Source organism: Dendrobates tinctorius, unplaced genomic scaffold, assembly GCF_039654945.1.
Source record: "Dendrobates tinctorius isolate UK_male_01 unplaced genomic scaffold, ASM3965494v1 ptg000022l, whole genome shotgun sequence".
Classification (NCBI taxonomy): domain Eukaryota; kingdom Metazoa; phylum Chordata; class Amphibia; order Anura; family Dendrobatidae; genus Dendrobates; species Dendrobates tinctorius.
The window spans coordinates 23,326,933-23,463,739 of NW_027361690.1; the positions used below are offsets into that span (position 1 = coordinate 23,326,933).

Here is a 136,807-nt window from a genome sequence, read left to right on the forward strand (position 1 = left end):
GCAGCTCAGCAGTAGGGCCGGCTGTCAGTGAATGAGCCCGTGACGACGCCACCAGGGACTGGAAGCAGAATGCTGCCGGAAGGAATAAAATTAATCTCCTCTCGAAGGCGGGGATCTAAGTGCAGCGACCGCACGGTGTCAGAACGCTATAGCCTGCAGATCGACCACATATCTGACAGGTTCCCTGTATCTGAACAGCCCTAAGGGATAAAGCCCCCTTCACACATAGCGATATCGCTAAAGTGTCACCGATTTTGTGACGCAATAACTGTAAGAAAAAGTTCTATTGAGAGCTGGAAGAGTCGGGAAGAAGTTCCACAGACGATCTCTTATCAAGCTGAGGTTGGAGTTTATTCGGAGATACACAGCAAAACAGATACAGAATAACAGAGGAGTTGGAATATGCGGGCAAAAACAGGAATTCAGACGGGCAGAGATTTGCTAGGAGGTCTAGCGGTGATAAGGCTCTGTGCCCTGGCCATGGTGAGGCACAGTGGCATGATGGCGATGGAATGGCCCCGATCGACAGTAACAGGGGCTTCTTATACATTATCAGAACAAAGAAAGCTGCATTTTGCCGCAGAGGGCGTTAACATTATAATTCTAAGGCGTTTTCATGGTAATCTACAGAAACGTGGTTTAGAACAGAGAATATAATGACATAATACGAAGATATTAATTAACATTTCTCCAAGCAACACTAAAACCCATAAGTCATTGGTATCTATGGCTACTGTCCTAAAATCTTATCATTGTCTCCAGTCTAGGTCCCTAAATTCTTACATCCTGACATTTTAACTACTCTACTCTTCGCTACCACACTATCACGTATAAGCATACTGACCATATATTTGGTAACCTGTGACCCTATTGATTGATCCAAACTTCCTCTTCGCACATCGGCTGAGGTTGCTAGGAGACATGATCTCATTTTCCATCCTCCATTTAATACATTTTATCAGCTCTTTTGTAAAAGTTGAATCTTCTCTAACTTTCAACAAAATGGCTGCTAGAGAAAACATGGCCGCTCAGTATATTATGACTGACCATTCTCTTACAAGTCCCCCTCTTGTACTCTATCCAGAGTACAATATACAGTACTGTAATATTCATGGGTGAATTACTGAAAATAAGAATATTGAGGTAATTCAGCACTTTATGCACGTGTGTGTGTGTAAGGCAAATGTCCCTAAAAATAGAACAAACACATAATAAAAAAATAATTCAAATAGTCCCGAAAAAATAAGTTGCACAAATAGTCCCGAAAAAATAAGTTGCACAATAGTCAATTCTTTTGGTCTTGTCAATTCTTTTGGTCTTTTTCTTCTCATTCTTTGTCTTCTGGATTTTCCTTATCTTCTCCCCCTCTCACACTATCAGAGTCCCACTGTATAGTGTGAAACATCTTCTCCTGATCATCCAATAGGTTCATGGTCCCAGGAGTCGAATATGAAAATCTTCAGCGGATCTGGAGAAAATAGAAAAAAAGAGTGGAGTATCAGTCCTTACCAGAAATCTCAGTAAAATAATTGAGAAGTCTACACTGATTGATATGAACCATTTTAATCACCTTTTTAGCTTGAAAATTTGAGCAAAGACTTAATCATTGTTGTTGGGATATAAAGCACTAGTCTATCATTAACCCGTTTGTAGTACAAGCACTCCCCCTCAATGGGCAGGGACTCAAGGGAATTGAACAGGGATGAGTCTCCATCCTTCTCCTGTGCTTTTACGAGATCTTGAAGAGAAGAATAAACAAGGGGGGGGGCTCTCGGGGTTTTTTTTTTTTAGTAACTGCAGCGATGACTTCTTGGGGATATTTGTCCTCGCCTGTGAGTGCAGCTTCCCTGGCTGCGTGATCTACATATGCATTGCCAAGGATGTGGGGGTCAGGAATTAGCCTTTGGTGTCCTTTAATTTTGCAGAAGGACCATAATTTTGGGAATTCTTTACCCTGTTGCTCAATTTGTTTTAGAATGTCTGCACAAGGGCTTGTTCTGAGAATCAACCATCCCCCTAAGGGCCCATACATTAAGATATAGAGTGAGTGACGACACGACATATGCGCTATCACTGAAGATATTCATTGGCTCTGGACACACGAGAATGACCTGTAGAGCTGCTTCCAACTCAGCTCTTTGAGCGGAGAAATGACCAGGGAGTTTATACTGCAGCAGCAATGGCTTAGCTGGAAACCACACAGCGAAGCCTGTGACGTAATGCCCCTCATGCCAATAGCGAGCTCCGTCAATATAGGCACAGGGGATTCCCTCTTGAAAATCTGCTCGGAAGGGAGAGGGAGTAACATTAGCCTGTTCAATTTGACAATCGTGGCTTTTTCCTGCATACTGCATCATCTGGGCTAAGTGATATTTCTCACCTACTTCGACTTGTAAGTCTCTAGTCTCAAAATCAATGATCCATTGGGCCATTCTCTGTGAATTAATACCTGAAGCTTTTCCCTTCAGCAAAGTTTTTAAAGTGACATGCAGGAGAATTAAAGGAGCAAATCCCACTATATGCTTCACTTGATTCATAGTCCAGTGCACGCCCAATAGGTGCTTCATGCACTGAGTGAATCCTTTTTCCACGGGGGTCAGCAACCTGGAGTAATAACCTAGGGCATACAACTGACTAGACACTTCTGGGCTTTCTTTGGGCCATTTTTGTAGGAGCACAGAAGAAATAGAGATATCACCGGTGTGAGTCTGAATGTAGAAAGGCTGGGAAGGGTCAGGGTTAATCAATGCAGTAGCTGCCGTAAGGGCGCGCTTTAATCCCTCAAAAGCCTGTAAGGCTGCTCCCTCTACATTAACAGGGTCAAAGTCATTATCAACATTTTTCAATAAATCATACAGTGGTTTAGCCAAATAAGCAAAATCTTCAATGAATTCTCTGGAAAAATTAATAAGACCCAAAAATTTTCTGAGTTCAGTAATATTAGTTGGTATGGGGACAGCCTGAATTGCTTTAACCCTATCATGCATGGGCTTCTTTCCTTCTGCTGAGACAGACACACCCAGAAATTTAACCTCTGATTTCATCAATTGTACTTTATCTAGACTCATTTTGAGTCCTGCCTCTTGTAAAGCCTGACAAACAATTTCAAGGGTTTCTCTGTGTTCACATTCATCGACAGTTTGAATCAATAAATCATCCCCATACTGTAAGACTTTGTCTCCATACCCGAGGGGTTCTAACATCTGAGCCAATGCCTGATGGAAATACACAGGAGAACTGTGAAATCCCATGGGCAACCGCGTGCGAAGCGGAGTGCAGATTCAGGTGTTAGGGGTACTGAGAAAAAGCCATTTGCAATATCCAAACAAGAAAACACTTTACAATCACTCCTCAGCTGCGACATAACTTCAGGGACAGATGCAACAAGGTGAGCAGCTGAGGGAGTGTACTTATTTACAAGTCTCAGGTCTACTACCATTCGAAAACTGCCATCTTCCTTTTTTACAGGTAGAATAGGACTGTTACATGGAGAATTACCTTTCACAACAACACCTTGCTTTTCCAATTCACTGACTGCAACCCTTATGTAAGGGATTGCGTCCTCAGGAATACGGTACTGACGCTGGAAAGGTGGCAGTTTTTCACCATCAATTTTAACCTGAGTTTGCATTAACCCACAATCAGTTTTCTTTAAGATCCACAATTCAGGGAACTTTTGCTTCAATTCATTTTTTAAAGCATCATTGTCAGCATTTTCAACATTTTCACCAGTACATACTCTGAAACTAGCAATGGGTAATTTATGACTCTCCTCCTCCTCCTCCACAGGGACAATTACAGAACAGATAGTGGCTTCTTTGTTCCGCCACAAGACTTTGTTACATAAATCAACAACAATTCCCATTGCTCCCAAAACATCAGTTCCCAAAATAGTGTACCGTAACTGTGGGTTTACCCAAAAAGCGCATCGAAGACCCCTTTGCTTCGATCCCCCTGTGTCCTGAAATCTCAGGTTCACTGGACAACTTTTTTACTGCTTGAATACAGGAGCCCCCAAATTCTAGCCAAAATGGTAGTCTCAGGCAGTCCAGGGGGTGACTGCAATTTGTGTCTTTTTTACTGAAACTGAGGCTCCTGTATCGATGAGGATGTCCTCCCAAGGCAGCCCCTCTATTCTCCCTCTGACATAAGGTCTACCGTCCCTGCCCAGTAAAAGGGGGGCAAGGAGGGTAAGGGGAACAGGGGGAGCACTCCATCAATCAGTGTTACCTGCCGTGGGAAGCCCGAAAAATCCATCATCCCCATCTGGACTCGGCTTCCGTCCAACAGCTGCCACCTCCGCCCCAAAGAGATCCTTAGTCAGGGTCCGGTCCTCATGTTCCCGCAGCTCCTTAATCAGCGGAGCATAGGGACGAGGAGGAGTGACCCCTCCCTGAATAGCTTGGATCTCCGGGTGCGGATGAGTGAAAGCTATTGGGGAGGGAGCAGGAGCAGAAGGCTCCTGTGAGACTGGGTTAACCATTTGAAGACCGTTGTACTGCTGATACTGCCTAGGGTCATTCACTGCTGGATACGGAGGTCTAACTCCGAAAGGTAGTCTAGAAAACTCCCTGGGATGTTGGGAGTTAAATGGCTCCCGGGGTCCTCGGGGAACAATCCCTGGCACAAGGTTGGGACAAAAACGTCTAACATGTCCCAGATGTCCACAAAAATAACACAAGGGGGGGCCTCTCATGGGATCCCTTGGGGGCTCTGCCGAACGGGACCTGCCCATTCTCGGTACCTGGCCATACCCCCCCGGAACCCCTGGCCTCCCCGAATCAGCAGATACACCCCGAGGTGAATGGTATGCAAAAACATTAGACTCATCACCCCTCACCTCGGATTGCATCGTCCTAACAAAACACTCACTTACTTTCCTCCCAATTAGGCAACATTTTTTTAATAAATTTAAGATGGACCAGGAACATTTGGCCTGGGATTTTTTCTCTCGGGGTTGAAGCAGCATCACACCTAACCTAGGGTCTGCATGTGCTGGAGCTGTCGGGACAATATATCTTACCTCAACTGTATCTGCATCAGCTGGAGCTGTTGGGACACTATATCTTATGTACTACTTCACCCATTCTCCTAACTGTCTACCCCTGTCTACAACTGTATTTACATCAGCACTGTGTCTCGAAGCTGCAGTGTCCATCTGTGACATAACTGCTCTCAGCTGCTGCTGCTGCTCGCACCCCCTCTGTGCTTCCGTGCTAGCTCCAGCATCTCACTCAGCTTTTCTGATCTCTCCCTATACGCTGCCCCTCCCCGGGTGATCATGTTAACATATTGTTGTGTAGACTATTTATCAAGAGCCTGATCAAAGGTTATGACTGTCTTACACAAAGCCACTACTTGGCTATTAGCTTAACCTAGCAAATTTTTTCTATCTAGTTCCCTGTTCTCTGTGGTAAACCACGCATACAATTTAACCACGTGGTTTCCACATTAACCCCCTCCAGCTGGGGTGTGCCAGCATATTTCTCTGTCTGCTTCCGTAACCACTCCATATTTACAGTGGTCTACAAGGACGAGTTTTACTCTGTCCTAGTATCAACAAATGCAATTTAAGCAAAGTTAGATACTCACACCTCTCAGATGGAAGACCTCGCTGCAGCTGTTTGGGGTCGACCAGATATCAAAAGAGGTGCAGCCGTGATTCCAGCCTCACTCGTTACGCTTGTCAAGCGTCTCCCCACGCCCTTTTAAAGCTTCTTGCTTCCCGGCACAACAAATTCTCACGTCCTTGTAGATCGCTTCTTCTTAGTTACTCATCTTTTTATAGTCTTTTTCTTTGTCCGTGGTTTTATTATAAAAAAATCGGGCAGGCGGTTTCAGAGCGATCACGAGAGGTTCTCCTTCAGGCTGGCTTCCTTTGACCGGTTTAACGTATGGCCATACGCGTTTCTTTTATTTTTTCTCTTCCTCTTCCCACCTCCAAGCCCTCATCTGCGGCTTCTTCCGGTGGTTCTTCTGGAGGCAGCTCTCCGGAGCCGCTCCTCCTGGCTGGCTCGCCACTTGTAAGAAAAAGTTCTATTGAGAGCTGGAAGAGTCGGGAAGAAGTTCCACAGACGATCTCTTATCTAGCTGAGGTTGAAGGTTTATTCGGAGATACACAGCAAAACAGATACAGAATAACAGAGGAGTTGGAATATGCGGGCAAAAACAGGAATTCAGACGGGCAGAGATTTGCTAGGAGGTCTAGCGGTGATAAGGCTCTGTGCCCTGGCCATGGTGAGGCACAGTGGCATGATGGCGATGGAATGGCCCCGATCGACAGTAACAGGGGCTTCTTATACATTATCAGAAAGCTGCATTTTGCCGCAGAGGGCGTTAACATTATAATTCTAAGGCGTTTTCATGGTAATCTACAGAAACGTGGTTTAGAACAGAGAATATAATGACATAATACGAAGATATTAATTAACATTTCTCCAAGCAACACTAAAACCCATAAGTCATTGGTATCTATGGCTACTGTCCTAAAATCTTATCATTGTCTCCAGTCTAGGTCCCTAAATTCTTACATCCTGACATTTTAACTACTCTACTCTTCGCTACCACACTATCACGTATAAGCATACTGACCATATATTTGGTAACCTGTGACCCTATTGATTGATCCAATCTTCCTCTACGCACATCGGCTGAGGTTGCTAGGAGACATGATCTCATTTTCCATCCTCCATTTAATACATTTTATCAGCTCTTTTGTAAAAGTTGAATCTTCTCTAACTTTCAACAAAATGGCTGCTAGAGACAACATGGCCGCTCAGTATATTATGACTGACCATTCTCTTACAATAACGATATTGTGAGCGATCTCGCTACATGTGACACTCACCTCCAACCCGGCTCCCCGCTGAATATCGCTGATCGTCCTGGTCCATTTCTCGTTGTCGGCTTCCTGCTGGCGCCGACGAGCGACTCCATGGACGCGGGAGGAAGTCGTTACCAGAGCTGCCGTCTGACAGGTAACGACCGCCGACCGCTGCTACGCTGCCGGTGAGATCTCCCTGTGTGGCAGCTCACTAGCGACCATTTAGCGATGCACCAGCGATCCTGACCGGGTCGTATCGTTGTCGGGATCGCTGGTGCATCGCTAAATGTAACATTGTCCCATTACTGTTTGTCAACACTCAGACTGAAAATGTGGTGGTGTGAACATAGTCAAACACTGTAGATAAGGCTATGTGCTAAAACTGTGGTCTGTCATGTCCGCAAATGTGACCGACTCTGTGTGTGTCTGCATAGCGGCAAGTGCAGGAGCTCCAGAGGTTACAAGCACCAGTCTGCGCTGTAATGGGGCCAGAATGTGGCCTGCTGGGAGCGTTGGGCTCCATTCACACTTCAGTGACAAGTTTTGTATGTGTAAAATTGCCCTTTTCTTCAGGTGTCACGATCGCTGATTCTGCATTAGGACGTGTCCCCTGGATGTGTGACGGCAGCCGGGCATCACTTTACCTCATGTACAAAAACTCTTATGCTTCTTATAGAAAAGTCAGTGACAAATGGACATCACACGGAGGCATCAATGCATTATTTTTCACATTGCCGATGTTTAATTAGTTACCAAAGATCAAAAACAGACTCCTATTTTTTGTAATAGATGCTTGATCGGAAAAACTTGGTATGTGTATTTTACCTCAGTATCTGTAAGCCAAAACCAGGAGTGGGTGATAGAAACAGAAGTGGTGACGAGTTTCTATTATACTTTTCCTCTGATTGTTCCGCTCCTGGTTTCGGCTTACAGATACTGAGGTAAAATCCTGACCAAATACTGAACGTGTGACCTAATGGAGACAAGATCCACCCGTGACTAATTGCTGTGCGTGATAGTGGGGCTCTTCCATGTGGCAGAAATCCGAGCCTCAGTCGGAGATCTCTGGCCTTGGTGGATATTTCCAGCTCAGCCTTTTATGGCTGCAGCCACTGAACACGGAGCTATGAAAACAGCTGAAGCCAGTGAGCTACTTTTTCCGCAACTCACATAGAAATTAATAGAAGTTCCTGAACCAGCAGATCTCACCTACATTTGTGCCAAACCGCATGTTAATACCTGTGTGTGTGTATGTGTACTGGTCAGAGCTTGCACGCGATCACCGCGGTAATACCGCACTACACGCAGCATCTGCGCCTTGTACAGACTCGTCTATCACCGGACCTAGAACCGCACCTGCCTGCCAGTAATCAGCAGCGTCGGCCCCGCCCCTGGGGCGTGGCTATGGAGAATGCCGCAGACGCTCCGGCAGTGCTGCAGTGACTCGGGCTGGGGAGCTGCCAGTCCCGTGTGAGTAGTACCGGAGGTGGACGGGAGCCCTGGTGACAGGGCGGGGGGGGATTATGTGGTGGTCTGTGCATTAGGCACCTACTAGAGGTCTGTGCTGTTCCCTCCTTTCAGGAGCTTCATAAAACTTTCATGTTGGCGTGCAGTATACTGGTCAGAGTCATTAACTCCTAACTGTCTGAAGTCATTTTATGACTGCTGGTTGTTGTAGTGCACCCAGCTGTCTGTATCTGAGGCATGCATGTGGTGCGTGACCCTGGCTTTCCAGGTAAGGCTCTGGTCACATTGGGGCATCAGGCTGCAGCTTCTGTTTGAGCAAAAATTGTCTCCTCTCCCCCAAATGTGCAGATGTGGAGCACAGTGGTGGTCTTCATCAGATGCTGCTGCCCTGCCGTCACAGGGGGGCGCCATCAGGCCAGAGGTCATCATGCACCCCGAGCGTGGCTATGGTGGCGTCACAGCCCATTGGATTTTGTGGCCTTTTGTGGTTTTTATATTAAATTGTTCTGATTTCTAGACATAAAATGAATGACAGCTGATTATTCTTCAAGTGGCCATCATGTAGAAGTGTATAGGGCAGATCCCCCGAATGAACTGTTGGAGCGCACGGCTCATAGATTGTCCCAGGTGTGTGAGACCCTAACTAGGGGGGGGACCAGCGATGCAGTGATTGACCAATTGAGTTCCGCATTAAAACACAAAACTGTCCAAATTGACTAACCTTTAAAAAAAAAAAAAAAAAAACAACCCTTTTAGCCACCGCTCCGGTGTGTTGATATTTTTTAAAGTGCTGGTGTGGTGCAACTAATTTAAAACCCCTGACCATGGTCTTCTATGGTCTTTTATCTTTACGTGGATTTTGGAGCTCCAGTGTTTAGACTACACGTGTGCTTAGTCGCCGGTGCTGCATTACGCTGTTAATCCGTATATATGTGTATATTAACCCTTTGTGTCTCATCAGTATTGCAGCAACTGTGAAAGACTGTGGTTAGACAGTAAGGAAATGTATGTTGCCTGTGAATTTTGCCCCCTCCTGCCGTGGGACTAATTCACATGACTTTTCTATGTCCATCTGGTATTTCCGTGTACAACAAGCCTAATACTATTCTTGCACTGGCGCTGTAAAAAGCAATAGATCAATTAATGTGGACACACGTATGGTCAGATGTTGGGATATTGGCACTAAACAGACACAGTGGGCATTACCAGAGAGATTTCACTGGGGCCATTTACTTCTCCCTCTCTTTAAGGCCACGTTCAGTATTTGGTCAGTATTTTACCTCAGTATCTGTAAGCCAAAACCAGGAGTGGGTGATAAATCCAGAAGTGGTGACGGGTCTCTATTATACTTTTCCCGATTGTTCCCCCCTGATTTTGGCTTACACATACTGAGGTAAAATTCTGACTGGGTAACGTGGCTTTATGCTGACCAGTCCTAAGCAGGCTGATGACAGGTGCTGGAGCACAGCAGACCCGAGTGTGATTAACTACAAGCTCTCATCCCTTGCAAGTCTTATTACAAACACTTCTAGTAGCCCTCCTCTCATGCTGCACAGGTAGCATGAAGACAGTGCACTAACCAATGCAAGTCAGTGTGATAGTTCACATGAAGTTTTTTTTTTACATATGGACCAATGGTCTGCAGACACACAGATGTATACATCAGACATACAGATTTTATACGCATGAAATATAGATGGGAAAATCTTTTTTTTTTTTTCTGGATTAGGAATGCAGGATTTTGCATACGCTCGTCTAAATGTGGTCTATTTGTATTTGCTCCCGTTTTTTGTGCAGATATACAAAAGATGCAATATGCTGTGTGATTAAAGCTTAAAGGGAATCTGTCACCTCATTTTTGGCCTATGAGATGCAGCCACAGCCATCAGGGGCTTGTCTACAGCAGGGTTCCTCAACTCCAGTCCCCAAGGCCCACCAACAGATCATGTTTTCAGGATTTCCTTTGTATTGCACAGCAGTACTAAGGAAATCCTGAAAACATGACCTGTTAGTGGGCCTTGAGGACTGGAGTTGAGGAACCCTGATCTACAGCATTCTGCAGTGCTGTAGATAAGCCCCTGATGTAACCTGAAAGATAAGAAAAACGAGTTGGATTATACTCACCGTGGGGCGTGGTCAGGTCCAATGGGTGTCGCGGTCTGATCAGCGCCTCCCATCTTCATGCAATAACGTTCTCCTTACTTCTGCTGCAGCTCCTGCGCAGGTGTACTGTATCTGCCCTGTTGAGGGTAGAGCAGAGTACTTCAGTGCGCAGGTGCCGGACATCTCTGACCTTTCCCGGCGCCTGCACACTGCAGTACTTTACTCTGCCCTCAACAGAAGTAAGGAGGACGTCATCGCTAGAAGATGGGAGGCACCGGACCGTGACACCCATCGGACCGGACCCCCGGGTGAGTATAATCTAACGCGTTTTTCTTATCTTTCAGGTTACATCGGGGGCTTATCTACAGCATTATGCTGTAGAGATAAGCCTCTGATGGCTGTGGCCGCACCTCATAGGCCAAAAATGAGGTGACAGATTAATTATGTGCTTTTGAATAAGACGGGTCCCTTTTCTTTTTTTTTTTCTCTGAAAGATTGGTTAGGACTTCTTTTCAGGGAAGGTTATAAAATATTTAATTTATATATATATTACAGACCAAAAGTTTGGACACACCTTCTCATTCAAAGTTTTCTTTATTTTCATGATTCACGCTGAAGGCATCAAATCTATGAATTAACACATGTGGAATTATATAATTAACAAAGTGTGAAACAACTGAAAATATGTCTTATATTCTAGGTTCTTCAAAGTAGCCACCTTTTGCTTTGATTACTGCTTTGCACACTCTTGGTATTCTCTTGATGAGCTTCAAAAAAAATTACTTCAGGTCCAATTTTTTTTTATTTTACCAAGGGTAACAGGAGAAATTGGACTGCAAAAGTTATTGTGCAATTTGTCCTGAGTACGCTGATACCTGATATGTGTGTGTGTGTGTGGGGGGGACCACTGTTTCGGCGTATGGCAGAGCTCAGAAGGGAAGGAGCGCCGTTTGACTTTTTCAATGCAAAATTGGCTGGAATTGAGATCGGGCGCCATGTTACGTTTGGATAGCCACTGATGTACCTAAACAGTGGAACCCCCCCCCCCCCACAAGTGACCCCATTTTGTAAACTAGACCCTCCAAGGAACTTATCTAGATGTGTGTTGAGAACTTTTAACCCCCAGGGGCTTCACAGAAGTTTATAGCGTACAGCCGTACAATTAAAAAAAATCATATTTTTTCCAAAAAAAATGATCTTTTCGCACTCAATGTTTATTTTTCCAAGGGAAACAGGACCCCAAACGTTCTTGTGCAATTTGTCCTGAGTACGCTGATACCCCATATGTGGGGGTAAACCACTAATTGGGCGCATGGCAGAGCTTGGAAGGGAAGCAGCGCCATTTGACTTTTTTGGCTGGAATTGAGATCAAACGCCATGTTGCGTTTGGAGAGCACCTGATGTGCCTAACCCTAATCTCAGCCCTAGACCTAACCCTAGCCCTATCCTTAACCCTAATCCCAACCCTAATGGGAAAATGGAAATAAAAACATTTTTTTTTTATTTTATTATTTTTCCCTAACTAAGGGAGTGATAGCGGGGGGTTTGACTTACTATTTATGGCGGGTTTTTATGTTTGGCAGCTGTCATGCTAAAAGACGCTTTTTATTGTAAAAATAGTTTTTGCATCACCACATTTTGAGAGCTATAATTTTTCCGTATTTTGAACCACAGAGTCATGTGAGGTCTTAATTTTTGCAGGACGAGTTGACGTTTTTATTGGTACCATTTTCGGGCACGTGACATTTTTTATCACTTTTTATTCCGATTTTTGGGACTCGGAATGAACAAAAACCAGCATTTCATGAATTTCTGTTGGGGGGGGGGGTTGCGTTTACACCGTTCCACGTGTGGTAAAATTGATAAAGGGGTTTTGTTCTTTGGGTCAGTACGATTACAGCGATACCTCATTTATGTCGTTTTTTACGTTTTGTCGCTTTTATGCAGTAAAAACAATTTTATATAAAACATAATTATTATTGCATCGCTTTATTCTGCGAGCTATAACTCTTTTATTTTTTCGCTGATTCTGTGTGGTGGCTCATTTTTTGCGGTACAAGATGACGTTTTCAGCGGTACCATGTTTATTCATATTAGTCCTTTTGATCGTGCGTTATTGCACTTTTTGTTCAGCGGTATGATAATAAAGCATTGTTTTTTGTTTTTTTTTAGGGGTTCACTAAAGGGGTTAACTAGCGGGATAGTTTTATAGGGTGGGTCGTTACGGACGCGGCGATACTAAATATGTGTACTTTATTTTTTTTTATTTAGAAAAAAAAATTTATTAGGGAATTTTTTTTTTTTAACTTATATTGATTTTTTTACACTTTTACACGTGTTTTTTTTTTTTCTTTTACTTTATTATATTGTCCCGGGGGGGTCATCAATATCTTTTGTCAGATCGCCGATCTGACAGAACAGCGCTGTGTGAGATCGGCGATCAGGCGCTGCTGCAGGCTTCCTCCTGCCTGCTCTCAGCAGGCAGTGAGGAAGACGCCTCCCTGCAGGACCCCGAAGGCCCCCGCGGCCATATTGGATCCGGGGGCCTGCAGGGAGGAGGACTTTCGGAGCGACGCAGCACATCGCGTCGCTCCGGGGGTGGCATTGAAGCACGGAGGGAGCCCCCTCCCTGCATGCTTCTCTCCTATGCCCCTGGTACACTGCGATCATGTTTGATCGCAGTGTGCCAGGGGTTAATGTGCCGGGGCGGTCCGTGACCGCCCCCGGACATATAGTGCCGGGTGTCAGCTGTGATAATCAGCTGACACCCAGCCGCGATGCGCTCCCCCCGGTGAGCGCTGCTGATCGCCTGTGACGTAATATTCTGTCCTTGGGACTTAGATCCCAGGTCACATGGACGGAATATTACGTCCAATGTAGGAAAGGGGTTAAAATCCATTTTCTTTGATCTGTATTTAAATTATTTGCCATTATGGGTTATCTGAATTATCTGAAAAGAAAACAGATTTGGGGGAGATTTATCTGTGAAAACTGGATCTCTGAAACTGCCTCAGTTGCCCTTAGCAACCAATCAGATTCCACCTTTCGTTTTCCAAAGTCTGATTGGCTGCTATGGGCAATTGATTCAGTTTCACTTTAATAATAATAAATGTTATTTCTATAGCGCCGACATATTCCGCAGCACTTTACATTTCAGAGGGGACTTGTACAGACAATAGACATTTTACACCATGTTTGATAAATCACCCCCTTCATAACCCTATTACACATACTGGCCACCTACTTTTGGAGCACTGTGTATGTACTGTATGTATATCTCTTTTCATTAACAAAAATCCACATTTATTTTTGAACAAAAAAATCAACATAGATTCAAATATAATTGTCATCACACACGTAGAATATACACAGTGCACATACGGTACATACCTGTCTGTCTCCTCTTCAGTTCCTCTAGCCTCCCGCAGTTAAAGGACATTTGTTGACATTGTGATGTCACCAATGGTCTTTAAACATTTTAAACCTCAGAATAGAAACGCTGGGGGTTATTGAGTTGGGCACTGAACAATTGCCCATTGCATCCCCTAGCAGCAGTCTGGGGGATGCAATTAGAGCTTATTTTTGGAGTAGGGCTTATATTTCAAGCATATGCCAAAAATCCTGTAAAATCATGCTGGGGCTTATTTTCGGGATTGGTCTTATTTTCAGGAAAGTGCTGTAGTAGATGTCTATCATGTTAAGGATTTGACACACTAAGATGCCCATTGTACCCTTCTAGTACAAGAGATCATGGCAATCTGGTTTTAAGGAGAGATGCAACATGTAGGTTCCCAACTCATGTAATCTTACCAATCAGACATCAGTACAACCAAATTATCAATTTATTTTCCCCTTCACCCATGACAGCACACCTAAGAGAGGGATCCACCCACCAAGGACAGGAAACCTACTGAAATAAGTGTGGCACCTCTCCCCCGCATCAGTTGGTTTCTTGTCCTTGATGGGATCCTTTTGCTGAGATACGACTCTGAAGATGGAAGGTAAAGCTTACCCAACCCTCTCCTGGCATACCAAAAAGGCGGCATGCTTGTGGCGCCGGCCTTCAGGGTCATGGAAGTGTCGTCCACAAGGGTCTCTGCTGTAAGTGCAGGCTGCAAACAGATGCATGTCTTGGACCACCACACCACCCTCCCCGCTCTGCTATGAGATGCGGGTGGCGGCCGTGTAGGAAGTTCCGGCGCGTTCAGCTGACGTCATGGGCACAAGTCATGCTGTGATTGGGCATGACCAAGTAATGTCACAGGGGGTGTGTCAGGCAAGTATGGCACGTCCTGGTTGGATCTCGCAGGGGCAGGGCAGATTCTGGAGGGACAGTAGGAAGCGGACCAGGAACGAGGCACTGCGGGTCCCATATAAATTGGGGACAGATCAGAAGGAGTGCTCATGCTCCAGCTTTCCTTCCTGAAGTACCATGGAAGAGCAGCAACATCCGTACCATCTACAGCGTGGACACAACAAAGGGGACAGCCGTTCAAGTGGCAGTAGCCACAGCTGTCCCAGTCAGAGGAGCAGATTGTCTCAGGATTCCTCGGTGTCCAGAGAGGATGCTTAGAGTATCCAACAACAGCCTCCCAATCCGGTACCCTTAATGTGACAGCGGGTGTTGAGTGATCTTTGGGAATGTCACTTTTAATAGGCCCCCTTGTTTGTGTTTAATCACTAGGGAAGCCTTAAAAAAGCTATGTAAAACCTGCTAGCAGTGGACTGGCAGAAAAGTCTGCATCCAGAAGACAATTGTGAGGAGAGTCCTGACTTTGCCGCAAGCCTTAGATCGATCATCAGGGCTGAGGTTGAGAGCTCCCTAAAATCCTTATTAAAGAAAGTGTACCTTTCCAGGTAATAGTAAGATCCAGCCACTCATTAATAAGCCGTGGAATAGACCTGAGAAAACCGGTGCCTTGCCCTTGTCTTCTAAAAGGAGATATCCTTTCGAGGAGAAGGATTCTGAGGTATGGGACAAGGAAACTAGAATTGATGGTGGTGTATCAAAATCCCCAGAGTTCGGCCCTACCCTTTGAAGATTGAGAGGAACTAAGGCTAAGTTCACATTAGCGTTCGGTTGAGGTACGGAGGGCTGCGCACTTCGTCCGTTAAGCTCCGCCTACTTCCGCACTACATCCGTTTAGTTCCGCCTACTTCTGCATGCGTCCTGCGTACCTATCTTTAACATTGGGTATGCAGGATATGTATTCTCCTTTTAGAAGACAAGGGCAAGGCACCGGTTTTCTCAGGTCTATTCCACGGCTTATTAATGAGTGGCTGGATCTTACTATTACCTGGAAAGGTACGCTTTCTTAGCAAGTACACAGCCTTCCGCAGCTCAGCTGAATGCTAATGTGAAACCAGCCTTAGAGATCTGTTGGATAACAAGCGGGTTGATATCTGAAACGCAAGTGAGAAGCAGGGGGGCTGAATCCAGTGATTGCTGAAACCTATACCACCTGTTCCCTAAGGGCTCATACTCACTTGCGAGAGACTCGCACATTTCTTGTGCCAGAAATGGCTCTAAAGGGCTTTCTTCCTTCCCTCCTTGGTCGTCACGTCCGTGTCATGTCAGACAACTGGGCTAAGATTGCGTAGCGAAACCACCAAGAGGGTACAAGTTTCCACTTCCTAATGAAAGCAGCAGGCAGTCTCTTCCGGACCTTCTCGCTCAGGGTTCTAGTAAGCCACTCTCAAGTGAAGGGCTTCAATCTAGCAGCATGGAATTTGAGAGGGCAATACTGGGTGGGGGGATTCTCCAGGGTTAGTCTCCACCTTGTTAAAAAGTAGAAAACCTATAATGGCAAAAATTTACATCAGGATGTGGGAAAAATTCCTGGACTTCTAAGGGAAGGTTCCATCCTAAAGTTTCTCTAGATGAGGTTTAAGGTAGAGTTGGTCACTAGTTCCCTCAAGGTTCAGGTTTCAGCCTTGGGTGCACTATATAACTATAACCTTGTGACTATGATCTTTGGTAAGTGGTCAGCTTCTCACAGCAAGAATGAGGATAGGATTATATTAAGACCTGATCCGGCCTACCTTCCCAAAGTAACCTTAAATTACATAGGAGTCAAGAGATTATCCTGCCCTCCTTTTGTAATACCCTAGGAATTCAGGGGAGGAGAAATTTCAGTCTAGATGTTAGAAGAACACTGTTAGAGTACATGTCTATAACTAGTCAGAGGAAAACCTAGTCCTTAAACATAGAAAAGCACAATAAAACGTGTAAAAATACTCTGTTGTAAAAAAGTAGCAGTAAACAGCAAGTGCTAGTAAAAAGATGATAAAAAACAGGGTATTTGATTGTAGCCTTTCAAGGTAGCAGGTAGGGGTATCAAAAAGTACTATTGCAAGGTGAATCAAGGAAGCTATTATTGTAGCCCACTCTGCTAGCGATGCTCTGGTTCCTGCATCAGGGCTCAGTCCACCAGAGCCATGGAGACTTCCTGGGCAGAGAAACTGGAGGTATCAATTGATCAGATTTGTAAGGCCACTACCTAGTCCTCACCCTCTACTCTCTTTAAGTACTACACACTGGATCTATCCTCTGCTGACTTCACCTCTTGGTAGAGGTGTGCTGCAAGCAGTGGTTCCTCCCTAAGGTGTTTGGTTTCTCCATAAATCTCTCAGGTGTGCTGTTATGGGTTCTGGAAAAACTGGAGACCGGTACGTAACTTCAGTGTTTTTGCAAGATTTGTTTGGTTTGTTTTTTTTAAAGGCAAATTCAGATATATTAATGTTTTTGGTCACTGACCTTTGTCAGAACATCTGTTTACCAGAGTAGAAATTGATGACTTTGAGTCATTACTACTATGCTGGGGTTCTCTGCTAAGCAGATAGTCTGGTGACTAAACATGGATCACCCCCAGGGCTGTGGGATTTACTCAGTACCGGAATGGTGTCTTAAAGGGGCAGTGACCCGGTCCGTGGCCCTGGGCGCTCATGTAAAATAGGTGGAATGAAGCTGAATAAAGTTTATAGGTAGTTCGTGAGGCCACCTGTGGTATCTGGTTAGAAAGGGGACCAGCGCTGCGGCGCAGATCCTCTGGGACCGATGGTGTGGTGCAGCAAAGATGTAATAGCTCTCCACAGGCAGAGCTTTAGTCCCAGGGCAGCGGTAGTAGATGTTGAGGTAGATTATGTGCTGTTAGGCACAGAGATGTAGCAGTGCTGAGTAGGTTGGCGCAGGAAGGAGGCAATGACACAGGTGAGTGCAGTTCCAATTCTTTTACTCACGTTTCTGGCACAGACAGGTGCCCGCTTCAGTGCCGCAGCCTCCAGGTCAGGGGCTTAGCCAACTCCCAGGCAGATGGAATACACCCTTACAACACTCCCTTTCATGTGCCTTTTCTGAACGTCTCCTTTCTAGCGCTAATCTGAAGTACTTGTAGTTCTGATTCTGAATTACACTCAAGTTCCTCCTTCTTGATGTTACTTATAACTCCACTTGTATGACAGGCAGCTGTAGCCTGCTTTGGGGACTCCATACAATCCTGTCCCGGCTCACAAACGTTTCGAGTCTTAGGTGGGAATAAAGTGATCACAACTTCTATTCCTCTGGTTTCTGCTGCAGGATCATTAGTATCACACACAGCCTCGGATACCGCCTCCCGTCCTTGGCACGTTGAACTTAGGAAAGGGCTCTGCACTAGCCCTAGTCCCCAGTCTCTCTCCTCCTCACGTTCCGTTCTTTTCTATCTTCCTTCTGAGCAACTGATCCTTCTTTCTTTCTCTTTCCTTGCCAGCAGCTCCAGCTCACAGGAGACTGCTGCAACTACGTCCTTTCCCTCCTTCCCCAGTGGGGAACTGTCTTTCTCCCCTTCTGTGGGGATTCCGACTGCAGAGAGGTCCTCTCTCTGCTTCCCCCTGCAGGGAACAGACCAGACTTCCTGTCAGCTTTCCCCTCTAGTGTTTCTATGCTCCACCCAGCACCCTTCATGAACCAAAGCAGCTGCCATAAAGGGTGCTCTGCTGTTCTAAGGTATCTGTGCTGGAGTCTGGTCAGGTGTTACCATCTTACCTGGGGAGTGGGATACTACACCTCAGGAGGAGGTGCAGTACCTCCGTGGCGATTGAGCCCTCAGGGGTGCCACAAATACATTAATGCAACTGATGTGTCTGAAAAATGTAACCAATTTAAATACTGATTTGAGAGCACAAATGTCTTGTCTACAACACTATGGGACATTGACGTGTTGTTGGGTTCTGATGAGCGTTCTGTTCTTCATTCTAACAGACTAATGGAGTGTGTACAGCACTATTAAAACTGGTCAAGAAATTCTGCATTTGTGATGGACACTTGAATACAATGTGAACAGAGGCAGGTGATATATCAATATTAAAGGGATGTCGTTATGTACATGCTGATCAATAGTCTGGTATCAAGTCCTATTCTAAGGCCCTGTGCGGATTCTGCCGCGGATCCGCAGCGGTTTCGCCGCTGCGGATCTGCAGGTGATGTACAGTACCATTAAACACTATGAAAAAAAAAAAAAAACCCTGTGCACATGCTGTGGATTTTTCCGTGTGGTTTTCGTGCGGAAAAAAAAGCAGCATGTGACTTCTTTTTTGTGGTTTTCCTGCAGTTTTCCTCCTACTCCACTATAGGAGTCCGCAGGTGGAAAACCGCAAAAAAAACAGGAAGAAATCCGCAGGAAAAATGTGGTCATTTGACCTGTGGAGTTCGTGAATTCTGCCCAGAATATGCATGCACAGAATACGCACCGTGTGCACATAGCCTTACACGCTGCAGGTAGATCAAATTGCTTGGTCAACATGACTGGTTGCCTTTAAACAGCTAATTGATTCACTGCTAAGCTTCAATTGATCCAGTTCTTAAGTTCAAGTCATAATGTAAGACAGCCAAAGTGACATGTGCAATGATTGTATCGTGGTGTGAACATTCAGTTTCTATGCCTTTTTGTAGAGAGCCGATGTTGCAAATGAGATGGCAAAATGCAGTGCACTTCCTGCCTTATATTTGTAGATGTGATGACTGTCATTCTGGCTTTGCTGCATATTCAGGGGACTGAAAACTCTATTAAAATTAGGTGTCAAGCTGTCACTTCATTTTCCTAAATTAAGCTGAATTCACACACCACAGATACAAAGCAGTTGTGGTTGCTGTTCATTTTGGGTTTTCAGTAGTTATCAAACTCGACATACTCCGAAAACAGTTACAAATACAGTAGGCTATAATAACCATCATAAGTGGAAGCTGGAAAACACAAACCTGCAGATGAATAGGTAATCTTGCCTTAGGCCATGTCTGCAGTCTTGTGAATCCTCACAGTGTGCGCACTGCATGCTGTGAGGATTATCTCGTGCTGGCACTAGGTTTGGGAGGTCATGTGATCGCATGCTTGCGATTTACATACTTGAGGCCACATTCCGACAAGGCGTGCTAAATGCACTTATAACATGATCACTTGTATGCAGATATGTAAATCGCATAATTGCGGTCACATGCCTGCAACTTCTGGCACCGAAGAATCCTCCCAGCGTGCAGTGCACATGCTGTGAGGATTCACAATATGCCGTCAGTTACTACAGACTTGTAACCTAAGGCCGGATAACCCCTATAAGTAGGGAGGAAAAAGCAAGGAACCTCTGGTCACTGCTGGAAAAGATGACTGCTTATATGTAGGTGTACGATCACAATATGTGCTTCAGCACTGTGCAAATAACTTAATCAGACCATGTAATTAAAGAGCATGGTAGAGCGACTCACATGGCTGCTTTAAGCGGTAGTCACAGGAACACTTTCCGTTTTTAACTAGTTTATTAAAAAACGTACTGCATAAACTTGGCAAAAATTAGGAAAACGAACACTGCCCTTCTGGCATAATGGGGGAAAAAGCAAAACGTACAGGACACTCTGTGTGGCTGCAGGGATCTGGGTGGCTCAGGGGAGCAAAAACAAGGTTCAGTTCTCTAACACAGGGTTCCCCAACTCCAGTCCTCAAGACCCACCAACAGGTCATGTTATCAGGATTTCCTTAGTATTGCACATGTGATAATTGCATCACCTGTACAATACAAGGGAAATCCTGAAAATATGACCTGTTGGTGGGCCTTGAGGACTGGAGTTGGGGAACCCTGCTCTAACACGAGCACAGCTCTGGAGATCCCCTCTCCAGACACATGGAAGACCGAGTCCAAAGGCTCCACATTTAGCTTCTTGAGCACACCCTGGGGTAGAGATATGGTGAACCGCTTCCCACCCATGGCCGATTAACCCCTCTCAGCACTTCGTATGCTGGAGCATTTTTTTCAGGTTCATATCAAAGAGGCTATAACATCCTGAGTGACACATCTCCCCTCCATTATTTTACCAGTGACCTTCTCACAAGAGGTACAGACATAATATATGTAGCTGCACTGCATTAATTACAGTATATGGCCTAATGAAGCCACTATGTATTATATGGATGACTGACCCACACATGACAAGCACTTTATGGTTTGTCACCCCTATTTCCTCATAGTTGCTAAGCTTGTGAGCAGGGTCCTCACTCCTCTTGGTGTTTCTTGAATTGTGTCACTCTGTCTTATATTGTCTGTACAAGTCCTCTCTGAATTGTGAAGTGCTGTGGAATATGTTGGTGCTATAGGAATACAAAATAATAATATAATAGGCCCCTGTTTAGTACAGAAATGCATAGCCTCAAAATTGTAAGTGTACATCCACTTATGAGCCATATTCTTCAGCCGTTCCAGGTGGGTCCTTGTTGGTTTTTTTTTCTACACTTTACTATATTTACTGTGGTTGCTATCGTGCATAACTGGCACAAGAAGCATTTTTCAACCAGCGTTGTGCCTGTTGTAAGCACCTCTCGCCAATGTGAGCAATTGCACTTACTTTCATATTGGGTCTGTACAGTTAGCCTACCAAATACATCCGGAGCTTTCCCTGACGTATGCTGTAACAATCCCATAGACCCCCAATTATAAGAGAGAACACACTTTAGGCTTCCTTTGGCCTCCTTCCTGCAGGTACGAGCTCACCTACCATTTTGTTTAACTCTATAGGAAAGTGTGGCAGACTTTACTTTTCTTAGGGATACTGCAAAGAATCGCGTAATGTGCAGTATATTTTTCTTTGCATTGAGTCCTTATGGTGGGCGAATGCTTCAGCTTCCATCCTGACAATGGCCAGTGTCCTGTGCATTCCTATTAAGCGTATACGCCCGACAGTGGCCACAAGCGTAGTGTCTCTACCTTATGGAGCGCTGCCCCCCATCTCTTTAAACATAGAAGAATATACAGAAATGAACCAGTCAGTATATATGATAGAATCTGGTAAATGTGGCTGAGTAGCAATTCTAAGAATACTTGTAATCAATTTATATTTCTTTCTAAACAACCCTAAAATAAAACTGCAATTTCCTTTAGAATGCCTTTTTGAGGCCGTGTTCAAACGGGCATATTTCACAGCCCATATACGGACTACAATCCCATGACTAATCTTGGGTGTCCTGAGCTAGTTGAGGCCTCGTATGTACCTCTGATTGTAAATTCGGGTCTGAAGAGCTGCTGCAGTCAGTGAAAGAATTGCAGTCTGTGTATTGACTGTGAAATATGCTTGTCTGAACTTAGGGTGTCTATTAGCCGTACTAATACAGGGGCGGGCATATCATTGGTGTATCTTGCACGGCTGTGTGCCTGCACAGAGACCCAAGAGGTAAGGGGGCCTATTATAACATTTGAAACAAGTGGAAATTGTGCATTATGATGAGCTATTGGACGGCAAAAGGACTATATACTCTTCTTGCAGAGGGGATCTTTTTTCTTTGTCTGCCAGCGGTCCAACACATGACCCAATTGTCATGCTTTTTCTTAAGTGAAAAATTAAACTCTTAGGTTTGGCAACATGGCACGGTGGCAGCCCGGCTCACACTCTGCCCATCCACAGAGAAACAAAGGCTGCGTGATTGTGAAACAAAATTGTAGGACAACTGGCCACTGCTGTGATCAGTGGTTCACCCGCATGCGACCAGTTACACCGTTAGTATGAATTTGCACACTGCAAATTTTGTTACAGAAATTTTCACAATTGAATATTGGCTTCATTCATGTGAATGGGTTTGTTACAGATTAGTGATGAGCGAGTATACTCGTTGCTCGGGTGTCCTCCGGGTATTTTGGCGTGCTCTGAGATTTCGTTTGTCGACGCAGCTGCATGATTTGTGGTTGCTGGACAGGCTGAATACATGTGAGGAATGCCTGTTTGTTAGGGAATTCCCGCACATATTCAGGCTGTCTAGCAGCCACAAATCATGCAGCTGCTTCGACACAAACTAAATCTCCGAGCACGCTAAAATACTCAGAGGTCACCCGAGCATGTTCAGGAAAACCCGAGCAACAAGTATACTCGCTCTTCACTATTACAGATGAATGCAACAAGTCGTAGAAGTTTCTGCCACAAAATCTGCATCATGGAAATTCACTCTTCAGCTGTGTTCCCACTTACCATAATTGCCGTGGATTTTGGATGGAAAATTTGCAGCATATTACAGTAGTGGGGAAAATGTGAAAATTCAGGTTTAAAGCCTGTTTTTTGACGAATTTTGAAGTCTATTTTACCGCTGCTAGCTGTCTCCATGCCGAGCACAATGCCTACTTTGATGTTCCATCCCATTTGATCCCATTTTTTTTGTTTTTTTTTATACCCCTCGGCTGTGTGCCCACGCTGTTTTTTTTTTTTTTTTTTTTTTTAAAGCATTTCCGCAGCGCTTTTAGACGCGGAAACGCTTATGAAAAGCATACCATGTAATCATAATTGAATCCGCACATGTTGTGCTAATGGTGCGTTTCTTTCCGCTGCGGAAACGCTTAGCAGAAAAAAAGTAGCATGTTCATTAATTTTGTGGAAACGCGTGCGTTTCCACATACATACAATTGCATTGCAAAAACGCATAGGAAAGCGCATGCTAAAACTTTTAACAAAAGCGTCAAAAACGCTTACAAAAGCACCTCATAAAACGCATGCATTTTCCCGGGAAGAGGGTGTGCGTTTCCGCTCAGGAATATTCTGCTTCAAAAAAGCAATGTGGGCACATAGCCTTAAACACACTGGCGCAAAATTTTCAAAATGTTTACGCCAGAAAACTGTCTTAACACCCTTTTATTGTTTTCAAGCCACTTTCATACAGCTCATCTCAATTTGCTGCTTATTTCTGCACGCCACTCATTAAACACCTGTCTTAATGACTCTGGACCAGTTTTTATTGGACACCGCCATTTCAGGCTCTAGGAGGCTGAGTTATGTGATCTGCAGTTAAAAAGTCCAGAAAATTGTCTCCTAATAGGATGCTACTTTTATCTTCAAACCCTCCCGTCCGGAGATCTTTCAGAGGCATTTTCACGCACATTTGTGAGTTTTATTAGCTGTTCTTATTTTATACACCTTATTTTGCTAAGTTGCAGAGTGGGGAGAATTGAACATCCAAGCTTTTTCTTTTACTACCATATTGTACAGATGACATTTAGCCTATGTGTTGGTAATGTAGTGACGAGCATCATTGATTTACTTTCCGGAGTGTCTCTTCCGGATAGGTTTGTGGTTGTAGCATCAGACACTGGCAGGAAGAAAAACTTCTCTTGAGAGCAAGCGGCTTCCATTAACCCCTGCGAACAATGACTGAATTTCTGTTCTGCTTCAGTTGCTGCATCGGAGAGCAGCCGCAGCCGGTAGGTTTAAAATGTCACTTTTCTTCAGGTGAATTCTAGGATCAGATTTTGCAAAATTTGTTTTTAGCTAAAGAAGAATGCTCGCTCAAATTATTACAAAATTTAAACCATGTCACCAAGAACCGATGTCACACCATGCTGTCACTTTTTTTAGTTTATTTTTGAAGAGTGTCTACGGTACTCTGTTGGGAAGAGTTGATCTTTATACCTATGTGCTTTGCTTTTGCGAGTAATATACAGGGCTCCTTTAATGGCTCTGGTATTATAAAACAGTAGTAAAGGGAATGGGTGGCAGAAAGTATTACTCTACAGTGAGTGAATAAATGATAAAATCTGTGTCCCAATGTCAGATGCCTGTTTTCTATAATTTTTCCAGAGGCGCAGGAGGATTGATAGAAGCATGATTGGTGAACCCATGAATTTTGTGCATACTGCTCATGTAGGATCAGGAAATGCCAATGCAGGGTTTGCAATGGTAAGTAAAATACAAGTAGTCAATAAGTGCTCTGCACAAGAGAGTGGTTTTTGTTGGTTTTTTTTTTTTTTTGCGTAAATTATTGCTAAACTTTTGGTACAATGAATAAAAGAAATTAGTTATTGCATATGTGATCGGGGCTGACGTTAGGGGTAGCATCCTGGGCAATTGCCCAGGGCTCCTGCACCCCTGGTGAGGGGGCCCCAGCGTCTGCAGCGGGAGCTAAACTGATATCTTGAGATTTGAAAGTAGCTTCCAATGTGGAGTCTGCGTCAGGACCGTTGACATCACTGATATGTTACGTGAAGTCACAACAGATTGTGAACTGAACAGGAGATGGACTGTTCATAAGTCATTTATTGTGTGTGTGTGTGTGTGTGTGTGTGTGTGTGTGTGTGTGTGTGTGTGTGTGTGTGTGTGTGTGTGTGTGTGTGTGGTTGTACCTAGAATATATGGGCTCCTGGTAGGTGTATGTGTGTCTCTTTGTATGCATGTGTCTTTTATAAAGGTGTTCTGTGTATACACATGTATGTATTTATTTGCTTGGTGTCTACGCCTGTCTGTATGTACAGTATGTGCTCAGTGTCTGCGTTGCTTGGTGTCCATGCATGTCTATGTATGTGCTCAGTGTCTATGTATGTGTGTCTCGCATCCATTTATAAATCCCAGCTGCACAGCCAAAAGTTCAGTGGTCTAAACATGTTGGCAATCACCCAATGAACAAGCAAACTGCTACTCATTCATCGGGTGATTCATAGCAGAACATATTTTCTTTTGAAAATATATAAGAAATATATATTTTCATTTTTTATTGTTCTTGAGTATGTATTCTTATATGCTGTTTTAATATATTCTATTAAAATACAATTATTTTAATGTGTTTTATACCATTGCCTTGCTGATGTGGCAGTTACTTGTTCTGCCCCCCTCCCCCCCCCCCCCCCACTTTGGATTGTATATAAACTCCTGCATTGCATGCCTGTATCTTGCCCTGATGAAGTGAGCTGGGACAGCTCAGGAAACGCGTAGGCACCAATAAAGTTCCTTGAATTATACCTACAGCAGCGCAGTGTATCATTGCACCTTAAAGCCATCTTCATCTTGCGTGAGTGGAAGAGACCAGAGAGGAAAGGCTCCATACCTCCGGCCTTCAAAAGAAGGTACCCGTTTGAAGAATCGGCCTCATGCTCGTGGGATAAAGCCCCAAAGTTGGATGTAGCGGTTGCTAAAGCATCCAGGAAAGCCTCTCTACCATTTGAGGATATGGGAAATTTAAAGGACCCATTAGATAGAAAAGCGGATGCTTTTTCTAAATGGCGTCAAGAAGTTGTCGGCGGGGTCCCTTAGACCGGCGATGGCTGCCACCGGTACAGCCAGGACTTTAATGGTCTGGTTGGACCAGTTGGAAACTCAACTAAAGGACAGCGCTTCCAGGGAAAGTATCCTGACTTCTCTTCACATAATCCAGGGAGATGCAGCTCTTTTATCTGATGCGTCGGCGGACTTTGTCAGACTAGCCGCAAGATCCTGCAGCCCTTTCTAATACAGCTCGAAGGGCCTTGTGGCTAAAATGTTGGCTAGGTGACATCCAGGCCAGATCAAAGGTGTGCAGCATCCCTTGTGAAGGAGAACACTTGTTCAGGCCAGTGTTGAACGAGCTCTTGGAGAAGGCAGGAGACACTAAAGAGTTCCCTAGCCTGTCGGGTTCTTCCTATGGACATTCCCTCAACAGGAAGAGGTTCAACCGTAGAAAGTCGTTTAGAGATGAGAGTAGATAGGACAACAGGAAAAAGAAAGGTAGAGGATACATGTTTGGTTCCTCCCGGGACCGCAGGAACCCGCCCCAATGACTGCTGACCCAGGTGGAGGGGAGGCTTTTGGTCTTCTACCCGGGCTGGTCAAGGATTTCGGATAGTGTATGGATACATAATGTCATCAGTGCAGGACTTAAATTAGAGTTCCGAGAAATACCTCAGGACAGGCTTATGGTAACTCCCACTCATTCCTCACCAGCAGAACAACAGGCTCTAGAGTCACAAGTCCAGGAACTATGGCACAAGGCAGTCTTGGTAGAGGTTCCTGTGTCAGAAAGAGGTATGGGGGGGTTCTGCTCCCCCTCTCTTCCTGATTAAAAACCGGACGGTTCCATTCGGACCATTATTAATCTGAAAGGTCTGAATAAATTCTTGGTGGTGCGTTCCTTTAAGATGGAGTCTGTGAGGTCGGCAATAAAGTTGCTCTTCAAAGGTTGCTTCATGGTAGTGTTGGATCTTAAAGACGCATACTTACCACATACTTATACATGCAGATCACCAGCGGTTTCATAGGGTGGCAGTGTCACTGGGGGGTGTCGTAAAACATTTCCAGTTTAGAGCCCTCCCGTTTGCTCTCGCCATTGCTCCACAGGTCTTTACCAAAGTGATCGCAGAGGTTATGGCACATCTCAATGAGCATGATGTGTTGGCAGTCCCCTATCTAGATGACCTTTTTAATTGTAGGCAGTTCAGTCTGGCACCGCACTACTCAATTGGAAGGGGTAATGTCCTAGAAGAGTTGGGGTGGCTTGTGAATATTAAAAAGTCACGTTTACAGCCCCTAACGCTGGAGGAATTCCTTGGATTTGTGCTAGACTCTGAGGTTCAGGAAGGTCGATTACTGGGGGTCTAAGGTAGACGGTATTGGGTGTCAGGTTCTGAAGACAGTGAGCAATCCATCTATGTCCCTTGGGGGGGGCGATGTCTCTTCTAGGCTCACTCACGTTGTGTATGCCGATGGTGCGCTGGGCCCAATTCCACACTAGGGTTTTACAGTGGGAGGTATTACATAATGACTGTCAGCTATTAGTGTGCCTAGAAATTAAATTCTCTCTGTTCCCCTCTACCATACAGTCCCTGCGTTGGTGGTTCCATTTATCGAACTTGTCCAAAGGGGTTCCCTGGGTAAACCATATCTCCCGGATTATTACTACAGATTCTAGCCCCTCAGGTTGGGGGGCTCATGTGGGGTGGGGAGGTGTGGGTCCAAGGGGTTTGGACATGTAGTAAGCAGGCTGGTTCATCTAACCTAAAAGAGCTGTTAGCAGTGGAGCTAGCAATAAGTTGGCTCCTTATGTCCTGACAGGGTCAGCATGTCAGAGTGCTTTCCGACAATCGGGTAACTGTGGCCTACATCAACCACCGGGGGAGAACCCAATCCAGGTCTTTGATGGAGGTGGCAAATCGTATTTTTCAGATGGCCGAAACTCATCTGCTGTCTTTAAGCTCCCTGCACATAAGAGGAAAGGAGAACATCAAGGCCGATTTCCTAAGCCGCAGTGAGCTCAGGCAGGGAGAATGGGTGTTGAATCAGACTGTCTTCAACCAGATTGTGCAGATGTGGGGGTGCCCAGACATAGATCTCTTTGCCAACAGAGAGAACAGGAGAGTCTGTCGGTTTTGTTCTCTGAACCATACAAAAAGTCCACATGCGGTGGATGCTCTCTTGATCCCATGGGACTTCAATCTAGCATATGCCTTTCCTTCGATAGCCCTGATTCCATTAGTATTGAAGATACGGGAAGACAGGGCATGTGTTATTCTAATAGCACCATTTTGGCCCAAGAGGCTGTGGTTTTCCTGGCTGAGGAATGCATCATAACACACTGCGGGGCGGGATCTGGGGCCTCCGCAACACGCAGGCGCAATAGCCTGACGTTGGTTCTCGGGCAGCGTGCACTGCGCATACCCGAGAACTCTTGTCACAGCGCAGGCGCCCGCATACAAACCAGGAGGAGGTGGCGGCGCACAGGGGCATGATAGACGGATGGTGGGCAGAGCCTAGACACAAGACAAGTGGCATGATGGACGGATGGTAGGTGGCTGATACAGGGGGACACACCATACCTATGGGACGCATTACAGGTATGAGGACCTAGTTATAAAAGTCGATTTTTAAGCATTACGGGTCAGAAACAGAAGAGCCACCTTCACAGAATGCAGCTTTAGTGCTGCTGAAGGTGGTTCTTTAACTTAAAAACGCCCTGGGGGGGGGTGACAGGTTCCCTTTAAGTGCACCTTCCCACCTACTTGCTTTCCATTCTTCCCCTTTCTCTAGCTACAGTATACAAAGCCAGAGCTGTCAATCAAAGAAAGGGGCCGGTGGAGATAAGAAAGAAAACAAGTACAGTATGTGGCAAGGTGCACTTGAAGATTTGGCCACACCAAGGGTTCATTTAACACCTGTTCTTGGTTTGAACAGTCATTCTGAGCTGACAGACTCCATTTAAAACTTCCAGAGGTTCTTGCGCAATTAACACTTTTGTTTACAGCTCGTTGCTGACAATACCAACCAACACTGCTGTCTAGCCTAACAGTTATTCAGAGGTAACTGCGTGCTCCAGTGATCCTCACCAGCTAATAACACTGCTTACAACTTGTCAAAGCTCAACAGAAAAGTACTTTAATCCCTGCACATGTTCTTTTGTCTAGTGGCAGTGGTCGGTCTCTAAGGCAACAGGGTGTAAACAAAAGAAAAATGTTACTATCTGAAAAACAGCTGAACACTTTTTTTTACACTAAGCAGTAAATTGCTTGAATTTACAAGCACTATCCGACATTTCCCTTTTCTATAGATGGCAATAGCCCTTTAAACATTGCTATTTTGTGACTATACATCCCAGTTGAATGAAAGGGGCTATGATGCAGTGTGGTACACAAAGCATGGTCAAGTCTGCTGCTGTGATATATTCTATCAATATGACCTTACATTCTGATCAGTGGGGGGTTTAAGTCCTCAGAATGAAAGGGTTTTTAAAGTGTATTTTTAATTTTAATTTTTTTTAAGTGAACCACAGTGCCCCCCTCCATGTGCTGCACAGGGGACTCCACTACAACCCCAACCCCATTCATTTATATGGGCCTTTATTGCAGTTCTAGGCATAGTGTAGGAGTGGGAACTATGCAGCAGTCATAAGATTGTAGTCTGTCCAAGCAATTTGCCATATTTCTCCACAGAAGGTGCTAAAAAATATCTGGGGTTTCCGCCTATTGTAAGATTGGAGGACCCTAATGTCGCATCCAGGCAGAGCGGAGTGTGGCCGCACAGTTGAGTGGCTTTCTCCATTCAAGTCTTTGTAGAGGTTATGAAAACATCCAAGCAATTTGTCAGCATTAAATTATTCGAGGCAAACGCGTGAGGCACCAAACACGTACAGTGCAGAATAGATATAGTTTAATTCCTTTTTTTATTTACAATTTTATTTTTATTTGAATGTTGTCACTGCTGTATTTTAATCAGAATGTCCTCATCAAAATATTGCCAGTGATCCAGGGTCCATGTGATCCAGATCCATAATATATCCACATACAGAAGACCTAATAAACGAAGTTAGGCTGTCTTATGTTATTTAATGTTCGTTTATTTTTTCCTTTAGGCTGGATCATTTCAGGATCAGATGAAATCAAAAGGTGGCTATTCTCAAGGGATTTCAGATGTGGCCCTTTAGCATTTGTTGTAAGTACGTATTCCTCTATTGTATATACAGATTTCTTTATGTATTGTGAAGTTCAATCATGGCAAATGTAAAAATGAATGAGGATAGCATACAATCCAACAAGTTTCTATCGCTTGGTAATAATAGTTTCTATTTTTTAAGATGCAAAATTTTGAAGTTTGGCCATAAAATACACGTGCATGCAAAGCTGTCATTGTCTGTAAACTTGTATCAAGAAGTTACAGAATAAAATGGTTAATTGCGTGTAACCTCCAATGTACGCATTCAGTGCAACATTCCTTCTGAGAACCTGAAATGTTTTCTCTGCACTGGCCAGACTGCTCAAATTTGTAAAGATAAATAAATGCTGTTGTCATATGGGCCGTCCCTGTGGGGGCGCCATCTATAGCGCACAGAGCGCCCTCTGTCAGTGGCTTCAGCACTGCTCACTCAGCAAAATCACACACCTCTGCTCCTCTGTCACAGCGTCACTAATAACCCAGAGTAGAGGAATGCAAAATGTGAAGCTGCCGGCAGTGCTGTAGGGACTATCAATCAGTCGGGGTGGGTTGCATGTGACTGCAGCTACTGATCGTGGATTAGTCTGTGATTAGCTACTTCTCCAGACCAATCCTGGCTCAATTGCTTGCAGCGAGTTGTATAGAAGTTGCTTTCACTGAAATATGTGCAGTTCCCAAACACAATAAAATAATCCCTGGACCAACTAAACAAAACTGCTCAAATCAAGTGCCCTCCATGGGATTCACCTGTTCCTCTACTGACTAGTTCTTGTACAGAGGAGAATATTTTAAACCAAAAGTGTAACTTTTTTGTGTGTGTGGTTTTTTTTTTTTTTTTTTCTCTTCTTCCCCCTACCCCATTTCAATCTATGGTGCACACTGCGTGTGTGTGATATACTGACGTAGGCCGGAGTCACACTTGCGAGAGATATAGACGAAAAAAATAGCATAGCACTCATCCCAATGTTAATCTACGAGGCAGCTCCCATCATCCGATTTATTTTATTTTCCCCTCCCCCCTTTTTCTCATCCATATTATACACACGGAGGAAATCGCAGCATGCTGCGATTTGCACCGTATTACGCCCGAGACTCGCCAATGCAAGTCTATGGGTGTGAGAAAAATGATTACACACGGAGCATACGTGTGAATTGCGAGAAATACGCACCGATGTCCTTTACAAAACCCGGCAATTCAGTGCGCGATACAGTAAAATCACACTGACATGTTTAATAAAGAACAGATAGATAGATATATCTCCATATATCTCTATTTTGTTCTACATGGCATAATGGCCACTAAATCAAGTGCCGGCTTCTGTAAAATCATTACAGAACCAGGCATGATATGACACATGGTTTACATATAGTAAACCATGTCATATCCAAACGATTTATATATGTCAGTGTTTACTAAATTTATTAATTTGGAACGCTAGGGGTTAAATTTAAGGCTATAATCGCAGAAAAAAACTGTGGGCTCCCGTGTAATTTTCTCCACCAGAGAGGGAAAGCCAGTGACTGAGGACAGATATAGTCTAGGAAGGGCCCATGGTTATTGCCCCCCCTGGCTAAAATAAACTGCCCCCAGCCACCCCAGAAAAGGCGCATCTATAAGATGCGCCTTTTCTGGCACTTAGGGTACCGTTACACCTAGCGATGCACCAGCGATCCCGACCAGCGATATGACGCGGTCAGGATCGCTGGTGCATCGCTAGGTGGTCGCTAGTGAGCTGCCACACAGGCAGATCTCACCAGCGACATCGCAGGGGTCGGGGGTCGCTACTTACCTGTCAGACGCGGCGATCCTGCATCCTCCCGCTCGGCTCCACGCGTCGCTCGTCGGGATCACAGGAAGCGGCCGACGAGGAATGGTCCAGGAGCTTCTCGCGCGATCAGCGATAACCAGCGGGGGGGCCGGTCGGAGCTAAGTATCACATGCAGCGATATCGCTAGCAATATCGCTGCAACGTCACAAAATTGGTGACTTTACAGCGATATCGCAGTGTGTAACGGGGGCTTTAGCCTCTCTATTCCCATTGCCTTTAGCGGTGGCTCATGGGTTAATGTCAACTTGCTATTGAAAGGTGACATTAAACCTGGTTAATATTGGAGAGGTGTCAATAAGACACCTATCCATTATTAATCCTATAGTAGTAAAGGGTTAAAAAAATACACAGACATTAATTACAAATTATTTTAATGAAATAATGACACAAGGTTTTTGACCAAATTTATTATGCTGCCAATCCAACAGAATCCCTTGTTCTCCTGTAACAAAAAAATAAATAAAAAACCAACAATATCCATACCTCTCCGCAGTTCAGTCAGGTCCTCCACTGCAATCCATCACAAGGGGTTAACTAGTTTACAACAGTCAGTGACGTCAGTGGTAGTCAGTGGGGCTTCGCTGAGTCCCTGGCTGACGTGAGGTGAACTGACAGCGTTGGATAAAGTTCATCCCCGGTCAGCCGGGGAACCTGCGCAGACATGATTTCATTCATTCTCCAGTGGTTTACAGCTTGGCCGATAGCATTAGCACCGTTCCTTGTTGTAAATTAATTAACCCCTTGTGATTGCATCAGGGGACCTGACTGAACTGCATAGAGGTATGGATATTGTTTTGTTTTGGTTACAGGAGAACCATGCACATATAAAGCCGTCTTACACAGCATGTCCACATCAGACATTTCCTTTCTGAATCCTGCTCATATAGGTACTGTTCACATGGTCAGGTTTTAAATACATTGGTTAGGGACTGCTCTGATATGGGTATACCTTGGCGTTTGGTAGAGCGCTTTAGTATACATTTTTTGCAAAAAAAAAAAACGTATCCACTAAATACCCTGTCTTGTTATCTTTTTAGTAGCACTTGATGTTTATTGTTAGATTTTTTTTTTTTTTTTTTTTTTTACAGCAGAGTGTTTTTTCACGTTTGTTGCACTGTTTCTCTGTGTTTCAGTCTTCTGGTGGTGTGAACACTGTCCTACCAACTTGTTCACTGTATGTGCATGGCCCATGCGTTTGTAGAGAAGTAAACCGCTCTCAAGATTGTCACTATGAGCATTGTCTGTCTGTAAATGTATGACCAACAATGCTGCTCTGTCATGTTCTGAATGCATTCTGTATATTTCAATATGGACTCAAAATATCCATTTTTATATTCACTCTACACTTGCATGCATTGCTATTTTGTGGTCTAGCCACAGATATTCAGTGATGTGCACATCAGGGGACTGTGAGGGCCACTGCAAAATCTTTAGCTCGTGCCTTTTGAGGTAGTCTATTGTAGATTTTTTTTCTTGTTTTTAGTATTACTGTCCATTTGTAGAAGCCATGTTCTTTTCAGCTTCAGCTTTTTTACAGATGGGTTTATGTTTGCATCAAGAAATTGTTGACATTTCATTGAATCCATGTGCCCTTTACCCGTGAAATGTTCCCTGTGCCATTGGCTGCAATACAACCCCAAAAGCAGAGATTGAATACCTAGTGAATGAAGCTAATAATAAAAATAATTATATGGTCCAGTGGGACAAAGTTTTTTTAGGATCCAAATAGGACTGTATTTAAAGCTGTTCTACGCTACAACAGAGAGAGCATATAAGGAGAGGCGTAAGATGAACAATAACAGTACAATACTTTATTAGAAATAATTTAAAAGACAAACAATGTTAAAGTGCCAGTATAGTGCAAGGTGATGAGCCAAAGAAAGTAAGTGGCACCACAAGATGGCACGCAAGATGTAATGCTAATAGACAATGTAGTCAAAAATTGAAAATTTACAAATAAGTACCAACATAAATAAAACTTGCATTCAGAGACTAGAAAAAAAAATCAGTGTATTGACTATATTCCCATAACCTTCAAAGTTACAGCTAAAGTGCCTGCAATACACATTGGATAGAACGCTGGAGCATAGATGTGAAGACCATAGTATGCTACATTGATGTAATGAATGTAATAAACATATCTTACCTCATCATGCGTTGGTGCCACTTCCCCAACGTGCGTTTTGGCAGTGTGCCTTCATCAGGGCACGCGATCAAAAAGACTGATATAAATAAACATGGTACCGCTGAAAACGTCATCTTGCCGGCAAAAAAAAAAAAAAAAGCCCCCATAAAGCTCAATCACTTGAAAAATAAGAACGTTATAGCTCTCAGAATAACGCGATGCAAAAATAATTTTTTTAATATAAAAGTTTTTATTGTATAACAGTACTAAACATGAAAAAAAATTATATAAATGAGGTATTGCTGTAATTGTACTAACCCGAAGAATAAAACTGCTTTATCAATTTTACCACACACGGAATGGTATAAATGCCTCAGCCAAAAGAAATTCGTGAATTGCTGGTTTTTGTTCATTCTGCCTCCCAAAAATCGTAGTAAAAACCGATCAAAAAATGTCATGTTCCTGAAAATGGTACCAATAACAACGTCAACTAGTTCCGCAAAAAAGAAGACCTCACATGACTCTGTGGGCTAAAATATTGAAAAACTATAGCTCTCAAAATATGGTGATGGAAAAACTATTTTTTGCAATAAAAAGCGTCTTTTGGCGTGTGACAGCAGCCAAACACAAACCCGGTATAACGATTCTTTCACACATCCTGATATTTCCGGTACCGGAGATGTCAGTGTCCGTGTGTGTAATACTTGCAGCACACGTGTGGCATGTGTGTGCCGCATCAGTACCACATGGACGGGCGCCAGGGAAGAAGCGTTACAGTAAACTCCGGGTGCTGAACACGGCTCTCATCATTTTCCCCTGCTCTGCCGGCGATCGGCACAAGCAGGGGAGAATGATGAGAGCCATGTTCAGCACCCGGTGCCAGGGAACAGTGCTTACTGTAACGCTTCACTGTCACGGATGCGTGTCACATGGATCATATCCATGTGTGTTGTGTATGAACGTGTGTTGGATGTTTTGTAGCCTGTGCTGACACTGAAAAATGGACATGTCAGCGTGTTTTGCCCATGGACACACGGTCCATAGAAACACACTGACATGTGCCCAGACCCATTCACTTGAATAGGCAAACGGCGCTCCATTCCTCCCGAGTCTCTCCGCATAGCTAAGTAGCACTGTATAGCCACATATGGGGTATTGCCACGTTCAGAAGAAATTGTGGGACAAATTTTGTTGCCATTTTTACCCATTTCTTGTGTGAAAATGTAAAATCTTTGACTAAAACAAAATTTTGGTGGTAAAAATGTAGTTATTTTGTTCTCACTATCCAATGGTATAAAATTCTGTGACACACCCATGGTGTAAATATGATCACTGCACCCCTAGATGAATTCATTGAGAGGTGTAGTTTGTAAATGGGGTCACATATTGGGGGTTATGCTGTTTTGGCACCTCATGGGCTCTCCCAATGGGTCATGGCACCTGCAAACCATAACAGTAAAATCTGGCACTCTTTCCCTTCTGAGCTCTGCCATGTGCAAGAACAGTGGTTTACCCCGACATTGGGTATCAGTGAACTCAGGACAAATTGCACAATAACACTTGGGGTCCAATATCTTCTGTTAGCCTTGGGAAAATAATAAATTGGGGGCGAAATAATTTTGATAGAAATGATTTTTTTAATTTTTACAGCCCTTTGTTATAAACTTCTGTGAAGCACTTGGGGGTTCAAAGTGCTCGCCACACATCTAGATAAGTTCCTTAGGTGGTGTATTTTCCAAAATGGTGTCACTTGTGGGGGGTTTCCCTATTTAGGCACATCAGGGGCTCTCCAAATGCGATATGACTTCCAATCTCAATTCCAGTTAATTTTGCATTGAAAAGTCAAACGGCGCTCCTTCCCTTCCGAGCTCTGCCATGCACCCAAACAGTGATTTACCCCCCCATATGGGATATCGGCATACTCGGGACAAATTGCACAACAACTTTTGGGGTCCAATTAATTCTGTTATCCTTGGTAAAATAAAACAAATTGGATCTGAAGTAAATTTTTTGTGAAAAAAAAGTTAAATGTTAATTTTTTTTAAACATTCCAAAAATTCCTGTGAAGCACCTGAAGGGTTGTTAAACTTTTTGAATGTGGTTTTGAGCACCTTGAGGGCTGCAGTTTTTACAGTAATGTCACTTTTGGGTATTTTCTATCATATAGACTCCTCAAAGTGACTTCAAATTGGATGTGCTCCCAAAAAAAAATGGTGTTGTAAAAATGAGAAAGCGCTGGTCAACTTTTAACCCTTATAACTAACGAAAAAATGTTGGTTCCAAAATTGTGCTGATGGTAAAGTAAACGTGGGAAATGTTACTAAGTATTTTGTGACATATCTCTGTGATTTAACAGAACACAATGGGGTAAACGGGCACCATCTCAAATAAGATATGTGGGATCTCCCAATGCATATAAGACTATATAGAAACAGACCAAGAAAAAGTATATGCAACAACTATAGGGATCACCACCAATATTTATAATACAAAAATATATTTTATTTATTTCAGCAAACACTACATACAAACACATGGTTAAAAACAATTAAAGTCTGTATAAAAGCAGACATTAGAAAATGAACAAAGAATATTGGGTCATAATCACATACAATTCAATATTTAAGGTTCTAAAACCCCAGACAAAATACAAAAGTGCAAATGCTCATTAATTAATCAAGTCCCACTACATAGAGATATATATTACTATATTTCAAAATTTCAAGTACTGATACCTGTATGCATGCTGTTTACAAATAAGTACTGTCATAGACATACAAAATGTGCTAGACGCATGCTTACACAGGGAACTATCAGCAAATATTATTAATGGTACTCCAAGCTCTATTAACATACACCCTGGGACATTCAGATTGCTGCAACCAATATTAACTCACAGCAGATAGTCAGAGCATATTACCAGCACAGGAACCCTGGAGGCATAGACAAAAATCTCCCCTGCCTCCAACCATGATACCAGGCGTACCCCAAGTGTAAACACACAGCCGGGTTTTGTGGAACCTAGGACCCACGCGTATCGACACAAAGATGTCTTTCTCAAGGTCAGTGTGTTTCCACTTGGGGTCCGCCTGGTATCATGGTTGGAGGCAGGGGAGATTTTATCCTATCCTATCGGTAAACGGCGTAGCAAGAAAAAAAATTCAAAATGCAAGAACTATGTTTTTTGGTTGCTGCAACATTGCAATAAAAATGCAATAACTGGTGATCAAAAGATCGTACAAACACCCAAAATAGTATCAATAAAAACATCAGATGGGCAAGCAAAAAATAAGCCCTCACCCATCCCCAGATCTTGAAAAGTGGAGACGCTATGAGTCTCGAAAAATGGCATTTTTTTTTTTAATTTACAAACTGGAATTTTTTTTTTTTTTTGCACCACTTAAAAATGAACCTAGACATGTTTGCTGTCTGTGAACTCGTAATGACCTGGAGAATCATAATGGAAGGTCAGTTTTAGCATTTAGTGAACATGGTAAAAAAAAAAATCCAAAAAACAATTGTGAAATTGCACTTTTGTTTGCAATTTCACTGCACTTAGAATTTTATTTTCCTGTTTTCCAGTACATGATATGGTAAAATCAATGGTGCTATTCAAAAGTACAACTTGTCCCACAAAAAACAAACCCTCACATGGCCATATTGATGGAAAAATTATGACCGTGGGAAGAAGGGGAGCAAAAAATGGAAACGCAAAAAACGGAAATACCCCTGGTCCTTAAAGGGTTAATATTTCTGAAGGTCTTTTGCGGTCGCAGGGGTTCCAATTTTCCTCTCTAAAAATCATACTAGCAGCTTCCATTGAAATTTTGCTTGATCTTGCAGACCTTGTCTTGATCTCCACTGTTCCTAATAACTGCCATTTCTTAATTACATTGCGAACTGAGGAAATGGCAACTTGAAAACTCTTTGCTATCTTCTTATAGCCTTCCACCTTTTTCAGACTTCTAGGCAACTGCTTAGAAGAACCCATGGCTGTATTTTGGAACAAGTTTTGAGGAGGCTGGGTTTTTATAAAGCTGGGAAATTTGCATCACCTGACCTTTCCTAAGTATGATAGTGGACAAGCACTAGCAGGCTAATTAAGGTGCAAAACCTTGGTCTGTTATCTGCGCACACAAATTTCCATGAGTGCCTAATGCTCCACTATAGAACAAGCTACATCCATAATAATGAAAATATGGAACACACTGGCGCTCGCCAATATACAGTACCCACAGCAGCTGGTATCTAAACAGACACTAAGCAAAAGACCAAAGTATTAAATAAAAAATGCCGCGCTTGAGGGTATATGATCAGAATCAGATTGTGAATTCCCACTGAGTAGGTATGCCCCCATTCAGAATGTGCATAGAGGCCAAACCAGAATCCTTATCGGAACACCTTTCTTTGTGCCTGTATGCCGATATAGGCAGTGTGTCAGTGCATGCACTGGTTAGCAAAAGGACATGTGGTTCATGCGGTCGCTTTAGATATAACCTTGCCACTCGTTAAGCCAACTTGAGTGTGCCAGTTTAAGGTAAGTTAAATGTAATCTGCGTAAGATCTGATGCCCAAGGATATGAGTGCAACAAGAGATCTGTTTAAGCCCGTGCGGCTTATCGTTTATCCCACTTCCAGCTGACCACCGTTGGGAGCTGTAGGATCCCATCCACGTGTGTGGATGGAGGTGAGTTGGCAGAGTGTGTCACTGCAGTCAGCAGTGATGAAACAGGACGGAAGAGCCACGCAGAGCCAGGGGCACCACGGCCGGTGGCGTCCCTGGTTACCTGCAGAAGGGAAGGAAAAAATGGCCAACAGACACTGTGGCTACGGAACGGTGCTGGGGCCAAAAAGCAGACCAGCGTGTTTAAAAGGACTCCACAGTTCTTCAGGGATCCCGCCTCCAACTCGACCCCATCTATATATTCACTGCCTGCACGCAAATTCCAACCCCCTTGTCTCCATGCTACGCCTTACCCTTGTACCTATTGTTCATGTATGTACATAAATGTAGTTGGTGACCTGGTAAGGTTAAGATGCATTGTCATACATATAATAATCCCATCTATTGGGTGTGTGGGACTAAGTCATAACCATCATTTTTGTGTCCCCAATACTCCAGTTAGATATAATAATCAATTATGTCCACAATCGGTAATTGAGGGCGAATGGATCTATACTTAGTCATGTGCAACCCAGACCTAAGTCAGGAGTACTCAATAGGACAAAACATGTGAAAGAAAAGATTAAAAGTGAGGGATTATTTAAAAGAACCAAAAATTTATTTTAAGTGAGGATGAATATAAATATTTAAAACTACCTGTAAATATATGCATCCATATAAGTAGCTAAGGTAAATTTAAGCTAGTTTGGATATAAAAACCCAATCACGGTGGTAAAAATTCTTTATTATAAAAATATTGCTTTGAAGTTAGAGTCTTTATATTGGCAGTACCATTACTCTGGGATATCCAATATAAAAACAACCTTGGACGGAGGTAATAGTGTACAGTGTACCAACCCTGACCACATTAAAAAGCATACAGTTCCAGCTCATGGTTTATGCCCTTGGGGGCCAAACAATCCAAGGAGAATATCAATTAGAACTCGATTCTTAACATTTGTTTTAGAAAGTCTCCCCCTCTTGTGTTTTGGCAAACCGTTTGAATGCCGCAAAAGTGGACCCCTTTAGAGGATTTATTGTCCTAATCCCTAAAATGGCGCAAGAGGGGGTGAAACATTTTTGGATATTAATTAGATGTTTTTATCCATTCCATAAGTTGCCGTTTAGTGCAGCCTACATATAATTTGCTGCATGGGCATTGGATTAAGTAAATGAATTCCTGTAGAGAAAGAAGAAATGTTCTCTTTAATATTGAAGGGAATCTGTCATCCCTTTTTTCGAATGAGCTGCCGGCACCGCCATCGGGGGCTTATCTACAGCATTCTGTAATGCTGTAGATAAGCACCCGATGTAACCTGAAAGATAAGAAAAAAAGAGTTATTATACTCACCGGGGGGGGGCTGTCCGGACCGATGGGTGTCGCAGTCCTGTCCGGTGCCTCCCATCTTCATACGATGCCGTCCTCTTCTTTCTTTCCTGGCAGAGCAGTGCGCCGGAGCCACGACAGGAAGGAAAGAAGAGGATGGCATCGTATGAGGATGGGAAGCCCCGGACCGCAACACCCATCAAACTGGACCGCCCCCTCCGGTGAGTATAATATAACTTTGTTCTTATCTTTCAGGTTACATCGGGGGCTTATCTACTGCATTATAGAATGCTGTAGATAAGCCCCTGATGGCGTTGCCGGCAGCTCATATTTGAAAAAAGGGTTGACAGATTCCCTTTAAATTCCTTGGTGGCACTGGAGTAATTAAATATCAGTTGGCGGGTTTTTTTTTTTTATATAAAAAGATGTATTCAAGCAGCAGTAACAACCACTACATGGTGTGAAACCCATAATTGATCGGGTAAGGGATTTTGAAGAGCGTATTTGCTTATTAATGGCCAATTTAGTTGTGGGGGCTGTGAGGTTACCTAACGTTTGGGCCTTCCTATATACAAATTTGGGGTAGGCAGACAGATGTTCCCCTATCAGTTTATCCCTTTGCAGAACAGCCCAATGTCTACGAATAATGTTCACGAATTGTTTATGCCACGCATGGAATTGTGTGGTGATTGGCAATTGGTGAATTTGTTCATGGGCACTCGGGGTCTTCAAAATATTGTTTTACCTTGTGTACCAAGATGCTTCTAGGTATGGCTTCCACATCATGTTACGATTGCTCCAACAACCGCATTTGATACCCCTTCTCAAGGAACTGTTGTCAGATAATCCGCATCCCTGTTATAGTCATCCATATTTGAACAGTTGCATCTAATTCTTGTAAACTGACCTTTTGGGATGTTGGTAAGCCATACTGGTAAACTCCAACTAGTTATGTAAATTAAACTGTTAGAATCCACCTCCTTACGGTGACATTTAGTGCACAGGCGTTTTTTTTGTTTGTTTTGTTTTTTTCCCCCACGCAGATGTTAAGATCCAAAAAATTAATGTTTGTGTAGCACTGGTGGTAGGTGTAAATTCTAGGCCAAAAGCATTACTGTTTAACGGGGTTGTCCACTACTTTCAATTAACCCCCCCCCCCCAATGTATCCCCCCGGGGCCCCTAATGAATTTTGTAAATACCTTATGTTGCCGATACTGCCTGTGAGCAGCGCTATGCCAGCGGTGGCTGAGTCCGGGTCACGTGACCCCCAGGCTGCAGTCGCCGCTAATATCCGCCGACGTCACAAGTTCCTGACTCTGGAAATTGACGCGATGTCAGCCAGGCGTGACCCAGCCTCCACACACTGCGGTCACTCATCAAGAGTGACTGGGCTGTGGGCGGTGCTGCACCGCACGTCACAGCCCAGTATTTAGTGTGCGCACTGCGGCATGTCACCACTCCCATCAAGAGTGACGCGCTGTGGGGGTTGCTGGGTCTGTGGGGGTTGCCGGGGGGTCTGTGTAACAGGCATCATCTTATGGGCATACAAGTTGAATGTGTAAAAAAAAAAAAAAAAAAACCCCATACAGAACTTACAACATATAACATACAACACATAACAGAGTACATACTGACCAATCACCTAATTCCCCAAAGCCCTTGTCTCCTTTTAATAAAAATAAAATAATAAACCAACCTATACTTAACTTTCCGCTGTAGTTAAGTTAATAACGAGGGTCCCACGACGATCTCCCATGTAGAACACTCTACAGGGGCTCCAGCGATGAAATGACAGGAGGAGGTAATCCTCCTCGGTGTTTATCCCTCTGCCGCCGGGAAAGGGGTCCCGTAACCCTCACCCTAATTCTCACACAGCATTGGTTTAAAGTGAGAGCCTGATCTTATAGATGCCTCTCTATTATTAACTGGGCTTAATGTCACCTTACAATAACAAGGTGACAGTAACACCTTATTACCCCATATTCCACCGCTACACGTTAGTGGGAAGAGAGGCTAAGTGCCAGAATTGGTGCATCTTATAGCTGCACCATTTCTGGGGCGGCTGCAAGCTGATATTTGTAGCCGGGGGGGAAATATCCATGGCCCCTTCCTAGGCTATGAATATCAGCCCACAGCTGTCTATACTCATGGTATATACAGGAAGTGGTCATATGATGCATTTCCGGGATATCCAGCGGTGCTTGAACCTCTAGGTTCAAGCAACATATTGTAATCCGATTTCTTATATTTTATTATTATAGTGCTTTGAAGAAAGCGCTATCATGTAATCCGAACGCTGCTAACTTATTCTTATTATTATTATTCAGTTGATTTCCGCAATTAATGCGGCCCGAACCACTACACGCACAGACTCCGTTGAGGCGTCGTTTCGAAGCCAGCGTCCACGAGTGTTGCTAAGTATTTTTCGTGTCAATCAGATTTGTAGTTTTTGCGAAATTTGCTTTTGAAATTTTTTTTTCCCCGTCATTGGAATGCATTGTTTCAATGCATTTCAATGGGAAAATTTTGCCATAGGAATACATGGGGCAGTTGTGAGGCGATTCAAATTTGAAGACCAGTTGCGGCAGTTAAGTTAATTGATATGCGCAGACAGACGCAGTTACTATGCTAACGCCTACGAACCTTACATGACCCCCCCAGGACACAGTTTCTGCCAGATAATATCAGCTCTTAAAGCAAAACCCAAAGCACAAATGCAAATCTAGCTTCATCACATGACGCATGCCCCTGAGAGAGAATGTGCGCCAAAGTGGATTTTGAAGCCAGTGCACCAAACTGGCTCTTAAAGGGCCGACGTGCCAAAATGATTCTTAAAGGGCCAGCAAAGGGCCGGTGAGCCAAATCGGAGGCTGATTGACCCCGGCCTCCAAATCGGAGGCTGAGCCGCCCCACAGGCCAAAGTGGCCCCTGAGTTGAAAGTCTTGCAGGGGCAGCAGGCAAGTCTCTCTTAAAGGGGCAGCCCAGGCACCATTTCAAAGCACTATCTGTACTTCCTTCAGGAAATACACATCTAGTTACTCTTCTCCGCGTTTTCTGCAATTAATGCGGCCCGAACCGCTCGGCGCAGAGACCCCGTTCAGGCGGCGTTTCGAAGCCCTCGGTGGGAACAGGTGTGCTATGTATTTTTGGAGTCGATCCGATTTGTAGTTTGTAAAAAAAGAAAAAAAAAAAAAAATCGCATTTTAAGCAAAATTTTTCCCATAGGAATTAATGGCGACCTTTCCATGCCCCCCAACTGACATGGATTGAAGCCACAGCGCAGGTTCAGTGACCTTACAAAGATGGCAGCTATCCTGTTTCCCCGAAAATAAGACACCGTCTTATATTAATTGGTCTGAAAGTTGCACCATGTCTTATTTTCTCAAGAAAAGGAATTGACAAATTTTTTTTGTACAAAAAAATTAACATTTATTAACATACCAGCGTATGCTGAACAGTAGTCATCACAAAACTGTAGAATCAAATAAACTGTGAATCGTATCAAGAATTTCTTGTTACTACCGTATAATTACAGTATTTCCATGAACAACATGTAAAACAACGAACAATGGTTCATTTACTGATCTCAATATTTAATAACACAAAACAAGATTTATTCAATGACAACCATGTCATCTTCTGGAACATCATCATAACAATCCAAACTCTGAAGTTCCTGTCTAATTTCTTGGGACTCCATTTCTTTCAGAATCATTGGCCCATATCTCTCATGTCTAGCAATAGCACTGTCGTTAAATGAGCACTAATTGTCAAGGCAGCCTGCTCGTAGTGCATTTGCAATGCAAGTGTCAGTGATTTTCTCCCACGAATTCTTCACCCAAGTCACAATCTCTGGCAGTTTAGGTTTCACAAAGTTTCCACGTTGATTTCTCTCCATTCTATTTTCAATGTAGTCATTCATTTCCACACGCAAATTGTCCTTGAATGGCTTGTTAATGGTGATATCAAGAGACTGGAGATAAGCTGTCATTCCTGCAGGAATCATTATTTGATCTATTTTTCTCTCATGAAGGAAGTTCTTCATGTCTTTGGCGCGGTGTGTGCTGGCTGCATCCAAGATCAGCATTCCTCTTTGGCTCCCTTGCATAACAAGCGTCAGCATTAAATCGACCCACTTCCTTATAACTGCTTGTGTGGCCCAGGCGTTTTCTGTTTCAAGAATATAAATGCCTGAAACACGTTCAATCTTGCCCTTTGAAATGAGTAAAGGTGGGACTTTAGTGCCATCAAGATGCATCACCAAAATACAGGTAACACGTGCACTTTCATAAGCAGTGGAGGGAACGTACACTGAGGAGGCACCTCGTTGTTCAATTGTTGTTTGAGATGCTTGGCCCATAAACACTGCAGTTGCATCCATGGCAATCATGTTGGAAAGATTGTATTTAGAGAAGTCAGCGTCATCAACAAAGGTCTTGAATGCAAATGCGCGTTTAATAATTTCAGCATCTTCCAGCCTAAAGAGTGCTGTGGATCTTCTCAAAGACAGTTCACTTCATTGAAGGAAGTTATCCAGCCAGTGTTGTGATGCCTTGAATTCTTCAGGGGAAATTTCAAACTGTGGTGCCATTGCAAGGGCCAATTCTTGAATCTGAGCCCTAGTCACAACCAATGTCTTTGCTCTCCTGTCAGCAACCCAGTCACAGATGAGGTCTTCCAGCTCGGAATATAATGGTTGCCTAACAGATCCAGCCTTGCGCTTTTTAGCATTTCCGCTGTCCGCTTGTTGACTGAGGTTACCGTAATCTGCTCGCCATTTTGGAACAATCGGACACTCAACATTTTCTCTTTGCAGAATTCAGTAAGATTTTTTCCCCAAGATTCTTCCACGATTCCTTTTTTGTATTCGACGGAATAGCTCTTTCTTTTAGCGCTCATGTCTAGGGGTAAAAATATACCGTATCTCCATTGTTTACGGTATTTCTTTTACAGTACGGAACTTTACGGTAGACCGTTCAGCAGAAAAGCAGACTACAAATCAAAGTAACACACTACGTTACGGTACTGTAATTGCCTGACTCCCACACAGGGCCACAAAACATAAGGGCTCTAAAATGGCTCCCACACACTTTCTGGACACTGTACCGCTACTGTAACAATCACCCACAGCAGTTCCTTTACCGTAGCAGCCCCATCATCATTTTGCAGCCCCAAATATTCCCATCATCCCTTTACAGTCCCCAATACAGCACACCCATCATTCCATTACAGCCCCCATCATTCTACAATACAATATTGCAGCCTCCCATCATCCCAGTATTCCACTGCAGCCTCCCATGTGTGTACCGTACACACACCCACTCTTTCACTTTCTTAGGCCTGTTTCACACATCAGTTTTTCACCATCAGTCAAAATCCGCCAAAAAGTGAAAATGGCGGATCCGCTAAAAATGTGTAAAAACGGATGCCACGGATCCGTCAAATACCGGATCTGTTCCATCCGCTGGCATCCGTTTTTTCCATCCATTGGTTCCGTTTTCTGACGGATCCGTTTTTCCATACCTCCAAAATGGGATGCTCCTAAATATGATTGGCTCTTGGAAAATGCTCCCAAATGAGATTGGCTCCTGGAAACTAGGGGAAACTATATCTATGGTGTTGTAAAACAATATCTTTGAAAGGTTTTTGAGCTAGTGGCAGAGATGGAAGGAGTCATTGCGAATATTAACAGTTTCTGTGTGGAATTTGATTTGCACTGCAATCGGTTGGCAATTATTGCTCTCCAGAGGGAGAAAAGAAGACTGCGAAACCTGCGTCTCCAACGCATGAAGAGACGACGGCAGTGGATTCATCCGATAAATGCACAGAGATTTACCCTTGGCGTGTTTTGTACACTGTATCTGAAATTGAGGGATAATCCGGACAAGTTCTTCAATTATGTGCGGATGAGACAGGACCTGTTTGAGATATTGGTGGAGCATGTTGGAGCGCAAATCCAGAGAAGGGACACCTACATGCGCTTTTCTATTTCACCGGCGGAGCGTTTGATGGTGACCCTTCGGTAAGTTATCTATTTTTTTAAAAGTTTTCAGATTCTGCAGACTTTTATTGTTATGTTATGGCTTGTAGCTTGTATTAATTTTACTTTTTTCCCTTTTTTTTACCAGATTCCTGGCAACTGGAGAATCCTTCACCTCCCTCCATTACCAGTTCCGGCTTGGGATTTCAACAATATCTGGAATTGTCCAACAGACCTGCCGGGCATTGTGGGATTGTCTACATGAGGAGTACATCCCACAGCCAACACAGGAGAGGTGGCTGGAGATTGCGGACAGCTTTCAAGAAATATGCCAGTTTCCAAATTGTGTTGGTGCAGTTGATGGGAATCATATACGGATTGTGAAACCCATTGGATCTGGATCAGAATTTTTCAACTACAAGAAATTCTTCTCCATTGTACTGATGGCCACTGCAGACTCCAAATGCAAATTTATTGCCGTGGACATTGGTGCGTATGGTCGATCAAATGATTCTCAGGTGTTCAATATGTCCGCAATGGGCCGTCGTTTGTATGGAGACAATTTTGATTTCCCACCTCCAAGACCACTCCCTGGAACAACAGGCCCACCAATGCCATTTGAGTGTGTTGGTGATGACGCATTTCAACTCTCCAAACATCTTCTCAAGCCATATGGTAGTCATGGATTGACACACAGCAAAAAAATATTTAACTATCGATTGACAAGAGCGCGAAGAGTGGTGGAGTGCGCTTTTGGGATTTTAACTGCAAAATGGAGAGTGCTCTTAACGGCCATAAAAATGAAAACTGAGACTGTGGATGAGGTGGTGAAGGCATGTGTCATCCTGCACAATTTTGTACTTTCAAAGGAACCTGTTTCCATGGAAGAAAATGTTTGTGAAACCACCTTGTGGGATTATCAGCAGACAAGTGTTCGGAGTACTGTGTCAGTGTCAAGAATGAGGGACACATTTGCGGATTATTTTCTGTCACCAGAAGGAAGAGTAGACTGGCAAGATGACAAGGTATATATATTATTATTTTTTTTTTTTTTTTTTTTTACCAAGGTTCCTTTGAAAAACTGTAGTAATTTTTTCCTTTTTTAGTTTTGATACCTTTACACCAATTGTGGGTAATAAGTGTTGTGTTTTTTACCTTTACACCACCAGTGTACTTTACCAAGAGTTGTGTTTTTTGTACCTTTACACCACCGGTGTACTTTGAAATGTTTCCACGTGTTGTGTATTTGTATCTGTACACCACCGGTGTACAGTCATGGCCAAAAGTTTTGAGAATGACACATATATTAATTTTTACAAAGTCTACTGCTTCATTTTTTCTAATGGCAATTTGCATATACTCCAGAATGTTATAAAGAGTGATCAGCTTAACAGCAATTACTTGCAAAGTCAATATTTACCTAGAAAATGAACTTTATCCCCCAAAACACATTTCAACATCATTGCAGCCCTGCCTTAAAAGGACCAGCTAACATCGTTTCAGTGATTGCTCCATTAACACAGGTGTGGGTGTTGATGAGGACAGGGCTGGAGATAAATCTGTCATGATTAAGTAAGAATGACACCACTGGACACTTTAAAAGGAGGCTGGTGCTTGGCATCATTGTTTCTCTTCTGTTAACCATGGTTATCTCTAAAGAAACACGTGCAGTCATCATTGCACTGCACAAAAATGGCCTAACAGGGAAGAGTATCGCAGCTAGAAAGATTGCACCTCAGTCAACAATCTATCGCATCATCAAGAACTTCAAGGAGAGAGGTTCCCTTGTTGCCAAAAAGGCTCCAGGGCGCCCAAGAAAGACCAGCAAGCGCCAGGACAGTCTCTTAAAAGTGTTTCAGCTGCGGGATCGGGCTACCAGCAGTGCAGAGCTTGCTCAGGAATGGCAGCAGGCAGGTGTGAGTGCATGTGCACGCACTGTGAGGCGGAGACTCTTGGAGCAAGGCCTGGTCTCAAGGAGGGCAGCAAAGAAGCCACTTCTCTCCAGGAAAAACATCATGGACAGACTGATATTCTGCAAGAGGTACAGGGAGTGGACTCCTGAGGACTGGGGTAAAGTCATTTTCCAGGACGTCCACCTGACAGCACTATGGAGGACGTCCTCCTCCTCCTTACAGGGACAGGAAAGCACACGAGAGGTTAAAAGGCCATGTCCCACCCCCTTTCCCTCAGTGTTTTTCCTGTCCCTGCACGGAGGGACACGCGAGAGCTTACCGGAGGGACCCAGGGGATCGTGCGGCCGGTCCAATCCTTCCCCTGTCAAGAGGTCCCGGGGCCGAAACTTCCCGGTGGGGAGTCCCTCGGCTCCAAAGGCCAGGAGCAGGACGGCGCTCCTGGAGGGAGCCGTTCCTCCCGGTGGGGGGGCTCTCGGCTCCAGGACGGGTCGGCTCCCCGCAGGCGGCTGGCCATGCGGGCACCGACAGAAGTGGGGCGGCGGGCCGAGTACCCGCAGGACGACGCTGACGCTGGGCAGTGGAGGCCGGAGGGCTCGCGCCGAGCGCGGTCGCGCGCAGATGCCCGGCAGGAAGTGGAGGCGCGGCTTACCAGCGTCACATCCGGTGACGTCAGACGCCGGTTTCAAATCCAGGGCGCGCGCGCTCCTGGACCAAAGCGTTCTCCAGAGTCGTCACAGGTGGTTCCAGGCTGTGTGACTGCATCGGACGCCAGGGGATGGAAGGCAACACTGCATCTGGTGGAGGGGTAAGTGCGCATAGCGCAGACCACCTCCCCACCCGTCCCCACAGCCCAGATCTGATGAGGTGCCCCTTATATTATCAGGAAAAGGGAACCCCGGCTGAGTCCCCCTCGGGGAAGGACCCGGCGAAAGCCACCGCCAAATCAGTCAGATGTCCGGTGTGCAGAGTAAAGCTGCCAGACACCTATAGCAAGACCCTATGCGGTCCCTGTACCTCCAGGGTCATAGGCGAGGAACAGCCATCTCTGCTTTCCGAAATGAGGTCGCTGATAAGGGAAGAGATTCAGGCCTCTACGTCCCGGCGTCGATCCCCCAGCCCTGGGCCAAGTCGCAAGCGTCCGAGGTGGGAACCAGTCCCAGAATCAGAGGCGAGCCCTAGCGAGGAATCCGATTTCCGGAACTCAGATCAGGAGGAAGAAGGCGAGATCCTGGGGGATAGTCAGGAACAGAACAGAAAGTACCTGTTCAGACTGGAGGATACGGACGAGCTGGTACACGCGGTCAGAAATACCATGCAGATGGAAGAAGTCCCTAAGCCACAGTCCAGACAGGACTTAATGTTTGGAGGACTGGTGTCCCGCAAACAGGTGGTGTTCCCTGTGAGCGAGCACATCAAAGCAATGATCCAGGAGGAGTGGAAAGAAGCAGAGCGTCGGTTGACACTCTCCCGAAACTTTAAAAATAGACTGCCCTTTGATCCCGAGGAAACTCGGGCGTGGGAAGAGGTCCCTAAGATCGACGTCCCGGTTGCCAAGGTTACGAAGAAATCGGCTATCCCAGCCGAGGACTCATCCGGTCTTCGAGACCCAATGGATAGAAAGGCGGACGTCTTGTTAAAAAGAACATGGGAGACGTCGGCGGCCCTGATTAGAGCCAACATAGCAGCCACCTCGGTGGCCAGGTCTATGTTCCTGTGGTTGGGGCAGTTGGAGGAAAACCTAACCAACAAGACCCCGAGGTCAGAGATACTAGCATCTCTTCCTCTTTTGAAATCAGCCACGGCGTTCCTGTCGGATACGTCGGCGGAATCAGTTAGGTTTGCGGCCAGAAACAGCTCCCTCTCTAATGCGGCCCGGAGAGCAGTCTGGCTTAGATCCTGGTCGGGGGATAACCCTTCTAAGGCCAAGTTATGTGCCATCCCTTTCTCGGGTCTGAGGGTGTTTGGTCCAGCCCTGGATAATATCCTTGAGCTGGTGTCTGATAAGAATAAGGGATTCCCGGAAGAAAAGCCCAGGCGGTCCCAGTCCTTTCGGAGAGGCTCCTTCTTCAGAGGACAGTCAGAGTTTAGGGGCCGGGCGAGGTCTAATAGAAGCTCCTACAGAGGCTCCTTCAGCCAAAGTGGGAAGAACAGAGATCCCCCATTTGCATCGACATCTAGGTCGAGGAGACAATGACGCCATAGGCATTGGGGGGAGACTTCGCCACTTTGCAGCAAACTGGTCGCGAGTCACCAACAATCAGTGGGTCCTCAGAACCATCAGAGAAGGTTACAGGATAGAGCTCTATTTTCCTCCCCCCGACAGATATATTGCCCCCACTGTCGTCCAGGAGGACTCCGCAATGTGGTCGGATCTTCAGGACATGTTAGACTCAGGGGTCATAATACCAGTTTCACCATCAGAAAGAGGGAAAGGTCACTACTCTTCCCTGTTTGCAATTACAAAGAAATCCGGCGAGGCCCGCACCATCATAAACCTGAAGCCACTAAATGCTTGGGTCAGATACAGGAGGTTCCGGATGGAGTCAATCCGATCCGCAATTCCTCTGATAGACAGGGACGCAGTTATGTGCACCCTAGACCTAAAAAAGGCATATTATCAGGTTCCTATTCATCCCTCATCCCAAAGCCTACTAAGGTTCGCGATCAGTTCACCAGCCCGGACCTGCCATTTCCAGTTCCAGGGTCTTCCATTCGGGCTGGCCTCAGCTCCCAGGATCTTTACAAAGCTGGTGGTAGAGGTGGTGGCCTACCTGAGAGATCAGGGTATTGTGATTGTGCTGTACCTGGACGACTTCTTACTGGTGGCAAGATCCAAAGAAGCGCTCATCCGAGACAGGATCCGAACAACTACCGTGTTGGAGTTCCTGGGCTGGGTGATCAACTGGGAGAAGTCGGACCTCACTCCAAACACCAGAAAGGTATTCCTGGGAGTCCTCCTAGACTCAGCCGACAGAATATCCTGGATTCCCGAGCAGAAGCAGAAGTCCATTCAGGCCAGAACCAGAGGTCTGTTGAAGCGTCAATGCTCCATAAGGGAAGCAATGGAGGTCCTGGGCCTCATGACGGCCTGCATCCAGTGTGTCCGTTGGGCCCAATTCCACTCGCGGTTGTTACAAAGAGAAATTCTCGCGAGGTGGGACAGGAGTCAGGCGTCGCTAGACAAACCCCTAAGACTCTCAGGACGAGTAAAGGAGTCCCTTCGCTGGTGGTTCCAGGCCAGGAACCTTCAGGTGGGCGTGCATTGGACAACCTCTCCATACGTGGTAGTCACCACAGACGCAAGTGCGTGGGGATGGGGAGCCCACATAGAAGGGAAGATCTTCCAGGGGAAGTGGCCAGCAAGCATCAAGGCCAGATCCTCCAATTTCAAGGAACTCTTCGCGGTCTGGGAAGCGTTGCGGAGAAACCGGTCGGTACTAAAGAGTCGTCATGTTCGCATTTTATCCCACAATACAACGACAGTGGCATTCCTGAAACACCAAGGAGGAACCAGGCATCAACCACTACAGGCACTGGCGGAAAAGATATTCACGTGGGCAGAACGGACAGTTCGATCCGTGACCGCGGTACATCTAGAGGGTTCCCAAAACGAAGTGGCGGACTACCTGAGCAGACAACAGATCCACCCGACAGAGTGGGAATTGAACATAGAGATCTTCAACCAGCTTTGTCAGCGCTGGGGGAACCCCAGTATAGATCTCTTCGCAAGCCGCAAGAACTCGAAGGTTCCCAGATTCTACTCCCTAAATCCGATGGACCATCCAGAGGGCGTAGACGCCCTGAGTCAGACTTGGGGAGAATCCCTCTCTTATGCGTTCCCACCACTGGCCCTCATACCGGCAGTGCTCAGAAAGATACGCGAGGACCACGCAAGAGTGATATTGATAGTGCCATACTGGCCGAGGAGAAGCTGGTTTTCCCTTCTGGGAGCCATGGCAGTAGAAGATCCAGTCGAGCTGCCCTTGTGGGAGAACATCATCCACCAGGGCCCGATCCACCACCCGGACCCAGCAAGACTCCATCTATCGGCTTGGATCCTGAGAGGGACATCCTGAAGGCAAAAGGATTGTCGGAGCAGGTCATATCCACCCTACAGGCCAGCAGGAAGCCGGTGACGTCGGCAATTTATCGGAAGATATGGAGGAGATTCTGTCTGGAGGGTGGCAGGTCCGAGCTCGTGGCAGGTACCCCGGATCTCCCTAACATACTAGGGTTCCTGCAGGCAGGTTTTAATAAAGGCCTCAAGCCCAGCACTCTAAAAGTCCAGGTTTCGGCTTTGAGCGCCTTCTTTGATTATCAGTTAGCTGCACATCCCTGGGTGATAAGGTTTATAAAAGCCACACAGCGCCTGCGTCCCACGATTAGGCAGCTCACCCCGCCATGGGGCCTGGTACTTCGGTTCCTCTGCTCGGACACTTTCGCCCTTAGTGAGAAGATACCCATCCCTGCTCTCACTCGTAAAACGGCCTTTCTAGTAGCCATTACCACGGCCAAAAGAATAGGGGAGATCCAGGCCCTATCCACTAAGGATCCATACCTCCAGATAAGAGAGGATAGTATAATCCTAAGGTTAGACCCGGCATTTACCCCGAAGGTAGCCTCTACAAGAAATCTGAACCAGGAGGTAGTGTTACCCTCTTTCTGTGATAATCCCCGAAATGAGAAGGAGCGGCGGCTCCACTCGCTAGACGTGAGGCGCGCAGTTATAGAATACCTAGAGGCCACCAATAGTTGGCGTATCGACCCGAACCTGTTCGTTCTCTTTGGTGGTAGGAATAAAGGGAAGAAGGCCTCTAAGGCGTCCATAGCGCGTTGGATTACCTCAGTAATCTCGGACGCCTACCAGGCTGAAGGCGCCAGCCCGCCTGATTCCTTAAAAGCCCACTCTACAAGGGCGGTATCGGCCTCATGGGCCGAGCGGGCGGGGGCGTCAGTTGATCAAATTTGTCGAGCGGCAACCTGGGCTAGTCTTAATACATTCTGCAAACACTACAAACTAGATGTGTTAGCTGGCCAACAAACCGCATTCGGGAGAAAAGTTCTCCAAGCAGTAATCCCACCCTGAGGAGGTGCTTTGGTACTCTCCATAGTGCTGTCAGGTGGACGTCCTGGAAAATAGGTATTAGACCTACCGGTAATGATGTTTCCAGGAGTCCATCCTGACAGCACGGGTAGTTCCCTCCCTGTTATGTTATACTATGTTGTATTATGTTATGTCATATGCTGTAATATGACTGTTTCATTAAACTGTTACTAGCATCATCCACCTTGTGGTACTTGTCAAATCACTGAGGGAAAGGGGGTGGGACATGGCCTTTTAACCTCTCGTGTGCTTTCCTGTCCCTGTAAGGAGGAGGAGGACGTCCTCCATAGTGCTGTCAGGATGGACTCCTGGAAACATCATTACCGGTAGGTCTAATACCTATTTTCTCTGATGAATCCCCTTTTCGATTGTTTGGGACATCTGGAAAACCGCTTATTCGGAGAAGACCAGGTGAGCGCTACCACCAGTCTTGTCTCATGCCAACTGTCAAGCATCCTGAAGCCATTCATGTGTGGGGTTGCTTCTCAGCCAAGGGAATGGGCTCTCTCTGTCTTGCCTAAAAACACAGCCATGAATAAAGAATGGTACCAGAATGTCCTCCAAGAGCAACTTCTCCCAACCGTCCAAGAGCAGTTTGGCGAACAACAATGCCTTTTTCAACATGATGGAGCACCTTGCCATAAAGCAAAGGTGATAACTAAATGGCTCAGGGAGCAAAACATAGAGATTTTGGGACCATGGCCTAGAAACTCCCCAGATCTTAATCCCATTGAGAACTTGTGGTCAATCATCAAGAGACGGGTGGACAAACAAAAACCTTCAAATTCAGACAAAATAAAAGCATTGATTTTGCAAGAATGGACTGCTATCAGTCAGGATTTGATCCAGAAGTTGATTGAGAGCATGCCAGGGAGAATTGCTGAGGTCCTGAAGAAGGGTCAACACTGCAAATATTGACTTGCTGCATTAACTCATTCTAACTGTCAATATAACCTTTTGCTACTCATAATATGATTGCAATTATATTTCTGTATGTGATAAAAACATCTGACAAACACACATAAAAACCAGAGGCCAGCAGATCATGTGAAAATATAATATTTGTGTCATTCTCTCAACTTTTGGCCATGACTGTACTTTCAACCTTTTACCAAGAACTAAAGAAAAAAAGGAAACTACACAATAAAATTGTTTTGAAACAAAAATATGTTTATTTTTGCATTTTTTAAAATACTGTTTTAATTTTTGATAAAAAAAAAAACTTATTTAAATTTTTTAGAAAAATGTTTAATTTTGAAAACATGAGGTGGGGATGGGAGTTGATGGAAAGAGGAGGTTTGTGGGAACATTGAAGGTGTGTGTGGGGGTGGGTATGGTGAGGGCATTGGGGTATAATGGAATGGGGAACTAGAGAAAGGATGGATGGGGGAAGGGGTGCATGGGATGCTTCGGACACTGCTGCCACTAGTGCATTGTGACAGGTTTGCATCACATGCATCTGCTGGTGAGTATTTAAACCTTCCATTTGCCGGACAACTGAATGAAAAAAAATGTGTCTCGGCGTCTGGTTTGACTCTGCATTCATCCGTTCCATGATAGCGTCTGAGTTCCATGATACTTTGATTTATCATGTTCAACCCAGAAGCTAACTGCTGACCACAAACGTGGAAAGCATTCTGGACGGATGAGTTCAGACTCAGTCAGACAAGGTCATCCTTTCCAGACCTCTCAGACGCTGCCGTCCAGAACCAAAAGTTGGTCGAGATGTTGCGGCAGTGTCAGAGGGGTGGGGCAAAGGGTACTGTAAATCGTCACCAGCAGCTTCATGTGATGAAGTCTGCCCTGCTGCTCCAGTGCTGGTGGAGGGGAAAGAGGGATGAGACAAGAGGGAAGGTAGAGAGGGGTCGAATACCTCGATGTGGTCACCGGTGGCGGTCTCCGAAGGGATCACTCCAGAGGGAGGCAACTGAGAAGCAGGCTCCAGAGTGCTGCAGATGGTGCTGAAAAAAAGAGAAAAAGAAATATATTAATATATTGATAATTCATTTACATTGCTGAAAAAAAAAAATAGGTTAAACATGTAAACATTTGTACTACAGAAATGGTGTGTGGAATATTTACCTTCTGCTCACCATCGTCGACCGGAGGAACGACCGGGCTCGGTAATGTTTATACTGGGTGCTCCTGCATCCTCTCGATCCACTCGGGGCCTGCATCTCCTTGTTGAAGTCCCTCTTGAAGCGATCCCTGAGCGACCGCCACTGTATGATAGCCCTGTCACCTGTGAAGGAAAAAAAAAAAGTTGTTAGTATTCAACACTTCACATGCTGTAATATAAGTTACTGAAATTGGAATACTTGCGCACAAAATCCCTGGCCCTCGCATCGAGCTCCTCCCAGTTCTCCACAACCTCCGAACACACCTCATCCCATAGCCGTCGGGTGGTTGGTTGGTCGGCATGTAAGAGGTTTGCCATGTTCCACAGCGGCTCCCGTGGTTGGACAACCTCAATGAGTGTGTCCACATCTATGATGATACCCTCTTCCACATGTCTGTGGGGAGCACGCTGTGAAACCTGTGAAGGTAAAAAAAATAACCAAAAAAAAAAAATTTTTACATTCAAACAAGAGGTTCACATTAAACAATCACCCAAATAAAGGGTTACTTACCGTTCGCCGACCACCAGATGCATCACCTCGACAACGCTGGGATGTCCTGGGAGTCGCTCTAGTGCGGGCACCGGATTCTGAAGACTGTAAAAAACCAAAACAAAAAAACAAATTTTGGGTTGGATGGATGCGTAGTTATTGTGTGTGCTGTCATGAATGTTTGTGTTGGGTGTAGCATTATGTATGTATGTATGTATGTGAGTTTTTGTATATGCTAAACTTACACTCTGCGCGCCCTTTCCTTGCATTTCTCCACCCTGCATGTCTCCTCCTGGAAGCTCCTCAGATTCAGCTTCCTGTGAAAACATAATACATGCATATAGGATTAAAAAAAACAAAGTAAAATAAGAGTAAAAAAAAAAAAAATATTTACCTCAGTTCGCTGATAATGTGAGGGGGAGCTCTCAGAAGAAGACATTGCTGCGGCCTGGCTTGCGGGTCTGCTGCGGTGTGGCTGGCGGGTCGTTCCTGAACGGATCTGCATGTATAAAGAGACTTGTTAAGCTACTATACAAAGGATAACAAAAGCTTTCAGGCCTTTATACTTACTGGGAAAACTGAAGGTTTTCCTATGTGGCTCTGATGGCTCTGCTGCAGCCTGGCGGGTATGCTGCGGCCTATTGGGTTCTTCCTGAACGAATCAGCAAGAATAAAGAGAATTTTAATAACCTAAAAAAAAAAAATCTTCATTGGTATTAATGTGTGTAATTCCCTGAAACTCTCACTGAGAGTATACCCAAATGTTTGCATGTGTGTAAACTCCCTGAAAATTTCTCACTGAGAGTAACCACAATGTGATTGGATGTGTGTAATTCCCTGTAACTCTCACTGAGTATACCCAAGTGTTTGCATGTGTAAATTCCAATCTCTCACTTGAGAGTATAACCACACTTGTATACCAAAAACCAACACTTAATGTACATTTTTTGAACGTATACCCATACTTAATTTTACCTGGTTTTAAAATAATACTACGGACAGTTTTTATAAACAGTTTTTATTTTATTTTTTTTTTTCACAAGTAGGAGCTTCTCTGCTCTTTATTTTAAATACCACAATAAATAAAAAAATAAAAAAAGGTGATATACTACAGACACGCCACAGTTACACCACATACAATACACAACACAATGACAGCACAATTGCAAATATGCAAATAAAATTACAGTACTATGAAAATAAAATTCAGTACACATGCAACAGAAAAACAAAGTATGAAAAAAAACCATAAAAAAATACACACACACACACACACACACACACACACACACAACACTGGGAGGCCACGAACATACATGCAGGAAGGCAGACCACACACACACACAAACACGCAGGCCACACACAAACACGCAGGCCACACACAAACACGCAGGCCACACACAAACACGCAGGCCACACACAAACACGCAGGCCACACACAAACACGCAGGCCACACACAAACACGCAGGCCACACACAAACACGCAGGCCACACACAAACACGCAGGCCACACACACACACAGACAGGCCACACACACAGGCAGGCAAGCCACAGACACACACAGACATGCCCCATACAAATAGTTTATTACTCACACAATTGCAGGCTTTGGTGGCTTTGGTAGCAGGCCTCTCCGTCCTGGCTTGGTGCTGGGCAGGTGCTGGCAGGCCTCTTGCTACAGGGGTCTTGCAGCTGGGGGGTCTTGCTACTGGGCAGGTTATGGCAGGTGCTGGCTGGCAGGCTGTCTGTGTCTCTCTCTTCTCAGCTGGGGGTCTTTCTGCTGGGCAGGGGCTGGCTGGCTCTTTGTCTTCAGTCTGGCTGGAGCCGGATGTCTGGGCCCAATGATTAATTAGCCCACCTTTATATAGTTTTTGGACTCTCTGGAAAAGTATCTTTTTTTCTGAGCATGCTCAGTGCGATTTAGCGGATTCCGCCAAATAGCGGATCCGCCGCCCATAGGTGCCCATTCTACCACATAACTCCTGCGAACAGCGCGGCTGCAGTGGTGGGCACCGGACAGCGGGAGCGAGACACAACTGCATGCCCCATGCACAGAACAAGGTATGCCTTATTTTCGAGGGGGTACCTTATATTGGCAGGCACAGTGCTCCCCCTAGCATGCCTTACTTTCGGGGGGCGCCCTATTTATGGGGAAACAGGGTATGCAAATGCAGCTTCCACACATGACCCGTATTAGCTAATAGAAGCTGACAGATCGCTGATTCAAGGTCTTAAAGGCACAGTGCGCCAATGGCTTCTGAAAAGCCCCACCCAGTGATGGCTAACCTTGGCACTCCAGCTGTTTGTAAAACTACAACTCCCAGCATGCCCTTGCAACCTGCAGCAGTTGAGGCTGGGAGTTGTAGTTCTCCAACAGCTGGAGTGCCAAGGTTCGCCATCACTGCAGTTGGACGCCAAATGGCCCCTGAGGGGCCTGGAGCGCCAAAGTGGCCCCCAAGGCAAAGTGGCAGCATGTGTCAACATGGCCAAAGTGGCTACTGAGGTGTCGAATGTGCCAAAGTGGCTACCAAGTGGCCAAAGTGGCTACCGAGGGGCCGAATGTGCCAAACTGGCTATACACAACATTAATATTCTTAATATTCTAATTTTACTTTCTTACAGTCGACACCTGATACACTGCTGTAAAGCTGGCTGCGCTGTTCAAGCACCATGTATCTCCTTCAGGAAATGCCCATCTGGTGTGTTTTGTTTTTTTTTTTAATTCGTTATCTAGTTTTTTTTGTTATTGTTAACATTCTATCTTTTACTATTGATGCTGCATAGGCAACATCAATAGTAAAAAGTTGGTCACACTTGTCAAGCGCTATGCTTCACAAGTGTGACCAACCTGTCAATCACTTTTCAAAGCGATGCTTCAAATCCCTTGGAAAGCGCAAGCATTCTGCAAGCTAAAAACCCTTGCAAAATGCTAGTGTTTTGCGGGAAAACGCAAGTGAATTCCGCATGCGTTTTACCCGCGACAGGGAGTTGCGGAAATGCTGCGGACAATTCCGCAGCATTTCTGCAACGTGGGTACATAGCCTAACATATCTTTATTTAGCTTACAAAAACGCATATAAATCCGCATTGAAAAACGCATAAAAAACCACATCAAAAACACACCTGCGTTTTCTGCCAAGAGATGCGGATTCTGTGCGGAAAAATCTGCACTGGAATCCGCAACGTGTGCACATACCCATATAGCTTTCAGCCCTATAAAGGTATGTACATGGGTTCTTTATTTTTTTAAAAAGAACGTCTGTGTTTGTGCATGCTCGTGCGTGTGTGTGCTCGCTCGTGCGTGTGTGTGCTCATGATGCTTGCAATGTATTACAATAAGATGCTTCAGCTTGAAGATAGAGGAGGGAGGGGTTTGGGTGTGTTTTGAAGTGTGTGTGCTAGGTGCTGGCTTAACCCCTTCACCCCCAAGGGTGGTTTGCACGTTCATGACCGGGCCAATTTTTACAATTCTGACCACTGTACCTTTATGAGGTCATAACTCTCGAACGCTTCCATGGATCCCGGTGATTCTGACATTGTTTTCTCGTGACATATTGTAATTCATGTTAGTGGTAAAATTTCATTCAAATAACTTGCGTTTATTTGTGAGAAAAACGGAAATTTGGCGAAAATTTTGAAAATTTCGCAATTTTCCAACTTTGAATTTTTATGCCCTTAAATCACAGAGATAAGGCACACAAAAAACTTGATAACTAACATTTCCCACATGTTTACTTTACATCAGCACAATTTTGGAACCAAAATTTTTTTTTGTTAGGAAGTTATAAGGGTTAAAAGTTGACCAGCGATTTCTCATTTTTACAACACCATTTTATTTTTAGGACCACATCACATTTGAAGCCACTTTGAGGGGTCTATATGATAGAAAATACACAAAAGTGACACCATTCTAAAAACTGCACCCCTTAAGGTGCTCAAAACCACATTCAAGAAGTTTATTAACCCTTTAGGTGCGTCACAGGAATTTTTTTGAATATTTAAAAAAAAATGAACATCTAACTTTTTTTCATAAAAAAAATACTTCAGGTTCAATTTTTTTTATTTTACCAAGGGTAACAGGAGAAATTGAACTGCAAAAGTTATTGTGCAATTTGTCCTGAGTACGCAGATACTTGATATGTGGGGGGGAACGACTGTTTCGGCGCATGGCAGAGCTCAGAATGGAAGGAGCGCCGTTTGACTTTTTCAATGCAAAATTGGCTGGAATTCAGATTGGACGCCATGTCACGTTTGGAGAGTCCCTGATGTACCTAAACAGTGGAAACCCCCTACAAGTGACCCCATTTTGGAAACTAGACCCCCCAAGGAACTTATCTAGATGTGTGGTGAGAACTTTGAACCCCCATGGGCTTCACAGAAGTTTATAACATAAAGCCATACAATTAAAAAATCATATTTTTTCCACAAAAATGATCTTTTCACCCTCAATTCTTATTTTTCCAAGGGTAACAGGACCCTAAAAGTTATTGTGCAATTTGTCCTGAGTACGCTGATACCCCACATGTGGGGGTAAACCACTATTTGGGGGCATGGCAGAGCTCGGAAGGGAAGCAGCGCCATTTGACGTTTTTGGCTGGAATTGAGATCGGACACCATGTCGCGTTTGGAAAACTCCTGATGTACCAAAACAGTGGAACCCCCCACAAATGACACCATTTTGGAAACTAGACCCCCTAAGGAACTTATCTAGATGTGTGGTGAGCACTTTGACCCCCCCAGTGCTTCACAGAAGTTTACAACGCCCGGGCGTGAAAATAAAAAATTCGTATTTTTTCCACAAACATGATCTTTTAGTCACCATTTTTTTATTTTCCCAAGGGTACCAGGAGAAATTGGACCCCAAAAGTTGTTGTCCAATTTGTCCTGAGTACGCTGATACCCCATATGTGGGAGAAAACTACTGTATGGGCACACGTCAGGGCTCGGAAGGGAAGTAGTGACGTTTTGGAATGCAGACTTTGATGGAATGGTCTGCGGGTGTCATGCTGCCTTTGGAGAGCCCCTAATGTACCTAAACAGTGGAAACCCCCCACAAATGACACCATTTTGTAAACTAGACCCCCAAGGAACTTATCTAGATGTGTGGTGAGCACTTTGACCCCCCAGTGCTTCACAGAAGTTTACAACGCCCGGGCGTGAAAATAAAAAATTCGTATTTTTTCCACAAACATGATCTTTTAGTCACCATTTTTTTTATTTTCCCAAGGGTACCAGGAGAAATTGGACCCCAAAAGTTGTTTTCCAATTTGTCCTGAGTACGCTGCTACCCCATATGTTGGAGAAAACTACTGTATGGGCACACGTCAGGGCTCGGAAGGGAAGTAGTGACGTTTTGGAATGCAGACTTTGATGGAATGGTCTGCGGGTGTCATGTTGCCTTTGGAGAGCCCGTAATGTACCTAAACAGTGGAAACCCCCCACAAATGACACCATTTTGTAAACTAGACCCCCCAAGGAACTTATCTAGATGTGTGGTGAGCACTTTGACCCCCCCAGTGCTTCACAGAAGTTTACAACGCCCGGGCGTGAAAATAAAAAATTTGTATTTTTTCCACAAACATGATCTTTTAGTCACCATTTTTTTTATTTTCCCAAGGGTACCAGGAGAAATTGGACCCCAAAAGTTGTTGTCCAATTTGTCCTGAGTACGCTGACACCCCATATGTGGGAGAAAACTACTGTATGGACACACGTCGGGGCTCGGAAGGGAAGCAGTGACGTTTTGGAACGCAGACTTTGATGGAATGGTCTGCGGTTGTCATGTGCGTTTGGAGAGCCCCTGATGTACCTAAACTATTGAAACTCCCCACAAGTGACCCCATTTTGGACACTAGACCCCCCACGGAACTTATCTAGATGTGTGGTGAGCACTTTGAACCCCCAAGTGCTTCACAGAAGTTTATAACACTCGGACGTGAAAATAAAAAAATCATTTTTTTTCCACAAAAATGATATTTTTGCCCCCAATTTTTTATTTTCCTAAGGGTAACAGGAGAAATTGTTTTGCAATTTGTCCTGAGTAGGCTGATACCCTACATGAGGGGGTAAAACACTGTTTGGGCGCATAGCAGAGCTTGGAAGGGAAGGAGCACCATTTGACTTTTTCAACTCAGAATTGGCTGGAATTGAGATCAGACGCCATGTTGCATTTGGAGAGCCCCTGATGTGCCCAAACAGTGGAAACCCCCAATTCTAACTCCAACCCGAACCCCAACACGCCCCTAACCCTAGCCCTAACCCTAACCCTAGCCCTAACCCTAGCCCTAACCCTAGCCCTAACCCTACCCCAACACACCCCTAGCCCTAACCCTAGCCCTAACCCTAATGGAAAAATGGAAATAAATACATTTTTTTTTATTTTATTATTTTTCCCTAACTAAGGGGGTGATAACGGGGGGTTTGATTTACTATTTATGGCGGTTTTTATGTTTGGCGGCTGTCGCACGCTAAAAGACGCTTTTTATTGTAAAAATAGTTTTTGCATCACCACATATTGAGAGCTATAATTTTTCCGTATTTTGACCCACCGAGTCATGTGAGGTCTTATTTTTTGCGGGACGAGTTGACGTTTTTATTGGTACCATTTTCGGGCACGTGACATTTTTTGATCGCTTTTTATTCCGATTTTTGGGACGCAGAATGAACAAAAACCAGCGTTTCATGAATTTCTTTTGGGGGGGGTGCGTTTACACCGTTCCGCGTGCGGTAAAATTGATAAAGCGCTTTTATTCTTCGGGTCAGTACGGTTACAGCGATACCTCATTTAGGTCGTTTTTTTTATGTTTTTATCGGTTTTATGCAATGAAAACTATTTTATATAAAAAATAATTATTTTTGCATCGCTTTATTCTGCGAGTTATAACTTTTTTATTTTTTTGCTGATGATGCTGTGTGGCGGCTTGTTTTTTGCGGGACAAGATGACGTTTTCAGCGGTACCATGGATATTTATATGCGTCTTTTTGATCTCGCGTTATTGCACTTTTTGTTTGGCGGTATGATAATAAATCATTATTTTTTGCTTCGTTTTTTATTTTTATTTTTTAAGGGGTTCGCTAAAGGGGTTAACTAATGGGACAGTTTTATAGGGCAGGTCGTTACGGACGCGGCGATACCTAATATGTGTACTTTTATTGTTTTTTTTTTTTATTATTTTAAAAAAATGAATTTATTGGGGAATATTTTTTTTTTTTTTTACTAATTTATTTGGCGATTTTTTTTAATTTATTTTTACACTTTTTTTTTAATTTTTTTTTACTTTATTACATAGTCCCAGGTGGGACATCACTGTCCTGTGACAGATCGCTGATCTGTCACATCACAGATCACTGTGACAGATCAGCAATCTGTCACAGGCAGTGCACAAGGCTTCCTCATGCCTGCGCTTTGCAGGCACTGAGGAAGCCAGCTTCCCCAGGCCCCCGAAGGCCCCCGTCGCCATCTTGGATTCGGGGGCCTGGAGGATAGGAGTCCCCCGCAGCAGCGCTGCACATTGCGCTGCCGTGGGGGGCTCAGGGAAGCACGGAGGGAGCCCCCTCCCTGCCGATGCTTCCCTTTAACTCCCGGTACACCGCGATCGCGTTTGATCGCGGTGTGCAAGGGGTTAATGTGTCGGGGGCGGTCCGTGACCGCCCCTGACACATTGTGCCGGGTGTCAGCTGTGATAATCAGCTGACACCCGGCCGCGATCAGCGGCGCTCACCACGTGGGCGCCGCTGATCGCGGTAGACGTACTATCCCGTCCCCGGTCATACGGGCCCGGGTACCGTGGACGGGATAGTACGTCTCATGTCAGGAAGGGGTTAAAGGCCCGTGCAATGCATCATGGAACTTGTAGTATTAGAGCACAGTAAGTCAGGAGAAAGGAAGTTGTCAATTAACCCCCTGAGAGCTGGAGCCAGCACTGAGGATGTGCTGCTAGAGCATGGTAAAAGGTAATATTGCTAAAATAAACACAGTGGATGTTTTGAGTGGCACATAATAGCAAGATTTATGGAAAAAAAGAAAAAAAAAAAGCTATAGTACTGGTCAACTTCTTTAATGACTAGGCCAATTTTTACAATTCTGACCATTGTCGCTTTATGAGGTTATAACTCTGGAACGCTTTAGCGGATCCCGCTAATTCTGAGAGAGTTTTTTCTCGTAACATATTTTACTTCATGTTAGTGGTAAAATTTCTTCAATATGACTTGTTTATTTATGAAAAAACAAATGTCAAATTTAAATTTTTTTTTTTTTTTTTTTTTTAACTTTTATTGAATTTATACCGAATACAACATAAAGACCATTGTATACAGTGCAGTAGCTACGAGCGTATCTCATACATACAAAACGTACATAAGGTTAGGTCAAACAAATTGAAATTACCCAAACAATAATAACTTATCCCCATGTGTCCATAAATCTACCAGCCACACATTGACCAACCAATATCCTGTCTGTAAACTTTCTGATGTGATTACTCAATGACATATTTAAGCCTACCCAAATTACCGCTTAAGACTTCTAATAGATACCAATCTGAGTTAATGAAAGACGCCATGATCCCCTGTATTTCTCCAGTAGACAACATCGATTCCATGAACATATTCCATTTTCTGAAAAACTTTTGTCATTTTATCTTTCTGTCTTTCTGCCTCTATTTTCCAAATACAAGACAGAAAGCAACCCTGCCTTTACCTCTTTTACCCCTGGAAGCGTTTTGGCAAGCCAATGTTGCAAAATTAGACGCTTTGTTACCAGAGTCACGGTGTGGAACAGATCGTGCAGTTTTCCGCCACTCGTTTTGCCTGTCGTATAGTAGAACAACCAGCTCAATGGATCAATAGCCACCCGAATCCCACACATCTGTAAATACAGTGGGGCAAAAAAGTATTTAGTCAGTCAGCAATAGTGCAAGTTCCACCACTTAAAAAGATGAGAGGCGTCTGTAATTTACATCATAGGTAGACCTCAACTATGGGAGACAAACTGAGAAAAAAAAATCCAGAAAATCACATTGTCTGTTTTTTTTTCATTTTATTTGCATATTATGGTGGAAAATAAGTATTTGGTCAGAAACAAAATTTCATCTCAATACTTTGTGATATATCCTTTGTTGGCAATGACAGAGGTCAAACGTTTTCTGTAAGTCTTCACAAGGTTGCCACACACTGTTGTTGGTATGTTGGCCCATTCCTCCATGCAGATCTCCTCTAGAGCAGTGATGTTTTTGGCTTTTCGCTTGGCAACACGGACTTTCAACTCCCTCCAAAGGTTTTCTATAGGGTTGAGATCTGGAGACTGGCTAGGCCACTCCAGGACCTTGAAATGCTTCTTACGAAGCCACTCCTTCGTTGCCCTGGCGGTGTGCTTTGGATCATTGTCATGTTGAAAGACCCAGCCACGTTTCATATTCAATGCCCTTGCTGATGGAAGGAGGTTTGCACTCAAAATCTCACGATACATGGCCCCATTCATTCTTTCATGTACCCGGATCAGTCGTCCTGGCCCCTTTGCAGAGAAACAGCCCCAAAGCATGATGTTTCCACCACCATGCTTTACAGTAGGTATGGTGTTTGATGGATGCAACTCAGCATTCATTTTCCTCCAAACACGACAAGTTGTGTTTCTACCAAACAGTTCCAGTTTGGTTTCATCAGACCATAAGACATTCTCCCAAAACTCCTCTGGATCATCCAAATGCTCTCTAGCAAACTTCAGACGGGCCCGGACATGTACAGGCTTAAGCAGTGGGACACGTCTGGCACTACAGGATCTGAGTCCATGGTGGCGTAGTGTGTTACTTATGGTAGGACTTGTTACATTGGTCCCAGCTCTCTGCAGTTCATTCACTAGGTCCCCCCGCGTGGTTCTGGGATTTTTGCTCACCGTTCTTGTGATCATTCTGACCCCACGGGATGGGATTTTGCGTGGAGCACCAGATCGAGGGAGATTATCAGTGGTCTTGTATGTCTTCCATTTTCTAATTATTGCTCCCACAGTTGATTTCTTCACTCCAAGCTGGTTGGCTATTGCAGATTCAGTCTTCCCAGCCTGGTGCAGGGCTACAATTTTGTTTCTGGTGTCCTTTGACAGCTCTTTGGTCTTCACCATAGTGGAGTTTGGAGTCAGACTGTTTGAGGGTGTGCACAGGTGTCTTTTTATACTGATAACAAGTTTAAACAGGTGCCATTACTACAGGTAATGAGTGGAGGAAAGAGGAGACTCTTAAAGAAGAAGTTACAGGTCTGTGAGAGCCAGAAATCTTGATTGCTTGTTTCTGACCAAATACTTATTTTCCACCATAATATGCAAATAAAATGAAAAAAAAAACAGACAATGTGATTTTCTGGATTTTTTTGTCTCCCATAGTTGAGGTCTACCTATGATGTAAATTACAGACGCCTCTCATCTTTTTAAGTGGTGGAACTTGCACTATTGCTGACTGACTAAATACTTTTTTGCCCCACTGTACATGCCTTGAATCTTAACCCAGTTTTCTTGTGTTTTAGGGCACGACCATATTCCATGTTCCATCTCTGTTTTAGGAGTGTTACATTTAGGACAACTCGTTTGCCTATCAGGTTTTTGTGGAGTAGGCTGTATATTAAATCCGCATATTTTGTGCATTATCCAAAACTGGCTGTCCCTCCACTGCTCATTGATAATGTTTCCTTACCAGTTCCCAACCATGTAGTAGTTTATGATCAAGTTCTCCATCTTGTATATGTTTTTCCCATTTGTGAAAAACTGTCTGTTCCCGATGGGCGTAGCGTGTCCCTCAGTTCCCCATATATTGAGAGGAGAACGATACTTCCCCAATGTCCCTGGTAACCATGTTGCCCCATACCTCGGAGTCGATTTCCCTCCTCACATCCTGCAAATTATCAAATGCATAGTGCTTTAATTGACTATAGAGCATCAGATGGAAACGTGGCAATTTATATTTGTCTATCACCTTTTGGTCCCGTCAACCAACGACAGTCCTGAACATGTATTAAGGATCCATTCCGAATATAGTTTATTTTCTCTACCCAATTTAAAGGCTGGGAAAGCCCAGGGATTAAGATGTTTTGATACCCTCCATGACATTTTCAGTTTTTTCCGTACTGCCTTCCATGTGGCAATGGTGTCCTTACAGTTTACCGAGTGCTTACTATCTGGAGGAATATGTGACAATGGTGTGTGAAGCAAAGCCGTCAGGTCCCGTGGACCACAAAATTCCGATTCTAGCACATAGTCGGTATAACGCCCCGTCTTTTTAATCCAATCAATTACATTTCTCATTAAGCATGAGAGATTGTAGCCTCTGTTTGGAAATCCTACCCCCCCCCTCTTTTGAGCGCATTGGAACTCTCAATACAAGTCTCGCCCTTCTCCCTCTCCATATGAACTTAGAAAAGGCCTAATTCAGTCTTAGAACATCCACGTGTCTGATCAGCATTGGAATAGTCTGCAATGGGTACAAAAGTCTTGCAAAACCTGTCATTTTGATTAGATGGCATCTTCCTAATAGTGAGAGGGGTAAGCTCCCCCATCGTTCCAGTTCTTTTTCTATTTTGTCAATAATTGTTTTATAGTTTAGATCATATATCTGTTTCGGCGATCTCCCCAAATTTATTCCCAAGTATTTTATAGATGTTGTCGCTTTCGGAATACCCACTATATTATTTTCCTGGCTTCGTTTCTCACCGTTTCTCATAAACAAAATCTCACATTTACTCTTAACTGAAAGCCCGAAAATTCTCCAAATTTTTCAATCTGATGGTAATCTAGGAAGATCTTCTGGATTTCTCATATATAAAATTGTCATTTGCAAATAATGGAGATTTAGCCATCTGTCCCCCCACCGCCACTTCCCTGTATATATCATGATCATTTAGATATCTTGACAGGGGTTCTATTGCCAGGTTAAACAGTAGAGGAGACAGAGGGCAGCTCAAAGGTTTCTGACAAAAAAAAGGGCGTATTTATCGTTGCTCTTGGGTTATGATATAGAGCTGTCAAAAAATCCCTAAATGGGCCCACCAAATGTATTCTATCTAATACTTGACTCGGCCACGGCCACCTCACGTTGTCAAACGCTTTTTCTGCGTCTAGTGTGACCATGGCTGGATCTCCCCCCTCCCCCTCCCCCCCCCTTTCCAGGTGTTTATTTCTAGTCCCGTCTAGTAACATCATAGCTTTCCTAATATTAGTAATGGCTGACCTTCCCTTTACAAAGCCTGTTTGATGTTTCGAGATTAACCTAGGTAGTATTCTAGCCAGTCTATCAGCCATTGTTTTTGAAAGGAGTTTGACATCTTGGTTTATTAATGATATTGGCTTATATCCCGAGGGATCTTCTAGGTCTTTACCTTCCTTCGGGAGGAGTTTTATGTAAGCCGTATTCATAAGTTCTGACAGGGTTTCCCCTTGCAGAATACTGTTAAACAGATCTTTAGGTATGGGAGTTATTTGTCCATTTAATGCTTTATAGAAAGAGCCATTAAACCCATCGGGTCCAGGAGCTTTATTGGACTCCAACCCCTTTATTGTCATACTTATTTCTTCCTCTGTGATATAACCATTTAAGCAGCGTCGGACTGGCCCACCGGAGAACCGGTGGATTCTCCGGTGGGCCCTGGCATCTGGTGGGCCCTGGTACCTGCTGGCATACAGGGCCAGCTGTTGCCTAAGGCCCCCGCTGCTCCAGGGGCGCCCAGCCAGTGGTGTGTCGCACACCATGCAGCTGCTATGGGGTCCCCTGCCAGCGGAGCAGCAGCGGGTGTCAGGAGGCAGGAGCCCCTGTCCCCGCTGCTAAAGAGAAATGAATATTCACTGCGAAGCAGTGAATATCATTTCAGGTCTCCACCCCCAGAGGCCCCGCCCCCAGCCCAGTAAGCCGCTCTGCAGACTACAGCTGTAAATCAGGGCCGGCGCCGCCCTCAGTCCTCTCTGCTCCTGGCTCACAGCCAGTGCGCGATGACGTCACTACATCGCGCACCCGCTGTGTGTCTGGCAGAGGGGGCAGCTCCTGACACTGAAGCCGGGATCAGCGTGGGAGCGAGGAGGAGAGGTGAGTATTGTGTTTTGTTTTTTTTTTTTTATATCTCTCTCGCTCTCTCTATCTGTCTCTCTCTCTCTATATATCTCTCTATCTCTCTTATATCTATCTATCTTTCTATCTCTATCTATTATCTATATCTATCTATCTCTACCTATCTCTATCTATTATCTATATCTATCTATTTCTATATCTATCTCTATCTATCGCTCTATCTTTATATCTATCTTTCTATCTCTACATCTATCTCTATATCTATCTATCTATCTCTATATCTTTCTATATATATCTCTATATCTATCTATTATGTCTATCTATCTCTAGAATTTTGGCTCATCTTTCATCTTTTTAAGAAATCTCAAGATGGAAGAGGCCAGGAGCCATTTGGTGAGCTGCATTTCTTGCTACATGTTCACAGATTTACCAGTGGAAAAGCCAAACTTCACATGCCACAAATGCAAGCTTGTGACCCTGTTGGAGGAAAAGTTGCAAAATCTTGAAGAGAGGTTAGCTACGTTGAAGATCATTAAGGAAGGTGAAGAGTTCTTGGACAGAGCAGAATTATCTCTTCATGTTACAGAAAGAGAAGAAATTCGAAGTGCACCTGAAGAAACAGAGGAATGGAGACATGTGACCCAGAGAAGCAGGAGGATCAGGAGGCAGTCAGCACCCATACTGCTCAGAAACCAGTACCAGGCTCTCACGCAGGAAAACGATGAAGAAATACATCAGGATAAGACTTTGCCAACAAACAGCAACCTTGTACGCCTTCAGAGTCCTCCTGGATGGAGAAAGAAAAATGTTGTGAAGAAGAAACGGAGAGTGGTGGTCATGGGGGATTCCCTGTTGAGAGGAACAGAGGCCGCTTTCTGCAGACCGGATATAACTTCAAGAGAAATGTGCTGTCTTCCAGGTGCAAAAATTAAAGATGTGTCTGACAGGCTATCAGGACTCTTCAGACCTACAGATGACTACCCATTCCTGCTACTACATGTGGGGACAAATGACACCGCAAGAAACGACCTGGAAACCATCTGCAGAGACTTTGAAGACTTAGGCAAGAAAGTGAAAGAACTGGGAGTGCAGGTGGTCTTCTCTTCCATCCTCCCAGTGGATGGCCATGGAACAAGGAGGTGGAATAAGATTCTGCAGGTGAACAACTGGCTACGTCGATGGTGCCGTCAGCAACGATTTGGATTTCTGGATCACGGAGTGAACTACTTATATGATGGACTACTTGCTAGAGATGGGGTGCACCTTACGAAGACTGGAAAGCAGGTATTTGGAAGTCGCCTTGCTACACTTGTAAGGAGCGCTTTAAACTAGAACAACATGGGAAGGGAAGCAAAAGACCAGAAAAAGCCATACACCTGACAAATGCTACTGAGAACTCTGCTATTAGAAGTGGAAAGGAAGAACAAAGACGAAAGAATCTAATTAAAAAAATATTGGAGAAAGAGAAACCAATCACAAACTAAAATGTTTCTATACTAATGCACAAAGCATGGGCAACAAACAAGGAGAATTGGAACTACTAACACAGGAAAAGAAATATGATGTCATTGGAATCACTGAAACTTGGTGGGACAATACTCATGATTGGAATACAAGACTAGAAGGATACAACTTATTTGCAAGAAACAGACTTGATAAACGAGGAGGGGGTGTCGCATTGTATGTTAGAAATGCGTATATCTCCACAGAGATTGAAGCTTCAGAGACTGGGAGTTCTGTGGAAACTGTTTGGGTAAGAATACAAGGACAGAACAATGGAAAGGACACCATTGTAGGCATTTACTACAGGCCGCCTGTGCAAGCTGAAGATATGGATGAACTCTTTATGCATCAAATGGCCAAGTTCTCCAAAAAATATGACATAGTTGTCATGGGAGATTTCAACTATCCAGACATTTGTTGGGAATCTCTCTCAGGCAAAACTAACAGGTCAAGGAAATTCTTATCCTCTCTTGCTGACAACTTTATCTTCCAAAAGGTAAAGGAGAAAACAAGGGGAACTGCTACCTTGGATCTAATCCTTATAAACAGGGAGGAAATGGTTGAGGAGGTAAAAGTGGCTGGGACCCTAGGAGGTAGCGACCATGCTATTTTAGAATTTTGGATAACTAGAGGCGGAAGACCTGTGAAGACTCAGACGTCAAGGTTAGATTTCAGAAAGGCAGATTTTAAGGGATTCAGAAAGAGAATTGGAGGGATCCAATGGCTGGATATCCTTAAAGACAAAAATGTCCAGGAAGGATGGGAAATCTTGAAAAATGAAATTCTCAAAGCACAGTTGTTAACAATTCCGAAAAGAGGGAAGAATAGGAAGCATTTAAGGAAACCAGGATGGATGAACACAGAACTTAAGCACATGCTAAAAAGGAAGAAAAAAATGTTTATAAAATGGAAAGAAGGAGGCATATCTAAAGAAGAATATAATGCTGTCTGCAGAACCTGCAAGGCACAAATCAGATTATTTAAAGCTGAAAATGAATTGAGGCTTGCAAGAGATGTCAAAAGCAATAATAAAGGATTTTGGGGATATGTCAAAAGTAAAAGAAAAGTCAAAGATGCTATAGGATTTTTACAGGATGAAAATGATGAAATGGTAAGACAGGATGTTGAGAAGGCTGAACTTTTAAATTCCTATTTTGCATCTGTTTTCTCTCAGAAAGGAAATGTAACATCAACTGTTCTTCACTGTCCTATTAAGGGAATAGAAGAATCCAGGATATCTATAAACAGAAAGATAGTGAGGAAACACTTAGCTAACCTAAATGTATTCAAGTCTCCAGGTCCAGATGAATTACACCCCAGAGTACTGAAGGAGATAGCAGAAGAAATTTTTGAACCCCTCTCCATAATCTTTGAAAATTCTTGGAGAACAGGAGAAGTGCCAGAAGACTGGAGAAGAGCAAATGTTGTTCCTATCTTCAAAAAGGGGAAGAAGGTGGACCCAGGCAACTATAGGCCGGTGAGTCTGACTTCTATACCAGGAAAGATCTTTGAACAAATTATTAAACAACATGTATGTCAATACCTGGATAAGAATGAAGTGATTAAACAGAGTCAGCATGGGTTTGTAACTAATAAGTCATGTCAGACTAATTTAATTTCCTTCTATGATGGTATTACTGATTGGGTGGATCAAGGAAATGCTGTAGATATAGTATATCTTGACTTCAGCAAAGCATTTGACAAAGTCTCTCATACAATCCTTATTGAAAAAATGACTAAGTATGGAATGGACAAGGCAACTGTTAGGTGGATTCATAACTGGCTTAGTGATCGGACCCAAAGAGTGGTCGTAAATGGCTGCACATCCAGTTGGAAGAATGTCTCAAGTGGGGTACCACAGGGCTCTGTCCTGGGCCCTGTATTGTTCAACATCTTTATCAACGATTTAGATGAAGGAATTGAGGGTAAACTGATTAAATTTGCTGATGACACAAAGCTAGGAGGGATAGCTAATACTAGAGAAGAGAGAGAGAGGATTCAAAAAGATTTAAATATACTGGAGAAGTGGGCAGCAACTAACAGAATGGTTTTTAACAGGGAGAAATGCAAAGTACTACATCTGGGCAATAAAAATGAAAAAAGCATATATAGAATGGGAGGAATAGGGCTAAGTGACAGCACATGTGAAAAAGACTTGGGTATACTAATAGATCGCAGACTGAATATGAGTCAACAGTGTGATGCAGCAGCAAAAAAGGCAAATGCAATTCTAGGATGTATTAACAGAAGCATACAGTCTAGATCACGTGAAGTCATTATTTCCCTCTACTCCTCTTTGGTCAGACCTCATCTGGAATATTGTGTCCAATTTTGGGCACCACATTTTAAAAAAGACATCAACAAACTGGAGCAAGTTCAGAAAAGAGCGACCAGAATGGTGACCGGTCTGCAAACCCTGTCTTATGAGGAAAGGTTGCAGGATTTGGGAATGTTTAGTTTGCAAAAGAGAAGACTGAGAGGAGACTTAATAGCTGTCTACAAATATCTAAAGGGCTGTCACATTGTAGAAGGATCAACTTTATTCTCATTTGCACAAGGAAAGACTAGAAGCAATGGGATGAAGCTGAATGGGAGGAGACACAGATTAGATATTAGAAAAAACTTTTTGACAGTTAGAGTGATCAATGAGTGGAACAGGCTGCCACGAGAAGTGGTGAGTTCTCCTTCAATGGAAGTCTTCAAACAGAGGCTGGACAGACATCTAACTGGGATGATTTAGCGAATCCTGCTTTGAGCAGGGGGTTGGACCAGATGGCCCAGGAGGTCCCTTCCAACTCTACGATTCTATGATTCTATATCTATCTATCTATCTTACTCTATCTATCTCTATATCTATTATCTCTATATTTATTATCTATCTAGCTACCATCTATATCTATCTATATATATCTCTATCTAATATCTATATCTATCTCTATACCTATCTATCTATTTATCTATCCGTTATCTATCTCTATATCTTTTCTCTGTATCTATCTATCTCTATATCTATATCTCTCGCTATCTATCGCTCTATCTCTATATCTATATCTATCTCTATATCTATCTTTATATCTATATCTATATATCTATCTCTATCTATCTCTATATCTATATCTATTTCTCTCTATATCTATCTATATATCTCTATCTATCTCTATATCTATCTCTCTGTATATCTATCTATCGCTCTATCTCTATATCTATCTTTCTGTCTCTATATATATATATATATATATCTATCTATCTTTCTCTATTTATCTCTATATCTTTTCTCTGTATCTATCTCTCCCTATATCTATATCTATCTATCTCTATATATATATATATATATATATATATATATATATATATATATATATACAGTGGGGAAAAAAAGTATTTAGTCAGTCAGCAATAGTGCAAGTTCCACCACTTAAAAAGATGAGAGGCGTCTGTAATTTACATCATAGGTAGACCTCAACTATGGGAGACAAACTGAGAAAAAAAAATCCAGAAAATCACATTGTCTGTTTTTTTTTCATTTTATTTGCATATTATGGTGGAAAATAAGTATTTGGTCAGAAACAAGCAATCAAGATTTCTGGCTCTCACAGACCTGTAACTTCTTCTTTAAGAGTCTCCTCTTTCCTCCACTCATTACCTGTAGTAATGGCACCTGTTTAAACTTGTTATCAGTATAAAAAGACACCTGTGCACACCCTCAAACAGTCTGACTCCAAACTCCACTATGGTGAAGACCAAAGAGCTGTCAAAGGACACCAGAAACAAAATTGTAGCCCTGCACCAGGCTGGGAAGACTGAATCTGCAATAGCCAACCAGCTTGGAGTGAAGAAATCAACTGTGGGAGCAATAATTAGAAAATGGAAGACATACAAGACCACTGATAATCTCCCTCGATCTGGTGCTCCACGCAAAATCCCACCCCGTGGGGTCAGAATGATCACAAGAACGGTGAGCAAAAATCCCAGAACCACGCGGGGGGACCTAGTGAATGAACTGCAGAGAGCTGGGACCAATGTAACAAGGCCTACCATAAGTAACACACTATGCCACCATGGACTCAGATCCTGCAGTGCCAGACGTGTCCCACTGCTTAAGCCTGTACATGTCCGGGCCCGTCTGAAGTTTGCTAGAGAGCATTTGGATGATCCAGAGGAGTTTTGGGAGAATGTCCTATGGTCTGATGAAACCAAACTGGAACTGTTTGGTAGAAACACAACTTGTCGTGTTTGGAGGAAAAAGAATACTGACTTGCATCCATCAAACACCATACCTACTGTAAAGCATGGTGGTGGAAACATCATGCTTTGGGGCTGTTTCTCTGCAAAGGGGCCAGGACGACTGATCCGGGTACATGAAAGAATGAATGGGGCCATGTATCGTGAGATTTTGAGTGCAAACCTCCTTCCATCAGCAAGGGCATTGAAGATGAAACGTGGCTGGGTCTTTCAACATGACAATGATCCAAAGCACACCGCCAGGGCAACGAAGGAGTGGCTTCGTAAGAAGCATTTCAAGGTCCTGGAGTGGCCTAGCCAGTCTCCAGATCTCAACCCTATAGAAAACCTTTGGAGGGAGTTGAAAGTCCGTGTTGCCAAGCGAAAAGCCAAAAACATCACTGCTCTAGAGGAGATCTGCATGGAGGAATGGGCCAACATACCAACAACAGTGTGTGGCAACCTTGTGAAGACTTACAGAAATCGTTTGACCTCTGTCATTGCCAACAAAGGATATATCACAAAGTATTGAGATGAAATTTTGTTTCTGACCAAATACTTATTTTCCACCATAATATGCAAATAAAATGAAAAAAAAAACAGACAATGTGATTTTCTGGATTTTTTTTTCTCAGTTTGTCTCCCATAGTTGAGGTCTACCTATGATGTAAATTACAGACGCCTCTCATCTTTTTAAGTGGTGGAACTTGCACTATTGCTGACTGACTAAATACTTTTTTTCCCCACTGTATATATATATATCTATTATCTCTATATATCTATTTCTCTCTATATCTCTCTCTATATCTATCTATCTCTATATCTATCTCTCTATCTCTATATCTATCTCTCTATCTCTATATCTATCTATCTTTCTCTATCTATCTATTTATCTCTATCTATTATCTATATCTATCTCTATCTATCCATCGCTCTCTCTATATCTATCTTTCTATATCTACATCTATCTCTATATCTATCTTTCTATCTATCTCTATATCTATCTATATCTATCTATTATGTCTATCTATCTAGCTATCTCTATTATCTATATCTACCTATCTCCATATCTTTCTATCTTACTCTATCTCTATATCTATCTGTTATCTCTATATTTATTATCTATCTTTATCTATCTATCTATTATCTATATCTATATCTATCTATCTATTTATCGATCTCTATATCTATCTCTCTCTATCTATCTTTAGATCTATATCTATCTATCTCTATATCTATCTATTATCTCTATATCTATCTACCTATCTATCTCTATATCTATCTCTATATCTGTTTCTCTCTATATCTATCTCTATATCTCTCTCTCTATAGCTATCTATATATTATCTCTATATCTATCTATCTATATATTATCTCGATCTATCTCTATATCTATCTATCTCTATATCTATCTATCTATCTATCTATCTCTATATCTATCTCTATATCTATCTCTATATCTATCTGTTATCTCTATATCCATATCTAGCTCTATATCTATCTATCTATCTCTATATCTATATATCTCTAGATCTATCTTTCTATCTAACACTATATCTCTATATCTCATTATCTATCTATCTCTATCTCTCTCTCTTTATCTATCTATCTATTGATCTATCCATCTATCTCTATATCTATCTGTATATCTATCTATTATCTCTATTATCTATATCTATCTATCCATCTATCTATCTAGCTATCTCTATATATCTCTATCTCTCTCTATATCTATCTTTCTAACTCTATATCTATCTATCTCTATACATATCTCTATATCTAGCTAATTATCTCTATATCTATCTCTATATCTATCTTTCTATATCTATCTGTCTCTATATCTATCTCTATATCTATCTATCTATCTCTATATCTATCTATCTCTATATCTATCTCTATATCTATCTCTATATCTATCTATCTCTATATCTATCTATCTCTATATCTATCTATCTCTATATCTATCTATCTCTATATCTATCTATCTCTATATCTATCTATCTCTATATCTATCTATCTCTATATCTATCTATCTCTATATCTATCTATCTCTATATCTATCTATCTCTATATCTATCTATCTCTATATCTATCTATCTCTATATCTATCTATCTCTATATCTATCTATCTCTATATCTATCTATCTCTATATCTATCTATCTCTATATCTATCTATCTCTATATATATATATATCTATTTTTATTTATAGCCATCTATCTATATATATATTTATCTCTATATCTATATATGTCTATATTATTATTATTATTATTATTATTATTATTATTATTATATAATAATATCTGTATATCTCTATCTATTATCTATCTCTATCTATATATCTATCTATCTCTATATCTTTCTATCTATAGCTATCTATCTCTATATCTATCTATCTATCCATTATCTATTTTCTATCTATCTCTATATCTATCTACCTATCGATCTATCTATCTATCTATATTTCTTTCTATATCTATCTTTATATCTATCTCTATCTATCTCTATCTCTATGAATCTTTCTATCTATATCTATCCATTATCTACTTTCTATCCATTATCTACTATCTATCTCTATATCTATCTATTTCTACTTCTATCTATATCTATCTAACTCTATATCTATATAGCATTATACCCTATGAGGGGGTGCATTATTCCCTATGAGGGGGGCAGTATTATTCCCTATGAGGGGGTGCATTATTCCCTATGAGGGGGTGCATTATTCCCTATGAGGGGGGCAGTATTATACCCTATGAGGGGGGCAGTATTATACCCTATGAGGGGGTGCATTATTCCCTATGAGGGGGGCAGTATTATTCCCTATGAGGGGGGCAGTATTATTCCCTATGAGGGGGGCAGTATTATTCCCTATGAGGGGGGCAGTATTATACCCTATGAGGGGGGCAGTATTATACCCTATGAGGGGGGCAGTATTATACCCTATGAGGGGGGCAGTATTATACCCTATGAGGGGGGCAGTATTATACCCTATGAGGGGGACAGTATTATACCCTATGAGGGGGGCAGTATTATACCCTATGAGGGGGTGCATTATTTCCTATGAGGGGGGCAGTATTATATTCTGAGATGGCTGCATTATATTCTATGAGGGGGCTACCCCAACTCCTGCTACATAATTAAGACATGTACAACCTTATAGTATACCCGGATATTAGCGTGTTTTACCGCATAATTGGTGGTCTGGTATTTAACTCTATGCAGCTACATAGTGGGCCCCAAGAATGATTTTCTCTGGTGGGCCCAAGGTGTTCCAGTCCGACGCTGCATTTAAGTCTTGTAACTCCTCATCCATAAGTTTCGGGATATTAATTTTGTCAAGCCATGCATCCCCTGTTGCGTCTTGTCGTCTTTCCTCTCTGTATAGGTCAGCGTAGAATTTCCCTAACTCCCTATTTATATCTTTAGGGTCCGTCAGTCGTTGTCCTTCCTTATTCCTAATTGCCATTATAGATGTAGGAGCATACCTTCCCTTGGCCAAATTGGCCATTACTTTCCCTGCTTTGTCGCCATACCTACCGTATATACTTGTGTATAAGCCGAGATTTTCAGCCCATTTTTTTGGGCTGAAAGTCCCCCTCTCGGCTTATACACGAGTCATATACCGGGGGGGATTGGCGGGGGAGCGAGGGTGCCACAGATCATACTCACCCTTCTCTGCAGCTCCTCTGCTTGTTCCATGTTGTCGGCGCTGCTCTCTTCCTGCTTCAGCTGTCAAATGGTACCCGCTCATTAAATATGCGCATATTTAATGAGCGGGTGCCACGTGACCGCTGAACAAGGAAGAGAGCAGTGCCGACAACATGGAACAAGCAGGGGAGCTGCAGAGACAAGCGCCAGGACCGGGTGAGTATGAACGGGGGATTGGGAGGCATATTCACCTGTCCTTGTGCTCTGCTGTTTTGCGTCCTCTGCAGTGACATTCAGGTCAGAGAGCGCTATCGCTCTCTGCCTGCACAGTCACTGCAGAGCGCAACGCTGATGAGCAGGGGGCAGCGACTGAGGTGACTAACAGGTTTTTGGGTTTTTTTGTAAGGGAGGCAGCTGCAGCAGCAACAACATGATGGGGCCACTCACTGTGCAGCAAAGCTGGGGCCACTCACTGTGCAGCAAAGCTGGGGCTACTCACTGTGCACCCTCGGCTTATACACGAATCAATAAGTTTTCCCAGTTTTTTGTGGCAAAATTAGGGGGGTCGGCTTATACTCGAGTATATACGGTATTTGGTTCTATGTCTAAGTAACTCCTATATATTCCCTTTTTTCTGCCCATTCCTCAAAATCTTTTTTTAGCTCTCATCCAATTGTTTTTATCCTCGTATAATAGGGAGTTTTTATACTTTGTATATGTTGTCCTGACTTTGTCACTTGCCCTTAAAAATTGGTCTTTTAATTGCTTCTTTAATCTTTCTGTGTGGGCTATGATGTTTCCCCTTAATACCGCCTTCGCTGTTTCCCAATAAAGTCTAGGGTTGGATTTGTGTTCATTATTGGATGTAAATTCTGTCCACCATTCTCCCATCCGTTTAACAAAATCATAATCTTTCGTCATGGGTCCCGGGAAATGCCGTGTATAGTCTGTCCCTTTCTGGTGTATATCAGCCAGGTCCAGAGTTACAGGACTATGATTAGAGATCACCATGTCTTCAATATTGACAGCCAGCATTTTAAGCAGTAGCTTGTCTGAAAGAATAAACATGTATAACCTCGACCATGTGTTATGCACATGAGAGTAATGTGTAAATTCCCGGTCCATAGGGGGCGTTGATCTCCACACATCTTTTAGCTGCCAATTCATTATCATGTCTTCTAAGTACCCTTTTCTCCCCCCTTGCCCTTTCTCCTCACCCTGGTTTAATCCAGCTAACCTCCCTTTTCTATCCTCATCCTTGCTAAGTACCTCGTTATAATCTCCCCCTATAATTGTTATTCTTATCCATAAGTATTGTGTTCTGTAAAGATGTAAAGAATTTCTTTTGGTTTATGTTTGGGGCTTATATGTTATATAAACTAACAATGTCGTTATGCATTTGTAATTTTAAATGGATTATCCTGCCCTCTTGGTCTGTCTCTACAGATGTCACTTTATGTGCCAACGCTTTGTGTATGAGTATTAGGACCCCTGCTTTCCTGTCTGACGCGCTAGAGCCATAACTTCTCCCACCCATAGTTTCTAAATCCTAAAAAAATCTCCCTTGGCTAGATGCGTCTCTTGAAGCAAGGCTACATCTACCCTTAGTCGTTTCAAATGACAGAGTATCATCAGCCGTTTGTTTGGTGAACGTAATACCTTAACATTCCAAGTTATTAACCTAACCATTTTTTAGTATAAGATATTTCCTTCTGCGGGTATAGGTGAAATTCAACTGTACCTTAATCGGGTACGTTATGTCATTAAGTAACTTCTTAGCCAGTAGTAATCTCATAAGTTTATAACAAGTAGAGTCATGGACAGGCCCCCCCCCCCCTTTTTTTTCCCCATTCCTTAGTCCTCCCTCCACCTGTAGAAACCACGTCTTTGACTTCTCTTTTTTCCACCACTTTCCAGACCGAACTATCTTCCGTCCGCCTTATTTCAAACATCTAACCTTAACCATTGATTTGATATGTAGTTGGGCCCTGAGCCCCTTGTAAACATCAAACCTCTAGCCTTTAGACCTTAAACATCCCCCAAACTTCTATATACTTACAACAGTTCTAAAATTCCTGAACTTATCCCCTCCCCCCCCCCCCCCAAAGTACCAAAAAACCCCTTTCATCGCTCCATCTGTGAAGCCAGAGAAGCATGAAGTTTGCCCCCCCCCCCCCCCCAAGAGAGCCTCAACAGTGTACTTTCAACAATTATGGGTCAATTTTTCCCCGAGAAAGTTCTCAACCCAGAACAAAGCAATACAACTAGTGTTGTCCTTGTCCATCTTATATATATACTGGTCGCCACCAGCCGGGATTGTCAAGAGCTGGCATAAAGTTCTCTCCTGTGGAGACAACTCAGTACCTTCGTCCCTTGGAACAAGAGAACACATAATTCGTCAGCCGCTGGTGCACTCCATATCCTAGATTGATGAAATCCGCATCCTGGGTCTTTCTTTCGTCTCAGCTGTATCTGCATAGCCTAAAAAGGGGGGGGGGGGGAAGGGGGAGGAAGGAAGACAGAACAGAAAAGAAAAAGGGATTCCATGGGGTGTGGTAGCTTATGAGATATGTAGGTGAAAGAAAGCGTCCCTTCACAAACCGACGAATGAACATATTGGTGATTGTTGCGTCTTCGTGCGTCTTTTAGATGCAGGCTTTTATCATTTTTAAGCTACTTTTCCTCAGAGTTGGAGATAACAAAAAGTCCTTACTAAGCTCATATTTATCATGCTTAGTCTTCATCACCATCTCTCAAGTGCCTCTTGTATGGCTTTAGCATTAACTGGACGCCCTTACCAATCACAAGATAACATGGTAACATAGTTTTGAAGGCTGAAGGAAGACCTTATGTCCATCTAGTTCAGCCTATTTTTTTTTTTTTTTTTTGTAAATTCTTTATTTTTAAGTTTAAACGACACCATTAAACACAACACCAATACACAAACATCTGGCGAAGTATTGATTAGGGGTTGGTTTAGGGTGGGGGGGGAAGGAAAAAAGGGAGGAAAATGTAGGTAGGGAAAGAGAAGGGAGAAGAAAGGGAAGAGGAAAAGGGGATACATAATGATGAACAGTATCAACAACATCAACAAAATGTAATTGGCGGCATGAGCACAAGCATTCAATGGGTGTACTTTAGAAAATAACAACTGTAGGCTTTGTTGGAACAGTAAGGCCAGGAACACTAGTATAAAGGCCATTAGGTCAAGGAAGACTCTAAATTACACAATTTCTCTTAAGGAGGATTGTCCTCTAGATCAGGGGGCCCAGCACCGGGCCGCTGCAGTGCCCTTGCCGGTCCGCGGACACAAGGGGAGCCAGGGGCGGTCAGTGGCGTAGCGGGGGCTGGGGCGGCGTGTGTAGCGGCGGCAGGGAGCGATCCAAGCAGCTCCGCTGCCTGCAAGAGGGAATAGCAGGAGCGGAGCTGCAAGGACCCCTCCAGCTTCCTGCCCGCCGCCCGCGCTTCCTGTCTCTGACACAGAGAGGAGCGCTGCTGTGTCAGAGCGAGGAAGCGCGGGCGGCGGGCAGGTGAGAGGAGAGAGGTGGTGTCTGTGTGTGTATGTATAATGTGTATGTGTGTGTGTGTGTGTGTTTGTGTTTGTGTGTTTGTGTGTGTGTATGTGTGTGTGTTGGTCTGTGTTTGTGTAGCCTGGCCCTGGAGGAGATGGGGACATGAGGAGAAGGCCATGAGGGAAGTGATGGAGAGACAGCAGTGATGGGGTGAAGGGAATGGTGGGGAGAGGGGAGTGATGGGGAGAAGGGAGTGATGGGGTGAAGGCAATGATGGGGAGAAGGGAGTGATGGGGTGAAGGTAATGATGGGGAGAAGGGAGTGATGGGGAGAAGGGAGTGATGGGGAGAAGGGAGTGATGGGGAGAAGGGAGTGATGGGGAGAAGGGAGTGATGGGGTGAAGGTAATGATGGGGAGAGGGGAGTGATGGGGAGAAGGGAGTGATGGGGTGAGGGGAGTGATGGGCTGAAGGCAATGATGGGGAGAAGGGAGTGATGGGGTGAAGGCAATGATGGGGAGAAGGGAGTGATGGGGTGAAGGCAATGATGGGGTGAAGGCAGTGATGGGGAGAAGGCAGTGATGGGGTGAAGGCAGTGATGGGGTGAAGGCAATGATGGGGAGAGGGGAGTGATGGGGTGAAGGCAATGATGGGGAGAGGGGAGTGATGGGGTGAAGGCAATGATGGGGAGAAGGGAGTGATGGGGTGAAGGCAATGATGGGGAGAAGGGAGTGATGGGGAGAAGGGAGTGATGGGGAGAAGGGAGTGATGGGGAGAAGGGAGTGATGGGGAGAAGGGAGTGATGGGGAGAAGGGAGTGATGGGGAGAAGGGAGTGATGGGGAGAAGGGAGTGATGGGGAGAAGGGAGTGATGGGGAGAAGGGAGTGATGGGGAGAAGGGAGTGATGGGGTGAAGGCAATGATGGGGTGAAGGCAATGATGGGGTGAAGGCAATGATGGGGAGAGGGGAGTGATGGGGTGAAGGCAATGATGGGGAGAGGGGAGTGATGGGGTGAAGGCAATGATGGGGAGAGGGGAGTGATGGAACACTCATTCAAAACCTATGGTGAGTTGAGTCACATTATAAATGTTATTTAATTATAAGTATGCACTGCTACACTACAACCGTGTCCATAGCCCCACCCCCTTATGACCAAAGCCCCGCCCCTGCCACACCTCCATCCTCGCCCTGCCGGGCCATGGAAGAATGGTCTTGCTTGAAACCGGTCCCTGGTGCAAAGAAGGTTGGGGACCACTGCTCTAGATATCTAGTCCACGGGGCCCAGGTCGACACATCAATGGGAGAAGACCATGCTTTTTTGGTAGAAAATCCTTTGACTGACATGAAAGAAGAGCTTCCGTAGCTCTAAGATTAACCTTTATTAGTTGTAATTTTTTTGAGAACTAATTCAACGCCATCCCAAAAGTTTCTCAGTTTAGGGCAGTCCCAAAATATATGTGAGTGGTGTCCTCCAGAGTTGAGGCATCGCCAACAAGCGTCATTGTCGGCAAGACCCATCTGAAAGAGCTTTGATGGAGTCAAATGCCACCTGGTTAATATTTTATAGGAATTTTCCTGCAGGAGTACACACCTGGGAAAGCCCCGAGCACTGGACAACATTCTAGATATTTGGTCCTCTGTAAACGTGGTGTTGAGTTCCATTTCCTAGGAGTAAATAAAAGAGGGTTTAAAATGTACATTCGGAGAGATAAGGTGTGAATAAATGCGAGATAAAATTTTTAGCCGCGGAGATGGAAGTTTGATCATAATATCCAACCAGGACCAATTGGATTTAGTCGGGAATTTCTGTCTAAATTGTAAAAGAGTACCGTCGAATGTGTTGGCTTTGAAGAAAATTTGTTGGTTGAGCCATTGCACTTTGTGGCCAAACCCCTCTTTGCAGAATTTTGTTACTATAAAAGCTACTCAACGTTTCTCTAGGTAGGGCAGCCCATAAATTATATGGATCCTGAAAATTTAACTCTATCAGATAGGGTATTGAGCCGATCGGTGCCAACATCAAGGGAAAAGTGTCCACCGGGAGTTCTCCCATCACCAATCGTTAAATACGCAATGTAGTTAAGGTTATCTCGTCTAGCCTAAGAGTGATTGGTGGTTTAGCTTTAGCCCAGAGATAAGGTAAACCCCTCGGGCCCAATAGAGCCAGGTCAACACCATCCCCCTCCCCACCTTCAGCACAGGACGCCACCTTTAACCATCTACTAAGGTGAATAGCCTTATAGTATAGAAGGGGGTCCTGGACCCCCAATCCTCCAGAGGAGATAGGGTAACAAAGAAGCCTATATGGCAACCTAGCTGGTTTTGATTTCCAAATAAATTTTCCTATTAGTGATTTTAACGATCCAAAAAAGGTCAGTGGTATCTGAATCGGGACCATGTTCATGGCATACAATACGAGAGGCATTATATATGACTTGAACACATTAATACGACCCATCCAGGATAATGTGGGTAGGTTATATTTGTGCATCAGGTTTTTGACCTTTTTAATTAAAGGAATGAAGTTACTTTGAAATAAGTTGGCGGGGTCTCTAGTTATTGATATTCCCAAATATTTAATAGAGTTATTAGCCCAAGAGAATGGAGTCTGTGTACGAATGGTGGAGGTGTGAGAGTGGGGGAGAGTAATGCTTAACACTTCAGATTTTGTTAAATTAATTTTAAAATTAGAGAGGAGGCCAAATTGGTGAAAAGTTTGAAGGATGCTCGGGAATGCCTGGGACGGGTTGGAAATAAGGAAAAGCAGATCATCTGCGAAAGCTAATGTTTTGAGTGACCGCCGACCCACTGACAACCCCTCTATGCGTTGGTCTTGTCTGATGCTTTGTATCAAAGTTTCTATAACTAAAATGAACAAGGATGGCGACAAAGGGCATCCCTGCCTAGTCCCGTTGTTAATCTCAAAACTGTTTAACAGGGTGCCGTTAATCCTGACCTTGGCCGTCGGTTGAGAATAAAGCGAAAGAACTGCTGTTATATACTGAGGGGGAAAGCCAAACTTGATCATTACCTGTTCCATCAACCTCCAACTCACTCTGTCAAAAGCCTTCTCGGCGTCTGTTGACACAAGTACTAAAGGAACATCCCGGGTCTTGGCAAACATTATGGACTGAATGGCTCTAGTAGAATTGTCCTTCCCTTCCCTGCCTTTCACAAAGCCCGCTTGATCAGCATGGATTAGTTTAGGTAAAAAATTGCTTATTCTGCCCGCTAATATTTTAGCCCACATTTTGATGTCTGCGTTAAGCAATGATATCGGTCTGTAGCTAGCGCACAAATTGGGGTCCTTACCCTCCTTCGGGAGAACTGTGCGATAAGCCTCCCAGGATTGTTTAGGGGGGAGCTGGCCCTCCAAATATGAATTAAACAAGGACACCAGTTGGGGTAATAATGATTTCATAAACTTTTTATAATAAATAATGGGAAGACTAACTGGGCCCCGGGGCCTTTCCGTTCGGAATGGTAGAGAGAGTATCTAGAATTTCTTTGGGAGTAACTGGGGCGGTCAGTAGGGATTGGCCCTCAAGGGTTATTTTAGGGAGATATAGTGGGGTCAGGAATTCTTTGTTTTTTTCTATAGCTGTGGTTGGTTCTTGCATGCTATCTGGTATATTTAAATTGTATAATCTTTCATAAAAGGATCTAAACTCCCTGGCAATATCTGCGGTCTCAAAAATTGAAGAGCCGTCCAAATCTGTGAGTTGTCTAATAAACGTCTTGTCCTGTTGTTTCTTAAGTAGTGATGACATAAGCTTACTACTTTTATTGCCATGGAGATAGAACCTCTGTTTACTTCTCATATAAGTTTTGGCCGATTGGATATTTAAAAGGTTCTTTAGTGAATTTCTCAGATCCGTCAGTTCAGATTGTATCTTGTTCACTTGAGATCTCGTGTAATCTTTCAAAGGAATTAATTTGGTGCAATATAGACACAACCTGTTTTGTTCTTTTTTTGAGATGTGAACCTAAAGCTATAAATTCCCCCCTCATTACTGCTTTATGTGACTCCCATACCATAGACAAAGGCGGGCCTGAGTGTAAATTAGTTTGAAAAAAGAAATCAAGAGTGCCCGCCAGTTTCGTAATGTGGGAATCAGAGTCTAATAATGTCTCGTTAAGTGACCATGACTTGGTTGGCCGCGGTAGAGTTACTATGCCTATGTCGAGAAAAATAGGAGCGTGGTCCGAGAGAGAGATGATGTCTATATTCTCATTTTTAACTAATGGGAGATTGGCTGTTTGTGTCAATAGATAATCAATTCTGTGATGGCTATTATTCGGGTGGGAATAAAAAATGTAATCTCTGCCCGAAGGAAAGAGTGTTCTCCAGGGATCTATCAAATGCAATTCTTGTAGAGAAAGGTGTAATTTTCTCAGCGCCCTCTGAGAAAGGGCTGACCTGCCTGTTGAAGTGTCTAAGGATGGGTTAATTGATAAATTAAACCCCCCCCCCCCCCACCAACAACAAACCCTCAGTAAATAGTTTGAGTATTCATTGTTTTGCACAGCCATCCGATCTGATTCCTATTTGGAGCATATAGGTTACACAGGGTAACCTTTGTGTTGGCTAAAAGACCCTTTATTATAATGTATCTGCCCTCTGAGTCTGATAGACAATCACTTAAGACAAAAGGAACATTTTTTTTGATAGCAATGCACACTCCTCTAGATGCCAAACTGCCCGTACTGTGGTACCAGGTCGGGTAACGGGATCTAGACATGTCTGGGACTCTCCCCTTTTTAAAATGTGTTTCCTGCAGGAAAACTATATTAGACTTTTTTGAATGCAAAAGGTTCATTACCTTGCTTCTCTTACACAGGGAACGTAAGCCCTTTACATTATACGAGGCCACTACCATAGTGGCGAGGTTCACATTATCACCCATAGCTTAATAAGGGAAGCAAAAAAGGAGATGTATGTGTGTTCCATGCCACCAAACCACAAAAAATAATAGAAAAAAAAAAAAAATTACTAAGATAAAGCAACATATATAAAACAAGAACCAACTACCTGCCTGCAGCAGAGGTAAGGGGTTGAACATACCTCCCATAGCAGATCAGGGAATTACATTACAGATACACGAGTGGTATATGTTATCTTATAAGGCAATTAAATGATATCAGCAACACATAAGCAAGTACCAAACAAGTCAAACCAAAGTGATTTAGAACATGTCAGAGTTGAGCGAAATTTCCGCCTCCACGGGTGAGAAAATACAGCTAGAAGTAACACAAGAGAGCTCAGGGGGGTATCTCTTTCCTCGTTCCAGATTTCCCTCGTTTAGGAGGCGAGCGTTTCTTCACTGAGGCCCAGTCACCCTGACCTCCAGCATAAGCATTGACAGGGGGAGGCGTGCGATGGTCCATGTCTAAAGGTAACCAGGAAGGAATATCGATAGGGGCGATGTCAAAGGTGTCCCATATTTTGGCTAAATCTTCAGGGCTCCTAACCATTATTTGCTTACTGTCTCCATGTACGGATATACCAAACGGAAATAGCCATTTATAGAGAATTTTACATGAGCGTAGCACCTCCAGGAGGTGCCTTAGGACTCTACTTTTTGCAAGGGTCGACGGTGCAATGTCCTGATAAAGTTGAATAGCAGTCCCCTCATAGGAGAGATTTTTAACGTCTCTTGAGGCAGACAAAATAATATTGGTGTCTAAATAGCTCAACAAGCCGCAGATCACGTCTCGGGGGTTCAGAAGGCTTAGGCTTGGGTCTGAGTGATCCGTGAACCCTCTCTATTACAATTTGATCGCATTTTTCTTGTGGGATTAAAAGGGCAAAGATCTCTTTCATGGATTTTTCTAGTATTTCTGTAGAGACACTTTCAGGCAAACCCTTTATCCGTATGTTCTTTCTGCGACTCCGATTTTCCTGATCCTCCATGGCCAGAAAAGAGTTGTTAAGCTGTGTTCTGTGGTAGTCCGGATGGTCTCTCATGGCTTTGGAGTGGCTAATGATAGAGGACTGGAATGATTCCAATGACTCCACTCTATGAGCAATATGTAACAAATCTGCTCTCATACCAGATATCTCAGTGACTAATGGTTTTATAGCTTGAGCTAGTAATTTTTTGAAAACTGATCTAGATAGTTTCCCAGAGTCCGATTGAGTAACATCACTGCCCGAAGCATCATCGCTGGAGTCTGATTCCTCGACGTGTTCCTCCTCAGCAGCACTTGTATGAGGTTTTTTAGGTGTGGTCCTAGCCGAACCCGATATATTTTTCAGGAATTTTTCCATTTCACCTTGCTTGCCTCGATATGCCTCAGTAGCCAACGGTTTTGCACGCTCTTTATTAGATTTAACCATTCTGCCTAATTGAAGCGTGCATTTAAATCACCACTCGTGCATTCAGGAAAAGTCTAGTAATGCATGTTCATACGTGTAAATAACCCCATATGGCTTGAAAGGTCAACATATGTAGGTATCTGTGGGAATAGGGCGATATCAACGCTCTAATGCGGTGCACTAGATGAAATGTCCTCTGTGTTCGTGGCACAAATATCGGCAGGTTGTAGCACTTCTAGGATGGGAGAGCGTTATCCCCAGGCCCAAGGGCGCCCCCGGTTCCCACGCAGACGCCTCACCCAGTGAGACAGAGGGCTGCCATCAGTCAGGCCCCGCAGACACAGAGCTAATGTTCACTTCTACGTGCAGCAGTTGCGTCCCCCACAGGCCCCACGGGCAGCGCACCGGGATCGCCCAGTGCCACGGTCACCTCCCGCTTACCCACCGGACAAAAAGCTTTTCAGATGTCACCGCTGATTCTCAGTGTCTCCACCAGTGCGTGTGCGACTGACTCGCCTTCCTCTCCTCCGACAGGCGAATCCGCTCCCTATTCAGTGGCCTCTCTTCCACCAGAGGCCACAGGCCTCACACCTCTATCGAGGGCCCCTTGCGGTCTGTTGTCCGGGCCCTGTCCGCTGGTACACCGGGCTCTGGGCTCTGAAATCTTCCGGCGCCCGTCTGCAGGGAGATAGAAAGAAGGCGCCCGTCTCCTGTTGGCGCCAAGGTACTCTCCACGAGGCTGCTCCGTGTTCCGGTGCCTATTCAGAGAGCAGCAGTTTCCCATCTCTTCACCGCCCCTCACCCTCTCCTCCAAGCCCAAATCACTCTGAGGGGGTTTTTTTCATTTCGCTGGGGTCAGAAGAAGCAAATTTTATGGCTGGTAGCGGGAGCTGCAGCAAGGCACGTCTTCCCTGTATGTGATCCAGGCCACGACCCCTAAAATACTTTTTTTTTTTTTTTTTTTTAATCAGCTCTTCAGTTATGAAAAAAAAGTCCCATGTGTGCGGCTCATTTGTCCACCTGCGTGACGTCACTCTCCCGCTGCAGTTAAGCCTATTTTTAGTGCAGCTGTTCTGCATTGTTGATCCTGGGGAAGGCAAAAAACCCGCAGAGTAGAAGCCAACTTTCTCCATAGGGAAAAAATATTCCTTCCCCTAAGCTGGGTCAACCATCTACCTATAATATTCTGTTATTCGTAACCTTCTATACTGTTACTCACAAGAAAAGCATCCATTCCTTTCTTAAATTCATTCAGTGAGTTGGCCATCACCACTTCCTCAGGAAGAGAATTCCAGAGCCTCACTGCTCTTACTGTGAAGAACCCTCTTCTATGCTGGTGCAGAAATTGTCTTTCCTCCAAACGAAGAGAATGCCCCCTTGGTCTTGTCACAGTCCTTGGTACAAACAGTTAATTGGAGAGATCTCTGTATTGCCCTCTGATATACTTGTACATATATATATATTAAGTCTCCCTTAAGTCTTCTCTTTTTTCTAGAGTAAATAGACCTAATTTTGATAACCTTTCTGGGTATTGTAGTGAACCAACTCCATTTATCACTTTAGTAGCCCGCCTTTGAACCCTTTCAAGTTCAGTAATGTCTTTCTTGAGCACCGGCGTCCAAAATTGCACACAATACTCTAAATGTGGTCTGACGAGTGATTTGTACAGAGGGAGAATTAGGTTTTCATCTCGTGTCCCCAGACCTCTTCTAATGCATCCCATGACCCTATTTGCTTTGGTGGCAGCTGCCTGACACTGGGCACTCCAATTTAGCTTCTTATTGACTAAGATGCCTAAGTCTTTTTCCATGTCTGATTTCCCCAGCAGTTTCCCATTTAGTAAGTTATTATAGCATCTGTTTCTCCTTCCCATGTGCATAACCTTACACTTATCTGTGTTAAACCTTATTTGCCATTTTTCAGCCCAATTCTCCAATTTACTCAAATCTGTCTGTAGTTGCAAACTGTCCTCCTTTGTGTTAACTACCTTACATAGTTTTGTATCATCTGCAAATACTGATATTTTACTGTGTAAGCCATCCACTAGATCATTAATAAATATATTAAATAGTAGGGGGCCCAATACAGAACCCTATGGTACCCCACAAGTAACCCTGGCCCAATCTGAGTATGCACCATTAATAACCATTCTTTGTTTTCTATCACTAAGCCAGCTACCTACCCATCTACACACATTTTCCCCTAGCCCAAGCTTTCTCATCTTACTTACCATTCTTTTATGTGGGACAGTGTCAAATGCTTTAGAGAAGTCGAGATAAATGACATCCAATGATTCTCCTTGGTCCATTTGAGAGCTTACATCCTCATAGAAGCTGATCAGGTTAGTTTGACTGGAGCGATCCTTCATAAATAGATGTTGATATGGAGTTAAACATTTATTAACATTGAGATATTCCATAATGGTATCCCTTAGAAACCCTTCAAAAATTTTACCCACAACAGATGTTAAGCTTACCAGCCTATAGTTTCCAGGTTCCCTTTGACACCCCTTTTTGAATATTGGTACCACATTTGCTTGCCGCCAATCAAAAGGAACAGACCCTGTTTCTATAGAGTCTTTAAATATAAGGAATAGAGGCCTGTCTATCATATTACTTAACTCCCTTAATACCTGAGGGTGAATGGCATCAGGGCCTGGTGATTTGTCAATTTTAATCTTACTAAGGCGGTTCTGCACTTCTTCCTGGGTTAGGCAGGTAATACTTAATGGGGAGTTTACATTATCACTCTGCATCTGCATTTCCCCTGGCAAATCCTTTTCCTGTGTGAACACTGTTGAGAAAAAAGTATTTAAAACATTTGCTTTTCCCACATCGCTCTCTATGATTTCACCCTCATTTGTTCTTTAAAGGGCCGACACCATCAATTTTAATCTTTTTACTGTTTATATTTACTTGTATGTATATGTACTTGTATATACTTGTATATATGTATGTATATTTACTTGTTTATATGTACTTTATCTCGATTTTTCCGTCCTTGCTTCATTTTGCGTCTTGACTTATTTGGCTTTTCTTGGTCGACCTTGTCACTGGGGTCTGTTCTTTTGCCATTGAGACTTTCATTGTCCCCCTCTGTATGCACCTCCGATCTTAGTCTGTAGGTGTGGGGTTGGGTCGTCCCACTTTCCTCTTCTATGTTCCTTTCCGCTGCGTATCTCGGGGGGCCGGTGTTTGCTGGTGATTGGTGGCCGGATGAGGACATTTGTTGGTTTATACACTCCATGGCCTCTTTAGGATCTATGAACAACTTCATCGTACCCTCTCTTGTTCTCAACCGCAAAGTTGCTGGGTAACTCAGTTGGAATCTTACATTGCGTATGGACAGTAGAGTACATACTTCGCTGAAAGCCCTCCTTCTTCGTGTCACTTCAACCAAAAAAATCTCCAAACAGAAGGACTTTGTGTCCCTGTATTATCAGTGGTCGTCGCCTCCCCTTATAGGCTCTCAGGATTTCTTCATTATGTTTAAAATTCAGATATTTTGCCACAGATTGACGCGGTCTTAGTGTTTCCCTGTTATTTCGTCCACTCCTGCTTTCATCAGGCTCCAAGGACTCTCTAGGGGGGGCCAATTCTATGGGCACGTGGGTCGCCCTCCCAGGGCTGTGGGGTACTCGGTACCGGGCCCGATGAGCTTCATTGGGAGATGTCACGGCAGCTGGGACCCGGCCTTTGGCCCTGGGCGCCCATTGTAAAAAGGGGAAAGTTTATAAGTGATTCGTGACGCCACCTGTGGTGTTCGGCAATGTAGATGTAAGCCGACGCTGCAGACAGATCCTCTGGGACAGATGGTGTGGTGCAGCAGTGATGTTATAGCCCTCCACAGGCAGGGCTGTAGTCCCAGGGCAGAGTAGGTGAAGTGACACTTAGATGGTGTAGGGTCGGGCGCGAGGGATGTAGCCGTGCTTGCGTGTTGGCGCAGGAATAAGTGGAGGACACCAGGGCATGTAGTTCCAAAGCTTTACTCACATCTGTTGCAGGTACAGGTGCCCGCATCCGTGCCGTGTCCTTCGGATCAGGAGCTCAGCCAACTTCCAGGCAAGATGAAGTACTCCCTTCCAACACTCCGCCAACCTATGTGCCTCTTCTGAACGTCTCCCTCTTAGCGCCTTTGAGTGAAGTACTCACAGTACTGAGTTACACTGGAGTTCCTCCTGTCAGATGTTCCTATGAACTCTACTTGTATGGCAGACAGCTGTAGCCTGCTTCGGGCACTCCTTACTACCTAGTCCCAGCTCACTATCGTTGCTGTTGTACCCCCAAGTCTTGTGTGGGAATAAAGTGGTCACTACTTCTATTCCTCCGGTGTCTGCTGCAGGACCATTAGTATCCGTACAACCTCGGGGACCGGACCCCGGCCTTGCATTTAGAACTTGGGAAGGGTTCTCTCTTCCATCCCTGATCCTTAGTCCTCCTATTCTTACGTTCCGTACTAATCCTTCTTTCCAATGGAGAATCAAGCTTCCTTTCTCTGTCTCTTTCCTGTGCCAGCAGACCCAGATCACTGTGGCCTGCTGCAGCACTTCCTTCTTCCATCCCTCTCCCGGGGATCTCCTCTTTCTCACTCTGTCCTTCTACATCCTCACTCACTGACTGAATGAAAGACTGACTGACTGACTCAACTCTCCCGCTCTTTTATGTGAACTAAACTCCGCCCACCTCCCAGCACGTTTCGTGTTCCAAGCAGGGAGCCACCAAGGGGTGCTATGCTACAATCCAAGCAGAGAGCCGCCGAAGGTGCTCTGCTACACTACTTTGTGGTGTGGGGTGCAGGTGTTGGAGTGTGGTCAGGTGTCTCCACCTTACCTGGATGGTGGGGCACCACACCTCAGGAGGAGGTGCAGTACCTCTGTGGCGACTGAACCCTCAGGGGCGCCACACACGTTCCACTCTGCACTTGTATGCCAGACCCAACTCCTTTTGGCAGTTCTATCTCAAATTTATCATTTAATTGTTGTGCTTTTATTGACTCTGGGTGATCTATCAGCTTCAAATTATTTCTGCGGGACCTATTCTCCAAATCCTCCAGTTTTATCCATAGTATAAGAGGACTGTCTCTTTAAATCATTAACCTATGCCTCTGAGATCCTGTGCTCCGCCTCCTGTAGCTGCCCTTCCTGATGAGTCATTTTGCACCGCAGCTCTTTGGTGGTGGCTTGTATCATGTCAGCTACAGCCTGCTTGAAATTTTCAGCAAGGTACACCGCCATTTCTTTTGCTAACAGCTTGAAATTCATTTGTCCCTGTGTATGGAGCTGATCTTCCACCAAGCCTCCTAAATCTGCTCCCCTTTGCTGGCTGTGTCCCTCTTCTGTCCCGGGGGCCTCCTTCCCCTTCTCCTGCCCCGTTACTTTCATCCCCTGGTCTGTCTGGGCCTCCTGTCCCGCTTGTGTCTCTGGCGCCATTATTCTACCTCCACCTTGCAGGCCGCCTCCGCTCTCCTCCTCCAGCTCTCTCCCCGCGCCTCTGGTAACAAATCGGTCCATGTCACGGCCACTCTCAGATGACACCGCTGCACTCCCGGTGTCAGTTTTAGTTCAGGGCTCTGTGCAATAACAGGTTTTTGATGGCGGTCGGCAGGAGCTCCTTCACCCACGTCCCCGCACATGGTGGCGCTGGAACCGGAAGTCCAAATTTTAAAAATTTTACAATTTTCAAACTTTTGATTTTTATGCCCTTAAATCAGAGAGATGTCACACAAAATACTTAATAAATAACATTTCTCTCTCACCCATGACAGCACCACGGAGAGATGGGGTCCGCCCATCAAGGACAGGAACCTACAGATAAAAAGGCGGCACCTCTCCTCCGCCCCCCAGTTGGGTTCCTGTCCTTGACGGGTGACCCGTGGAACCAAGCAGCGGCAGCTTACCGGATAAGAGGAAGTCCAGGGCCGTCCCGTTCGCAGGCTGACAGCGGGGAGGCCCCTGTCGCGGCGGGGTCGGTACCTGAAGCCGCCACCGCTGTAGCCGAGGGGTTGTACAGGGTGAGCGGGCGGGAGAGGACTGAGCTGCCGCTCTGGATAGGAGAATGGGGCTGGGGGATGCCGGTATACGCGCGGGCACTAAGGGCGCATGGCACTAAGGTGTACCAAGATGGCGCTGCCCCGGAAATGAACCAACAACTTCCGGGTCCCCGCGGTCGGCGCATGCGCACTGCGCGCTCCCCGGGGCACAGCGGTGCAGGCTGGGAGGAGGAGGTGACGTCACGGCCGGGAAATTCAAAGAGAGACGCCTGGAGCTGCTCCATGCTGGAAGCGTTGTGTGAGCATGGAGGACAGCGACCAGCATGAAGAGCAGCCAATGCAGCAGCCCAAGCAGCAGCAGCACAGGCAACACCACCATCGCCGACAAAAAGACAAGGACGGACGCGAGGGCCGGTCCAGCAGCCACTCCTCGCAGCGCAGCAAATCGACTGCGAGGAGCAAGTCACCTTCCTTTGGATCAACCCGTGAAGGATCTGAATCCGCCTCCCGAACCGGTACCTGCAACCGCGCATACGTGGTAAGTGAGCTACGTGAATGTTCCCCATTGTAATAGACTTCTTTCCCTTATTAGGGAAAGAAGAAAGAAAAAACAAAGAACAGGGAATGCCCCACCTGTAAAAACCCGCTACCAGCTTCCTGGGATAAAAAACTCTGCGACTCCTGCATACAGGAGGTTCTCTGTGAGGAAACCCCGGATTACGCCTCAGATCTAAGAGCAGTAATCCGTTCGGAGTTTCAGAGCGCCCTTTCATCCCTAAAACAAAAAGGGAGGGGGGAAAAAGAGGGACACAGTAATAGGCTCCCAGTCAGAGGCCTCAACGTCAGGGGAAATTACCTCCCATACTTCAGACACCGACTCGTCATCCTCAGATGAAGAGAAAGAGGGTCGTCATTGTTTCCCCCTGGATGAGGTAGATATGTTAGTAAAGGCAGTAAGATCTACCATGGGGGTAGCAGACCCTCGGCCCGACAGATCAGTCCAGGACATAATGTTCGGGGGACTGGGCCAGAAGAGACGGAGAGTATTCCCATTAAACGAGAACATACAGGGCCTGATAAAGAGTGGGAGAGACCAGATAGGAAAAACTCCACGGTTCCCTCTCTTAAAAGGAAATACCCATTTGACGGGGAAGCATCCACGTCCTGGGACAAAGCCCCCAAGCTAGATGTGGCGGTTGCTAAAGCCTCGAAGAAATTTGCACTGTAAAGGACCCGTTAGATAAAAAAGCTGTCACCTTCCTCAAAGGCACTTGGGAGTCAGCAGGAGGAAACCTTAGGCCAGCAATAGCGGCAACTTGTACCTCCAGAGCCCTCATGGTATGGGTGGACCGATTAGAGAGGCAAATAAGGGAAGGTACACCCAGGGAGAAGATCCTGGAATCCATTCCAGTCAGAAGAGGATCGGCGGCTTTCTTAGCCGACTCATCAGCTGACTCAGGTTGTCCTCCAAAGTGGCAGCCCGTAGAACGCAGCCCGTAGAACGCTGTGGCTTAAATGCTGGCCAGGGGACTTACAGACTAAGATGAAGCTATGTGCCATCCCTTGTGAAGGGAAATACCTATTCGGTGAAACATTGGATGACATCCTCCAAAAGGCAGGGGATAAAAATAAGGGATTCCCAAACGTGGGCCCTACAGGCTTTAAGAGGTCCTTTCGAAACAAAAAGTTTTTCCAGAGGAGACCCCCGAGAGAGCAAAAATGGGACGACAGGAGAAGGGACAGGGGGTTCTTCTTCGGTAACCTGTCCCGAGACAAAAAAAAACCCAAGTGACTGTTTGCCCAGGGTGGGAGGGAGACTAAGTTTTTTTCTACCAGCCTGGAGGAGAATATTGAACAACCCTTGGTTATTAAATCTGATAGGATCAGGGCTAAGGATAGACTTTCTCTCTCTCCCCCCTCAAAAATACGTGGTAACCTCACTAAGATCATCGATAACGGAACAAGAAGCCCTCGAAAAAGAGGTCTAAAGGTACTGTCACACTTAGCGATGTACCAGCGATGTACCAGCGATATGACGTGGTTAGGATCGCTGGTACATCGCTAAGTGGTCGCTAGTGAGCTGCCACACAGGCAGATCTCCCAGCGACATCGCTGGGGACGGGGGTCGCTACTTACCTGTCACACTAGGCGATCCTGCGTCCTCCCGCCCGGCTCCACGCGTCGCTCGCCTCTCCACAGGAAGCGCCGCAGGAAGCTAACGACGAGAAACGGTCCTGGACGTTCTCGCGCGATCAGCGATAACCAGCGGGGGAGCCGGTCGTAGGTAAGTATCAGACACAGCGATATCGCTAGCAATATCGCTATAACGTCACTAGTTATAGCGATATTGCTAGCGATATCTCTTAGTGTGACATGCCCTTTAAGTCTATTGAACAAAAGAGTCTTCCAGGAGGTTCCCCCACGGGAGAAAGGCAGAGGGTTCTACTCGCCTCTTTCTAGTAACCAAACTGGACGGTACCTTCCGGACAATAATAAATCTAAAGAGACTGAACAATTATGTCAAAAACAAAAAATTCAAAATGGAGTCTATCAAGTCAACCATCAAAATTCTCTCCCCACATTGCTTCATGATAGTATTAGACCTCAGAGATGCGTATTATCATGTCCCCATCCGCAAGGACTCCCGGAAATACCTCAGACTGGCGATCTCCATAGGAGGCGAAGTAAGAGTTCCAATACAGGGCCCTGCCATTTGGAATTTCTGTAGCCCCACGAGTTTTCACAAAGCTAGTGGCAGAGATGTTGGCACACCTGAGAGAACAAGATATTCTAATAGTCCCATATCTGGACGACTTTTTAATTGCGAGCAACTCGGCCCAAAGTTGCCGGGAACAGAGAGACAGAGTGATAGACACGCTACAAAATCTGGGCTGGCTTCTAAACCTAAAAAAATCAAGGCTGGAGCCCAAACAAGTTCAGGAGTTCCTAGGCCTGACACTGGACTCAAACACCCAGGAGTGTTACCTCCCAGACCACAAAAAAGAAAAGATTGTTCAGGTGGTAGCAAGAGCAATGCAGAACCCTTCCATGATATTAAGGAAAGCAATGTCCCTGTTAGGGTCCTTCTCCGCCTGTCTGCCAGCGGTCCAGTGGGCACAGATACATACAAGAGATCTCCAATGGGATGTATTGGCCAACCAGTCGGCATTAGGAGGTCACTTGGAGGGTCACGTCACACTAGACTCCAAAACTATTCATTCCCTAGCTTGGTGGGGGAACAGAGACAACCTATCCAAAGGGGTTCCCTGGGTGATAAAAATCACACACGTAATCACTAGAGTTGAGCGACTTTGGTCGGATCAGGTTTCGTGAAACCCGAATTAAACAAAATAAGTTTCAGATGAAACTCGTCCGACTAGAGCAAAACAAAGTCGGAGTTTCGTCCGAAACCCGACCCCAATGCAAGTCAATGGGAAATAAGTCGGACGAAACTCCGACTTTTTTTGCTCTAGTCGGACAAGTTTCATCTGAAACTTATTTTGTTTCATTCGGGTTTCACGAAACCCGATCCGACCAAAGTCGCTCAACTGTAGTAATCACCACGGATGCCAGTCCCAAGGGATGGGGAGCACATATGAGCAACAGAGTGGCTCAGGGGGAATGGGGAGCTCAGGAACTAGAAGCCTCCTCGAACCAAAAAGAAATATTAGCAGTACACTATGCCCTAACACACTTCCTGCCGGTACTACGGGGCCATCATGTCCGGATATTTTCAGACAATCGGGTGACGGTGGCCTATATAAACCATCAGAGGGGAGCCAGGTCCCGAACACTAATGAATACATCCTCCGAAATATTCACGTTAGCCGAGGAAAACCTACTATCCCCCTCTGCACTACACATACGAGGGGCAGAAAACCAGAGAGCGGACTTCCTGAGTCGCACCCAGCTATATCAAGGGGAGTGGGTTCTAAAACAGTCCATTTTTCTACAGATTGTAAAAATGTGGGGAACCCCGGACATGGATCTGTTTGCTGACTACAGAAACAAGAAAGTAAAAGCTTTCTGTTCCTTAAACCCCAGGGGAAACCCCCGGGCCCTAGATGCATTTATGCTCCCGTGGACACAGGGCCTAATGTATGCCTTTCCGCCGCCCATTCTCATCCCGGCGGTCATAAGGAAAGTCAGAGAAGATGGGGCAAGAATGATACTAATAGCCTCGTTCTGGCCAAAAAGAACCTGGTTCTCCTGGCTGAGAATACTATCAATAACCAACCCTTGGGTTCTACCGGATCTCCCCGACCTTCTCTCCCAAGGTCCCGTGCTACACCCTCGAGCAGTGAACCTCCATTTAACAGCATGGAATTTGAAAGGACACTGCTAAGGGGGAGGGGGTTCTCAGAAAACCTGATCTCCACTCTACAAAAAAGTAGGAAGCCAGTAACAACCAGGGCCTACGGGAGAACTTGGAGGAAATTTCTGTCCAGCTCCGGGGCAAGGGTTCAGGATGGAGTTCAGGTTGAAAAAATTCTTGAGTTTCTGCAAAAGGAGCTAGAACAGGGGTTGGCGACCAGTACGTTGAAGGTACAGATAGCGGCTCTAGGTGCCCTTTATAACCAAGACGTGGCAGGCAACCCTTGGGAAGCACGGTTCATGAGAGCCGCAGCCAGGTCGAGACCAATAATCACCCAGAAATTACCATCATGGGATCTAAACCTAGTGTTATCTGCACCAACGGGGGCCCCATTTGAACCCATCCAGTTGGTACCCTTAAAAATCCTATCATTAAAGACGGTACTTCTAGTGGCCCTAACATCTGCTCGCAGAGTGAGCGATATTCAGGCTTTGTTAGCAATACCCCCGTTCACTAAAATCCTAGACGATAGTCATACTGAAACCTAACCCGGCGTACCTACCCAAGGTGGCGACACATTTTCATAGGTCCCAAGAGGTAGTCCTTCCTTCCTTCTGCCCAAACCCTAAGAATAGGGGAGAGGAGAGATTTCACACTCTAGATGTGAAGAGGTGCCTAGTTCGATACTTAGAGGCCACCAAGGAATATAGGAAGGAAGGGTCTCTCTTTGTGTGTTTCCAGGGGCCTCGGAAGGGACTCAAAGCGTCCAAGAGTACCTTAGCAAGGTGGATAAGGGATGCGATTGCCCTGGCGTACTCATCCAGTGGGAATACCATCCCGGAGGGTTTAAAAGCTCACTCTACAAGGGCAATGCCAACCTCATGGGCAGAAAAATCAGAGGTATCGATAGAACAGATCTGTAAGGTGGCCACCTGGTCATCACCTTCGACCTTTTTCAGAAACTATCGACTTGATCTAGCCTCTGCGTCTGACCTAACCTTCGGGAGAAGGGTCCTTCAGGCGGTGGTCCCTCCCTAAGCTCCCAATCTCTGAAATTCTCTCTGTGGTGCTGTCACGGGTGAGAGAGAATAGCTTAGTTACTCACCGATAACTGTGTTTCTCGGAACCCATGACAGCACGCGCTTATTCCCCCCCATCACGTGTGCGGTGAGCACGGTTTAATGTGTGTAGAGTGTTTTTTGTTAGACACGGGGCTTCTCCAGAATATGCAATATTATAACGTTATGTATATACTTTTGTTGTTAACTAACCGGGAGACCCTCTGATGCTCTGTAACCAACTGGGGGGCAGAGGAGAGGTGCCGCCTTTTTATCTGTAGGTTCCTGTCCTTGATGGGCGGACCCCCTCTCTCCGTGGTGCTGTCATGGGTTCAGAGAAACACCGTTATCGGTGAGTAACTAAGCTATACCCACATGTCTGCTTTACATCAGCATAATTTTGGAACCAAAATTTTTTCTGGTTAGGAAGGGTTAAAATTTGACCAACGATTTCTCATTTTTTACAACAAAATTTACAAAACTATTTTTTTAGGTACCACCTCACATTTGAAGTCACTTTGAGGGGTCTATATGATAGAAAATACCCAAAAGTGACACCATTCTAAAAACACCACCCCTCAAGGTGCTCAAAACCACATTCAAGAAGTTTATTAACCCTTTGCGTGCTTCACAGGAATGGACGCAATGTGGAAGGAAAAAAATTAACATTTAACTTTTTCAACAAACATTTTAATTCAGAACCAATTTTTTTTTATTTTCGCAAGTGTAAAAAGAGAAAATGAACCACAATTTGTTGTGCAATTTCTGTTGAATACGCCTATACTCCATATGTGGGGTAAACCACTGTTTGGGCGCACGACAGGGCTTGAAACGGAAGGAGCGCCGTTTGACACTATCGGTGCAGAATTGGCTGCAATTCAGATCGGACGCCATGTCGCGTTTGGAGAGCCCCTGAGGTGCATAAACAGTGGAAACCCCCCAACAAGTGACACCATTTTGGATACTAGATCCCTTAAGGAACTTATCTAGATGTGTGGTGAACACTTTGAACCACCAAGTACTTCACTGAAGTTTGACGTAGAGCCGTGAAAATAATAAAAAATAAAAACAAATTAATAAATATAAAAATTAATAATTAATAAAAACAATTCTACAAAAATGATCTTTTTGCTCCAAAATTTTTAGTTTCACAAGGGTAGCAGGAGAAATTAGACCCCCAAAGTTGTGCAATTCGTCCTGAGTACGCCGATACCCAATATGTGGGGGTAAACCACTGTTTGGGTGCATGGCAGAGCTCAGAACGGAATGAGCGCCATTTGACTTTCTCAATGCAGAATTGGCTGGAATTGAGATCGGATGCCATGTCGCGTCTGGAGAGCCCCTGATGTGCCTAAACAGTGGAAACCCCGCACAAGTGACACCATTTTGGATACTAGACCCCTTAAGGAACTTATCTAGATGTGTTGTGAGAACTTTGAATGCCCCAAGTGTTTCACTAAAGCTTATAACGCAGAGCCGTGAAAATAAAAAATCTTTTTTCCCCCCAAAAATGATTTTTTTTTAGCCCGCAATTTATTTTCACTAGGGTAACAGGAGAAATTAGACCCCAAAAATTGTTCAATTTGTCTTGAGTACCCCTGTACCCCATATGTGGGGAGGAACCACTGTTTGGGCACGCGTCGGGGCTCAAAAGGGAAGTTGTGACTTTTTGGAATGCAGACTTTGATGGCATGGTTTGCGGGCGTCCTGTTGCGTTTGCAGAGCCCTTGATGTGCTTGAACAGTAGAAACCCCCCACATTTGAACCCATTTTGGAAACTAGACCCCCCAAGGAGCTTATCTAGATGTGTGGTGAGCACTTTGAAACCCCAAGTGCTTCACAGAAGTTTATAACGCAGAGCCGTGAAAATAAAAAATATATTTTTTTTGACAAAAATGATTTTTAGCCCCCAATTTTTTATTTTCCCAATGGTAACAGGAGAAATTAGACCCCCAAGTTGTTCAACTTGTCCTTAGTACGCTGATGCCCCATATGTTGGGGTATACCACTGTTTGAGCACACGTTGGGGCTCGGAAGGGAGGGAGCACTGTTTGACTTTTTGAACTCAAAATTGGCTGGAATCAATGGTGGCGTCATGTCACATTTGGAGACCCCCCTGATGTGTCTAAACAGTGGAAACCCCTCAATTATAACTCCAACCCTAACCCCAACACACCCCTAACGCTAATCCCATCTCTAACCATAACTCTAACCACAGACCTAATCCCAACATATCCCTAACCCTAATCCCAACCCTAACCAGAACCCTGATCCCAACTCTAATTGCAACCCTGACCCCAATTGCAACCCTGATGATCAGATCACCTGTATGTAGCAGAATTGCTGACTTGCCATGAGCGCTGACAACCGGGCGGTGCTCATAGCAATCCGGCATTGACAACGATGGGGATCTGTGGGAGACCTCTGATTATCATGGTGCCCCAAGGTGACCTGCTGATCACGTGACGGGGGTCACCGATGGGCGAACTTCCATCGCGATTGCCAGAATTGCATGTTAAATGCCGCTGTCTGTTTGACAGTGTACAGCGACATTTAACGGGTTAATAGCCACAGACGGATCACGATTCCAGCTGCGGCTATTCCGGGCACATGTCAGCTTTTCAAAACAGCTGACGTGTGCCGGTAAAGATGTGGGCTCAGCATTGGAGCCCACATCAAAGGCATCACTGACATCGGCGTGCATACTATTACACCAGATGTTGGAAAGGGGTTAAACAAACATTCAGACAATCATGAAAAATTTGTCAAGTTCAGATCACTTTTCTCCATACCCTGAAAGTCTGTGTGAAAACTAAAAAAAAATACTGCATGCATTGATCATTTGTTTTTAGTTGAGACTTGTCCATAGAACGGAGTAGGCGCATAAAATATTGCCATACTGACACCATCTGTATGGTTTTATGACATTCATTGTTAATGGATCCATTGCCAAGATAACAGAATATTGTATTGGGGCTTTTATTATTTATTAAATTGGGGCTGTAAATAACAGACATACAGATGTGAAAAACAGACATATGGAAATCCTTTTATGGATGAAACGTATTTATTTTTCTCAGTGGATCACTGCCTTACAGGATTTCTTAAATAACGATACTTGATCAAAAATCAGACCCAAATAGTCTGAAGCTCGCTGAGACCTGTGTCTAATTTGTGGCTTAATATATTTCAGGGCAAACTTGATCAGAAAGGCGTCCAACACATGGCACAAAAAATCTTTCCTGAAGACTAATCTAAAAAATAAGTGACTGAGAAGACCGTCATCATGGAAATTATTTGGGCTTCTAATGTAGAAATGTACTGAAAATGTGAAGCGTTTCGCCTAATTTTTCTGTATCTACTTAATTGTTTTGGCACCTGAGGTCATAAATGTTGCTTGTAATTGTTACATCATGCTATGTTCCTTTTATCTTTTATACAGCTTGCCAATCCTATGTAATACTGTGTTGCTGCTGTAGATTTTTTATGTTTCTAAATGTCACAATATTGGGTATATTATCTAGAAGGACACTTTTTTTTGTGTGTGTGATTAAAGCTATACTTTTGGAAATATTTTTTTTTACTTGTGATTGAGTGTTTTTGTTGTTGGTATAGAATGGTATCACTACTGCCTTTTCTCCAAATGTCATTTATTATCCTAAGCACAACATAGCACTGGAAAGACAAGTCAGGGTAGTTCTGATGGGTCAAAACCTGCAATTTTTTTTTTTAACTGTTCGGTCTAACTAATCCTCAAGACTTGTTTAAAAGAGGTCTTTGCAGCATCATTCTTCAGGAGCATACCGCTCTTCTGACCCCTGGCTACCTGCTTGTTGGGGGTTGGTACAATCCTGATGATTGACAATTGAGGGCACTGGCATTGTTCTGCTGCTGGTCTGCACTGTCCATTTTCAGAATCTGCTAAATGAGGCAGCTTTGCCTGGCTACATCAGAGGAATGGAGTGACCTGAAGCTGGCCAGATCCAGGCAGCTTCACTGCAGCACTTACAACAAGCTTGTAAACTCTCTGCTCCTTCCCCGGGAGACTGGCAAGAGCTGATATTCAGCGGTGACCGGTATCTTGGGCAACAAGCAGTAAACCGTAAAATTATAAATCCCTCTTTGTTCTTGAGAGAAGAGTATTTATAATAAGTAAATTGCAAAGTTGCTTGTTTTTGTAAGTATTTTGCAATTTTAACGATTTGTATCATGCAGCAAAAATAGCCCTTTAACAGGAGCTGTGACATGCATTAGGTTAAGTACTCCTCCAACCACTTTCACTTCCCTTTTTTACAGAATTCTATTTTTCCACAGAAATAATCATTTACACTGATCGCAAGGGTGATGAATTTATAGGAAATTATTTTTTTTCAAACATTATCTTTTTCCACTATTTGTATTTTAATAGTCTGCAGCATGTGTTCACTTGGTTTTGTTTACCCCCCCCAAAGTTTAATTGTATTTTTGATATGTACACTGTGTGTGCATTAGTTGAGAGTTCACTTTAACTGCTAATGCAATTACTGGCAAATATTTTATTCTATTTGTCTATTGTGTTTCTATTTCTATAAGTCATGCAGCTGATTTCCTGTCTAATGCTGGTTTCACACAACTTTTCTTTAAAAGATCGATTTGTCTTTGGAAAAAAAACAAAGAAACATGTCCTACTCTGATCCATGTTGTGGATTAAAATTGCCAATGCAGGTCAGTTGCCCCTTGAAAAAAATGAATGGTACTCTGAATGTCATGCATATGCTGTCCATATTTTACTGTTTAAAGGGATTGTCAGCACAGAATGACTGTTCAATCCAAGCCCAGGCACTCTGTGCAACCTTGGTGTGGCGAAACCTACAAGTGCACCTTCCCATCTGTTCGGTTTCCATCTTTCTCCAACCTTTTGTGGCTCTTTTAAAACCAAAGAAGTGAGATGGCAATAGAGGGAAAACAAGCGTTTCAGAAGGTGCATGTAAATGTTTGGCCACACCATGACACAACGAGCACCTGTACTTGGTTTGAACCGTCATTCTGTGCTGACAGTCATTTTAATGGGAAGGACAAGCTGTTTTAAGAACGGTTTCACACAACCTGATATTTCTGGTACCGGAGATGTCAGTGTCTGTGTGTGTGTGTGTAATACTTGTGGCACATGTGTAGCAACCATTTGCCACATCAGTACCACATGGACAGGCGCCAGGGAAGAAGCGCTACAGTAAGCGCTGTTCCCTGGCGCCGTGTGTTGAAGACTGCTCTTATCATTCTCCCCTGCTCTAACGATCAGCGCGAGAAGGGTAGAATGATGTTATATTCAGGTGACAACAATGACAGCAGGCGCCAGCTGATGGGACTTTATTCCCATCAGCCTACACCTGCTGCCACTATGAACAGTGACAGCAGGAGCTGGGAGTATTAATCAGCCGACTCCTGCTCTGTAAATAAATGAAAAACCCGGTTTGGATTCTCCTCTATTTTCTATAACCAGCCAGGCAAAACTCACAGCTAGGGGCTGCAACTCTCAGCTGTTAGCTTCAACAAGGCTTGTTATTAACAATAGAGGGGCCCTCACACTGTTATTTTAGCTAAATAATTAAAAAAAGGCATGGGTCCCCCTCACTTTTTGACAACCAGCCTTGCTAAAACTGACAGCTGGGGGCTGGTATTCTCAGGCTGGAAAGAGGCCATGGATCTTGACCCCCCCACCTAAAAATAGCTTCCCAGAAAAGGCGCATCTATTAGATGCACCAATTCTGGCACTTTGCCAGTAATCCCACTTGCCCTGTAGCAGTGGCAAGTGGGGTTTATATTTGTGGGGTTGATGTCACCTTTGTATTGTGTTGGTGACATCAAGCCAATGGCTTAGTAATGGAGAGGCATCTATAAGACACCTATCCATTACTAATCCTATAGTTGTATTGTAAATAATGACACAGCCAGAATAACGTCCTTTATTAGAAATAAAGCAGAACAGTTTTCCATTTTTATTTAAAAACTAGCTGAAGAGCCTGGCGCTGCCTGGGCATAGTAACTAACTACATTTACGGTTAGTTAGTATGCAAAGCTGAGTGTATAGCCCCTCCCACGCCGCATAGCCACATTCACTATTATATCCGACATCATCCCGTCAGCCAGAGTCACCGGACTACTACCCCTAATATCCCACATCATCCCGTCACAGCCGCTGGACTACTACCCCTAATATCCCACATCATCCCGTCAGCCAGAGCCACCGGACTACTACCCCTAATATCCCACATCGTTATTTATATAAAGCTGTGGAGCCCCACCCACTCCGCATAGCCACATTCACTATAATATCCCACATCATCCCGTCAAAGCCAGTAAAAGTAGAATAGTGAAATTGCACAGAAACATGGTTCACTAAGATCCCAGGTCAACTTGTAATTTGTCCGGCTGAGATGCTCATGGATGTACAGCATCTGTATGCAGTATAGTATCATATTTAATGGGTTGTTATGGGAAAAGCATTACGTGTTATATGGTATATTCAGATGAATTATGGGGAAAGTAGCACTTTAAAAAAACTCACAGCATCAGAGCACAGTAACACATCAATAATGCATGAAAGTGTCTGTGAGAAAATATTAAATCCACATGACATGTAATATGTTCACTTTCCTACATTCATGTGTGTCACTTAATATACCACACGGGAGGGGGGATTCATTTCTGTCATGTACTCACTGCTCCTTTCTGGGGGACAAACGATGTCTGGAGCTTATGTTCCTGGGGATGCTAGATTTCTCCCACCATGTCAGTGTCTGCTGAGATGTTGTCAAGTGGGAAAACTTGTGCATAGCAACCAATCACAGCTCAGCTACTTTTAACCAGCTCTGGTGAAATGAAAGATGCTTAGTGATTGGTTGCAAAGAAAACCGTTGGTCATAGCAACCAATCACAGCTTAGCTTCTTTTGAACAGCTCTGGTGCAATGAAAGATGCTTCATGATTGGTTGGTGATACACACACACTCACTGATTTTTATATATAGAGATAAGTTATACTCACCTAACACCGATTCCACCGATGCCCTTGTCTCATGTAATAAAACTGAAATAAAAATATCCCTAACCTCTTAGTCGTTCTGTTCCACGCTGTAATCCATGTGTGGGGGGTGCTAAATAGTTTTCAATCTGGATGGTGCCAATATGTGACCGTCCAGGCTGAGACCAACTGATGAATGAGCTTCTGCGAGTGCAGCATCAGTGACCAGCTTTGACATCATCGTGGTTACTGTCGGTCACTGAGGCTGTGAAGAAAATAGTAGATGAGTACTCTGTCTTTGAATAACATTAAGATAACCAAAAACAAATATCCTAAAATAAAGTAAAAAAATAAATTGTAAAAATTGCATGAAGGTAGTAATAATAAGGGTATTTAGTAAACATACTAAATATCCGTATTATTATTACTACCTTCATGCAATTTTTGCAATTTATTTTTTACTTTATTTTAGGATATTTGTTCTTTGTTTTCTCTGTGTAAAGGTCATGTGTTTATAAGCATTTATTCACTTTTTCAGCTCAGATCTACAGTAGTTTCTCATTGAATAACATTAGCCAGAGTGCAATCTGATTTTTTTTTTTTAAAGGTCTAGCCTCTCTATACACTTCAGTGGTTTCCTGTCCATAGAAAGAGACCTTCAGTCCAAAAGTAGTTTTTTCTTTCTCCTCCCTTCTTGCAATAGTAACTTTGTAGCTCGTGTGTGTGTTTCTTCGGCTGGGATTACACATGCGGGAAACACGGCTGAGTCTGGCATTTTAATACCCGGCACTCGGGAGCCTGCGGCTGCATGTATTGCTATGCGGTCGCACGCGCCAATCTGAGTGCTGGCGGCAGTGCCGGGTATTAGCATGCGAGACACGGCTGTATTTCTCGCATGTGATCCCAGCCTTCCAGTGCTATCGGCATTGTATCTTTGTGCTGAGACTAGTTCTTGTGACTTTCCTGATGACGTTGGGAGCCTGTGCATGTGAAGCGACTCTTGTGTGGAACACAGTTGCTTAAGGAGAGAGTAAAATCTAGCAAGCTATGGCATGATGGGGGCTTTACATGACTGCAATGTGTCAGGATTAAATAATATGCAGTTACTTTGTGCTTCAGCCTGGCCTAGTGGGGTGGGATCCCAACAAAAAGCTTGGTGGGAAATGAATACACAAGGCATTTTGATATTAGTGACACAACTGGAGCTCCATTGCCATGTTCTCTAGGGAGGGATGCTATTGAGAGATTGGACATCTCATGCAGTCAGCATAACTTTCGGGGCTGGTCTCCTGCCTCTGCCAATCGGCGTGGAGGATATATTGGACATGTAACAGGCCTTTAAGCCACCTACATGGGCAGGGTGTCTGGTAGTATGCACCTCAGTGTGTGGTGCAGTGCCTCCACCCGAATCTTCCCTGGAGCTATACCGAGATGCGGAAGGGTTTTCCCCCTTCTGCCAGAGTTCAATTCGGGAAACATCTGTCTACACTCTGCATGTACTCACAAGAAATGAGGGTGAAACAATTAACTGGTTTATTTATAAAGCGGATAAATGGTGACTATGGTGTAGAGAAGAGCAAGTAGCAATAAAACAAATACTATTGCACAATCTACAAATACAATATAGGGCTTTGCTTTTAACCTGAATGCTAGGGACGACACTTCCCCTTAAATTGCAACACGCCTACTCCTAATACTGCTTAAACTATAAATGGCTGCAGCAATGGAAACAACAAAGTTCAATGTTGGGGCCCAGTTGCCACTGGTGATGGTGTGCTGGCAGAGTCCATTGGTGTAAGTAATGCCATAAGAAAAAAAAAAACCCTCTATTATAACTCCTAGTGCATTAAACCACAAGTGTTAGCTATTCTTCCTTACAGATAATTCTTATATACTTCTCAGCGAAACCAAAGTCCCAGCAAGCTACTGACACCTTGATGAGGCACTTCTGCAGTCACGCAGGGTCCAGCATGGAGCTTCAGTATTCAGTTTCTTAGGGATGCAAGGTAGAGTTCTTCTGCTTGATGGAAAGCCAGGAGGAGGTGGGTAACCTGGTTGGTTTGTAGTGCAGCTCCAAAGCTCACTGTCCTCTCACACGGAGCTACAGAACTATCAGTCTGCACAATGCCTCTGATTCACTGCTGACCAACCTCATGTCCTGTAGTCATGTCTCCTCATTCCTTCTTTGGCTTGCTCAGCCAGTCAGTCCTCTGCTGGTGCTCCGCTTCCAGGTTTACAAGGCACTTCAGCTAAGCAGGGCTTAATGTATCTTAGGCTACTTTTACACATGCCGGGTTTTTTTTGCAGTCTCCTGCAAAAACGGGCCCCAAAAAACCTTCTTGGATCACCGTTCTTCCCTGTTATAACAAATTGCAGGGATGACAGCGATCGAGGGTCATTAGCATATCGCATTCGACGCTCTTGCATCAGATGCTTATATACAGGTGTGATTTCAGCCTTTGGGGGGATCATACCATACTGGAGAATTACATAGATCAAAATATGATCCCAAGGGGATTAAGGATTAAAAAGATCCCGACCACAGTCTACAGTGACGAGTTTGTGAATGAATGGAACAACATCTTAGGCTAGTTTCACACTTGCACCGTTTCGCGCAGCGTTTCAAGCGCACATGAAACGCATGCAAAAAACGCTTGCAATCGTTTGTAAACGCTGCGATTTTGCGTTGCATCATCGTGCGCATTACACCAAAAAAAGCAGCGTTTGTATGCGTTTTCAAGCGTTTTGCCATGCGTTTGCGGTTTTTATGCGCATGGGTTGTCTAGGTGACACATTTCACAGGTGGAAAATCCTTGAAAAATTCTTGCAACAGACTCCACCAATGGGACATCAGTGGCCGTGTGTTATGTGAATTCTTTATATAGACCCTGTTTATAGCTGATTTCTTCACATTGGCTTGCAATTTCCTTTGTGAAACATGGCTCTGCGCTGGAAGAGTTTTCACTTCAACTTGGATCTGGACATCAGGATGGCTCAGGCTTATGCAGTTGCTTACCATCAACAAAGGGAGAGAAAGAGACAGCGAAGACGGCAGCGGCGGCGTTTGTGGATACATCCCATTATTAAACTCCAGGGGAGCCGTGGAGCGTACCACACCCTCTACAGCGAGCTCCAGGCAAACCCGGAGAATTTTACAGACTATACCCGGATGTCCCAACAAAGCTTCAGAGATTTACTTGCTCGTGTTCAACAATCCATCCGGAGACTGGACACACAGCTCCGTCGTGCGATTCCTCCGGAGGAACGGCTCCTTGTCACATTACGGTACATATTGCAAAACGAATGCCTGCATAATTTTCTTTGCTCTGACATGTACTATTCCAGAGCTGGCAGAATTATTGTTCTGCCATGTAGTAAACAAAAGGCTGCAGAATTATTATGCCATGTTTGTTTTTTTTGTGTTTTAAAAAAACATATACATTGTTGTATGGCAACCATTTCAATTTCCCCATGCCAGGACTTCTTCCCCACACCGAAGGTCCACCACAGCCATTTGTAATGGTTGGGGATGAGGCATTCCAGATGTGCCAAAACCTGCTCAAACCCTACTCCAGCCGGGACTTGGACCACACCAAAAAAATTTTTAATTACAGGCTGACCAGAGCCAGAAGAACTGTAGAGTGTGCCTTTGGTATTCTTGTATCCAGATGGCAAATTCTCGCCACGGCCATTAACCTGAAACTGGAAACAGTGGATGAGGTGGTGAATGCCTGTGTGGTTCTACATAATTTTGTGATGGCTAAAGAGCACCCTAACTTTGAACTAGATGAACCTGCTGCAAACCCATTGCCTGAATTCAATCAACACCCTCTCAGGTCATCCGTTGAAGTTGGCCAAATAAGGGACCAATTTGCGGCCTATTTTATCTCAGATGTAGGACGGGTGGAATGGCAAGATCAAATGTTGTAAACATTTTTTCTTGTTTCTTAATAAAAATCCTGTTTTGATACCTGTACCAAGTGCACTCTTTGTATACACTCCAATAAAATAATCAACTGGCCAGGTGTACCAGTGAATTCATGATGCTGTGTTTTTTACATCATGAATTTACTAGTACTCCTGACCAGGTGACTATACATACACACAAGTTGTATGAGTTTTATCATCTCTCCAGTTTGTGTTCAATTTACAGCAACGGTGGAGATAATACAACTAATATTTGTGTCACCTGGGCTGATGTTAAAAATAGTGATGTGGGGATGCACTAGCATCCTTCACTCTTTATGACACCTGACCATGTGACTATAAATATTATTTGTAGGATCACCACTGTGGCTTGACTTTGAGTGCAGACTGGAGAGATAATAAAGGTTATACAACTTCTACAATACCCAGGCCTGGTGTCATGCTGAAGTGAGGACGCCAAAAATAATGCATCCTTACTTCAGAATGTTATCACACATGGGCAGGTGAATAGACATATGAGGTAAACTGTAGCATCGCTACAGTCGGCATGAAATATATGCAGACGCTGCAGGTTAAAACTCATGTATTCACCTGGCCAGATTTGATTAATAGTTATGATACCAGGCCACGGTATTGTAGATATGACATGACGTGTATTTTCCCCATCATCTCCTCAGTTCATTCACCACACACTGAATAGAGGATGTGGTTAATTACAAGGTATATCTACAATCCCCTGGCCTGGTGTCACAAAAAAGTCAATTGATGATGGTAAAAATACACCATCCTCAATTAACTTTTTATAATACCTGGCAAGGTAACAATAGATATGCCTTGCAATCAACACCACCCTCTATTCAGTCTGTGTAATATTAGCAGACTGAAGACAGTAATGGTGGTGAAAATACAAGTTATATATTTGTGTTTTTGACTACACATATCTCCAGGAATGACACAAGAAACGTGTCATTTCTGGAGTTATGTTGTGGCCAAAACGCAAAGTGTACGGCGCAGTGTGTGTAGGCGGCGAAAGACTCAGTAACCAAACAGTATTATGGTAAACCATAATGTGACTTTTATTTATATTAAAATAAAGGGTTATTGTGAATGACGGCTGGGGGAAGATGGGTGCACTTTGGGGGTGTGGAGAGACGAGGAACGGCTGGAAGGCGAGGAAGGGGTTCTAGGGGAAGGGGCGATGAATGTAGTGGGGGGGGAAGGGAGCTCAGGGATGGAACTGGAGGCAGGGTGAGACACATTAGGAGGAGCGGGGGGAGCCACATACAAAGTCTTTTTTTTTTTTTTTATTTTCTTTGGCCCTGGAGTCTCCTGGCTGGAATCACTTAAAGTGCTTGAGCGCCTGGAGCTGCTGGACCTTTGCCTTGACTCAAAAAAGAGGGAACAAGGGTCATTCCTCTGATGATGATGCTCGTTGGTGGCAGTGGTGATGGCGGTGCTCTGAGCAGGACGCGGAGTGGTTGCAGTTCTAGGAGGAGGAGCGCTACCGGTCCACCGAGCAGTATGAAGAGTGGTGGCTGTGATCCGATTTGGAGAAGTGGTAGCAATGCTCCGATCTGGATAAGGAATGATAGACGTAGAATATGCGGCGGTGGTCAAAGCAGGTTGAGCGGTGGCGGTGCTCCTAGGAGGAGTCGTGGCGGTGCTTCTAGGAGGAGAATAGGCGGCAGTGCTCAAAGGTGGTGCCGTGTTGGTGCTCCAAGCAGGTGTTGTAGTGGCGGTTCTCCAAGATGGTGGAGCGGTGGTGGTGCTCCAGACAGGAGCAGCACTTACCATGGTGGTGGCAGTGGAGTGTCCAGCAGCACTCGGGGCGGTGGAGTGGCGTCCAGCTTGGCTTGGACTGCAGGTGGCCGTGCAGTGGTATGCAGAAGCCGGTAGTGAGGTGTAGCGAGTCAGTGGTGGCACAGTTGGAAATGACACCACTGACTGCTGCACGTACCGATTCTGCTGCATAGACTGCAAGTAAGCAGTGTTGCAGGCCTGCAACACACTCAGCTGTTGCTCAGGACTAAGGTGTTCCGCCATGCCCCGTTCAATTTTACTGAAAAAATGATGCGCTTGTCTGTTGAGGTCGGCCTCCAGCCGGTCAAGGAGCTGGTTGACAGAGTGGAAGCGGTGTTCCATGTGGGTAAAACTGCGTTCCATGAGTGAAAAACCGCTTTCCACCCTGTCTGACAGCGACTTGAGGCTGGCATGAAAGGCCTCGCTCAAGTGCATGAATTCGGGCAAGACAGGCTTGTCCGAGGCCCTCTGCCGCTGGCGGGAAGTGCCCGCATAACCAGTGGCAGAGACCTGGGATATGGGAACACCTGATTGACCAGCTTCCTGGTCACCAGCTGTCCTTGTTGCTGACCTGCAAGTTGCTTCCTGCCTGTCGGATGGCTGGGACGGGTCCGAGGTCGTTTAATGAAGGACCGCTCCAGGGACAGGATGCAGGGTGCTGCTCCAGGTGCTGTGGAAAGAAAAGAAAAACATTAGTATCATGCATTTACAAGAAGCATCAGCTGTGGAATAGAAAAGCACAGATTAAAAATAAAACAAAAAAAAAATACTTACGCTCTGGTGGCAAGGACCGGTCTTAGGAACGCCAACTCGTGATGGTAATGGTATTTGGTTCTGGTCCTTGCCGCTGAACCACTGCAAACCTGTCCCTCAACACGAACATCAGTGTTGAAGCAGTCCTTCATCGAGCGCCAACGTGTTCGGACTTTGTTCACTGTTGGAAAAAAGAAAAAACCTTATACAATGCACTGATGGCAAAATCTGTATCATCACACACACCAGAGTGAACATGGCAAACAGTCAATGCGGCATCACAAAACAATTCAATATACAATGCACTGATTATTCGCCATGATAATACAATTGTGTTTCATGATAGAAATATATCTAGCAAGAAACACAACAGTATCATCAGGAGCAAGAGATAAAGCAGGATCAATGCAGCAGTACAATACCCAATGCATTCACTGTTGATCCTGAGGACACTGTTGTGTTTCCTGCTAAAATATATTCTAGCAGGAAACACAACAGTATCATCAGGAGCAAGAGTCAAAGCAGGATCAATACAGCAGTGCAATACCCAATGCATTCACTGTTGATCCTGAGGACACTGTTGTGTTTCCTGCTAGAATATATTCTAGCTGGAAACACAACAGTGCCATCAGGAACAAGCGTCAAAGCAGGAACAATACAGCAATCCAATACACAATGCAGTCACTGTTGATCCTGATGACACTTATGTTTCCTGCTAGAATATAGCTAGCAGGAAACACAACAGTGCCATCAGGAACAAGAGTCAATGTGGCACAATACAGCAATCCAATGCACAATGCAGTCACTGTTGATCCTGATGACACTTATGTTTCCTGCTAGAATATAGCTAGCAGGAAACACAACAGTGCCATCAGGAACAAGAGTCAATGCGGCTCAATAAAGCAATACAATACACAATGCAGTCACTGTTGATCCTGATGACACTGTTATGTTTCCTGCTAGCTACTGCAGCATCACAGAGCAGGGAAATACTAAGCGCCTTTTTGGAACTTGGAGAGGCGCTGTCCCAGCCATCCATGATCGTTGCGGCCACCTCATTCCATAGCCGCACAAAGTGACACGCTCCTGGACCAGGCGGATCAGGGCGTCATTGTCCAAGTAAACATCTTCATCCCGTTGTGGAACCTAGAAAAAAAAGCAATATAATCTTGGAAATTTTTGAGAATGAAAAAGATAAAAGAAGAAAGATAGATGAAAAACGGGGCAGAAAAAAAGGAAGAGAAAATAGAAATTTAAAGAAAAAAAAAAAAAAGGGACATTCAAAGTCATTATATACTTACATGCCGTCTCACCACCGGGACTTGTCTTGGCTGCTCCCGCTGTTTGGCTTCACTTTGCCGTATCCGATGATGTCTGAAAAAGAACAGAAATTATTACACATTTTTAGATGTGGGAGCTATACTTACCCAAAGGCAGGAAGATAATCACTTCACGCTCTGCTTGGTCCAGTTCTTGCTGGGACGGGTTGTATTCATCCTCAGAAGACATGCTGCAAGTAAAAAAAAAAAAAAAAAATTAGTACATAATACATTTGAATGGACCGGCAGACAGATTTAAGAATACTCACATTTTTGGCTGCTGCAGTTTGGATCCAAAGGGCTCTAGCTGTCTGGTCTCTGGTCTCTTCCAGGCTGTCTGTAGAGTAGTGGTCTGGCCGTGCAGACACCTTTTATCTAGACTCCTCCCAAACAATGTTGCTTGTGTAGGGGGTGGTTTAAACAAGTGTCTAGACGTTGTTTACCCTAAAATCGCGTGCGTGCAAAAAGCGTTGACATGCGCACATCCAAGCGCTCGACAGCGACCCCATAGACTATAATGTTATTTTTTTGCGCATTCCGTGCACATGCGCTTTTTAACGAGGTTGGGCGGAACAAAAAATGCAACATGTAGCGTCTGGCGCGTCTGGGTGCACAGTTGGAAAATGCGCAGCGCACGAAAACGCTGATGAACGTGTGCAAGCGCTAGACCCTGTGCCCGCCATGTTAGAGATAGGGGACCATTGCGCGTGCGCCCGATAGTGCACGATGTGCTGCGCGATAAAACGCTAGTGTGAAACCAGCCTTATCTAGATGTTCAACTCAGCTGCTGCAGTTAATTTTGAAACATGAAAGCTGTGAACTTTTCAAGATTCAGGCTGAATTAAACAATAACATATTATCTCTCAAAACCACCATGACCTCTGATACGTACGACAACTTTCATAAGGAGCTCAAGTTGAAAATACAATCTTTGGAAGATTCAATTGTTTCCTTAAAGAAAAGAAAGTTTAACCGAGACGTATTTGATTATTCAAATAATCAGGTTTATGAATGGGGAAGGTGGGGGAGACTATTAACATCACTGAAATCCATTCTTAAAAAATGCACTCACACTTTTTCTTCTGCTTTGCATAGAAACCAAGTCACATTCTCGTCATCGGATCCAGAATCATCAGATGTGTCCACAGATTCACACGATAATATGGTGAACATTGTCCATCAAAAGAAATCGACCACCACCAAGTCTCAATCTAATGATTATCGAAAGCCACGCAGATATTTAAAAAAAAATGCTCCAGGAGAGGCGGAAGAAAGCACCGCAATCACTTCAAATTTTCTTCAAGAGTCGCCTCTGGAGTTTCAACAAAATCCCTCTTTAGACGTTATCAACCTGTCTTCTATTAATCTGTCTGATGTGGAAACAAAACTTCTTTCATGTGGTCTGAGTTTTGTTCCTACTAACTCTGAATTGGATATTTTTTCAACCGTAAAAGACATTAATAAATTTGTGAGAGATTTAACGCTAAAAAACATATTTTTTTTCAGATGATGTGTCGCAGGAACCTGTTCAAATTTTTCCAGATAACCAATTTAGTGGTAAAAATTTTTCTGAACAAAGTGGCTTATTGTGTCTTTTAAATTTAAACACATCTAATGTACCGTCCTATGCTACTAATATGATTTTCTATTTCAAAACCAAAAATCCAACTTTTTACCCAGTATGCACCAGAACTGACACTATGGAACACTTTCAAGATAATGTAGAAAGGGATATCAAAAATCTATTTGCTAATTCAGTTCCCAATAGCTGCAAAGCTAATCTATCAAAAGCGGAACAAAATGCCCCAAAAATCTTGAAAAATATTCCAATATCATTATTAAAATGTCGGATAAAGGTGGTTCATTTGTGGTAATGATTGAAAATGACTGTTTTCATGGACATTATTTCAAAAGATGAAACATATTCCTCTTTCACAAGTGATCCGACATCTAATTTTTCTGCTGCATGTAATTGCGTTATACAAGAAGGGTTTTCACAGGGTTTCTCATGAAAAAAACAATCCGAATCTCTCTGTGTGGATAACCCTATAATTCCTATTTTACATGCATTATCAAAGGTACATAAAAACATATTTCCTCCTCCCTTGCGTCCTATAGTGTCAGGAATAGGTTCCTTCAGTGAACGCGTTGGCCAGTGGCTGGACTCAGCATTACGGCCAATGGTACGACACATTTCTGGATACCTAAAAGATTCCAAAGATGTATTGAACATGTTCCAGATGTTAATTGGGACTCAAATTGGACATGGTTAACATGCGATGTGGTTGCATTATACAAATGCATACCACACCACTTTGCTATTCTTGCTGTGGAGTTTCATCTAACTTTTGTTCATATACCATAGATTTACAAAATTATATAATATCTGTGTCATTTCTATTTTCACACAATTATTTTTTATTTAACAAAAAATTATTTATTCAAAATAAATGGTAAGCTATATGTGGTATTTTCCTGAGGAAGGGGTGGTATTCACCCTGAAATGCGTCGATTTAACCACTTCTTAACTGTTACTACGTCTTGGAAATCTATTATTTGGGCAGCACGGATTGGAATCCACATCTTCTCTGTAGTGTATTATCTATAATAATAAATGCCCTAACCAGCTTCCGGTTGTAACAACTTCCGTCCAGTTGTAACCGGTGACGTCACCACACACACGCACATGTTAACCCTCAACACACCACACCGCCTCAACACACACTCCTCTCACCTTTCACCTCCACTCATGTCCACTCACTCTTTCACTCCACATACGTTCCTTTCTCTCACTCCGTTTCTCATACTCCACCGTCATCGTCGCTGCCCCGACATCTTCCTCCGCCGCCGCGATCCAGGATCCAGACGTTCTCCAGGCCGCCGACATGTTCTTGCGGGACGCCATCTTGGATTTCGTGAAATCCCGCGATATTAAAGATGGCGTCGCCGCAACAACATGTCGCTGGCGTGGACGACATCAGGATCCAAAAAGATGGCGTCCGCGAAATCTCGCGAGATTACGCCGACGCCATTTTGGATCCCGATGTCGCCATGCCAGCGACATGTTGTTGCGGCGACGCCATCTTGAATATCGCGGGACTTCACGAAATCCAAGATGGCATCCCGCAAGAATATGTCGCTGGCGTGGGCGACATCGTGATCCAAAATGGCGTCGGCGTAATCTCGCGAGATTTCGCCGACGCCATCTTTTTGGATCCCGATGTCGTCCACGCCAGCGACATGTTGTTGCGGCGACGCCATCTTTAATATCGCGGGATTTCACGAAATCCAAGATGGCGTCCCGCAAGAACATGTCGGCGGCCTGGAGAACGTCTGGATCCTGGATCGCGGCGGCGGAGGAAGATGTCGGGGCAGCGACGATGACGGTGTGAGTATGAGAGATGGAGTGAGAGAGAAAGGGTCGTATGTGGAGTGAAAGAGTGAGTGGATGCGAGTGGAGATGGTGAAAGGTGAGAGGAGTGTGTGTGTTGAGGGTTAATATGGCAAGAGGTGTGATGCTATCGCATCCTCCCGATGCGATAGCATCTGGCCATAATCTAGTTCAAAATAAAGGCGTTTCAATGGGAGCCAAATTCTCCCCTTCAGTTGCAAACCTAGTGATGGCGTCGTGGGAAGAACATTTTATCTTTAATTTCTTAACTCCATATAACGGTAATCAAGATATATTGAAGAATACTCCTTGTTTGGAATGATGATATTTCATTCATTCCTTCTTTTCTTGAATACTTATATGGCAACCAATGTAATCTAAAATTTACAATTTTTTTTTCCATAAAAATCAGATCTGCTTCTTGGATTTATGTTTGATAGGTGTACCACACAAACCTGATTCCAGCTGTACTTACCGCAAACAAACCTCTGGTAACACCCTATTACATGCACAAAGCTTTCACCCACCCCACACAATCAAATCCATACCTCTAGGTGAAATCATTAGAGCTAAACGCAATTATAATGAAACTACCCAATTCAACCAAGACACACAGCTAATTAAACATAGTCTTAATAAAAGAAGGTATCCCAATTGGATTATTAATCGTGCGTGCTCCATTGCTGATACTAAGTCCAGACAAGATCTTATTAGTAGTAACCATACTTCAAATAAACGTGATAATATAATAATAGACCAGCCAACTTTAGTTCTCACCTACAGCACTTATTTCAAAGCAGTTTCCAATATAGTACACCATAATTTAAATATTCTACGAAATTATAGTATTATGGATAAAATCTTGGAAAATGGCATTAAAATAGTATCAAGATGAGCACCAACAATAGGCAGTGTTTTGTCTCCCAATAAAAACCTCAGACCTCACCACTGGCTATCTAGTGTGGGTTATCATAAATGCGGACAGTCCTTGTGTAAAACCTGTCCACACGCTCAAAAAACTTTCTTTCTCTTGTTCTACTAATGTGAAAAGTTTCAAAATTAAAGAATTTCTCAATTGTATTTCAGAATATGTAGTCTATGTGATGGAATGCACAGATTGCAATCTTAAATACATCGATTCTACCACTAGAACATTAAAAACAAGAATACATGAACACTAGTGATGGGTGAGCACTAAAATGCTCGGTTGCTCGGGTCAAGCATATTGAAATGCTCAGGTGCTCGACCTGAGCAACGAGCCCAATGTAAGTCTATGGGAAACTCGAGCATTTTTGCTACACACCCCCCCAGGGGTCTTTAGCGGGTCTATAAACTGTGGAAATCAATGGGAACACTGCTCAAATGACATGGGAACAGCATGAGGAAGACCCCTGGAAGCATTTCTGACTCCCAGGCAGGCCCGGATTGGTAATATAACCAACCGGGCATTTTCCCGCTGGGCCGCTGTCATGTGGGCAGCGGGCGGCAGCACCCGCTCACCTGGCCACTTACCAGCTGCCTGTTGTTCCTGCCGCCGGCCCTCTGCGGGTACGGCGGTTATAGTTTCCAACCCTCCCACACTGCAGGGAGATAAGCCTCCACGCCTCCCCAAGCACCCCATCCTCGCCCTCGCTTGAGACCTCCCCCCCGCAGCCACTCACAGCGTCGCTTGCCTGCTCTCTTCTCTGTACACAGGACCTGTGACGAGGTCACAGAAGGGGAGGAGTCAGGGGGTCACATGATCAGGAGCCTTTGTCTAGACCCCTGTTCATGTGACCCCTGACTCCGCCCCTCCTGTGACCTCGTCACAGGTCCTGTGCGCTCAGCGTTGCCTCTTGGTGTCTGCCGCACTCTGCTGTGCTGGTTGTCAATGGTGCTGGATGAGGTAAGTATGTGTGGGGTCAGGAGGGGTTTACAGGGTAGATGTGTGTGTATGAGGTGTACGGAGTGGAGCCGTGTGTGTACGAGGTGTACGAAGCGGAGCTGAGCTGTGTGTGTACGAGGTGTACGGAGAGGAGCCACGCGTGTACGAGGTGTACGGAGAGGAGCCGCGCGTGTACGAGGTGTACGGAGAGGAGCCGCGCGTGTACGAGGTGTACGGAGAGGAGCCGCGCGTATATGAGGTGTACAGAACGGAGCCGCGCGTGTACGAGGTGTACGGAGAGGAGCCGTGTGTATGAGGTGTACAGAGTGGAGCCGCACGTGTATGGAGCGGAGCTGGATGTGTACGAGGTGTACGGAGAGGAGCCGTGTGTATGAGGTGTACAGAACGGAGCCGCGTGTGTACGAGGTGTACGGAGAGGAGCCGCGTTTGTATGAGGTGTACAGAATGGAGCCGTGCGTGTACGAGGTGTATGGAGCGGAGCTGGATGTGTACGAAGAAGAGCCGTGTGTATGAGGTGTACAGAATGGAGCCGCGCGTGTACGAGGTGTACGGAGAGGAGCCGTGTGTGTACGAGGTGTACAGAACGGAGCCGCGCGTGTACGAGGTGTACGGAAAGGAGCCGTGTGTATGAGGTGTACAGAGTGGAGCCGCGTGTGTATGGAGCAGAGCTGGATGTGTACGGAGAGGAGCCGTGTGTACGAGATGTACAGAACGGAGCCGCGCGTGTACGAGGTGTACAGAATGGAGCCGCACGTGTACGAGGTGTACGGAGTGGAGCCACGCGTGTACGGAGAGGAGCCGTGTGTGTATGAGGTGTACGGAGAGGAGCCGCGCGTGTATGAGGTGTACGGAGAGGAGCCGCGCGTGTATGAGGTGTACGGAGTGGAGCCGCGCGTGTATGGAGCGGAGCTGGATGTGTACGGAGAGGAGCCGTGTGTATGAGGTGTACAGAATGGAGCCGCGCGTGTACGAGGTGTACGGAGAGGAGCCGCGCATGTACGAGGTGTACGGAGAGGAGCCGTGTGTGTATGAGGTGTACAGAACGGAGCCGCGTGTGTACGAGGTGTACGAGAGGAGCCGCGTGTGTATGAGGTGTACAGAATGGAGCCGCGTGTGTACGAGGTGTACGAAGAGGAGCCGTGTGTATGAGGTGTACAGAGTGGAGCCGCGCGTGTATGGAGCAGACCTGGATGTGTATGAGGTGTACGGAGAGGAGCCGTGTGTATGAGGTGTACGGAGTGGAGCCACGCGTGTACGAGGTGTACGGAGTGGAGCCACGCGTGTACGAGGTGTACAGAATGGAGCCGCACGTGTACGAGGTGTACGGAGAGGAGCCGCGCGTGTACGAGGTGTACGGAGAGGAGCCGCGCGTGTATGAGGTGTACGGAAAGAAGCCGCGCGTGTATGGAGCGGAGCTGGATGTGTACGAGGTGTACGGAGAGGAGCCGTGTGTATGAGGTGTACAGAATGGAGCCGCGCGTGTACGAGGTGTACGGAGAGGAGCCGCGCATGTACGAGGTGTACGGAGAGGAGCCGTGTGTGTATGAGGTGTACAGAACGGAGCCGCGTGTGTACGAGGTGTACGAGAGGAGCCGCGTGTGTATGAGGTGTACAGAATGGAGCCGCGTGTGTACGAGGTGTACGAAGAGGAGCCGTGTGTATGAGGTGTACAGAGTGGAGCCGCGCGTGTATGGAGCAGACCTGGATGTGTATGAGGTGTACGGAGAGGAGCCGTGTGTATGAGGTGTACGGAGTGGAGCCACGCGTGTACGAGGTGTACGGAGTGGAGCCACGCGTGTACGAGGTGTACAGAATGGAGCCGCACGTGTACGAGGTGTACGGAGAGGAGCCGCGCGTGTACGAGGTGTACGGAGAGGAGCCGCGCGTGTATGAGGTGTACGGAAAGAAGCCGCGCGTGTATGGAGCGGAGCTGGATGTGTACGAGGTGTACGGAGAGGAGCCGTGTGTATGAGGTGTACAGAATGGAGCCGCGCATGTACGAGGTGTACGGAGAGGAGCCGTGTGTGTATGAGGTGTACAGAACGGAGCCGCGTGTGTACGAGGTGTACGAGAGGAGCCGCGTGTGTATGAGGTGTACAGAATGGAGCCGCGTGTGTACGAGGTGTACGAAGAGGAGCCGTGTGTATGAGGTGTACAGAGTGGAGCCGCGCGTGTATGGAGCAGACCTGGATGTGTATGAGGTGTACGGAGAGGAGCCGTGTGTATGAGGTGTACGGAGTGGAGCCACGCGTGTACGAGGTGTACGGAGTGGAGCCACGCGTGTACGAGGTGTACAGAATGGAGCCGCACGTGTACGAGGTGTACGGAGAGGAGCCGCGCGTGTACGAGGTGTACGGAGAGGAGCCGCGCGTGTATGAGGTGTACGGAAAGAAGCCGCGCGTGTATGGAGCGGAGCTGGATGTGTACGAGGTGTACGGAGAGGAGCCGTGTGTATGAGGTGTACAGAATGGAGCCGCGCGTGTACGAGGTGTACGGAGTGGAGCCGCGTGTGTATGAGGTGTACAGAATGGAGCCGCGTGTGTACGAGGTGTACAGAATGGAGCTGTGTGTGTACGAGGTGTACGGAGAGGAGCCGCGTGTGTACGAGGTGTACGGAGAGGAGCCACGTGTGTAAGAGGTGTACGGAGAGGAGCCGCACGTGTACGAGGTGTATAGAGTGGAGCCGCGTGTGTACGGAGAGGAGCTGTGTGTGTATGAGGTGTACAGAATGGAGCCGCGCGTGTACAGAGAGGAGCCGCGCGTGTACGGAGCGGAGCTGGATGTGTACGAGGCGTACGGAGAGGAGCTGCGCATGTATGACGTGTACGGAGAGGAGCCGCGCGTGTACGAGGTGTACGGAGAGGAGTCGGATGTGTATGAGGTGTACGGAGAGGAGCCGTGTGTGTATGGAGTGGAGTTGGATGTGAACGAGGTGTACGGAGCGGAGCCGCGTGTGTACGGGGTGTACGGAGAGGAGCCGCGCGTGTACGAGGTGTATGGAGAGGAGCCGTGTGTGTACGAGGTGTACGGACCGGAGCCATGTGTGTAATTGGTGTACGGAGTGGAGCCGCATGTGTATGGGGTATACAGAGCGGAGCCGTGTGTGTACGGAGTGGAGCCATATGTGTACGGGATGTACGGAGCGGAGCCAAGTGTGTACGAAGCATACAAAGCGGGCTTTTCCCACGGACACAGGAGTACACGGCGGAGCCCCGAGGAGCATTTTAAAACTCACACACCGGAAGTGATATGCTGGAAGCTGACCGGAAATGAGATAATTTCATGAGGAGATTGTGACGGAACTAGGAATGCTTCAGTTCCGTCACCATGTCCTCCGACAGCGCGGACAGCGGGATCGCCTTGGAATCAGGGATGCCGGCCATGTGAGCGGATCATGATATGTCCTGCATTGGGAGGCTCAGGTGGGCACTACAATGGGAGCCGGGCTGCTATAGTATCTTTATAGAATCTTTATTTCTTTCTCTCTTTTTCTTTCTTTCTCTGTTTTTTCTTTCTCTCTCTCTGTTCTTTCTTTCCCCTCTTTTTCTTTCCTCTCTTTCTCTCTGTTCTTTCTTTCTTTTCTTTACTTCTTTCTTTCTCTGACTCTGTTCTTTCTTTCCCCTCTTTCTTTCTCTCTCTGTTCTTTCTTCTTTCTCTCTCGCTCTCCTTTCTTTCTCTCTCTCTCCGTTTTCTTTTTTCTCTCTCTCTGTTTTCTCTCTTCCTTAGTGCCAGTGAGTGTGCCCATGCCAGCCACTGTGCCCTCAGTACCAGTCAGTGTGATCAGCAGTGCTAAATGGGTGCGGCTGGGCGTGGACATGGGTGTGACTAGTTGCGAAATGGACGTGACTGGGGCGTGGCCTAAAATTTGCAGCGGCGCGCTGTGCGTGCCGCTGTCTTTCTCCCTCTTTCCCTTCTTCAAAAGTTGGGAGGTATGATATGGGCGGCTATGACCAGGGGGTCTGGTTGCCCAATGGATAGCAGTTCTGCCAGGAATTCTGTCACCGTGCGTACAAAAGGGGACAGAGCTTTTGGAGGAGTACTGCAACTAAAAGCAACAAATAGGACAGCTGAAATACTGGGCACAGCTCTGACTACATGTTATATAGTCGTGTTAATCTCCTCTCACTTCTTGTATCCTACAAGTGTACAAAGATATGACCATGTGACTAGTGGGCCTGTGTAACTTCAAATGCCAGGGCTGAATTTTAGTCCCAGTCCTGCCCTACTCCCAGGTCACTGCTGTGAACAATGTTGTCAGAGTATTACGGCACTTTTACAGACTCACAAAAAAACATACAAAAATGAAACAAAAATGGATTTTCCTGGGAAACATGTTAAGGAACATCCTTTCCAGTGTAATGATTTGTATATAAGGCTATGTTCACCCGTAGCTTTTTTGATGCGTTTTTCAACTTTAGCATTGCTTTCAACCAAGAGAAATGCATTCACTGGGAAATGTCATTTTAACATTTTACAACCGTATCTGGCCATGTGGTGTGTGACACATCATCCTGTTTCATGTATGGAGGAGGGATACTGAAAGTCACAAAGCCTATTTTTATAGGGCCATTAAGCAACCTTTACTATTCTTAAAGAACCAGCAGTCGGCCCTCACTATTCTTAAAGAGCCATCAGCTGGCTATGCTTTGTTGTTCTCATTATTAAACAGTGGGTCTCCTATACTGTTGTTGCGTATGCAGTGACTTGCAGGGCTGAAGAGACGTACAGGAGGGCCTCCTGAAATCAATGTTCCCATTATTTGGAAGTTGGTTCTCCCATACTGTTTGCTTAAGAAGTGCATGCAAGGCCTGCCCTGCACCAAATGTAGACGCATCCCAAAACCCCTTTGAAGCCATGTACAGGCTGGCCATCTGAAAGGAATGTTCCCATTATTAGGAAGTTGGTATTCTCATACTGTTTGCCTATGCAGTGAAGGCAAGGCCTGCCTTGCATGAAATTTAGACGCACCACAATAACCCTTTGAACAGATGTACAGGATGGCCCCTTGAAAGCAATGTTCCCATTATTAGGAAGTTGGTACTCCCATACTGTTTGACTATACACTGAATTGCAGTGTTGAGGCTGAAGACCCGACAATGGCGAATTGCAGTGTTGAGGCTGAAGACCTGGCAGTGGCAAATTGCAGTGTTGAAGCTGAAGAACCTTCATTGGCAAATTGCAGTGTTGAGGATGAAGAACCTCCAGTGGCGAATTGCAGTGTTGAGGCTGGAGAACCTCCATTGGCGAATTGCAGTGTTGAGGCTGAAGAACCTCCATTGGCGAATTGCAGTATTGAGGCTCAAGACCCGGCAGTGGCAAATTGCACTGTTGAGGCTAAAGAACCGCCATTGGCGAATTGCATTGTTGAGGCTGAAGAACCTCCATTGGCAAATTGCAGTATTGAGGCTCAAGACCCGGCAGTGGCAAATTGCAGTGTTGAGGCTGAAGAACCTTCATTGGCAAATTGCAATGTTGAGGCTGAGGAACCTCCATTGGCGAATTGCAGTGTTGAGGCTGAAGACCCAGCAGTGGCAAATTGCAGTGTTGAGGCTGAAAACCAGGCAGTGGAAAATTGCAATGTTGAAGCTGAAGACCCGGCAATGACGAATTGCATTATTGAGGCTCAAGACCCGGCAGTGGCAAATTGCAGTGCTGAGGCTGAAGAACCTCCATTGGTGAATTGCAGTGTTGGGGCTGATGAACCTCCATTGGCGAATTGCAGTGTTGAGGCTGAAGACCCGGCAGTGGCGAATTGCAGTATATTGAGGCTCAAGACCCAGCTGTGGCGCATTGCAGTGTTCCGGCTGTCGAACCTCCATTGGCGAATTGCAGTGTTGAGGCTAAAGACCCGGCAGTTGAGAAATGCAGTGTTGAGGCTAAAGAACCTCCATTGGTGAATTGCATTGTTGAGGCTGAAGAACCTCCATTGGTGAATTGCAGTATTGAGGCTCCAGATCCGGCTGTGGCAAATTGCAGTGTTGAGGCTGAAGACCCGGCAGTGGTGAATTGCAGTGTTGAGGCTGAAGACCCGTCAGCGGCGAATTGCAGTGTTGAGGCTGAAGACCCATCAGCGGCGAATTGCAGTGTTGAGGCTGAAGAACCTCCATTAGCAAATTGCAGTGTTGAGGATGAAGACTCGGTAGTGGTGAATTGCATTATTGAGGCTCAAAACCTCCATTGGTGAATTGCAGTGTTGAGGATGAAGACCCGGCAGTGGCGAATTGCAGTATTGAGGCTCAATATCTAGCAGTGGCGCATTGCAGTGCTCCGGCTGTAGAACTTCCATTGGCGAATTGCAGTGTTGAGGCTGAAGACCCGGCAGTTGAGAAATGCAGTGTTGAGGCTGAAGAACCTCCATTGGCGAATTGCATTGTTGAGGCTGAATAACCTCCATTAGCGAATTGCAGTGTTGAGGCTGAAGACCCGGCAGTGGCAAATTGCAGTACTGAGGCTGAAGAACCTCCATTGGCGAATTGCAGTGTGGAGGCTGAAGATCCAGCAGTGGCGAATTGCAGCATTGAGGCTCAAGACCCGGGAATGTCAAATTGCAGTGTTGAGGCTGAAGAACCTATAATGGTGAATTGCAGTGTTGAGGCTGAAGACCTGGCAGTGGCGAATTGCAGTGTTGAGGCTAAAGACCCGGCCGTGGCGAATAGCAGTATTAAGGCTCAAGACCTGGCAGTGGCGAATTGCTGTGTTGAGGCTGAAGAACCTTCATTGGCGAATTACATTGTTGAGGCTGAAGAACCTCCATTGGTGAATTGCAGTGTTGAGGCTGAAGACCCGGCATGGGCGAATTGCGGTGTTGAGGCTGAAGACTCGGCAGTGGCGAATTGCAGTGTTGATGCTGTAGAACCTCCTTTGGCAAATTGCAGTGTTGGGGATGAAGACCCGGTAGTGGTGAATTGCAGTATTGAGGCTCAAAACTCGGCAGTGGCGAATTGCAGTGTTGAGGCTGAAGAACCTCTATTGGCAAATTGCAGTGTTGAGGATGAAGACCCGGTAGTGGAGAATTGCAGTATTAAGGCTCAAAACCAGACAGTGGCAAATTGCAGTGTTGAGGCTGAAGAACCTCCATTGGTGAATTGCATTGTTGAGGCTGAATAACCTCCATTGGTGAATTGCAGTGTTGAAACTGAAGACCCGGCAGTGGTGAATTGAAGTATTGAGGCTCAAGACCCGTCAGTGTCAAATTGCTGTGTTGATACAGCAGTTTTAAGGCTGAAGAACCTCCATTTGCGAATTGCAGTGTTGAGGCTGAAGAACCTCCATTGGTGAATTGCAGTGTTGAGGCTGAAGAGCCTCCATTGGCAAATTGCAGCATTGAGGCTGAAGACCCAGCAGTGGCAAATTGCAGTATTGAGACTGAAGAACCTCCAATGGCAAATTGCTGTGTTGAGGCTGAAGACCCGACAGTGGCGAATTGCAGTGTTGAGGCTGAAGACCCGTCAGTGGTGAGTTGCAGTGTTGAGGCTGAAGACCCGGTAGTGGCAAATTGGAGTGTTGAGGCTGCAGAACCTCCATTGGCGACTTGCAGTGTTGAAGCTGAACAACATGCATTGTTTAGGCTGAAGAATCTACAATGGAGAATTGCAATGTTGAGGCTTTCCTGACTGTGCTTGAAAGGGTCGCTGAGAGGGAGAAACACCTGCCAGATCAGTAGGAAGAGGTACTGGCATCATACTTGATGGGGGAAACCCCAGAAAGCATACTATGATTTAGTTTTGCAGAACGCTAAAGAGTATGGCAATCTAAAAATGGAGATTCTTGCACGATTAGGGATAACATTGACTCTCAGGGCACAGCGGGTTCACTATTGGGCGTACCACCTGGACAAACCACCTCGCTAACAAATGTTTGACCTGTTACACCTGGTTCACAAGTGGCTGCATTCAGAGTCCTCTACGACTGCACAGAGAGTAGAACTGGTGGTGATGGACCGGTTTGTGCACTCCCTGCCGAGGCCCATACTGACTTGGGTTGCCCAGGGTAATCCCTGGAATACTGACGAACTTGAGAGACAACAGGGGATGGAAGATTCTGTATGAAAGCAGTCCAACAGGAGGCGGAGGCCCAAAAGGGGGTGGGTCGCCAATACAGTTTGCCTATGCAGTGAATTTCTGAGCTACCACAATTTTTGGCACACCCCAATACCCCTTGGAACAGACGTGGAGGAGGACCTCATAAAACAAATTTCCCATTTTTCAGTTGACAAGCAGATGTGCTTATCAGTTATAATTCCACAAGTGGCACTAAAAACCCACTCTGACAAAACGCTAGCGACAGGGCAGGCCAGGACCTCCAAGGCGTAGAGAGCGGAGCCGGATGTCTTCCACCTCCTCTTCCTCATTGTCACCCAATCTACATTGGGATGAGATGAGGCTGGGCTGTGTGTAATCACTCTGTATGGTTCCTTGCTCTGTCTCATCATGCTCTGCCTGCAATGCATACTTTGATTGTGAGCAGAGAGCTTTTCAGAACACAGAGAAGTGGGATGGTGACTGTAATTATAGCGTCATCGCCACTCACCATCTTGGTGAAGTCCTCAAAGTTTTGGAGGATGGTACATATGTCTGACATCTATGTCCACTCCTGAGGTCTTATTTGTGGAGTCTGACCTTAATACCGACATCCTTTCCAATATCTGCAGTGTAGAGATCCAACGCGTGGGGACATCACACAACAGTCGGTGAGCCGGAAGCTGCAAACGCTGCTGAAGCACAGCAAGGGCGGCGAAAGCTGTAGCTTACTTTCTAAAATGGGCACACAGACGGCATACTTTCACAAGCAGATCCAGCAGCTCCGGGTAGGTTTTGAGAAACCTTTGAACAACGAGGTTTAGCACATGTGCCAGGCATGGTACGTGTGTGAACTCATCTCGCCTCAGTGCCGCCACCAGGTTACGGCCACTGTCACACACGACCATGTCTGGCTGTAGGTTCAGCGGTGTCAGCTACAAATCTGCCTGCTTTTTCAGAGCTGTCCACAACTCTTCATCATTGTGCGGTTTGTCACCTAAGCATATTAGCTTCAGCAAAGCCTGTTGCCGCTTGGCTGAGGCAGTGCTGTAGTGCTTACAGCTTGTGGTCATTTCGGAGATGGAGGCTGAAGAGGAGGAGGATAAGGTGCAGGAGCTGTAGACTGTGGGGGCAACCCTGATTCACATAGGGCCTGCAATCCTCGGCATCGGGAGGACGTGTTCCATCCCAAGGTCCGACTGGGTCCCGGCTTCCACTATGTTAACCCAGTGTGCCGTCAGCGAGATGTACCGTCCCTGCCCAGAAGCACTTGTCCATGTGTCCATGGTTAGGTGGACTATCCCGGTAACTGCATTGTTGAGGGCACGGCTAATGTTGCGGAACACGTGCTTGTGTAATGCGGGGATGGCACACCGGGAGAAATAGTAGCAGATGGGGACCGAGTACCGAGGGATGGCGGCCGCCATCAGGTTGCGGAAAGCTTCTGTCTCCAAGAGCCTAAAAGGCAACATTTCGAGTACAAGCAGAAGAGAAATGTGTGAATTTAGTACTGCGGCCTGTGGGGCGTTGGCTGCGTATTTGCGCTTGCGTTCCAAGGACTGGGGTATGGACAACTGAATGCTGCGCTGGGACAAGGACGTGCTTGATAATGGTGCTAGTTGAGTGTGTGCAATGACAGGTGCAGGGCAGGAGGCATCTTCGCATGCACCATGGACAGGGGATTGGCTTTCACCCACAACAGCAGAAGAAGCAGTGGTGTCACCCGCAGACACTGTTCGTGGACCCTGGGGTCATGTGCCTGATCATGCTGGAGGTGGTCAGGCTGGTAGTTTTGCTACCTCTGCTGATGCTGGCATGGCAGGTGGTGCAAATGGCCTTTTTTGGGATTATCGGCAGAGTCTTTAAAAAACAACCAGACTCGGGAAGACCTAACAGTTGGACTGGCAACTTCCGTCGTGTTGGTGTTACGGGGAACAGTTGCCCGCCTTCTGTCTGCGGTCACCACACTGCTTCTTCCTGCCTGTCGGCAGGGCCGGCCCGAGAGATTACGGCGCCCTAGGCGAAACTATTTTGTTGCGCCCCTACTATTCTTGGCAGTAGATGAAAACTTGGGATATAAATTTAGGAGCAAAATAAACCACAACAACGATTAATTAACTCTCTCCTAACTCTTTAATCTTCTGAGAAGTTGTATAGGACAAATATATACAAAGTAATCAATAACACAAAACAAAAACGACCATAGGTAATTAAAATTTTTGTTTCCTTGCCTTTTTTTTTTTTTAAAAAGGATGACACTAAGTCACCGAGATTAATTTGTTTAGCAACTTCAGATTCTATCGAAATTGTTGCCAACCCAACCAACCTCTCTTGCGTCATATTTGCCCTTAAATATGTACACTTTTCTTTCCATCCCTAAAACTTTTTGCCTTTTGAAAAGATTTTTTATAATTTTTTCTCTGGCGCCCCCTTTGGGTCGGCGCCCTAGGCGGCCGCCTAGTTCGCCTATACGTTCGGGCCGGCCCTGTCGGGGTGCTACGCCTCCCTCCTCCTGCGTGCTGCTGTCGTCGCTCTGCATGTCCTCCTGCCAGCTTGGGTCAGTTACTATATCATCCACCACCTCGTCCTCCACTTCCGCACCCTGGTCTTCCTCCTGACTTTCTTACAATTGTGTCTCATCATCATCCATCTCTTGTGACACTTTCCCACCGTCACCTTCGTGTGACCATGGTTGCTCAAATATTTGGGCATCGCTACATGCGATCTCCTCTAGCCCAGCTTCAAGTGGAGCGGGAGAGAGGCCTGAATCTATAAATGGAAACGTGAACAGCTCTTCGGAGTGTCCAAGTGTGGGACCAGTTGTCCCCGGGCACTCGGCATGGTGGGAGGAAGGAGGATCAGGGTGAGGAATATGCAGTCCAGACTCACTGCTACTCAGACTTGACCATAAGGAACACAGAGTGGTGGGGATGGTGGCGGCAAAGTGACTGGAAGGATTATCCGCTATCCAACCAACAACCTTTTGACACTGCTCTGGGTTCAATAGTTGTGTACTACTGCGGTCCCCTAGTAATTGGGACAGGAAGGTCGGGCGAGAAGATGGTGTTTGTTGTGGCACAATTTCATCTTGCCTCGGCCTCTGCATGCACCATTACCATCACGTCCACTTCCCCGTCCCTTGCCATGCGCCTTGCCCATTTTAAATGGAGTACAATATTTTCCGCGTTTACTACAAATGGCTGAAATTGGAGCAAAAGTATATGTGATCCGTGTGCGGGAAAACCACAGTTTAAAATACCTGGACTGTAGAATCATAGAATCATAGAATCGTAGAGTTGGAAGGGACCTCCTGGGCCATCTGGTCCAACCCCCTGCTCAAAGCAGGATTCGCTAAATCATCCCAGTCAGATGTCTGTCCAGCCTCTGTTTGAAGACTTCCATTGAAGGAGAACTCACCACTTCTCGTGGCAGCCTGTTCCACTCATTGATCACTCTAACTGTCAAAAAGTTTTTTCTAATATCTAATCTGTGTCTCTTCCCATTCAGTTTCATCCCATTGCTTCTAGTCTTTCCTTGTGCAAATGAGAATAAAGTTGATCCTTCTACAATGTGACAGCCCTTTAGATATTTGTAGACAGCTATTAAGTCTCCTCTCAGTCTTCTCTTTTGCAAACTAAACATTCCCAAATCCTGCAACCTTTCCTCATAAGACAGGGTTTGCAGACCGGTCACCATTCTGGTCGCTCTTTTCTGAACTTGCTCCAGTTTGTTGATGTCTTTTTTAAAATGTGGTGCCCAAAACTGGACACAATATTCCAGATGAGGTCTGACCAAAGAGGAGTAGAGGGAAATAATGACTTCACGTGATCTAGACTGTATGCTTCTGTTAATACATCCTAGAATTGCATTTGCCTTTTTTGCTGCTGCATCACACTGTTGACTCATATTCAATCTGTGATCTATTAGTATACCCAAGTCTTTTTCACATGTGCTGTCACTTAGCCCTATTCCTCCCATTCTATATATGCTTTTTTCATTTTTATTGCCCAGATGTAGTACTTTGCATTTCTCCCTGTTAAAAACCATTCTGTTAGTTGCTGCCCACTTCTCCAGTTTATTTAAATCTTTTTGAATCCTCTCTCTCTCTTCTCTAGTATTAGCTATCCCTCCTAGCTTTGTGTCATCAGCAAATTTAATCAGTTTACCCTCAATTCCTTCATCTAAATCGTTGATAAAGATGTTGAACAATACAGGGCCCAGGACAGAGCCCTGTGGTACCCCACTTGAGACATTCTTCCAACTGGATGTGCAGCCATTTACGACCACTCTTTGGGTCCGATCACTAAGCCAGTTATGAATCCACCTAACAGTTGCCTTGTCCATTCCATACTTAGTCATTTTTTCAATAAGGATTGTATGAGAGACTTTGTCAAATGCTTTGCTGAAGTCAAGATATACTATATCTACAGCATTTCCTTGATCCACCCAATCAGTGATACCGTCATAGAAGGAAATTAAGTTAGTCTGACATGACTTATTAGTTAGAAACCCATGCTGACTCTGTTTAATCACTTCATTCTTATCCAGGTATTGACATACATGTTGTTTAATAATTTGTTCAAAGATCTTTCCTGGTATAGAAGTCAGACTCACCGGCCTATAGTTGCCTGGGTCCACCTTCTTCCCCTTTTTGAAGATAGGAACAACATTTGCTCTTCTCCAGTCTTCTGGCACTTCTCCTGTTCTCCAAGAATTTTCAAAGATTATGGAGAGGGGTTCAAAAATTTCTTCTGCTATCTCCTTCAGTACTCTGGGGTGTAATTCATCTGGACCTGGAGACTTGAATTCATTTAGGTTAACTAAGTGTTTCCTCACTATCTTTCTGTTTATAGATATCCTGGATTCTTCTATTCCCTTAATAGGACAGTGAATAACAGTTGATGTTGCATTTCCTTTCTGAGAGAAAACAGATGCAAAATAGGAATTTAAAAGTTCAGCCTTCTCAACATCCTGTCTTACCATTTCATCATTTTCATCCTGTAAAAATCCTATAGCATCTTTGACTTTTCTTTTACTTTTGACATATCCCCAAAATCCTTTATTATTGCTTTTGACATCTCTTGCAAGCCTCAGTTCATTTTCAGCTTTAGCTAATCTGAATTGTGCCCTGCAGGTTCTGCAGACAGCATTATATTCTTCTTTAGATATGCCTCCCTCTTTCCATTTTATAAACATTTTTTTCTTCCTTTTTAGCATGTGCTTAAGTTCTGTGTTCATCCATCCTGGTTTCCTTAAATGCTTCCTATTCTTCCCTCTTTTCGGAATTGTTAACAACTGTGCTTTGAGAATTTCATTTTTCAAGATTTCCCATCCTTCCTGGACATTTTTGTCTTTAAGGATATCCAGCCATTGGATCCCTCCAATTCTCTTTCTGAATCCCTTAAAATCTGCCTTTCTGAAATCTAACCTTGACGTCTGAGTCTTCACAGGTCTTCCACCTCTAGTTATCCAAAATTCTAAAATAGCATGGTCGCTACCTCCTAGGGTCCCAGCCACTTTTACCTCCTCAACCATTTCCTCCCTGTTTATAAGGATTAGATCCAAGGTAGCAGTTCCCCTTGTTTTCTCCCTTACCTTTTGGAAGATAAAGTTGTCAGCAAGAGAGGATAAGAATTTCCTTGACCTGTTAGTTTTGCCTGAGAGAGATTCCCAACAAATGTCTGGATAGTTGAAATCTCCCATGACAACTATGTCATATTTTTTGGAGAACTTGGCCATCTGATGCATAAAGAGTTCATCTATATCTTCGGCTTGCACAGGCGGCCTGTAGTAAATGCCTACAATGGTGTCCTTTCCATTGTTCTGTCCTTGTATTCTTACCCAAACAGTTTCCACAGAACTCCCAGTCTCTGAAGCTTCAATCTCTGTGCAGATATACGCGTTTCGAACATACAATGCGACACCCCCTCCTCGTTTATCAAGTCTGTTTCTTGCAAATAAGTTGTATCCTTCTAGTCTTGTATTCCAATCATGTGTATTGTCCCACCAAGTTTCAGTGATTCCAATTACATCATATTTCTTTTCCTGTGTTAGTAGTTCCAATTCTCCTTGTTTGTTGCCCATGCTTTGTGCATTAGTATAGAAACATTTTAGTTTGTGATTGGTTTCTCTTTCTCCAATATTTTTATTAATTAGATTCTTTCGTCTTTGTTCTTCCTTTCCACTTCTAATAGCAGAGTTCTCAATAGCATTTGTCAGGTGTATGGCTTTTTCTGGTCTTTTGCTTCCCTTCCCATGTTGTTCTAGTTTAAAGCTCTCCTTACAAGTGTAGCAAGGCGACTTCCAAATACATGCGTTCCAGTCTTCGTAAGGTGCACCCCATCTCTAGCAAGTAGTCCATCGTATAAGTAGTTCACTCCGTGATCCAGAAATCCAAATCGTTGCTGACGGCACCATCGACGTAGCCAGTTGTTCACCTGCAGAATCTTATTCCACCTCCTTGTTCCATGGCCATCCACTGGGAGGATGGAAGAGAAGACCACCTGCGCTCCCAGTTCTTTCACTTTCTTGCCTAAGTCTTCAAAGTCTCTGCAGATGATTTCCAGGTCGTTTCTTGCGGTGTCATTTGTCCCCACATGTAGTAGCAGGAATGGGTAGTCATCTGTAGGTCTGAAGAGTCCTGATATCCTGTCAGACACATCTTTAATTTTTGCACCTGGAAGACAGCACATTTCTCTTGTAGTTATATCCGGTCTGCAGATAGCGGCCTCTGTTCCTCTCAGCAGGGAATCCCCCATGACCACCACTCTCCGTTTCTTCTTCACAACATTTTTCTTTCTCCATCCAGGAGGACTCTGAGGGCGTACAAGGTTGCTGTTTGTTGGCAAAGTCTTATCCTGATGTATTTCTTCATCGTTTTCCTGCGTGAGAGCCTGGTACTGGTTTCTGAGCAGTATGGGTGCTGACTGCCTGCTGATCCTCCTGCTTCTCTGGGTCACATATCTCCATTCCTCTGTTTCTTCAGGTGCACTTCGAATTTCTTCTCTTTCTGTAACATGAAGAGATAATTCTGCTCTGTCCAAGAACTCTTCACCTTCCTTAATGATCTTCAACGTAGCTAACCTCTCTTCGAGATTTTGCAACTTTTCCTCCAACAGGGACACAAGCTTGCATTTGTGGCATGTGAAGTTTGGCTTTTCCACTGGTAAATCTGTGAACATGTAGCAAGAAATGCAGCTCACCAAATGGCTCCTGGCCTCTTCCATCTTGAGATTTCTTAAGAACGATGAAAGATGAGCCTGTAGGTAACAAGTTTTTTTTTGCAGCAAACTGGTGTCAAAAACTAGGCTAAGACACAGCAAAAAAAAATTCAATGGAGACCTGAAATGGCACAATTTAGAGTGCACTGATATGTGATGCTTATCTGGCCTGCAGTTTTTTTAATCTTTTTGCAGCAAACTGGTGTCAATAACTAGGCTAAGGCTGGTTTCACACTTGCGTAGGGCAGAGCTGCGAAGGGCTGCGTACATCCTCCGTTAAGCCCCGCCCACTGCTGCACCTCTTCCATTCAACTCCGCCTACGTCAGCATGCGTCCTGCATACCTATCTTTAACATTGGAATGACGCTGCGCCGACTGCAACAAAATGCAACATGTTGCACTCGACGCAGCGTCAAAACGACGCATGCGGAGGCATCCGCATACATTCGCATGGCCTGTGTACCCAATGTTAAAGATAGGTACGCAGGACGCATGCCGACGTAGGCGGAGCTGAATGGAAGAGGCTTAACGGAGGATGTACACAGCCCTCCGCAGCTCTGCCCTATGCAAGTGTGAAACCAGCCTAAGACACAGCAAAAAAATTAAATGGAGGCCTGAAATGGCACAATTTTGAGCGCACTGATATGTGAAGCTTGTGACGAAGATACCCCACTTTCAAAAATCTGACCTGTAGTTTTTTTTTTTTGCCATCAAACTGGTGTCAATAACTAGGCTAAGACACAGCAAAAAAGATTCAATGGAGGCCTCAAATGGTGCAACTTTGACCGCACTGATATGCGATCTGTGTGACGACAAAACACCAGTTTAAAATAGCTGTATTTTTTACGCTGTAATATAGAAAGGATCTCGCTGTATTTCAGTGCCAACAAGCAAATGGGGCAGAAAAACCGTGTGCTCTGGATTGCTTTTAAAGAAAATAATCAAGATTAAGATCCCAAAAAAATATTCCTGGCCCCTGATACCTGCGACTATGTATATAAATATCTGTAATAGGCAGCAGCAGACAGTATTGGAATGGACCCTCTTGCTATATGCATTGATGTGTGCCACATACACTGCCTGCCTAGCACTGATATCTATATACCCACATACACTGCTTGCCTGCCTAGCACTGATATGTATATACCCACATACACTGCCTGCCTGCCTAGCACTGATATGTATATACCCACATACACTGCCTGCCTGCCTAGCACTGATATCTATATACCCACATACACTGCCTGCCTGCCTAGCACTGATATCTATATACCCACATACACTGCCTGCCTGCCTAGCACTGATATCTATATACCCACATACACTGCCTGCCTGCCTAGCACTGATATCTATATACCCACATACACTGCCTGCCTGCCTAGCACTGATATCTATATACCCACATACCCTGCCTGCCTGCCTAGCACTGATATCTATATACCCACATACACTGCCTGCCTGCCTAGCACTGATATCTATATACCCACATACACTGCCTGCCTGCCTAGCACTGATATCTATATACCCACATACCCTGCCCGCCTGCCTAGAACTGATATCTATATACCCACATACACTGCCTGCCTGCCTAGCACTGATATCTATATACCCACATACACTGCCTGCCTGCCTAGCACTGATATCTATATACCCACATACACTGCCTGCCTGCCTAGCACTGATATCTATATACCCACATACACTGCCTGCCTGCCTAGCACTGATATCTATATACCCACATACCCTGCCTGCCTGCCTAGCACTGATATCTATATACCCACATACACTGCCTGCCTAGCACTGATATCTATATACCCACATACCCTGCCTGCCTGCCTAGAACTGATATCTATATACCCACATACACTGCCTGCCTGCCTAGCACTGATATCTATATACCCACATACACTGCCTGCCTGCCTAGCACTGATATCTATATACCCACATACACTGCCTGCCTGCCTAGCACTGATATCTATATACCCACATACCCTGCCTGCCTGCCTAGCACTGATATCTATATACCCACATACACTGCCTGCCTGCCTAGCACTGATATCTATATACCCACATACACTGCCTGCCTGCCTAGCACTGATATCTATATACCCACATACACTGCCTGCCTGCCTAGCACTGATATGTATATACCCACATACACTGCCTGCCTGCCTAGCACTGATATGTATATACCCACATACACTGCCTGCCTGCCTAGCACTGATATCTATATACCCACATACACTGCCTGCCTGCCTAGCACTGATATCTATATATCCACAT

General features: G+C 44.8%; 1 protein-coding gene across 4 annotated transcripts; it reads left to right on the forward strand.

The window, feature by feature from the left end:
• Positions 1-7,825: 7,825 nt before the first annotated feature.
• LOC141084079 (CDC42 small effector protein 2-B) lies at positions 7,826-102,786 on the forward strand. 4 transcript variants are annotated; one of them, XM_073568492.1, is made up of 6 exons: positions 8,327-8,380; positions 23,707-23,771; positions 23,954-24,088; positions 24,465-24,563; positions 29,974-30,057; positions 102,407-102,786. In XM_073568492.1, exons 3-5 carry the CDS (start codon positions 24,035-24,037, stop codon positions 30,043-30,045), a joined length of 225 nt encoding a protein of 74 aa, XP_073424593.1. In that variant the 5' UTR covers positions 8,327-8,380; positions 23,707-23,771; positions 23,954-24,034; the 3' UTR covers positions 30,046-30,057; positions 102,407-102,786. The 4 variants fall into 4 exon arrangements, with proteins under 4 accessions (XP_073424594.1, XP_073424591.1, XP_073424592.1 ...); XM_073568493.1 differs by lacking the exons at positions 8,327-8,380; positions 23,707-23,771 and adding an exon at positions 7,826-7,968; XM_073568490.1 differs by lacking the exons at positions 8,327-8,380; positions 23,707-23,771 and adding an exon at positions 8,001-8,293.
• Positions 102,787-136,807: the final 34,021 nt, after the last annotated feature.

What these genes read in the sequence shown, in the direction of transcription:
- LOC141084079 (XM_073568493.1), top strand. Translation starts at nt 24,035, where the DNA reads ATGACTGAATTTCTGTTCTGCTTCAGTTGCTGCATCGGAGAGCAGCCG. An exon ending in TCGGAGAGCAGCCGCAGCCG is followed by an intron (nt 24,089 to 24,464) that starts GTAGGTTTAAAA and finishes TAATTTTTCCAG; the next exon opens with AGGCGCAGGAGGATTGATAG. An exon ending in CCAATGCAGGGTTTGCAATG is followed by an intron (nt 24,564 to 29,973) that starts GTAAGTAAAATA and finishes TTTTTCCTTTAG; the next exon opens with GCTGGATCATTTCAGGATCA.